At 43.2% G+C, this 144,179-nt stretch overlaps 3 protein-coding genes across 6 annotated transcripts; 2 read left to right on the plus strand and 1 right to left on the minus strand.

Moving 5' to 3' along the window:
- The first annotated feature begins 11,602 nt into the window (after positions 1-11,602).
- On the plus strand, positions 11,603-35,112 carry synpo (synaptopodin). 4 transcript variants are annotated; one of them, XM_080774602.1, is made up of 4 exons: positions 11,603-11,621; positions 19,639-21,154; positions 26,157-28,447; positions 31,741-35,112. In XM_080774602.1, exons 2-4 carry the CDS (start codon positions 20,968-20,970, stop codon positions 32,575-32,577), a joined length of 3,315 nt encoding a protein of 1,104 aa, XP_080630728.1. In that variant the 5' UTR covers positions 11,603-11,621; positions 19,639-20,967; the 3' UTR covers positions 32,578-35,112. The 4 variants fall into 4 exon arrangements, 3 of the variants coding, with proteins under 3 accessions (XP_080630728.1, XP_080630727.1, XP_080630729.1); XM_080774601.1 differs by lacking the exon at positions 11,603-11,621 and adding an exon at positions 14,969-15,088; XM_080774603.1 differs by lacking the exon at positions 11,603-11,621 and adding an exon at positions 14,969-15,088 and having other exon boundaries at positions 31,744-35,112.
- A 6,889-nt stretch (positions 35,113-42,001) lies between these two features.
- On the plus strand, positions 42,002-74,364 carry tspan17 (tetraspanin 17). Its single transcript, XM_080773619.1, has 8 exons — positions 42,002-42,510; positions 50,137-50,187; positions 55,642-55,788; positions 58,376-58,546; positions 63,188-63,313; positions 63,848-63,895; positions 68,531-68,647; positions 68,915-74,364. The coding sequence occupies exons 1-8, from the start codon at positions 42,421-42,423 to the stop codon at positions 68,978-68,980; spliced, it is 816 nt and encodes a 271-aa protein (XP_080629745.1). The 5' UTR covers positions 42,002-42,420; the 3' UTR covers positions 68,981-74,364.
- Positions 74,365-115,912: 41,548 nt separating this feature from the next.
- mchr2b (melanin concentrating hormone receptor 2b) lies at positions 115,913-125,756 on the minus strand. The gene is made up of 2 exons (XM_080773278.1): positions 125,162-125,756; positions 115,913-116,665 (listed from the first exon to the last, which is right to left on the minus strand). Exons 1-2 carry the CDS (start codon positions 125,560-125,562, stop codon positions 115,993-115,995), a joined length of 1,074 nt encoding a protein of 357 aa, XP_080629404.1. The 5' UTR covers positions 125,563-125,756; the 3' UTR covers positions 115,913-115,992.
- Positions 125,757-144,179: the final 18,423 nt, after the last annotated feature.

Consider the following 144,179-nt stretch of genomic DNA (forward strand, 5'->3'; position numbering starts at 1 on the left):
AGCTATTGAAGGAGTATTTCACCCAGCAAAGTACTTATTTCCTCTAAATCACACACCTCATGGAGCCTTGAATTGGCATTCCTAAGCCAATAGTTTGATGACCGCTGATGAGAATCCGGCATAGGGGAATGTTGAGTCTCCTACTGAGCAGGTCCTCCAATTATTGGCTTAGGAATGCGATAAAAAAATCTCCATGAATAAAAAAGGCTTCGTGGCATGTTGATAGAAAATAAGTCATGATGATGATGATGAATAGTGAATACGCGATCTACAAGCCCACAACATGCAGTGGTGTGTTATATGGGCGCTTATTCAATATTTTTGAACATATATATTTTTGAAAATGTGTGTCTAATGAGATAGGTATACACCAGGTCGAAAGTGTTTGTTTATTTATTTAGTTATTTGACAGGGACAATTAAATGCACATTAATCAACACCAATGTAAATGGGCCAGAGTTATAGCCAAAAGCTGATTTTCAAATTCTCTTTTTTTCTTTCAATTTACTTTTTATTGAATTCTAATCAAACATGTAAACGAAACGACTGACAATTGAAAATACATACAACTGAAAACAAAACAAGACAATATACGTACAATTCACACAAGGGGAGATATCTGCTTCTCTTCTCTATTGATGCTCACAATACACAAGTACCTCAAACAGGTGCATCTGTTTCTGCACGTTAAACAGGTTTAACTGAATTTACACAAGACCAGGTCTTATGGTAGAGTAGAGACATGAGTAAATCCATCTAAACCAGTTATCTGTGAAGACTTCAACTCGACCTCTAAAGCTGAATGTAATTCTCTCCATAATAAATATATACTATAGATTAAATCAATCCATTCATTTATTCAAATTCTCATTTTTAAAGTGTTAAATTCTGATTGGACTGGGTCTCTCATAAGAGTGTTTTCTGGATGAGTTGTCCCTTTCACGATGCGGCCCCCTGGCCTGGCTGACCACTGGCTGACCACTGCATGCGTCTTCCAAGAAGTCAAAGCACTAGCTCAGCAAACCCCCCCCCCCTTCCCCCTCTTACCCCCCCCCCCCCCCCCCCTCCTCCGCCCACTTGAACTGCACCTTCCTCCCGAGAGAAAGGAAATGCCTCTTCAGGACGGTCCGGGCCGTCACAGGAAGACGGAGGGAAACTCACGGACATGTTCTACACACACTCAGAACTCCCAGACTGATGGCTATAACGCTTGTTGACCGGGGGGGCCTCCACCCACTGTAGACACCCACCCTCTTCCTTAATGGTATCCGCTATTCCTCTATTGTGTGACTACATGAACTTAATAAGGCCTTAGAGACTGCCTCTCTCTCTCTCTCTCTCTCTCTCTCTCTCTCTCTCTCTCTCTCAGAGAGAGAGAGAGCATTGTGTCAGCAGTGCACCCACTGACACAATGGGCGTGTTCGGAAATAGCGCACTGAGCGCACTGTGTATAATGCAAACTAATAGGCGAGTGCGCTCCCGCAACTGGGGGGGGGGGGGGGGGAGTGGCATGCACCCACTGCCTTCATAAGAACTTTCCGCGCCTGCTCCCTATAGGGATGCCCGAACCACCTAAGCTGGCTCCTTTCCAGGCCAAGAAGCACTCCAAGTCTCTCTCGTGTGACTGAACTTCTCACCCTATATCTCGAAGGGCCCCTTGTATTCGCGACCTTATTCTTTCGGTCACGGCCCACACTTCATGACCATATAGGTGAGAGTATATATAGGAACGAAGATTGCTCGGTAGACGGAGAACTTTGCCTTCTGGCTCAGCTCTCTTTTCGTCACAACAGTATGATCACACATACATACAGTTGTGATTCAAAATGCCGCAGCTCGCCTGGTCCAAAATTCTCACATGTCACTCCCCTCCTCCGCTCCCTCCATTGCCATTGGCTCCCGCTCGCTGCCCTGCACAGAATACAAAACTCTGATGCTGGCATTCAAAGCAACCAAAGGCACCGCCATATCTTAGTTGCAAGTCTGATCGCACCCTATATACAAACCCTCCAGAGCGCTCAGATCAGCCGACGCAGGGAAGCTGGAAGTACCCTCGGTAAAAACGCTGCGACAACGCTCCACACATGCACGTCCCAAACTCTTTTCCCTTCTGGCTCCAAAACTATGGAATGCACTTCCCTATACTACAGCTTCACTCCCAATCTTCCGCCGCAGTCTGAAAATGCACCTCTTCAGACTCCATCTGAGCCCATAGCACTTGCCGTAGTATTTGCCCTACACCCTCGACCAGGGACGGATTAACCCCCATGAGGGCCCCTGGGCCAGTAATGCTTTTGGGGCCCCCATAGCACACGTGCGCGCACATTCTTTGTGTTTTTTCGTGTTTTTATCATTTTTTTTTTACCTATAAATGTAACTAAATCAATGGCCAATTTCAGGGCCTCAAACCCAATACCACGCAGTCCCGTTTCCTCGAAGGGCCCCTGAGAGCCATGGGCCCCTGGGCCACGGCCCCACTGGCCCAATGGCTGATTTGGCCCTGCCCTCGACATCCCACAGGTGTATGCAAAAGGCTCAACTTATGTATCTTACACTAGATTTTTATGTAGACTTACTGTAGATAGCAGTTCATGTATACTTATAGCATTTTATGTAAACATAGCACTATAGTATATATAAGCATAGTTTCATTATATAGATATTCCACTGTTACGTTCTTAGCTTACGTACAGTATGATTCATGATAACTACTTTGTATGTACATGATGTATTGCCATGCTTTCTTTTTTGTTCTTTTGATGTATTTCATGCATGCTTTCTTTTGGTTCCTGCTTAATGTAAATCACTCTGGATTAAGAGCGTCTGCCAAATGCCTAAATTGTAAATTGTACAGTTAAGTTTGAGTTGTGTATAAATCACATAATGTATATTTTTCGTATCTATAGATGAACATTGTGTTGCCTCCCAAGTCCCGTCCCATGAATGTCAGCACTTTCCCTTTGCATACAAACTGTTATCAAGTTGCTTGTAATTTTCACACAGTGCATTCTTTCCTAAGATTTTATGGGGGTTAGACTAGGGGAATTTGAGTCTCTCTTACTGGCCTAAACCGCTATTGTACAAGTCACTGCGGTTCCACAGACCAATAGCTGAAGGCCATAAAATGACAAGATTTACCAAGCCCCCACAGCTCTTGGGTCATTTCCATAGGTCTTTGAGATGATTCAAATGCACATAAAGGGTGTTATGTTCATCCATTACATTGATATTTATGTGCATTTGACTTTCAATCACATGTGAAATTTCAGGCCAGACAGTAGGCCTATATGTGCCATTTTTTCAACCACCGAAAACATTGAATATTATGGCATAGTTGTTCTAGATAAGATTTAAGACTCAATACTTTATTGCCATGTCAACAGAGTTGATTGGAATTTGTTTCAGTGCTCTTAAAACAGACAAATAGACACATATTCACATCACATGAACGGTATTCAGACGGTAGAAAAATATACAAAAGTACAAACATCATATGAGAGGGACCAATAAATAAGAAGAATGCAAAACGTTCATGTTATATAAATAGCAATTAATCGTTCTTACAAAGCAGCTTCACGCTGTAAAGTGCGAGTGAAAAGAGGGTCAGCATTCAGGAGGCGACCAGCCTAATAAGTGCTATTCTTAAAGCCGGACGTATTGCACTTTAGAGACAAGTCTCTTACCTGAGGGCAGGGGTGCAAAAAGAGAGCTGGCAGGGTGGGAGGGGTCGGCAATCACCTTCTGCAGTAGATGGGAGGTAACTCTCTATAGAAGTGAAGAAACTCCTTTGAGAGACGTAGGAAGTGAAGCCTCTGGTGGGCTTTACTCAGGGTGTTACTAGTGTTAACTTCCCATTTCAGGGAGCAGCAAATAGTGGTGCCAAGGAATTTAAAGCTGTCGACCTTTTCAACAGACATGTCACCAACGTCCAGGGACGGGGGTATAATCTCGCCTTTCCGAAAATTAAAGATAATTTCTTTGGTCTTGGCCAGGTTTAGAATAAGGTTATTCGAAGTGCACCAATCTGAGGGCTGTCAAACTTTCCCAATAATTTGTTGTAAATCAACTGAATTACAGACATTTTTCTTTTTAAATGAAAAACGTTTTTGAAATAGTCAATGAAGGGTTGCCAAGTCTGGTAAAATCTATCTTCACTCCCTCTCAATTCAAACTTTTCCAATTGCCAATAGTGCATAACATCTTTCATAAGTGTAGTGTGAGTTGGAACCTGTGCTTGCTTCCAATTCAACAGTATCGGTCTGCGAGCCAGTATACCAATTTTACCATGTTATCTTGGAAAGTAGACAGTTTGACCCCGGGTTTTCAAACAATGTCTGACAGTGATTTAAATATACTTTGCCAATATGATGTTAGTTTAGTGCAGTGCCAGAAGTTGAACATATGCGGGCTAGAGTGGCCGGCGACTGGCCACATCTGTCGCAGGTTGGATTCACATTTGGATACATTCTGTTGAGTTTTTCCTTTGACAAATGTGACCTGTGTAATATTTTAAATTGTAGAAGACCATGCCTGGCGACCCGATGTTAAGAGTCATGGTTCGAGAAAAGCATGTTTAATGTTAATGGCTTCCTATGTCTTGTCCTTTGCCAATACTCATTCATCCTAACCCTTGCTATGGCCTAGAGGTGAATCAATGAAACCCATCATCGCAGCGTTTACAGCGCTCAGTGTTTATATAATGTTTATGTAGGACCCGGGGAGAGAGGGGGAGCAACACGTTGGTATCCATTTTCTGGTGCTTCTTCCTGTCTTTTCCAGGCAGATTACAGGAGACTGCTGGTCCCCCTGCATCTGTCAGGCAGCTGCTGGACAGCTCACAGGGGTCCTCTTCAGCGTTGCCTTATACCTCCCATCATCTCTGGAGCCTGGACGCGGAGCATAAATAACACCATCCACCCTCACCGCGAGTGGCCTCCCTCTCCACACAGACCTGCGTGCTCAACACACTGATCAGGCTGTTTGTGGCGCGGTGACCCTAATGGAAAACTCATGGGCTTGCCAGTGTCTCTCTCTCTCTCTCTCTCCGCTCCGCTCCGCTCGGTGCACTGCAGGATCCAGCATGCAGACCGTTAAATTGGAGTGGACAGTGGTCCTGGGTCTCCTCCAGGAGAGAGTGTTGTGACAAGCGAGATGACTCAATAAGCAGAGCCAGAGAGTGGACTAAAAAATGTGAGTCACCTGGCCAGCGTTGAGGCACATTACCTTGCAGTTGAAATGACACTGCATTGCTTTGGTTTCCACTCTGCTTTTGAACTTTTTCCGTTTCATTTTGCTGCCCTTTGATCATATTTCCCTGGTAATAGGATGTGAGTAGTCACAGGAAACTCGATTCTGCAAAAGGCCATGAAATCACTAGTGTGTGAGGTCTCGCGATTAAATTAACAGTTCGACCGTGATTCAACTCCACAGGAATATTTTCCTTTTTTTTCCTTATCACGGAATCATTTCCACATTAACTCATTCAATCTTGTTAGTTTAATCCCAGATGGGAGTTTGAAATTCGCTCCCGGGGACAACTTTCCTTTCTTTTACTTTTTTTACCAAGAAAGGTGGAGAAGAATAATGGAAAAAAGATCCAATGTCCAGAGTATAAAAAAAATACCTTGAGCCACTGAATGGAAAATAGGCCGATCCTGGTGCGTTAATTCAGAGAGTAAAAAAAATGTGAAAATCCCAGATTCCAGATGTCAGGACTGGAGGTATGATTTTAATGGTTCCCAGACATGATGGAAGCAGCACAGGTTTACTGGGTACTGTGTGTAGCTACACAAATACATCCTGAGAGACTTCTGTCTGATGGAGACCAATGTTATTACTGCAGCACGTCTGAACGGGTCTCAATTACCTTTGGACGAGGCAAAGAATCGTGAAATTATCCATCCTGCAATCTTCATTATAGCAGCGACTGACCTCACCCGCAATGCAGGTCTGATCCCATTGTTTTTAACCCATTTTGGGCGAGCTTGTAGGTCTGCTATTTTTGAAAAATAGAAGAACGACTGACATTTTTTAAATCTGATCTCAGGTCAGAATGGGCTAATCAGACCAGTGTGTGTCCAGTGGAAACCTCGTATGAATCTGATCTCAGGTCAGAATGGGTTAATGTGCTATGCATTGTTTTATCATCACTGGCACGACTCAAAGTGCACACACCGGGCCGCCGGGGGTCACAGGTCAGCCCATGGAAATCGGGTCAATCGGAAAGAGAAACTTGTTAGCATACGCAAAACGAGACAAAAGAAAAGCCCTAAGCCCCCCGCAAACAAATAGTAGGCTATTTGTTTCATGCACGCTGCATGCTTCGTATATAAGGCCCGGGTCCTCAAGAGACCATTGGGATGACATCGGTGACTTGTATTGATCTCTGACGGGGGATTGTGACTTTGTACACAAAGCTCTTCTTCTATACCCTTTGTGTTGTCATGTCTGGTTTGCATCATTGATGGGGACTGGGGAGTGATGATGATGTGTGTGTGTGTGTGTGTGTGTGTGTGTGTGTGCGTGCGTGTCCAAACTCCTACCACGCCGATGAGACAGGAGTATGGAGAGTTAAGTACCAAGGTACTCATGACACCACACATTCACACCTCAGGGCCTCTGATTTCCAGGAATGCACACCTCATGCACACACACAGCAGTGGCGTTCACAAGGTATTTTTGATTCGTGCACTAATGTCATTTGTAGGAGGGGAGACAGGAATAAATATTTTTGTTCAGAACCTGCAGTGTGTGACACAGATTAAAGTCACTAACTTGTGTGGCAGTGAACCAGATCAACGTTTGGTATTTTGTTTTTGTCTCTTGTGGTATAATGTTTGATTACGTTCTGGGGATAGAGTTGATCCAAACAAACAGAGAGAGAGGCTCTTGTTGGGAGAATAATTCCCTCCTTGTTCCTTCATGAGCATGCAGGGAGGCCCTGTCGAACCCAGAGAAAAGACACAAGGGTGGAAATGGGCCCGAAACACAAACCGAGCCAACAAAATGGAATGTCATTTATCAATAGCTATACGTGCCCATTTCCTGGATAAACCGTGTGATGTCAGTACCACTTCATTTACCTCTTACCACATTCATTATTTCGATGTTTAAACCAGATGTGATTTGAAACAAAAATAAAAGTTCCATTGGGTTAAACTAAGTGTAGCTGGAGTTAAGTAGCGAGGCCATGGGTATTTAAGCTCCCACCCATTTCCCCTCATTCTCTAACGCTTGACACAGCAGTAGACGTTATAAAGGAGCGATACGGTGCTGCCTTAACATTCCTCTGAAGCAAGTAATGTCCTGTACAGTCAGAGTGGAGGACCTCGCAGGACGGTAGCTTTCACGCCGCGCCCAGAAACGTGAGAAAAACCTTAAATCCACAGCTGACCATATGTGTGCATGTCGTTTTCACCCAGTAGAACTCTCTGTTCGTGCATTCATCTTTTTAGGAACATTTTCCATATTAGGACAGCCTGGAAAAAAGGACCCCTTTGATGTTAATAAACTAAGACTAATGATAGTCTTTAGTAATCTTGTGTTGCTGACGTCCGGAGTTTGTTTGTGTTGGCCACCCTGGTCTGTGTATGAGCATTGTTCTGTGTGATTATAAACTGGAAAGTGCAGGAGATCGTTCATTATATATATATATATATATATATATATATATATATATATATATATATAAAAGGCTAAACAGAGCAGCTGACAGTGAAAGGAATGGTGATTATGATTATGTCCAGCATAGGCAGTGTCCCGTGAGATCAATTTCTTCAGTTCACGCTGATTCATGTGTGAGTTACCGTTGCAGCCAGCAGGGTGTGGGGGGTATAATATTGATTCAGTCGCATTCACATAGAGATGACTGTGTAAAAATAATTGTGTGTCTTTATCGTGGATAATGTATACATACTAGAATTTCGTGCGCGCTACGCGCGCACTCATCCCAGAGCGACTTTGCCACGCACTATGGGAAGAAATAAATGGCGGGAGTTGACTCCACATGTAGTAACGAATGGGTTATTGGAAATGTACCATTGTTTTGTCCTGAATATTTCCACAGCCTAAGTACTAAAGGATTGTGACTGTGGGACAGACATACAGTCTGACATACAATAGGCTACACGTGTGCACAGTGAATAAACAATGACCTATATGCCCAGAGTTCTTAAATTAACATAGTTGGATTTTAACAGAAAGACAATGCCATAAATCAGTGAAAGTAAGTGACAGACTCAACAGTAGCACACAGCATGCAAGGCAGCGATGCATGCATGCAAACATGTTTGTCCAGCTGAGATTTAGTGTCTCCATCTCTCTGTGGAAGAGGTTGCACATGACCTGTACGGCCACACTGAGGCGCTCCAACACAAACACAGACACAAAACAACACCACGCTGTTTGTCCAGTTGACCCAAATCAACACCAATACCTAGCCTGTTTGTCCAAAACACAGTATCTGCTGGCCACGTGTCTACTTCGCCACAACCTAATGTTAGTAACAAATGTAGGGGAGAGCCGCCAAGGTTGTAACGCTTCACGGTTGTAACATGGACGTTATATCTTGATTGGTCAACGCCACCATGACGCCATCGCGTCAGTATGTGTACAGCAACGTACTCTACGTGGCCAGGAGTTTGAAGTTTGAAGTGTTTACCTTCAAAATGCGTCTAATTTTACACCTGGAGTATATGTGTGGTACAATTTTTGTCTTTGGTGTTGGTGAATAAAAATCCACATGGATGTGTTCATGCTTATGTTCTTCATTAGTTTGCATCGTGTTTAGACGGAATTCACGTTCATTCTGGTCTGTAAGCAACTGCAAAGAAAACTTGCAAAAGCGGGTCATTTGTAACATGTGTTACAAATGGTCCGCTTCCATTCAATGCCATTATATGTAATATTTACATATTTGACATATTGGCCAATATTATATGTTCTGAAATGGTATTGTATCGTGTAGTGTATTCTGAAATTAGTTTAGGGTTGTATAACGTTGTACAACTCAATCAATCAAACGTTTGTTTAATCAATGTATTGCCCCATTGAAAAAAAAGAAATGGCCAAACTGGTACTGGTACACCCGATACTATTTAATATTTCCCTTATGTTTGATACATTTTCTTATCACATCCATGGTATAAAAACAATGCTAAGGAGTTGCTTCAATGAAATGTAATTGCTTTAAGCTGAGAACGATATGTTTAATGGTGTTTTTTAGCGTTGTTACATTTATCATGCATGCCGTTACAATTGATCCGATATGCGCAGCAAATGTAACACTGAAACAGCGTCCACGTTCGGTTGAATAACTCCCGACCTGTTTTATCAAAAAAATAACTTGAAGTGGTTTATGGTAGCTGACATGTGTAGGTCCGTTGCCTGAAAATATTACATGTGTAGCTAAACGGATCTCTGAGTAAAAGAATGAAACGTGCAAAATGTTACATCCTTGGCGGCTCTCCCCTATTAGTTTACTCACAGCACAGCACCGTCACTCCTGTCAGTTATTTCGTCCTAATAACTTGAAGTGGTTTATGGTAGCTGACATGTGTAGGTCCGTTGCCTGGAAATATTACATGTGTAGCTAAAGGGATCTCTGAGTAAAAAAATGGAACGTGCAAAATATGTTCTAAAATTGTATTGTATTGTGTAGTGTATTCTAAAATTAGTTTAGGGTTGTATAACGTTGTACAACTCAATCAATCAAACGTTTGTTTAATCAATGTATTGCCCCATTGAAAAAAAAGAAATGGCCAAACTGGTACACCCGATCCTATTTAATATTTCCCTTATGTTTGATACATTATCTTATCACATCCATGGTATGAAAACAATGCTAAGGAGTTGCTTCAATGAAATGTAATAGCTTTAAGGTGAAAACGATATGTTTAATGGTGTTTTTTAGCGTTGTTACATTTATCATGCATGCCGTTACAATTATTCCGATATGCGCAGCAAATGTAACACTGAAACAGCGTCCACGTTCGGTTTAATAACTCCCGAGCTGTTGTGTGTATTGCGTGGTGAAAAGGCCGTGTGTTTGTGTTGTAAACAACTCATGTTATGTCTGCGCACACTGTATGTTGCTATGGCTGCTGACGTTAGCATGTGTGCTATCAGGCAAAAGCTGAGATAGATATGCAACTACTACTGGGGAAAAAGCCATACAAAACACAACACCTAATTTCGGAATGTTATTGTGACCTATTGAGCACAATCAGACCATCATGATTTGCTTGCTGGACCTATAATTAATTTATTAGCATTAAATGTCCACTCGCCCATCCAAAAGAAAAGCAAGATGGCTGCGACAGATTGTGAGCGCGACGGACTACGGAGGCCAGGAGGAGCAGAGCTGGTGACGTAAGAGGCAGGCAGTGTTGCCAGGTTTGCGAATTGTAAGCGAGTTGCAGTGTATGCAAGTAGCGTGGTTAAATTCCTTGTTTCTCGGCGTGTTGTGGCACCCGTTTATCTGCTGGCTCGATCGTGATTTTCATAAAAGTAATATTTGCAGAGTAAATAAGAAACTTGAACGGCTAAAAAATAGGCTATGTCAGTTCGGGGAGGGTGGCGAATTTATTTTGCATATAGAGATGTGTGGTAAAAGTGTGGTTCGGTCGGAGATAGAGCATGAAGAATGAGTATGGGTACACCTTTTCACTTGTATATAAGATACAGCAATGGCTATTGCTGTTGTTTTGCCATGTGAAACAGGGAGATTTCTCGTTGCGGATCAATGGATTCAGCCAGCGTGGTTAGTGATGAGCGTTCTACTCTCCTGCAGGCCCATCTTTCCTGCAGCTTTCCTGTAAATGTCCCCACGCACGCACACACACAAGAACGTACAGTGACATACATGTCACGCACAGGATATACCCACAAAAATGAAAAATGTGTGGATATACACACACACACACACACACACATTCTATCTGTATTTCACACAGATATATAGGTATACATGCACACACACACACGCACGCAAACACATCACAGACACACGTGCGCTCGCGTGCAAGCACACGCACACGCACTCACTCACTCACGCACACACATACTCAGACACACACACACACACACACACACACACACACACACACACACACACTTTAAGAAATCCCCTGGCCCCTCCATAAGGCTCCATGCCCTGCCTATAGTCTGTGAAAGCAATTTAGACCACAAAGCCCTGTCATACTGGGATTTGTGCCATCGAGTGTATATTGGATTTGGCAAAACCTTTTGGTCAGATTTAGTACATTACCAGGCTTTTATACTGTTAGGTCGACTCGTCAGCGGCCGCGTCTGGCACGGCGTTCAAAATGTCAGAGCTCGTCCACCTCACCATATTATGCCTCGAAGTGTTCGTCTCCTCCCGTAGATCCGTCCGTCTATTTCCAGCGCCAGTTTGCTGCGATGCGGGCGGGAGGCCTTCGTCTACTTCACTGTACATCATCTGACCATGGGCGGACACACCCTGACTCCACCATGGCCCAGACATCTCCGCCGCTGCTGCTGCTGCTGACCGCAACTGCCCTCTCTGAGACGGCTCGAGTGAAATACAGAAGACCGAGGCCAGCCCAAAATAAACAAGAGGCAAAGAAAAGTTTCAAACTTGGGTGAGTTTTGATCAAATGAGTCTGTGCGGAACGGACGTTATGTGCTCTATATACACAGATACACCGGTTTTCAAGCTACTTGGTCCGGTATAGCTATACAGTTTTGACGAGCACCGTTAGACGTGAAGCTAATTGGCCTGGAGTGCTCCTTCATATCAGTGGCGAGGGACATCAAAACATCCCTCTCCTATATAGGCGCTCGTCCCCCCCCCCCCTTTCTGCCACTCTCTCTCTTTCACTCATTCCTTCAATCCATCCCTCTTTCTGTTTATACTAAGACGTTGTCTTTGAACAGTCCCATGGCTGTATCCTATTACATACAGTGGGGATATGTGTGCCTGTGTTTCGGTCTCTAATCGGTTCAGGGTTCCAGCCGTTGCAAAAAAAAAAAAAAAAGCAAGGCACTCTCTAATAACGTCTCTCCCAGTACAGAGTCCATGGGTCTGACTGGAGACGGAATGCAAACCAGATCACTTAGGAAATTCCACGCCACTCTCTGCAGCGTCAAAAAATAAATCTGAAGGAATGTGCACAAACGTTTCCCCGCCTCCCTCCACATACACACAGATGCGTGCACACGCACGCACGCATATGCACGCACGGTCGCACCCACGCACATGCGCGCACCCACGCACATGCGTGCACGCACGCACGCACGCACACACACACACACACACACACACACACAGACAGACAGACAGACAGACAGACAGACAGACAGACAGACAGACACACACACGCTCGCACACACACACACACACACACACACACACACACACACACACACACACACACACACACACACACACACACACACACACACAAAGACAGAGACAGAGAGAGAGTTCTCCCAGCTGCATGGGGTCTTACACATCCAAACATATCAGGATAGGTTGGGTCTCAAAGGACAGAACACAGAGCGATGGGGTGGAGGTGTGGGGGCATGGGAAGGGGGGCAAAATGGAGTAAAGGGGGATGATGAGGAGGATAAACATGGAGGCATAGATGGAGAGACCTTCGGGCGTGTGGGGTGTGACTGTGTGTGTGTGTGTGGGTGGGGGGGACGCAAGGTGTGAGAGAGTAGTACGCACGTGGAAGGAGGGAAGGGTGAGCGAGTGATGAAAGAAAAGAGAGAGGGAGAGTTATAGCGGGAGAAGGGGAGAGGAAGAGGCATAAGATATAGGCGTGGGGGAGGGCGGAGGTACTTGAAGCAGCTCGTAATAGATCATTGGCGGCAGCTTGGCCATTACATCAGGTCGGGTGAAGTGTATGGCGCTGAGTGGCTTTTTTTTGACAAACATTTGACGCCACACCAAAACATCGCCACCCGCCACCTTCATTTCTTGGTATAGTTTGTCATATTCCCGAGGGAAAATGTTCAAATGTTATGTTCTCCTTCTGGAGGGAATCGGAGAGGCATTGTTGTTGGGCTTTTGGTTCAACTTTGTGTGACTTTACATCTCCCGTGCAGAGTATAGTCTATACCACATTAACCACAAGCTGGAGAAATGCAGCGTTGAGTGAAGTGAACTTATCCTATATGGCGGCATGGTGAATAAAATGTTGTTCTTGCATGATGGCAGACATGAGATTTTCTCTTTTATTCATTTTTATTTTAAGCCAAAGAAATAACTTATTTCTGGAGGGAAATTAGCAGAGCAAGTTGAAGTTTGTCCGCGTGCATTTTCAACCAGGACCCAATGCGTCGTGTTTGCGCTTAGGGTTAAGTTAGGGGTATAGGGTTGTCGGGCTAATGACTGTCGGACTGTTACTATGTCGGAACGTATGCCTGTACCCGGGCAGACCAAGCCAAACTGTCAGCCTCCATCTCACTGAGGGCCTTCAGGATCCAGTTGAAGGGATTTTAAAATAATGTTTTATTATTAAATCACTGGAATTGTGCAGTGTCCCTAACACTTCTCTATTAAAGGTTTGAAACTATGGTGAATATTTGGACAATATTGCTCTTATACCGAATGGACAAGATCATAACTTTTACGGGGACATAATCTATAGACATGCAGCAGGCTATAGCGTCCACTCTTAAATCCCTATAGACTCTGTTTATCACTCATCTATGTATTACGTGTGATAGCTATGGTACTCTCCATTGTATCTTGTATAACAAGGTTGGATGGTCCTCCCTGACAGAGAGACAGTTGGCGTCACCTGTTCTTGTATATCTTGTATATCTCATCTTTTCTGAAATGGGACTATCTGAAGTGAACCCTATACCACATCAGATCAAGTCATTTTCCCAAATTCAAGGTACCAAAAGTTAACTCTTATAATTAAAGTTAATGACCTGCAAACTACATAAAAATTGACCACATTGGTACCCCTGAGTCGTTTTAAAACCTTGGTGAGCAATGAGCATACAGATCCCCACAATATGTGGGGAATAACTGTTTTTACATCGTTTTGAAATTTCTCTTAGCTTCTATTTGTAACCTATGTTTCCTTTTCCTGATCTTCTGATGTATTGAGATGGGCTTTTTTTTATATGATATTGTATTACTCGACGACACCGAATATGAGTTTAATTAAATAAAAACTTAAATGAATAACCATCTGAGCAGCCAGCAATTGGATGAAGATGAAACCGAATTCCCCCCCCCCCCATTTGACTACAACAGGTATCCAAAAACATATACCGTCCATGTATGGGAGGTTATGAATAAATCGAGGCTCAGAGATATCGAGGAGGTGGTACAGTAGTTCCCCTATTGCACTGCATACTACAAATGAGTTATACTGTCCCCTCCAACCCTGTGCCCATGCTAAAATGTTCCGCGGGGGTCTTTATGTCTCCAGTTTTACGTTTCCTTGTCCTAAAATCTCAAGAGGAAATGCTGTTCTGTTCTCCTTGGTTCCTTTTTATAACTCATACCAGTCATGAGGCACAGGCTCAGCATATAAACAAATAGTCTCGGCTCTGGCCCGCTATAGTATAGTGTCATTTTCCTGCATAATATCTCACACTTTTGTTTGGATTTTGTCTGCCCCTCGTGTGCACGGTGGGAAGAGAAGAAAAAGGGGTTGGGGGGATGGCTTGGCTGGGGTGGGGGTGGGGGTGGGGTGGGGGGGGGGGGGGTGGGGGTGGGGTTGTTGCAGGGAGATTATTGGCCCACAGGTCCTCCGACATCCCTGTGTTGAATATGAAAATATATTATGGAATAATGTGTTCAGTATGCAAGCTTGAAGGAAACCATATGAAAGGTCCCAGACAAAGAGCCTTGTGTTCCAACTGCAGCAGTTACCCCCCCCGCCCCCGCCACTCCCCCCACCCTGTCTGCTTCAATTCAGGCAGAGAGTGAGAGAGAGAGAGAGAGAGAGAGAGAGAGAGAGGAAGGGACTAAGGGAGAGAGAGAGAGAGGTAGAAGAGGGAGGTGGGTCCAGAGCCTGAGGAAGTGAAAAGGGGCAGTGCAAACTAACTGCCTCACACAGCCTTCCCCACCAGAGTCCAGGTGAGCAGCATGACCAAACTAACACACAAATACATACATACACTGTACACGCACGCACGCATATACACACACACACACACACACACACACACACACACACACACACACGAGCAGACGAGTGAAGGTTTGTTTGATGCTGTTACTGTCCCAGTCTCTCTCTCTCTCTCACCTGCAGTTAATTATCTTATCTATCTGTGCGTGGTAAAGTACTTTATCTTTGTTTGGTGGGGATGCGGTGGATTTGAAACGGAAGAGGAAGGCAACTTTGAGAGAGAAACTCTTTTTTCTTTTTTTTCCCGAGTAGATGACAAACTATCTATAGCTGTTGTTTATTTTGAGGTTTTTCTTTTCTTGTACCTCAGTGGAAGTTGCACAGACTTGCTGAATAGGGTTGACTGCTACAGTACTACATTAGTGGTCACCACCGGTAGCCTAGCAAGCAGCCTATTGTCCTGAGCTGTGCAGAGCACGCTGTCTTGTATGTGTAACCTGGGTGAGGACTTGAACTGCACAGCTGTAACTTTAGAAGGTGTATCCAGTGAAAGGCCCGGCTGGAGTCTGTATTGACTTACGTATATAAGTAATTGCTTCCTGTTAACACAACAGGTGAGGTCCATTAACTGTTTTTACAGGGGGACTACGGCGGTGGGTTTTGTTCAGCCATATGGTACCCCATAAATTAGTCAATGACACTGCCTTCGTTTTGGTGTAACTGAAGATTGCTTTGAAACTGTACGCCCGAACGCTGTTTAATGTAATGGTTTAATGTTTAAATAATTATGGTTTTTTTGCAAATCATTTGATAGACAGTCGACAGATGTGTCTTACGTGTTTTAAGAAGTTCCTCCCTCTATTAACGGTATTTGTCTTTAACCTGTACATCTGACCACGTGTGTATGAGCTCACACGTGAGCTCATACCAGTCCATTGGAAGGTTTTCTTCCGCATCATTTTATCATTTATGATGCAGGGTTTTGAACGAACCTGGAGAAAAGAAGGAAGGAAGTGGAGAGAGGGGGAGGGAAGGAGGGAGGGAGGGAACTTAGGGACATTACTGGCTTTTTGCAGGAGTCACTGACTGACGACGTTTAGGACGTCAGTCGTCGCCCCGGCTCAAGCCAAGGCATGCCGACTATCAGCCCGCTAAAGAATTATGGAGCAGGAATGTCAATTTCAGAGCACTACCCAAAATTATTTTGGAATGCTCAAAGGAGCCTTTTGAATGGTCCTTTTGTCTGGGGAGAGCGACCGAGTTGAGTGAGTGAGTGAGATCAAGGCCCCCAAAACCAACCAAAGGACTGTCTGCGTTTGTTGCCTGAATGATTTGTGCAAGTCCTACTGTAATGGATCCAGGTGAGCAGGGCTGGAGATTATAGACACAGCGGTCGGTTCTGCCCCGAGGTGGTGCTGTCAGAAAAGACGTGTCCGTCAGTGTCCTCCTCACCAGACGCCTCATTATAGGCTATAGGTAAACTGATACACTTGAAATCCCAGGAGGAATGCGCGCTCACCTGACGGTCGCACATCTGGCATTCCTCGACACATCGTACGCTCTCCCTGAATGCGACTGTCGGCAAAAAATTCACCCCCCCCCCCCGACTAAAGGCGGCGTGAGATTTATGCGTTATTAGGGGGGGGGGGGGGGGCTGACATGCTTTCTACACGCCTTCTATTGACACGGGCGTCTCGTAAAGTGTAGCAGGAGCATGAGGACAGCCACCAGGGAGACACGGGAGTGATTGCAGACACATAGCTTTGACAGACACACGCATGCCGAATGCCTGTTCTTTTGTAAGTGTACACCACCGCAGATCCAGTGCATGCCGACCTGACGGACAGATGTTCCGCTTGGCCATAAATCCGTTTTCGGGGTTGAAGACGCGCTGCAGCACCACCAGGAACTGTGTGATTATACACGCTGACATAGTGCTAAGGGGCAGGCTGTAAATGATAGGCTTGACTCCGGTCGTGGAGGTCAATGGGCGTCACAGGAAAACTAAAAGTGTGTGTGTGTGTGTGTGTGTGTGTGTGTGTGTGTGTGGAGGAGCGGGGGGGGGGGGGGGGGGGGGGTCACACAGCTGGGTACAGTAGAATACCTTGATTATTTTATACTGAGTCGGAGGTAATTGGAGAGCAGAAGAGAAGGTGGGTGGATGACATCAGATCTCAGGTACGAGAGAGAGAGAGAGGTGGAAATAGAACCACAGAGAGAGAGAGAGAGAGAGAGAGAGAGAGCATCAGGTATAGGATGGAATCAGTGAGATGCAAGGAAGATGTCCAGACTGGGTTGCAACAACCTGGGAACGAATGAGAAGGAGATTGATGTTGGCAGATGATAGATTCAAGGGTTCCCTGGGTCCGCTGCTCATGCTGATCATGTCAATTTTGGGACAGGCTATACACGTGTTCTTTGTCTGAGCAATTACGACACATTTTACAGACTAGATCAAAGATGCTAATCAGACCAAAAACAGACGGTGGTGTTGCAGTCCCTCCCGACATGCTCTCAGCATGTGTTCAACCGATCTGCTCACATTCCGTATTTACACAAAAACTGACTGGGGGACTGAGGAAATCGAATCAATATGGCGGGAAATAAAACTGGCTGGCTGTGTGTGTGTGTGTGTGTGTGTGTGTGTGTGTGTGTGTGTGTGTGTGTGAGAACTACCAATCAGAAACGGCTGTAGCTGTCAGAATGAGCTACACGGCGAAGTTCCCAAACTCAATCTATAAGAAACGCGCCGTAAATTACAAAATCTGATCCAGACTTACCCCAGCGTAGCTGTTTTTCACACATCTGGGGAAATCAAAGCACCCTTGTCAGCGTGTCTAAACAATGGTGGCCTTCATTTCTTCTCCACTATAGGCAGGATCGTACCAGTAGGCCAGAGTGTGTGTGTGTGTGTGTGTGTGTGTGTGTGCGTGCATGCACACGCGCACGCACGTTGGGGGCAGTGTTTTGTTTGGGCCGATTGTCTGCTTGCAGGGTCAGTGGGGGTCATTAACAGTAGTTCTGTATATTGCCATGACTCAGCTTTTGCGTCCGGTAAGCGCTTGAAAAGAGCCGATGTTTTCGAGTGATAGTCACTCAGGTGCATGTCCTCAGACTTTCCACCATTCGCGCTTCGACACAGAACACTCACGGCACACAAATAAGCGTTTTTCCACACGCTATGTAACACTCATCACATCATGACAGGTGAACAGATTACAATTGCCCAACGTTGAATAGTGTGTCTTTGGGAGTTCCCTGCAGATCCCTCCCTCTGCTGAGAACTGTTTAGGTGAGTCACTCACAGCAAACACGACCCCGATCGGTGTCGAGGAAAGACAAGTCTGATCACGGACGCGGACGCATTAACGTCGGTTTATCGTTACAGACCAGCGCCGGTGGGCTTTAATGTCAATAGATGCTTTATGGGTGGATGAGACAAGAGGGTGTGATGGATACAGTGCACGGTACTGTAATTAAGAGTTGGAAATCTCTATATTGTTATTTCTTTTTAAAACTCTATACATCACGGAAATCTTTAATCCAACTATCAGTTTGCCATGCTCTTGGATGCAATGTATCACATACAGGCCCCTGGGGGCGGAGATGAAGTCGACTTTTGGCAGGTTTAAGAGAGATTTCCGACGTGTACGGCTTAATGAATTGTGACCTTCCTTCCCCCTCTGAAAAGAACACAGAGTTTATCATGTTCAGACATTTTATGAAAAGGCGTCTGTTGGTTTCCTTCCACGCCCCTGTAGCCTGGTGGCAGCTCAATGTGGGAACGCAGTACATCAGCTCTGAAGACAGAGCGTAGTAGGGTCTGCAAAATATGGAAGTATAGGCTGAGATTTACGGTATTTGGCAGCGAACACATTCTCTCATTAAAAAACATTAGGTCGGCAGAGCACGATATATCAACGAGGACCTTTAACCCATTCTGACCTGAGATCAGATTCATACGAGGTTTCCACTGGACACACACTGGTCTGATGAACCCATTCTGACCTGAGATCAGATTCTATAAAAATGTCAGTCGTTCTTCGATTTTCCAAAAAATAGCAGACCTACAAGCTCGTAGCGCGCCACTCGGTGGCGCGCTATGAACTTGTAGATCTGCTATTTTTCAATAGCTAAAGCATAACATGATGCTAACACCAAAAGGGGTTCCCGTTCAGAATGGGTTAAACCCATTGTCCCCAAAGAGACGCGTCCACTCCTAAACTGTGGCAAAAATAAATGAATAAAAAAAGGCTGGCTTTGTTTTTAGCATTAACGTCATGCTACTTTTAGACAGCTTCCTTGGGAATATCATTGGTAATACTTTGAATCCTGTACAAAGCAATGGCTTTAAAGTTATTATGGTGTTACACAACAGGAAAATCATGGGAAAATTGAGGAGGATTCTTGCTCCAGTGGCTTGCCAAAGTTGTGGGTTTAGAAATATGACAATGCTCCTGGTTTTGGTAAAGGCCACATTTTGGTAAATAATTTGGTAAACTTTTTTTCATTGACATTCTTTTCTCGTCCTAATTAGTTTTTCCTTGTTGTTTTTCAGGTGGCTGTGGACAGGACACCTTGTGGGATCTGTAGTCATAATATTATCTTCTACATCTGTAGTCCTGTTATCTACATCCTACACACTCCCAATGAGCTGAAAGAACCATCTGACAGACTTGCTACACTGTACAATGTACTTGCTATAACACAGGCATCAAATCCATCACTGCAATACCAAAACAAACAGACTGACGGCTTGACTTGAGGAGTGGTTGAATGAGGAATAATGAAGTCGTCTAGGGGGACTCTGTTCCAATAGGCTGACATTAGGGCAATATCTCAACATCTTATCAAGGCTAACATCTAACAAATCTAAGGGAGACATTCATCAAAGTGTTGACTGAGGGAGTTTCTGGCCTTCATTTACATTAAAATGCCCAGGAAACCATCTGGCCAAGACATAAAGGCGTAGACGAAAGAATAATAAAGCAAGTCTAATTGGAGCTCTGAATACAAAAAAAAGTCTCAGAAATGACCTTTTCAGAGTGAAATGTTATTTGTTGCGTCGGCCTTTGCGGCAGGAAGCCCCCGAATACAAGCTCCCTCCTCTGCAGCGCTGTAGAGTTATGGCCTCCCCGAGATAAAGAGCAGAGCTCCTCCAATAGAAAGATTATTATGTGTGAGGGAGAGAGATTGTGATGCAGACAACAGACATGTTCTGAGGACGGAAATAGAAGAAAAGGAAGAGCAACGTCTGGGCTGGAAAGAAAGAAAGAAAGAGCGAGAAGTATAGGAAGAACTGGAGGATTCTTCAGCCTCCTTTTCTGGGATCTGCAGCGGAGCACGACGCAATTGTGAAATATCCTTGGCAAATGTCCATGGGAACTCATCCAGGGTGCATTTTTTTTGGAGCTGCCTCTCCTGGGAGGTCCCGTTAAATTGTGAATAATACTCTGCGAAGACCAAAAGCAAAAGTGAACTTCTCTCTTCGACTCTGGGACTCACTCCGGGATAACGTTTGGAGGGATTACTGCCTGAAACGAGAGCCATGACCGGAAGCAGCAGCAAGCGGGAAAGCTGAAGAGACTTTGTTTTTTTCGTGTGTATTTTCTTGTACGTCCCAAGTCATTCGATCCCTGCCTGCGAGGACTGTAAGCGCAGCACACGACCACCCCCTTGCTTCGGCTGGGTGCTTGGGGAGGTTTGCATTTGATCAGCAGAGAAGAGGTTTGAGCTCATTGGAACTAAAGCTCCAGAACCCACTGGTGTAGTTTGCTGTTGATTCCTCCCAGACCTCGGACTCCAGAACCCCCCACTGTTGGGAGTGCTGTCGATTCCTCCAGACTCCGGACTCCAGAGGAAACTGTACCAGAAACTCGTACCAGAGATGGATGTTGTGGAAAAGGGACATGTGTCTGTCAGGAGGGGCGTGAGCTGGAGTCCAGGAGGGGTGAGAAAGCCTCTCCAGGCAACACAGGACATGGATGCCCCCAGCGTGGACTGCAGTGCATCATGGGAGAATAAGGGGCAACCGACTGTTTTATCGAGCACCAATCACGTTGGCCGCAAAACAAGTAAGTGTGCTGTTTGGTTATTGGTCTTCGTGATCGTTTTCGTTGTTTGAAGAATCTGACTGCTACTGTATTGTTGTTTAACGGGATGACATGGTCATAATAGGTATAGACTTCCAAATGGCTATTTTGAGCACTGCTGCTGCTTCATTGGCCTACTGTATTGGTAGTGTATCATCATGCTTGAAAAAACATTATTGAAATAGGGGAGAAACCAAGTGGACAACAGAATAGAGAAAGCAGACATTCCTGGCTTTTCAGAGCAACTTCAGACATCTGTTTCCGTGCTGTAAAAAAACGCCGGCTCTCCCCGACATAGATGGAAATGCAATCATGTACCGTACTTAAAGGGCAATCTCCATATGCAACATAGCCACTGACCATAATGGACTAACTTGTGGGAAAAGCTACTATAGGAAAGAATCCATAATAACTAAGTCCTTCAGATCCTTCTCTGTACTTTCACAGCTGTCAGTCCTTAAATATGAAAAAAGTGGAGTTAACAGGCTGCACGTTGTTAGACTGTTAAATTCTTATGTGGAAAAAAAGAGAAACATAAAACAATAAACTGGCAAGACAATTAACCCCGGGGCTGAGAAAATACTGTCAGAACATATGTGCTAATCAAAGAGACTAACTAAGACATTGTGCTCGCGTAGAAAGAAAGCTCTGGCCCATAAAATAATATTGTTATGGTCGTCTGTCGCAGCGGTCGACATCCTGCTGTTTGCAAAACAAAAAGTAAATAATAATAAAATAGCAAAAGAAATGTAATTGATATGGGACGGGGAGCCAAAATCTTGTTGAAATGCGTAGAGAACAACACGGATAAAAACTCTTTAAAAAACACTGTGTCCCGTGACTACACCGTTATTCCAAAAGTAAAGTGAGACATAGAGCTGACAGCATGAGAAAAAGCTTCATCTAAGCCCCTGAGCTGGTTTACGGTTTCCCCCATGGGATTCAGAGAGGAGGTTAGGTCACTTTTCAATCCGGCAAGACCCCCAGGACCTCTGTTAATCCCCCCTCTTTCCATACCGCTTCACACATCACCCACGGGGGCCGCCGCTGTCATCTCGCTGCCGTCACAGAGAAAGATAACATCCGACGTGGTAATCTGACCTTTGATATACAAATGCGAAGGCTGGCCCCTGACTCAACCCCTCCTGTGTTGGAAGGCAGAGGTTGGGGGCGGGGGGGCTTCAGTCAGCGTCTGATCCAGGGAGGGGCAAGCAAATGTGGGTCGGGGGGGATGGGATGGGGGGGGGGGGGGGAGTGATTGATTCAGAGTCTCTTGCATCAATTTCACCAGGTTATGTCTCTGCTGGAGGACAGGAAATGCCTGCGCTTCCCTGGCGGGTTAGAGCCCCCTTCCCCCATGGGGTTAGAGCCCCCTTCCCCTGGGGTTCACAGGGGGCAGAGGCAGCATCACTTGGCCCCAAGCTAACCACCCACCTACGCACGCACGCACGCACGCACGCGCGTGCAGACACACACACACACACACACACACACACACACACACAGCCAGCCATGCACATGGCCACATGCGTGCATTCATTCACAGCATGTGTACGCAGTACGCACGCACACACACACACACACACACACACACACACATACTGACATTGACGTCCAGACAAGGGGTCAGGTGCTAGGTCTCTTGAGACGACATTAATCCATAAAGTTTTTGCATAAGTTTGAGTAGACTTGTCTGGGTTTCCCGTTATGGGTCGGTCAATAATATTATCCTTTGATATTGTAGCCTACTACTAACGTACATGTAGGCTACAGCAGCTCCAGCACTGTGAAAACATAGCGCTAGAATCCCTGCGCTGCCTGTGTGTGTGTGTGCAACTGCTGACACATCAATGCAGACATTAAGAGGCGGGGATCTCTACTGGAGTTGGATTAGTTCTTAAAAGTGAAATGAAGTTGTAGCCTACTACACTGACTGGACACTCACCATCCCTGCGCCGCCGGGCTTTCGACTGGAGTTGCGTTTGAGCGCAATGCGCGGGTTGTGAACTTGTGGACCAGTATTTTGCAAGGAAAAAGAAATCCGATCCCGTCTCTGGCTACAGAAGGGGGTGTGGAGGGTCGGTATCACACGCAGTTAAATTGTAAAAGCTAGCGGAACAGCTACAAAAGAGAGGAGCTCCGAAATGTCCGAATTAAAAAAAGAAAAAGAGAGAAAGAAAAGAAAGGTAAGGAATGGAGAGGACGGCGTGGAACGTGCATAACTTAAACGTGAACGTTTTTATCATCTTAAAAATGCTATTTGAAGTAAGTTTGCCTGGGAATCTGGGATATTATATGGAAAAAAAGAATGACGATTCTTTAGGACATATTATTCAATATTTCTCTACCTACACATTTTTGAATAGCCTATCAGCTTTTAGCCACAACTTTTAAACGCGCAGTGCCAACTCGGTTGCTTACGAACCGTGTTATCTTCAAGTCAAAATATGACTAGCTTCGAATTAATAATGCTATAAGCCTAAAGAGAAAAAAAATAACTGGTTAATTGAAAACCGGTTTTGACTGCGACTGCTGTTCTCACTTTTTCAGTCATGGTGATATTAATCGATGAAGGAATGGCAGCACAGGCATATATGATACCTGATAAGATATGTCATCTGGCATGCATGAGGTAGCGGTTACAGTAAACATAGTTCAGATGACATGTCATATATATATAAGTGTTATTCCAGGACTGCACATACAGGAATGTTGTAGCTCTCCTCTCAGGGAAGAAAAATATCAAACAAAATACTTTTACTCTGGGAACCCGCAGGTAGCGCGCACGCGCGCGGCGCGCGCGCACACACACACACACACACACACACACACACACACACACACACACGTTTTCTAAAAGTGTTGAGAGGTAATACCCCATAAATATGATAAAATGTCTTTCAATGTTTTCAGATTGCTTGTCAACTAGTTTTTTTTGTTGCTTGTGAACGTTCCTATTCTCTGTGTGTGTGTGTGTGTGTGTGTGTGTCTGTGTGTGTGTGCGTGTGTGTGTGTGTGTGTGTGTGTGTGTGTGACAGTGTGATGAGTGCATGAGTGAGTGAGAGGCCAGGCAGATCTCAGATAGACTCAGAAAGTTATTCAGGGACTGATTCATTTGGCATGGTGGGCAGGCTATAGTTGACATTGATGCATTTCCTCGGACATGCGACCCTGATTACCCAAAATGTGGTCTAATTCTTTGCTTGAGTTACATTCTGGATGTTTATAAAATCAGCATGGCTTTATCCCTCTTTAGTCATCTACTAAGTTAAAGATGAAAAAAATAAACAAAAGCTGCTTGTACTGTGTGGCTCTGAATAGCTTGTAACTCTCAACCACAGACAGGAGGCCACCTTTCTGTGAGTTAATTCAATTAAGGGGAGATTTTGCCTGTATAATGAAAGACAGATGCACATTATTCCAGGTTGGCTGGAGCAGTGATGATCATGCTTAGCGCAACGACAGAGAGCCAGGAAAATCTGCTCTCATCGTGTTCACAATTGGAAAGCCTTACAAGTGATTGATTTACCTGCAATTAGTTTTCATTGCCACACAATTACATACAATTTAGTAGTCTGGATGATCATAAATGTAAAGGGAACAATGCCTGAGCCAATCAGAGAGATGTATTTGAGTTACTTACTATACAAAGACACCCTGGACTCTTTTTTTATTCTTATCCTTCGCTCCCAGAACAGTACTCCTGTAACGATAGCTCAGCTGTCAGATGTTAACCGTCACTTCAATCAGTTGAAGTGACAAACTGAAATACCTTTCACAAAGCCCACCGACCATGTCTCACTGATGAGCATGTATGCCAGCTAGGGCATGACACGAATGAGTTATTAATCAGATGCAGTTTACAATATTTGAAACCATCTCGGAAACGGTTTCATTGTTTACAGTTGGAAGTATTTCTTGACTGTATTGCAGTGGCGTTGCCTGGGCTGCAGTCAACAGATGTGCCTTTTGGACACCGTGTATAGATTGTGATAAAGCCTTCATTATTAAGGAGCTGAGCTGCAGCCTTGAAGAAATTACCAAAGGCATGTTGGAAACTCAAGCAGGGAATTTTCTCGGCAGTTGAGGAATGCTCTGGGAGGGAGCAGTGCAGATGGAAGGGAAATACTTCTGCTTTCTAGAATGGACCCTGCAGAAGCACGTACAATAAGCTGTAGTCATTTTCAACAGAAACGTGTTTGTTTTATCACATACTTTTGAAATGATGAGCAAAATTGCAAAGTCAACATTGCGTTTGACCAAAAATGATAGAAGTAGACTGGTAGAGTGGTTCAGTCTCTTGTATTAGTCAGCATTATAGTCAAGCTGCTCTTATTTCCTTTTAGATTGTTTTTTTATGTTCACTTCCGAAAATGTTTATTTGAAAACGGCGCTCAGTCTAGTCTAGAAATATGTCTTTGTCTACTTCTCTGGTCTGCTGAATAAAATGTGTAAGCAAGCTGTATTCTTTCTCGCTATTGGGTGGAATATGTACAGCACAGCTAGGAACAATCAAAAACATATGGTGCAGAAACGATTATGTGGGTTTTTAAACAGCATATTCCTTCCCAGACTTGTTAAGAATTTGTCCTTGTTGGTTCACACTGTTTGTACATTTACAGGCATTGTGTGCTGAGCTCTTTTAGGAGATGTTGAGGGCCCTTTGTTTAAAAGGATATAGTGCATTTAAGCTCTATAATACATATAATTCGGTAAAATCTCCTCCACAGAATGAAAGACAGGGAAAAAGTCTTTAGAAGCTCTGATATTTTGTACACTCCCTTAAAGGTGCACAATCATGCTGTTGACATGCAATATGACAATGTTATCGACACAACCCAGATCAACGGGACATTTTCAGTCCATTTCCAGCATATCGGGGTTTCTACAATTCCCATAATGCATTATTCGCTGTCATAAACACAGTGGACGAGGCACATTTAACTCACAAGGATTTCCTCTCTTTCTCTGTGTTGCACTTTAGGTCTGACCAGAAGCGCCAGTTTGTCTGAGAAGGAACTAAAGGAGGCTCGTGTCAGGAGTCAGATCATTGCAGCTCAACTCACCATTCCCTCCAACTCCAACTCCAGAGGCGTCCAGCTCTTTAACCGACGCAGGCAGAGAGTCAACGCCTTCACGCTAGAAAGCTGCAGAGAGGGGTCAGGCAAGGACACAGCAGAGAATGTGAAAGCCAGCCCTTCCTCCAATAAACTGACATGGGCAGAGAAGAGCAGTGAGGACAAGGACAGAGAACTGAACTGTAAGAACACTGCGACCAGGGCTCTCTGGTCGCCCACTGGGAGAACACAGGGAGTAGCCGGTGACATCATGGAGGAGCCAGCTGAGCACTTCCACGCGGTGGACGACCTCGATGACCAGGTCATCCAGGAGAGACACTTCCAACCCGTCAGTGAGAAGGAGGAGCTGGAGGACGAGGACGACGAGGAGGAGATGATGAAGGCAAGAATGGAGGAGGAAAGACAAGAAGCCCTCAGAGATCTGGAGGACACGGTTCGGGATGAGATTTCTCCCGAGAGTGCTCCGGCCGGGTCGGAGGAGGCGCACGCCGAGCCACTTCCTAACGGAACGCTTCTCAACGGTTGCTACAGCAGCGTCGGCCCCGAGAAGGTCTCCGTGTCTATCTCCAAGCCGGCCGCCGCCATCGCCAACAGAACCGCCCGGCCGTTTTTGGCTCCTGCGGCGGCGCAGTCTCCGGAGCATTCGGTCAGTCCGGTCACGGAGGCTCCTCCGGTCACTAACTACTCCGCCCCGCCTCTCCCGACGTTCACGGCCCCTCGACCCGTGGCGTTCTCGCCCCCACCACCGCCTCCTCCGTCGTACCCCACCCCTCTCCCGACGTTCACGGCCCCTCGACCCGTGGCGTTCTCGCCCCCACCGCCTCCCCCGTCGTACCCCACCCCTCTCCCGACGTTCACGGCCCCTCGACCCGTGGCGTTCTCGCCCCCACCGCCTCCTCCGTCGTACCCCACCCCTCCTCTACCAGCCTTCACCAATCATCCCCCGCAGGGCTACTCCGGTCCACCTCCTATGTCTCCCGTCATGTCCCCTGCATACCCACCGCCGTTGTCCCAGTTCCCCGGTACAGTTTCACACATGTCCCATCAAAGTCCCCCCAACCCACCACCGGTGCCCCATTACGGCCCACCGACAGCCCCTAGACCCTCCAAGTTTGTTCCTCCGCCTGTTGGAGAGGACAAGCCTCAGATGCCAATCAAAACGGGAATACTTGAAGAGGGCGCTGCCACTGCCAGACGTTCAAACAGAAAGGCTATGTTCACGTTCAAAGAGAAGACGGTTGTGTCCCCCAACCCTGAGCTGCTATCCCTGGTTCAGGGGGCAGATGAGAGGAAGAAACACGGACATAGACCTGTGCCCGAGCCGGTGTCCGAGGAGGAGCTTCTAGCTCTCGGGGCCGAAGCCTCCAACTTCCTGGCTGAAGAGGAGAAGACGGAGCAAGCGACATCTCCAGAGTGGGCCTCCTGCCTGAAGACCTCCAGGACCCGAGCGAGGGTCGATCATAAACCGGAGCAGTCACTTACCAACGCCTCGGGGAAGGGGGCAGAGCTGTTTGCTAAGCGTCAGTCCAGGATGGAGCAGTTTGAGATTCACAAAGCAGAAAAGATGCGGTCCCCATCTCCCACCATGTCTCTGCCGCCATCTTGGGTGTTCCCATCAAATATGCCCGGCAGGGTCAAAGCCATCGCTAAAAACTCTGACGTGTGTGCTCAGCTCTCGCAGAACCTGAAGGCCCAGCAGTCTGTCCAGAGGAAGCCTGTTAAGAAGGCTCCGCCAGAACCACCTACCCTACCGGAACCACCTCCCCTGGAGAACGGCTGCACCAAAGTAGAGATGGACCTCTCCAGGCACCAGCCATATCAACTGAACTCTTCCCTCTTCATCTTGAACCCTATCAAGGATCCTATGAACTCCTTGCCCAGAGGAGCACCACCTCCCAAGCCTCTGGTCTCGTCGCAGTCTTACTCCAGACAGACCTCTTTGCCTAGTAATAGCCCGGGCCAATTCAGTTCCTTTGCCAGCTACAGGCCGGCCCAATGCATGTCATCCCAGCCCCCACTCAGCCCTATAGGAAGAATGGATTCTCCTACGAGCTACAGGTCAGCCTCAGCCATGGGACAGCACAGGATTACCTCTCCAGTGTCGGCCTTCTCTCCAGAACGCGTTGCCTCTCCGCGGTCAGGAGTTCAAGCACCGAGACCCACGTTTTCTGCTAAACGGGCAGGGATTGAACCCCAGGTGTGGAGGCCCTATTTCTACTACCATTAAATAGTAGTCAACAGGGCTCGTCAGAGTCAACATATCTTACTGAAAATGTGTATAAACATGCTCACGTAAAAAAGTAACTCATTTTAGTGGGCCTAGCATTTAAAATATACTGCACTTTATCCTGTTCATGTTGTTTGTGCCTGTAGTGTATTTGTATTAGACAGTCACATATTATTTAAATCCTTGGATTGACATCAAATGGTTCATAGGGCTAATTTATATTTTATATGATCGTGTCGCTCTGCAAAAATGCAAAAAGATGTGCAGTGGCACAAATGTATACAAAATAATGCTAAAAGGATAACCCAGATAAGCTCTCAGAGCTTGTTTCTGTTCGCTTTTTGGGGGGGTTACTTGTTACAGGGCCAGTTACAATTTGCAGCCACCTGTAGGTGCTATTAGGAGGGTATAAGGAGTCACACTTTTTTATGATTCTGGCGGAATAGCATTAGAACGAATTTGACCTAATGTCTGTGCTGAAACTGGTTTCAGTGAGATCACTGGGGCTCCTTCTGGTGTTGTGCCTGTGTGTGTGTTTTATGCTATTGAAGTAGTCTAGTCTGACAGGTACATGGGTATCCCTGTTTTCTCATTGAAGACCAGGCCCATTGCGCGTTACTTTACTATGTCCTCTACGCTGAGCCATCCCACCCTAGCCTAATGAGCTATAGGGTGAGTTCTGGGTGTATCCACCCGGGCCAGTTTGATGTGAGAGGTTTGCAGTTTAGGATTTATGTGTGGGAACAGTTTGATGAAATATATAATTATTAGATTAAATTATTTGACCACTTACCGGTAAGCCCTAGCCCGAGAATAGTGAAAATAGCCAATCTACACGCTCATATTGCGACTGGTTGTGAGCTTGTAGATCTGCTATTCTTGCTATTTAACACTAATTAATTGCCCAAAGTACGGATGCCAAGGTTAATGTGGTTAAGGAAGTATGGTCACTACATGTTTACTGAATATGCAAATGGTTATTTTCAAGTATTATAAAGTAATGCTTTGAAATCCCACATTAATTTAATATATCAGCAGTGATATAAATAGGCTTTCAATGTAATGGGTCCTGGGACCCATTACATTAGATACTGTAGGTCCCAGGGACATTTTATGAGTCCTACTTCAACGACGTTAGAGTACAGTACTGAGTACAGTATTGCATCCTTGGACCCCGAAGGGTGTCATGATTGCGTCCGTTCTCAATTTAGTGAGTCTAAGGATGCCGGATGCAGGCTATTAGCATCACTGTATCAGTGTATAAATGTGACTTGAAGTAAGGTGGATGTTTTTTTGTATGTAGTCCGTTTATGTCCAACTCAACAGGGCCATTACAATAGTGTCAACCTACATTTTATGTCCGTTATAAAACATTTACTGTCAGTAGAGATGAAGAAGAGATTCACACTTCTTTCCAGTATTTTCTCCAAATCCTGTGGGCATCAGAATAATGCTGCTTTCAAAGCACTTTAGCAGATGTTCTGGCGTCTGTTTTATGATCTATGATTTGAAATTTAATATGAGCTCACCAGACATGAAAGTTGCAGTGAAATAACTCCCTTTTATGACTCCTTTTCTTCAGGGTAATTTACTTTGCTTTCCAACATCTACCAAAATATATAGCTCGTGCTTGCATTCTTTGATGCTTAATTTCTTTCCCCTTTCTTAAAATTCATGTAACTGAACATCTAGCTCTTACACGGCAAGACATCAAAAGCTAGCATCAAATCTCTGCTTACGATCACAGGGTATCTGTCTCTTTCTCTTTTCATGTATGCTGATGCACTTTTCACTGCTGATTGTGCCTCCTCTGTTGGTTGAGGTGTTGGGTTTGATTATATGTCTTTCATCTGATTAAAGCTTTATCCTTACACCCTGCTGTGACCTCCTATCTATGCTCTTGGCTGCCCTGTTGCTAATGCGTCTCCTTGCGTCTCCTTGCCTGTCCTGTGTTTTCATGTTTCACTCTTTGCCTTTCTGAAATCTTGCGGTCTGCACTCACACATTTCATTTCACTGGAACAGTAACGGCTTAGTTTTAAGCCTCTGCCAAGTAAATTGGAGGCATGAAACAAGAAATTAGTCTTACTCTTTATATAATGTAGCCTATGTGACAAGTACCGATTTCTGCTTAGGTTTGACACAAGTATCTTGTGTGTGTTGTGTGTGTGTGTGTGTGTGTGTGTGTGCTTTCAGACATTCCCCTTTAGAGGAGTGGTCTTGGTTTTACTCAAGGGGCCCCTAGGGGCTCAGACTTTCAGACAAACGGGTTGGCCCTTGACCTGGCCCTGAGATTTATCAAGGGAATGTCTGCTTCTTTGTGATGTAACCACTAGTATACAATATAAGAAATCAATAATGAGTCAAATTTGTATCTCTGAATACTGAACGTACAATTTTGTCAACTACAAACAAACGGTTCTCTGTATACAGTATAGTATAACCTTGGCTTCAGCACTATCAGAGGTAATGTTGTTTTTCACAAGTAGTACATGCCTGAAGTAATACATGCCTGAGGTGAAAGGCCTTCGCAGCGTAACCTCATATCCCCGTAAAGGTTAGTCATCCCAGTCAGACCCAAATGACCGTAACTTAAGATGACACTGAAGACCAGACCTGTCTTAGAGATGTCCAGACTCGTTGAAAAAGCACAGATAGGAGGGAGGTGTGTGTGTGTGTGTGTGTGTGTGTGTGTGTGTGTGTGTGTGGGGGGGGTTCACATAGGGATGACCTGGTTGTCCACTGCTAGTCAGTATATGCATGCCATTTTGAATATTATGTTGGGTGAAATTGAAATTAAGATTTACATTGTGGCATGGGGTGGACCTTTTTCTTTTTTACCCTTTTTAACATAACCGTTCGACAGATACATACCACCGTTAATATTGGATGTGTTTAAAGGCCGAGCTACACCATCCTGGTGTAGCTCAGCTGTCATTATGTGCTACTGTGTGTGCTGTAACTTCATGCTTCAGGCTCACATACTGCGCACACCTAAATGAAACGCCTTCAATTAAAGCTATTACCTTCAACTATTTCTGCATAAATATGGCTGCTGTGAAAAGGCTCCACTCAGGTTATCAAGAGTCAACAACACACTAACAACAGAATAAAAAAACATGCTATGTTAAGGGTTTTCTATTCTAATATGATAACATTCTGTGCTTTAAACTTATTTTTGGAGCACTGCTTTACAAACAATACCATAGCTCTGTCTTGTATATAGGACAAAAGACTAAATGCACAATATTTGTCATTTCCCAGCAGATGAAAAAGGAGCTCTCTCCCACTGCACCCGCCAACCAGACTCCCACACCAACCAGGATGCCCAGTAGTCTCACCAGGCGTTTCAGCACCCCAGAGGGCTCCACCCCTGGTACCTGGTCCCCCAGCCTGCAGACCAACCAGCCCTCCTCCAAGCCCTCTGTCACATCCCCCTTGTCCCCTCCCTGGGGTTCAAGATGTCAGTCCCCGATGATTAGCCAGACCACCCTGCCTTCCACCGTCTCGTCCAAAACATTTACAACGGCCTCCTCCCCCGTCTCTCCTCCCTGGGGTTCACGGTGCCAGTCCCCCATGGTCTGCCAAACAAACCAGCCCTTTTCCCCCACTAGACCCCTGTACACATCCACCGCTGCCTCCCCTGTCTCTCCGGCCAGGGAGAGCCGCTGCATGTCCCCCGTCGTTAGCAACCTGAACTCAAAGGCCAACCATCGCCTCCTGGCCAAGAACATCATCAACGCGGCCAAGCGCAAAAACAGCCCTTCCCCCGGTGCTCTTAGCGGGCACAGTCTGCCCATCTCACCTCTCGGCGGCTCGCACCACGGCTATGACTACAACAAGCCATCCATCAGCCCCTTTCAGTCACGGGCCTTGGGGGCCCAGTCGCCGACGTTCACCAGCCCGCCCCCCACGCCGACGCAGAGAATCTGTTCCCCGGTGAGGCTCTACAACACCCGCTCCCTCACCGATTCCGACGCCTCCGTGGAATCCGAGGACTCGGGCCTGAGGTCACCCGGCCTGCGCACATACAACACTTGTCCTCGCGCGTGGGGCGGCAGCTTGAGGGTGAAGAGGGGCAGCGTCTCTACGGACTTGTAGGAAAGAAGCTCACAGCCCTCGCTGACCAAAGTCGAAAGGCAAACAAATGAAAAGATGATCTTTGGGTTTGTATAACACCCCTAAGAAATGTATATGGGGGGCGATATCGGACCTAACAGCAAAACAGCAGACGGAATTTGATAAGAATTATATTTTAAACTATACTTTCGATCACATGAAAGGAAATTAAGGGATAATAAGGTATCAAAATGCCTGTCTGTAACTTTTGATAATGACCCTGTGAATAACAGAATTTGATGTTATATTAATTGTATGGAAGGAATGCCAATTGCCAGCACTCATTGAATGTCCTTTTTCACATGTTTATTTACCTCTGACGAGCCAACGTACGCGTTTCGGCCCTTCCTCAGCGTTGAGGAAGGCCCATCTGGCCGAAACGCGTACGTTGGCTCATTCAGAGGTAAATAAACATGTGAAAAAGGATATTCAATGAGTGCTGGCATTCCTTCTTTTAATTGAGTATCTTTGAGCCTTGCACCTACAAGAATTCACCCTTCTATATTGGAGTGTTGCGGGTTTTCTGCTTCGGCAGTCTTTTTGTTTCTCTCATAGACCTATTAAGACAAGCATTTCTATATAATGCAGTTGCCGTAGATTTTAGGCTTCTTAACATACCAAAAAGAAATGTACCAGTACCAAAGATATTTTAATTACTTTCTTCGACAACAGTGTTAGATTTTCTTTTTTTTTACCCCATAGTGAGCTGACTGTCACAGTCACTTCTTCAGTTATTTTATTCAGATAGCGGAGTTTTGCTTTTTTAATTTTTTTAGAAAAGGTCAGAAATTGACAAGATGTTTGCTGGACTGACACAAGTCAAAATGGGTAAGAGATTATTAATTATGATGCCTGTAAGGGAATTAGGGCTGTGTAAATACATAGCTTACTGGACTGTGCTTTCATAAAGTTATTCTTTTGTAAATTGACATAGTACTGTATTAGTAGATGAGAACAGATGAGGTGCATTCATAATGAAAAAGGACTTAGAATAGAGTACGATTTTACTTTCACATTCCTTAACCTTTTTAATTCCTGGTGTTGAACGGCCATAATTGGTGATATCATAAATAGTTAAAACATTCATCACAGTTTAATTATTTTTAATCAATGGGGGCGTGGGGCGGGGCTTCCGATGCCTAATATCACAGTGCAATAATCCAATAATCACAATGTATATATGTTGTTTATGTACTGCATTTGGTTCTAATGAATGTATTGCTTTAGAGAAAGATAGAAGTTGGTTGAGAAGATGAGAAGATGAATGAGAAAATGAGTAAAGTCATCTATTCAATTAAACACTGTACCAAGGTTTCAGGAGAAAACCTGGCGGTATTGTAATGCAAGCGCTATACAATTTTAATTGTTTTGTGGGTCAAAAGATGAAATCTAAATTGCAAATTGATTCGAATATTCATACTGTGCACTGAACGATGCTTCGACGTAGCTTTGCTGAAGTTGAACAGTGTTTGCTGAAATAGGGCTCTGAAATTTTTTTCATCTTAAAATATCGCTAATGTCTTGCACCAATGACGTATTATAACAAGGATTGTGTAGGCTACACCAGTACAGCATTCTGAAATGTGAGCTTCACAGTAAAAATCCTTATAGTGTTAATTTAACTTTAAAGAGTATACAAGTGGAACCCGGGTGGGTCCATTTGGATTTGGGATTTCATTTGACTGTGTTGGATTAGTTTTAGATGCAGAGTGTTAGAGAACGTTTAGCAAGGAGGTCAGCAGGATGTTGTTGAAGATACACAGAGCTAAAGCTTTACGGATGGTATAAAATGGGGAAAGTTTGTAAGGACGGTATGTATATCACATACTTACATACAGTATCTGTAAATGCACATGCTCCTAAACTTATTACTTTTTTATTATTTTTTACTTGATTTGCACTTTTCATTCATTTTTTTGTGGCAAACTAAGCATTGTTTCTGACCTGAACAACCAAAATAGGTGTCATTCACTTAGCTAGGCTGGGTCCAATATAGAAATCCTACTAGGCATCAAACCACACATTCAGCAGAATGCAATGCTTGTTGACATAAAGGTGATAGCCACGGACGTGACTGAGCTGCCTCCAAATGTACAGATAACTTTCTGTTTTAAGTAAAGGTTCACCGAAGGTCATTTTGCACCAGCTCCATTTCCCACAATGCAGCCACCCAAGGGGGACCATTCACCTGTTCTTTGACACGACTAAAGGCATCAGCAGATTTGTATTTACGTGTATGCATGTTTTGTGAGTGACAAGGACACCCGCTGCATGGACTGTGTTCAGTTTGTACCTTGTGCAGGAATAACCCTGTCACACTGTCATGGATTGGTTTCAAACTGGGTTATGTTGTGGTCGGTGATCATCAGCTGACCTATCTGAAGGAGATCATGTTAGTTAGTATTGGATACTGCATGCCCCAATTGTCTACCCAACTCTGTACCAAATCATAACTGTGTGATGCCAGAATCTGAACACAAAATAAAAAAAAAGAAAGTGATGACACACTAATTAAAATGACTTGTAGTGGCTGTGGTTTGTTACTTTATTTTCTCTTGCGATGTTTTAAACACAGGACAAATTACAAGAGATTGGAAGCCCTGTGTAGAGCACTAATACAAGTTACTTTTTTGCAATAAGCAGCTTGCAAAAGCGAGTTCACTAGTGAGCAGCTTCCAATCTCTTGTAGTTGGATTATATAGAGGTATATGTGCATGCATAAAGTGAGTCCAGAAAGTATTTATTTGCCACTCAGTACGTTCACGCATAACTTCTGGGTATGAGGATGATGTCACGTGCATATCCTCTATTCTGTGCCACTGCAAGCCACCTGTATAATGGACAATTTAAAACAAACAGAACTACATTTTTAAATCATCCGGCATGTCAATTCAATATAATTATATTCCAAAACAATATATTAACCTGTTGAATTAATAATTTACCTTGTCAGGGGCCACCATCATTAACCTCTGCCATACCTATTGCAAAACAAACTCATGGTGGTGATGATGGTTTTGTTCTCTTCGTCCGATCCCTCCTTTGCAAAGTGTGATGAGATACATTATTCTGATATGGAAATGTAACTGGCTTAGTGTGAAACACATATGATTTAGTCAATACTAATTTGTAATGTGGTAATTCTGTACCTTAAATTATAGAATACTAATACATATAATGGTTGTTGTGTCCAGCCCATGACCAATTATGATTTGCAAATTGGTCCTTCATGATAAAATCAACTTAGATGATGCTTGTATTACGACCCTGGGGTCTTCCTATGTCATAATGTGTATAGATATGTACTCTGTGTAACCCTCTTTGTCCTTGTGTAGAGTGTGATGTGTGAATGGAAGGTGTGTGTGAGCTGAGCTGAGTGAGTGAGTGAGTGAGTGACTGAATGAGTTGAGTGGGCATAGTTGATGAGATGATTGGTTGCAGCCTACCAGGAAGGGTATAAGAGGCATGGTGACCAGCTCCTGCTTTCTCCTCTCTGGTCTCCCAGAGCCAGACTGCCAACAAACACACCACATGTTTAGTCAAAGAAAGGTAACATTACACAGCCAGGTAGGGATAGGTAGCCTACTGTACCATTTATTTTGGGTTTCCTTTCATGTTTTATTGATTAGGAGTTAGGTTGACAATTGTGTTTTGGTTATATTACTTTGGGTAGGTTATATTGTTAAGTTATTATTTCATAACAACTTAAGAAATTAATAAAAAAACATTGTATGGCTGACTTCCTGGTTGCTGGTAATTCTTTGGGAGTTAAAGAGAGACTTTCATGTTGCGCCTCGGTTTCCCCCAGACTGGGGCGTAACATTTGTTATTTTATAAGTGAGTTATTATCACCATCACTCAAAACCCAGCTGTACAGGAGCAGTGCCAGTAACAACGCTCTTTGGCACTGCAGTTTAATTATTTTCTGTTATCTCATATTCCTTGTTGTAACATGTTAAATGTGTTGATAGTCAGGATAACAAATGGTATTCCCTAATCCCTACAGATTCAAATGCACAATTTCCCCATGTTTACAGAGAACTGCGTGTCAATGTTAAATTCAGTTCAGGATCATATACTGCCATCTGTAGGACGTCGGAGCAAAATTCACTTAACTCATACAGAGTTCAACTCGATTCCTTCCTCCTCAGGCTGAATATGTTGAACATGGTGGACTCCAGTCCAGGATACTAGTCTGCTGCAACTTCTACAGGTGCACCACAGAGAGTATCTTGGGACCGTACAGAATAATGTTCTTCGCACACCTATACAAAGAAACGGGTGTGACCGTGCGTAGTAGCTGGACCCAATGGCCTTCAGGTGAGAACTCCTGCACACTGTCTATATGCAGTATTGTAGACCGCTACAAACTTTAAAATCTCATAAATGTCTGTATATGTCTATATGTATGTATATGTAATTTCTGAGTTGATTAGTGGTATAATGTGGTTACTCGGGTGGTTTGATGCGTATGTCCCTTTTTTAATCCACCTGACACTGACACTAAAGACAATTATCAGGTTATTACTGGTGGTTGGCTGTTGCCTGATGGAGGTCTAGTAGCCTATAAGAATATGAATGATGTTCCCCCCACACAAGGCTCTGCAGTTCTTCACCTGAGCTGACCTGCCAGGCAAGCTGAACATAGTAGTAGTAGTAGTAGTAGCACTAGTGGTAGTATAGTAGGAACTACAGTAGGATTTTCAAACCGCTTGCACCAAAACACCCTTGCCTCGAGAACATGCAACATACGTGAAGAATTCAGGGAAAACCCTGAATACATTTGTGCAACATCATGAATGCATGATTCAGGTGTACTGCTTGAGGTGTAATGCTTTATACATCAAACAATTGACATGAGACCATGTCCTGCTCTGTGGCATGTATACAAATGCTGAACACGTTCGGTTATTGGAGCAAGGATGGCAGGAGCTAAAGTCACAATGACGGCTCAGTTGGTATTTGAACAGTGACTAAAGTGTGACATTGACATTTCTAAAGTCGAACAGGTTAAAGCGTCACTGCAAATCTGATCTAGACTCACTCTAATCAAATCTATCCTATTCCTATGATGAAACAATTCTAGTTGAAGATAATGCCGCCCTCCACAGGGCACAAGGGGTCACTGAATGGTTTGATGAGCATGAAAATGATGTATGCTATGGGCCTCCACAGTCCCAGTAGCAGTGGAACACACCTGATTTGGGACCAACGTGTTAGACTGTGTTCTCCACCACCATCATCATCAAAGCACCAAATCAAACCCCTCCTGCTCACTCGGATCAGCTAGCACAGGGAGGGAAGCTGTCAAAACCTTCCCTAAAACATCCAGGACAACGCTCCACACTCTTCCACCCTTCTGGCTCCAAAATTGTGTAAACTATATATAACCTTCCATTGCAGTTAGAACTGCAGACTCACCTGAAATCTTCTGCCGAAATCTGAACTCACCTCTTCAGACTCCACCTTAGCCCGCCGTAGGCCCGGGTTTAGGTTATAGGACTAGCCTTTAACGACCTTGGAGGCTTATGAAGGCTAGAAATGTAATTTAGACAGCATGTCATGTAGACACAGCCAATTCATTTGTAGACCTGGCATCGTATATTGTATAGTTTCAATATACAGATTATTGATTGCTTTGTTTTTAAGGGGCGCTATAGCCCCTTCTATAAACAGCTTTTGTCCCCACACCCAAACTAACGTCATATGTAAACGAGCAAATCGGCTAACCAATCACATGGGAGCGCTTGGCGAATATTGGAGAGAAAGGTCTAACAAGATTCTACCAAAATGTACAATATAGAAGGGGTGGTCTCTTTTGAATATATTAGTAGATCAATATGGCATACCTAGGAATCATTTCTTTAGATACCTGCAAGTGAGGAGCTATTTAAAAGACACTCTCAAAATTAGAACACTTGGAGACCTCCACCCTCTCTTAAGATTCATGATTATAAAAATACAATTGGACCAAATTTACCAAATAATTCAGGAAGATAAGATTGAAGATCTAGATCACATTAAGGACAAATGGGATAAAGAATTGAGAATAATCATACAAGGGAATGAGTGGAATCAGTGTTCTATTTAAGATCTCCCTTTTGGCAGGAATATCCTTGGAAGATGAACATAAGGTATTTCCAAACACCTCTGTCTATATCCAAGTACACACTAAACTCCAGCTTCTGGAGGGAATGTGGGGAGAATAATGCGGATCACACGCATATTTCCCTCACATGTCCCAAAAATACAAACCTTCTGGACCAAAGTTTCACAAAAAATAGAACAAATATTTGGGAGAGCTGTGAACTTCGAAAAACATAACATACTGCAGTGCTGGGAACACGACCCAAAAGCTTACAAAGTGCGGATCTGTATCTGTTTTGGATTCTCAGAATGACGGCTCTAAAACAAATAACCAGAAGTTGGAAAAGTGTGGAACTACCCCAGGGTGGATAGATGGCTGGACAAAGTGGAAAGACACGTATGTGATGGAGAAGGTGACCTATCAAATCAATGGAAAGGAAAAGTTATTTGAAAAAAGATGGGCCCTCTTATCTTTTAAATAAGTTAACTTACTTTTCCTGTTTTTTGTTCTTTTTTTGTTTAGACTTAAGTATTCAGTACCACAAACAAACAAACAAATGAGAAATAAAAAGGAAATGGAAGAACTACAAACATCACAAAACAAAGCCTAACAAAGCCTACCCCCCCCCCCCCCCCACACACACACACACACACACACACACACACACACACACACACACACACACACACACACCATTAATTTCCTTATTTCTATTATTTTCTTTCTTTCTTTTTATTTTCTATGCCTGTATATTCTTTCTGTATTAAATGTACCTTATAGTTCTACAGATAAAAATGAAAGTGCTTAGTCTAACATGGGCCTACTGTCTTCTTTTTTCCCTTTCTCTTTTTTTATTTTTTATTTCTTTGTGTTTTCTTGTGTTGAAATAGGTGAAGGGATGTAGTTGTATGTATGTATGCACAAAATAAAATAAATTGGGTCAAAGTCAGCTAACAACAGTGACATGAAACATGTAGAAACAAATGTGAAAAGAAAATGTATTTGCTACAAGGAATAGGAATTGTATATGTCATTGACTCAATAAAGTAAAAATAAATAAAAACTAAAATAAGTAGTAAATTATACATGATTTGAACACATCAGACTTGAATGTACCCTTCAACTTCTTGTGTATGCCCAAAATATACAGATTGGTAATAAAATCACACCCGTGTGAAGTGAGGGGCGCTCTAATCATCGTATACAATACATCATCGTACATCATCATCACAAGAATGGTGGTCCCTTATTGGCCAAGGGTGGCCACAGAGTATACCGACATACCCAGCCGATTTGCTCGGACACATATGAAATTCTCCATTCATTGTCAATGGCATTTTGTGTTCAGAGTCAGAATCTACACTATAGCTTTTTATTTAAAAAACGGCCATAGCCATTGTTTATCACAAATGTGCCCACAGGGAGTGTTTTTCATGCAAAACAAATGCTTGCAATGCATTCAGAATCAACCCTCACATGCTACTTAAATTACATTTTGTATATTTTGCCTGCATACAACTGTAGGTTATTAATGATAGGCCACCCCAACGTTCAGCAGCTGCCACAGATTCCCCTAGGGCCTGTAGGCCGAATACGAGACTGCCTCGCCCCTTTACCAACTCGCCCCGGGCGTACAGCGCGGCCTGCTATTCCTAAAGTAATCTAAGCACTGAGAATTGGTTCTCAACTTCTCAGTGCACTCGTCATATAGCACTGACGATGGTCTTTCTAGGACCGAAACGTTTGCTTTTTAATTTCACTTTGAGCACAGAGCACTTGAAATAAGTTTTACTTCTATTTTTTTTATACGGTGAGCGAGTCTTTTTCTGTCAAAGTTTCCCTAAAGTAATCTAAGTAAATCATGCTAATGTGAAACGATGCCTAAACCTAACCCTATTCCTAAACTTAACCCCAGTAAAACAATGCCTATAACCCTAAACTTATTTCTAACCTTATTCTCAGTAAAACAAAATAAAGAATACAAGAACCGCCGCACCGAGCTGTCGACGTGAGGTCGGCGGAAAAAAGCTGGGGCGAGATTGGAATTGGGGCGACATGACCCGTTACCCCTGGCCCAGGGAAACTGAATGTGTCTGGTACTAGACATCTTTATAAACACATTGGTGAAGAAATACGAGTCTGAATACGAACCAACTTTTAGGGTTCTGAACCAATCCATTTTCAGTGATAATATATACTCTGAACGCACGCACGCATGCACAGAGAGAGAATACCTTTAATACTATTCCTATTAAATTAAGTTCTTCTATGGTAACAGCTAGAGCTAGATCAAAACCGTAGACAACTGTAGCCTACATACCGTGCCGTTCGTCTGGCTCTTAGGCCTATCTGCAGGACCAAATTAGCCATTGGACCAGTGGGGTCACGACCCTCATCAAACCCTGTACACTCAAGAGAATGTACCCGCTGCCACCCTTAGATCTCCATATACTGTATGGAGCTGACCTGTTCTAACATTCCATAATGTGTCTGACCTCATCAAGCCGTGTACACTCAAGACATGCACCTTATATGACCAGTACAGAATTCATTCCATGTTGACCTGTTGAAAACTCAATTTTTCGCCGACTGCCAGGGCTTGGCTGAACTAATAACTTTGGGGCAGGCCGGTCTAGAGTTTAAATGGACAGGTATCAGTCAGAAGGGAGACATCGAAGAGGAAGGATGGATGGGGAACGATCAATATGTAATGTCTGAACAGGTCGGCTCCATATATATGGAGATCTGTTTGAGGTCAGATCATCTGACTCTACATCTGACTCAGATGTAGAGTTGCTGGCCAATATTGATGACATCAGGGATGATGAGGGATCTGATCTCCATATGGGCATTCCCATATATGGGCTTAATATTGATGACATGATCAATCGGGTCTTGTAAATGCTACTTTTAGAAGTGGGGGGACCGGGATGCCCCATAAGACACGTACGTGCATTTGTCTGCACGTGCGCAACGCACATAGACACACTATTAAAACATGCAGACGTCATGTGTATATACTAAGCCTATTTAGAAACATGTTTGCAATGCTTAAACGTATCCATAAAAGTGTATGATAAGTCAAAAAACATTTTTGTAAAAAAAAAAGAAGAGAAAAAAATAGATGTGAGAGAAGTGGGGGGGATTCCTCTCCCCCACTACACCCCTGAGTAGGCATACTATAGGCTGTGTTCCAGGTACCGCTAATGCAGAAGAATATCCAGTAGAGGTCGTCGTTGAGGCAGAATGAAGGGCCATGCAGTCAGTGGCAGTGCAGTGCAGTGGGTCTCCTCGTTTGACACTGTGAGGATTTGTTGTTGGAGCACAAAACAACCAGGATGAACATTTAAAAGAGACCCAACAACAACGAAACTAAATTCAGGATATTTGATACCAAACTTCAAGGACTTTACCGGCCTCGACCTGGTTGTGCACACGTTTGTGGCAGCTGAAAGACAGCGAGTTAGATATGAACTGAACTGCAGATGAAAGTAGCTCTGGATTTGTTGTTGTTACTAGGTATAGCTGCTGCTAATGCTAGTAGCAATAGTAGCGAAAGTCGAGTCAATTTGAGCTGCTCGTCTTTTGTCTTAAATGCTGACCGACTGGCAGGTCGTTGCTGTGTAGCTAATGGAGCCAGTTAACACACAAACTACAACAACTTTAGTTGAGCTACTGAAGTAGCATTTATTAGCCCAAGTAGTTAGCTTAGCCAGCTAGCCTTTGATCTGAGAAGAATGAGCAGAAAACACAATCAGCAGTATAAAGGAGCAGAAGTCAGCTGCTGTGTCAAATACTTCTTGTTCGGATTCAACATCATATTTTGGGTAAGTGTGTGTGTGTGTGTGTGTGTGTGTTTAATTGCTGCCCTCTCGATTAATTTGGGACATGTTTTATACATGAAATAATTAAAACAGTGTGCTGTGTAATGTTGTGTACTAATGCCCTAGTCACAGTGATTGCCATTGTTGTTTGATAGTTTAGTTAGATTTTTTTATTTTATTTTATTGCTTGGTAGGTACTTCAGGTAAAATGTGTGTTTGTGAACTTTGTGAAGTATTTTGTTTAGGCCAGACATAACTGCATTGCTTTGACCTTTTTGTTGATTTGTTGGTCAGCCTTTTAATTGACCTTTACCACATTCTTGATCCTTGCTCTCATGACCTTTATATGGTCCCTTGGAACCATTGTCATTTGTCAGGCTTCTGCATACAATGCTCTGTGATGATTAAATCTCAATAGTAGGGCTCCAAGCCCCCAACTGTGTGCATTCTGTTGATGGCTTTTTTGATTAATCCAACTATCAAGAAGGATATAAGATAATATAAATGATGTATCAAATATATCTATTAACCACTTTACCATTAATTAACCACACAAACATAATTTTATACTTTTGTCACGATGACATAAAATAGTGAAAATAGCAGATCTACAAGTTCACAGCGCATTGCATGTGCACATGTTGTGGGCTTATAGATTTCACTATTTTCATTTCAGCTATAATGACATGCCCATAAATACAATACAATAACTGTTTCACATGTTCTCAAAAGGTCCCGAAGGTTACCGTACACTATTTTAGCATCCAACTATTTAGAATAGAGTTGCATGCTTCCAGCTTATCTTCAAGAATAGTCAAACTTTACGGCTGCTGTTTGGCTCAGTGAATTTCTCCCTCTGGTTTTAGCCAGAAAAACCATTAGTAGATCATAAATGAACTTCACAGGTACTCTGTATAAAATGTTTACTGCTTTTTAAACTCTATTGGTGATACTTGCCCATCTTTCTGAAAAGTCTGTGGTTCGACGTCACGATACAGCCAGTTCCACTCTGAAAGCGGTTCTGCATAGGAACATTATTTGGATAATTGGATTCAATCATTTTTGAAGCAAATTAATCTCTATTTTCATCCCATTCGATTTACATTTATGTTGTCCTGGAAGGCCGAAAGGGTATCGTCACCAATTGCACTAAAAGGAGTAAAAGCTGTCGATATGGAATATCTTACTCTGTCCCCTTACGGTGTACCCCACAAATTTGCCAAGGGATTCAAACGGATTTGCATTTGATAAGCAGATTTGCATACTGATTGAAAAACCAATCCTAGTAGGTTAAGGGTTAGGGTTTGATAGCTGATCCCATTTAGGAAACGTTCAGAGTGGGCAAATTATTGGGATTGGAGAAGCTCTTGAGTCGACAAATCTCTTATCAAATCTTTTCTCCACAAATCTAAAGTTGAAATGGCATCGTCACCAAGTTCACTAAAAGCTGTACAAAATTTTAGAATATGAACGATTGTATTCATATTTCATTAAATCCTTTCGCACCCTGTCCCCAACCCTATAGTCTTCTCTTCCGTGGCCTTGCAGAGTGTCACTGGTGAGCTCAGCTCTCATTTCTACTTAGCTGCCATTCAGCACTGAGGTTATGCGACACGGCATGTCAGCCCCCGCTTCTCAGCACCCCACTCTGAAAGGCCCTGCTGTTCACATCCCACCAGCCCTCCCTCACCGTCACCCTGATTCCTGACTGTCCCTGACTGCAAGTCGTTTAAAAAAAAAGTCACTGGCTGAAGGGATGGCATGTCTGTCTGTGTGTATGTGCCTCCAGAAGAGCTTCCCACGCACACACACTGTCTGAAGGAAAAGGCCACGCGGATTTGAATACAACCCCAGCCCTCCTCCATTCAAACACCCCTTTCACTCCCCCCACCACCGCTATTGTATACACACACTGCATGTTGCCATTGTCTCTCTCTCTCTCTCTCTCTCTCTCACTCACACACTCGCAGACACACTTACACATGGTACACACCAAACCACACGCACATTCATACGGACACCCACCACACGCAAACCATGCACACACAACACCCCCCCCCCCCCCCCCCCCTCTCATTAAAACACAAATCGTATTCACACACACACACATGGACGAGAACAGAGGGTTGTTGGGTGGGGGAGGGGGAGGGGGGGGGGGGGGTGGGTTACGGATGCTAGACCCGCTATAGGCTCGTCAGCAGATGTGATCCACAACACATTGCAGACTCTCCTCCTTGACTTCACCTCCTCCCTTCTTGCTCATTCCAGCATGCACTGAAGCGCTGATGGAGGATCTCGCCTCACCTATGAAGTGTGTTTTTTTTTGTTTGCCTGGCTCTGGTAACCACAGACCAGTCTTTAGTTGTAATAACACTACGCTCAAAATTGAAGTAGGGATCATCACTCTCTTGCTCTCTCTCTCTCTCTCTCACTCACTCACTCACTCACTCACTCTCTCTCTCTCTCTCTCTCTCACACACACACACACACACACACACACACACACACACACACACACACACACACACACACACACACACACACACACACACAGAGAGAGAGAGAGACAACTCTCACTCTCACACAAACCACTTGCTCCCCATAAAGAGCACTCTGTATTGTAATTCGACCAGTTAATCGAGACGAGAGGGAGGAGAGGTTGAGTCATCGTCATTCAGCCCTGCTGTGTCTGTCTGACTCATGTTTATGCTTTCTCTTGTCTTGACTGTGGCTGTTGAACACCTATTATAGGCCAAGTCAGGACCTACAGGATTGTCTCTTTGAGTCTGTTAGGAACAAGTTCCAGCTTGCTGGCTGTTTTCCTTAATAATCACCGAAAAGATGCGCGCCTCCATAGCTTGTGAGTTGTGAAACCTGCTTTTGTTGGGATGAATCAGTAAATTGGCAAAATGGTAGAGATCTGTGCTTTGTTCTTCATCAAACAGCCCCATTTATGTTTGCCGTAGAGATTATCTCGGCTTTGAGTTTGGAGTCTAAATGTAATCAAAAGTGTGACGAGGCCTAGTTATTTGCGAGTATACTAATGGAGTAAGTAAACAATGCCAGAGCCATTTGAATATTTTCCACAATTCCTAGTGCTGCAGCTTGCCGTCGACGACAGCCAGGCGTTCTCGCCAAGAGACAACACACCTTGTCTTGTGGTTGGAAAAGACTTACTCCAAATCCCCACATCCACCTAATTAATCACGTTTTGCAGCTGAGATGTGGGGGAGTTGCGCATGCTGTAATTAAGAGCTCGTTAGGTTGTAAATGAGTTGCTGAGTTGTTGGGATGGGTGCAGGGCTGCATTAGAAGCTCTCTATACAGTGCCGGTGTTATTGCATAGTTGCGAACTAGCTCTGGTCCATAGCTCTAATGCGTTTCATTTAGAGCTATGTTACTCTCAACTTCCGCCGCTCGCATGAATGCAGACCAGCCTCTCCTCTTTAGCGTAAATAAAAAGAACGCTTTTGCTACTCACCAAAACAAAGGCGAGTTGTGTCATTAGAAAACCTACTTTCCTTAGTGGACGCACTCTGAGCCCCCCACCACACGTATAAATGGTACTTTTTGGCCAAAAGGGGATTTTGTTTCCACCGGATTTATTTTTATTTTAGTTACTTCGCTGCGCCCTCTACCGATATTGCCCAGAGAACTGCCCCATAGAGAATATTTTTCCTCCGGTGAAAGAAAATCCCTTTCTGGCCAAAAAGTACCATTTATACGTGTGGTGGGGGGCTCAGAGTGCGTCCACTAAGGAAAGTAGGCTTTCTAATTACACAACTCGCCTTTGTTTTGGTGAGTAGCAAAACCGTTCTTTTTATTTACGCTAAAGAGGAGAGGCTGGTCTGCATTCATGCGAGCGGCGGAAGTTGAGAGTAACATAGCTCTAAATGAAACGCATTAGAGCTATGGACCAGAGCTAGTTGCTAACCAGCACTGTATTTGCTCTCTCTGTCTAAATTAAAAAGAAAAACATATAGGTGATAAATATTGTATTTCTCTACACTACATTTGTACTCTCAGAGTTAAATTAACACTGACATAGTATTCATTATTATACACCCTACAATATTTGGTGGTCACTAAAAAGAACATGTTTGGCCATTTCGTAACATAAAACTAGAACAGTGCCCATTGGGGGGTTGATCAGGTGTGATCAAATTGGCTAATAAAGGGGCGAGGTCGCGCATCATTGTGATGTCAGAACAACATCGTGATGTCAGAACAACATCGGTGATTTGAAGTCGGTGGGGCAAACAGTTCTCGAGTTACGTGCATTACAGATGTACACACCTACAGACAGACGGACGGAGACGTGGTGCATTTATATTCTTTACACCAGAGCAGCACGAAATATCTGTGCCAACCAAGGACCCATATGTTACCACAGTAACCTGGATCATCATGGTTCCCCCTGGCCTGAATCTCTTATTATGAAAGCCATGAAGCAAAGATTCGTTTTGCTCCAGGGGGAAATAGCAGTCGTGTCCCCTTGTGTATAATCAGTTAGTAGCCTGTCTCTCGATGGATCAAGATGTGGGGAACTGAACCGATGACGCCACAGGGACAGGAACAGTGTTGTTCCGGGCCGAGATGATCTCCACAATATTGGTCGTAGCAAAGCTGCTGGTATCATATATCACGAATGCAAGGACTGTTGTTGGCACAGCCTCGCCACATTTGAAATTCAGCAGTCTGTGTGTGTGTGTGTGTGGAGTCATGGAGAGGCCAGTCATGCTTGAGTAAGTCTATAGCCTTTTGTGGGTGTGCATTTGTGCGTGCGTGCATGTGTGTGTGTGCGTGCGTGGATGCATGGATGTGTGTATCTCCACTGGCAGCGTGGCACTTTGGTTTGACTGTTGGTTAGTCGAGGTTAATAGGATCAGCTGGCTGAGAAGGTCATCCTCCTCAAGTGTTATAATCCCCATGTGGAGAGGAAAAGAAGCCTTGAAACGCCTCAGAGTGGACACACTCACACACGCACGCACGCACGCACAGAGAGAGAGAGAGAGAGAGAGAGTGATTGAGTGTGGTAGAGAGTAAAAGAGAGCTCATAGCTTAATTTGAAATTTGAATAGCTGGGATGGGAAACGGTGATAACATCTAAACAGAAGCAATGAAGCACAGATCGAGCGAGAGAGAGAGCGATAAGAGATTGATCCACGTACACACACACACACACACACACACACACACACACACACACACACACACACACACACACACACAGGTGCACACAGTCCACAGACTGGACGGGGTTAACTTCTGGGGACAGATTGAACAACTTGTGCAAAAAAAAAAAGAAAGGTGTTTGTATCCAATCTGTCAAGATTCAAGACGGATCCTTCATTGGAAATATAATCCTGCTGTAAATGGAATACAATTAAGCATCTGAGAATTGAATCTGAACCAAATGCACTCGGACACAAACATGTTTTACTGTTTATCTCTGTGTGGATGGATGATTTGGACTAGAGTCGAGGCTAATCGGATGACATCTGTCCGTCTGTCTCTCAGTCTGAGCCACTCCACCAGGCTGATCCCTGTCTTGACAGTTCTCCCCTTCACTGTCAATTAACCACCACCACCACCACCATGCTGAATTCATTCAGGATGTCTTCAGAATTCTATCAGAGTTGGCATAGAGGCAGCATTGTTCTATGAACCCTAGCCATCCCTGTTCTAAACATTCGGTATAAGCAAGCACACATTTGGAACATTTCGCGACACAGTCATGGGCTATTTTCTTTACTTTTCTTTGGGAGCCTTTATTGGGGCTATTTTCTCCTTTATTGATAGGACAGTAGACTGACAGGAGGAAATGGGGAGGGAGAGAGTGACGGGCACTCGCAGCAAAGGTCGCCTGGATTTGGATTTGAACCCACAACACGCCGTCGGGCTAGGGTGCTCGGAGCCGCACGCCGGAGGCCCAGGCCCACATGGTGCAACCACTCCAAGGAACGATGTCCATACTGTTCACCTAGGCTTGTGTTCACCTATGTGTGTCTGTGTTGGTTAATGAGCACCAGTATATGACTATGAGTACCAGTAGGGGCGCTGTTGTGCCAGAAGCAGAGAGAGGGATAGTGCTGCACTGTCGCCTGCTAATGAATGAGAGAGAGGGGGGGGGGTGCACCACTCAGTTCACACGGGTGTGATTTTTTAAATATTCGATGTACAACAAATATTCTTTTACTTGCCTTTTAACCACTAAATCCCACCCCAAAAAGCGATTGACCAATGCCAATCCAAATAGTTTAGCAACGGTTGCTATGCAGGTCAAGCTTTCTCCGCTGCTAACGTGCCTATTGGACAAGGATGGGTTGGGGAGGGACTTAGTGAAGGGCTATTTCGGTTCCGCTAATATACTGTGCCTCAAGTGAGTCTGCTCCCATCCAGTCTTTAACTGTTTTAATCTGATGGCAATTAAGTATTTTTTTTCTTTTTCTATTCCATTTTATTGATTTAGTTTTCTTTTCAAAAACAAAAAAAATGCAATATAATTCCCCATGGTGTAACTACAGGCCAGTAAAAAAAACTAAAAAGAAAAGAATTTGAGACGCTATTGCAAATAATCTCTTCCCTTGTGTAAGCCTCGACCCATTGATCCATCCCACATGAGCTGACACCTCATATCGACAGAGACGGTACAAAAAATACAGAAATAAAGAGTGGATTTTGAAGGATTTAAATATCTTCTATCTATATTTCTATAAATGCACCAAGTCTCTGTACGTCTGTAATCCACACAACTCGAGAACCGTTCGCCCCCCCCCCACCGACTTCAAAGTCGACACACGCGTTCCAGGACTGGTACACTACCAGCCCAGGTGATGGCAATAATACTAATGACCATGGTCTCACCGTGCAGCATGTCGGGTGGTCATTAAAAGTTCATTTCTCCCTCTGTCATTGACTTGCATTTCTAGTTTATTTAAATAATGTCATGCAAATTAGTGCATAGCCTACTGCAGGCCTCGTTGACTAGATTTAGAAGACATTTTGATGCTCTGAAATGATCCATTATTTATATGGAGAAATCCCGTCATTTAACATGCATCTCTATGGGGGAGAAGGATGGCTGCTTGACCTGTCTTCCTCGCTGCTGACGTGCCTATTGGACAAGGACGGGTTGGGGAGGGACTTAGCGAAGGGCTAATTAGGCATGTTGTCCAGAGTTACAAGAGATGTGAATGGAAAAAAGCACAAATAATGATTAATCAACTAACAAAGTCTTGTAAGGAATAAGGCCAGACCGAGTCAGACTGACCAATACATTGATTAAGCCTCAAGCCTTGGGGCCTTAGAACATCAGCAGGCAAAAATTAGCACTATGGATATCACTGCCTGTAAAGAAACAACAGAGTGAAACGTTATCCTAGTGTCCAATTTGAGGACTCGCTCAGGCCACAGCACATTGATGATCAACCCATTTAGACCAAAGGGTAATTAAAAAATGGCTTGCATTGCTATAAATGTAGCTAAAATCTAAAATGACAAATGTCCGTTGGCTTACGAGACAACATTGCGTAGTGTTGCTGATGGAACTTTTCTCTCAGAACGTCTCAGCACTCAGGTAGCAAATATCTAGCTAACGTTGCCTCTCCTGTGTGTTCTGTTTTGCAGTTACTTGGAGCAGCATTCCTTGCCATAGGCTTGTGGGCATGGGCGGAAAAAGTAAGTATATACACTTGAAGTGTGTATGCACACGCATACACATTACACACACACACACACACACACACACACACACACACACACACACACACACACACACACACACACACACACGCATACACACAGACATGCACGCACACACACGCACACAAACACAAGACTGTTGTTTCGATTGCGCGGCTCACATTCCTCCCCTTATTATTGTTACCCATGTTACCTAAGCGAGAAATTTGGTTTCTTTTCTGGAGGGCATTTAGTTGGAGAGCAAGGAGAAGTGGTTCAGGGTGACATGATTGTACAGTATTTGTGTTGTTGCGCACCGTACAGTACATAGCCCATCTGCAAGCCGACGAAAGCGTTGTGAGCTTGTGGATTGGCCACCAGCCCACAACCAACGACGTTTTAGTGCTTCACGGTTCACCATGTGTGCACAACTGTAGCACCATTCCACTTAACACTTTATAGCACTTAACCCACTATTAAGTGATAAGGGGCCTTCAGATGATTGACTTAACCCATTTTGGGCCATTCTTTTTTTACATTGTTACAATTTAGCTATTGAAAAATAGCAGATCTACAAGCTCATAGCGCGGCACCGAGTGCAGGGCACCTGGTCTATTTTATTACATGCGGATGCGATGCGTCAAATATGTTTAGATTGTATTATAAACTGCACTGACGTGCCACTTTAGTTTTTGTCATGAGTTGAGATGTAGTTATAACTGTAAATAATGAGTTTTACACGATATCATCAATCGAAGTAGGCTACAGTATATATCACTGCCGATCCACAAGCTCACACCACGACGCTTGAAACTTGTTTATTCTAATTGAATTGACCCGGTTTTAGCGTCTTTTGCTAGTGCTGTAATCAATCAATCATTGCGTTCACACGGGGCAGATTGCAGTCTATATACCATTCATTGTCAAAGGAAGCCGCGGCTAGTGGATGATCATCAGCAACGGAAAACACGCGTTTTGTTGGTCGCGTCTGTAAACGGTCAAATTGTCACCAAATGGACGTTTCCGCAGAGTTCTCGTCTGAAAAGCAGTCAAATGGCTAACATTTGGCCCAAAAACATATTAAAGCAATGGCCCATTCTTTAGGCGGCCCATTTGCCCACTGGACATACCGTCAGTCCAGGCCTGATAATCACCGACGAGTTTGCAAAGCAGTGCTTCGAACGCTGATGTCACGTTGTCCTGTTTCACTTCCAATGTGATCTATCCAAATCCATGCCGATCGTGTTTACGTTTACGACTCGGATGTGCCCCGGTGGAAGTGTCGTCCTCTTTCAAGAGGGGTCGAGCAGAGGAGGAAAAAGCCTTCTTGCTCTCTGCTGCCTCCAGGTGGGCAGGGTGTCCTCGACGCAAGGTATGCAACCAACGCAAGCAATATGGTTGCGTAGGCTGAGGCTCGGGATCAGATCTCAACCCGACTGAACGAGACGGATCACGTATAACTGACGTGACGCAAGGGGAGACATTTCTCTCACCCTCCGTTGCGTATGTGTTCTTCTTGCGTCGATTACGTTCCGACTATGCAAGGCACTTTACCTGTAGAATAGAAGCCTGACTGCCAATTGATTGCCATGGCAACCCCACACCTGCCAATTTGATTACTTGACCAGTCCACTTTTCAGTTTGCGCTCTTCAGACGCAGGCAGACGGATACAGAGATCTCCATTATATGGGCACAAAAAAGGGACATTTAAAACGGGTACTATGACAACGGTCATACTATGTTCCCAACTTGCATCGTTCCCCAGTAGGCCGACGGGCACAGGTCTAGTACGTGCAATTTGTATCCGACGCATGCATTGTCTTTGGCAGTATGACAGCGTCTGCACAGGCAAATTGGATTAGCAGGCTACACATTTTGTTAGGAAATCATTGTAGCAGTGGATCCTCTGTGGGCAATTGTATTAGTTTTTTCACTCTGCACTACATACAAAGGTCAAATGCTGACTTTGCCCTCTCGTGTGTGAAGGAATGTGTGGCGCCGCTCGGATCTTCTTCCCAGCCGGGGTACAGCAGTCAATTTGTTCATTAATTAGCTGGAAATTGTACCGATTGATTTAACAAATGCCCCCACCAGCATGGAAACATGCCCTGATTAGTAACGTCTGGTCATGAACTCTTGTTCAAATTGGCCCTGCCCGGGAGCATCTTCAGTCACACCGAGTGAATAATAATGAATCGCAGGCGCTAAAAGACTGAAAGGTTGGGTCTCTGAGACGATGAGTCTCTCCGGCCTGCTCGACTCAGACAGACCTTAACCCATTCTGACCTGAGATCAGATTCTAAAAAATGTCTTCTATGTCAGTCGCTCTTCGATTTTTCAAAAGCTAAAGCATAACATGCTAACACCAAAATGGGTTCCCCGCCCAGAATGGGTTAATTGTTGCAGGGTTTGTGCTTTTCAATCCAAAGCAAACCGTTGTCTCTGCATTGTCACCGTCGCATGACTTGAAATATTAAAATGCACATTTTAGCACAGTCAGGACTTCAGGAAGGCGTATATCTTTTCTACGTCCGAGCATAGACATGGTAACGCCCCGCCTGCCTCTGATTGGCCCATACCGACACTGCCGGAAGTACGTAGCCTTGCCGAGCCATGATGAGGCCCACAGGGGCAGGAGCCTATCTCCTGTTTCTGTAGCGTGAGGCAGCTTGATGTACAAGTACACCCCCTGGACATGACGCTAGTATGTCACAGGGACTATTACCCCCCAATCCAACCCTTGATGCTGATTGTCAAGCAGGGAGGCACTGGGTCCCATTTTCTTTAGAGTCTTTGGTATGACCCGGCCGGGGATCGAAACCCCGACCTCCCAGTCTCAGGGCGGACACTCTAACCACAAGGCCACTGAGCTGGTAAATAAATAATACAAGTACGATATATATAATACAAGAGAATGACAGCTTGGCACGCGCGACAGGCAAACTACTATTGTTTATGCCGTTGGCCTGTTTATGTGTAAACTTGAAACATTGTTGTACTGTAACAATGGTCTCTTTGGCCTTGATCTTTATCTTTTTTAGTATAACAGTATTAGTTTACTATAATTAGATTAATACACAATAATCAACACTGACACTTTAATTTAGAACACAGCCAAATCAAATCATAGTGCATACGTGTTCAATCAATTATTCGATCAAAGCAAACGGCACAAACGGTATTAGTTTGACCTCTTCAACAAAAATTCAAGTTACAAGTTACTGTCGCATTTTGCCATTCTCTTGTACTTGTATTATTTCCCACCAAGGAGTGCCCTTGCATCTCGGGAAGGCAAGGCAAGACGGGCAGACTGGGCAGTGTCGGTATAGGCCAATCAGAGGCAGGCGTTACCTTGTCTATGCTCGGACGTAGAATAGATATACGCGTCATGAAGTCCTACCATAGCACAGTCAGGCTGTAGTCACTCAAAACTACAATATGGTTCCGGGAGCCCTCTCAAACCAAACGGACGTTTAGTTGGTTGTTCTGGTGGAATATGGAATATGCACCAGGCGTTTAATTATTAGGGTTTTATCTATTGATACCCCCCCCCCCCCCCCCCCCCCACTGGGACCTGGCAATATGGATTCAGTTGAACTCTGTCCCATAATGATGTCCGTTATTTAACGAATGGACTCAGTCTGACTCTGACACTGTTGTGATTTATTTTATTTTCATGTCGAGCTACAAAGAAGTTAATACATTGTATTAAAACAGTCAAAAGAGAATTGCACTGTTTACAGTTCAGGTAAATTATTGAACCAACGCCACGTTTTTGTATTCATCCACCTGTTTTCAACGGCAATAAGTCAGTAAACTTTGTAAACCATACTTTGGAGTTGTCATTCGGACCTTTTTAAGAACTTTCACTACAGACGCACACAATGTTGCTATTTTATTTATTTATCCTTTATTTATCCATAATGTTATTTACTGCAAAAGGAATGGAATAGGAAAGATCTGACGGTTCCGCCTTGATCACATGACCATAGAGACGTGTAATAAAAACCACATTATGACAAGTGATTGTATTAATCAGTCAAATGCAACATGTCTGTTAACGGTTAAATGGTTAATTATTAACTACACTCCGACCAGCCAGTGGTTCCCAAAACTTTCAGCACGAGACCCAACATTTTACCAGTGAAAATACTTTTGAAATAACAATAAAAATCAAAATGTCTGGAAAAATAAAATAAAGGGACATTTACTTGCTGCAACCTATAAGAATGGGTCCTGATCCACTATCTGAGAAGCAGGGAGGATGCAGGAACAGAGACTGACAGGAAGTCCTCTAGAACGAACACACACACACACACACACACACACACACACACACACACACACACACACACACACACACACACACACACACACACACACACACACACTCACACACTGAGGGCTGTGGGGGGCTGGGCTGTCAGAGAGGAAGGATGGATGTCTGTTTGTGGAAGGTTTTAAACACTGCCTTCCGTGGAAAATATCTCACGTTTTAGGCATGCGTTAGATCTGCCAGAGAGCCGGAAAAAAACCCGTTGTAAATAAATCAAGACAGAATCATCAGGCTGCAGGCTTTGTTCTTTATTCTTTGCGTGAAAAAGAGATAAACAAACAGAACAAAAGTTAGAGGACGTTTTCCGTCGAACACCTGTATACAGCTACACCCCCTGGGGTTTTAACGGGTCAATCGAAGGCTTTCTAGGCCTGCTGGCAACACACAGTATACATGATTATTTTAATTTCTCTAAACATCAGAAGAAGCTCCCTTGTAGGTCTTTTTGTTGTGTGAATGTTTTGTGTGTGTCTCTTGCAGAAGACACTTGACGAGAGGAAGGAAGGAAGTGAAGTAGTGTTTTTATTCCCTCCGAGATTCAAGATGTTTATTCTCACACAGGTTCACGCATTGTGTGGAAAAACACACAATAAAAACGATAATAAATAACGATACTAAAGTCTAAAAGGTTTTTAAAAAAAGTTTTTTTGGGGGGGGCGGTTGTCTTCTTGACCCATTCTGGGCGGGAACCCCTTTTGGTGTTAGCATTATGTTATGCTTTCGCTATTGAAAAATAGCAGATCTACAAGCTCATAGCGCGCCACCGAGTGGCGCGCTACGAGCTTGTAGGTCTGCTATTTTTTAATTTTTTTGAAAATGTGGTGCAAATCTTTGAATATATATATTTCAGAGCGAACATTTTTTAATAGAATATTGGCTTCTGGGGGGGTCCCTGGAACTACATATTTTGAGATGGGGGGGTCCGTGGCCCAATAGAGATAATTCTGGGGGTCCTTGACATGAAAAAGGTTGAGCACCGCTGACATAGAAACATGGGTTTTTCAGATAAATGTTAGGATTTAGAAGCCTTTTTTTTTTTTTTTTATCAACCTCAGTCCAAAATGGGTTTTAAAATCCAAATTCTAACCAACTTGGTTCTCTTCCCTGCCTGCAGGGGGTGCTGGCCAACATCTCGTCCATCACAGACCTCGGGGGCTTCGACCCCGTGTGGCTCTTCATCGTGGTGGGAGGGGTCATGTTCATCCTGGGCTTCTGCGGCTGCATAGGAGCCCTGCGAGAAAACACCTTCCTGCTGAAGTTTGTAAGTCAACACCCAGTTTTATTTATTTTTACTATACTTCTGTTATATAACTACTAGCCCTTACCCCGTTGTGAGATATTGCCCCGTTTTCGTTAAGACCTCCGTGTTATTATGGTCAATGCCTGTGTGAAAAGTGGGAGCGATTTGGTGCAGGCAGTGAGGAGCTACGGCAGTTACAGTGACACACATTCGTTCATTCATTCAGACAGACAGACATTGGCTTAAAGGTAGAGTAAGTGATTTCACTCAAAAAACCGTAGGTTTCGTTTTTGGCTGTGGGACCTAAGCCTTCGTCCAATCAGGATAGAGAGTCAAAAACGAAACCTAAGGTTTTTTGACCCCCAGGGGTTAACTGGGGACAGGGAGGAACTCCTTATATGGTCAGCACACTCTATAGTAGAGAGGATTATCACAACAAAACAAAAAAATAATTGATATCACTTACTCTACCTTTAAGACCTCCGTGTTATTATGGTCAATGCCTGTATGAAAAGTGGGAGCGATTTGGTGCAGGCAGTGAGGAGCTACGGCAGTTACAGTGACACACATTCGTTCATTCATTCAGACAGACAGACATTGGCTTAATTATAGTATGATGATGATATGATATGATTTTATACTTCATCATACGACGGTGACATTTGTCAAAAAATAGACAATCCTAAAGCTCACACGCCGGCATCGCCTTGTGAAAATATATATCGGCTATTTTAATTTCGTTATTTGGAAGCTTTTGAAAGGTTTTTTTTTTGCCTTAATTTTCCAACACGTTTGCATTATATGTACACGCCCGGAAAATTTGGGAACACAGAGTGTTGCTAAACCCATTCGCCACCTCGTTTCACGCCACCTCTTCGCACCTCGAACATGGAGAATCCCAACCACAGCTAAACATTGTCGGTGTATAGCAGCAGGTGTCACCGTGACATTGCCTCTTAATGTTTAACAGCAAACCACATCTGGTGTCATTCTGGAACAGCCCGATCCCGTCGTCATACTGGACCGCAGCGTTTTCCCCCTTCCTTTCCATCAAATCATATCTTTCCCCCTATCTGTACCATGGGTCTGTTGTTGGCAAGCCCATGGATAAATAAAGAAAATATCACTCCCCGGGAGCCGTGACACATCAGGTCGTTCTCTGTTGTTGTGCTAGTGGTATAACGTCACGTGACTGACGAGAGACACACAAACTGGCCCTGGTTGTCCGCCAGCACCTATTAGCTGCTGTCCAGGTCCATTAGGCCCCCGGAAAAAACAGAGTAGATGTGGGGGGGAGCTGATGTGGGCTTTTTTGGGCTCGGAGGGGGGGGGGGTTCTTTATGACCCGGTGCATTTATCATTAGCCCCCCCCCCCCCTCTCTTTTTTCCTCTCCCGCATTTACTGTAAACGGACGAGGCGCGAAGGCACCTCTGGGACTGGTGCTCTCTCTCTCTCTCTCACAGCCCACGCTCTCATTCAGCCCAGCCCGGGTTCCGTTCCCTTCTGGAACCAGAGACCCCTCTACTGCAGGGGTGGGCAACTGGCGGCCCCGGGGGGCCACATGCGGTCCCCCGTCTTCACTTAATGCGGCCCGCATTGTCGATATCAGAATACTGATATACATAGTATTGATTTCAGCTGTTCCAATTCCAATTTGACCTGCTTTGCCTTTAATTATACTTAATGACTTAGTATTAAATGACTAGTACTTGACGACTAGTATTAGTAGTATTGTCTTTTTGGGTACAATTTGTATTTAGTTCATAGTTATCATGACTAAAACTAAATCCATTTGAAAATCAATGAAAAGGTTACTTTTCAGGATTCTAATTTTAAAAAAGCAAAAAAAAAAATTCAGTATTTCAATTCAAATATAGCAAGAAATAGCAGATCTACAAGCTCAAAACGTGTCACGGCGCGTTTTGAGCGTTTTGAGCTCTCCATCGTCAAAGTTGCCCACCCCTGCTCTACTGTATGCAGAGGGGTAATATATCAAAGTAATTTTCCTGTTTTGTTGTTTGTAGTTTCATGAGGAAATTGCAATAAGAACTAATTTGTTTTATCCTCATTATTCCCCCCCCCCCAAAAAAAAAGAATATACAGTATATAGAAAAAAATACCCACCCCCGTATTCATGATACTGTTTGCAAACGAACAAGCACACTGGTGTGTGTGTGTGTGTGTGTGCGCACACGGTATATGTGTGCATGTGTTTGTGGGTGAGAATAATGTATTGATGTATATGTAATATTGTATAATTGTATTGCTATTATGTCTGCGTACACGTGAGCGTGAGTAGTCGTGTGGTTTTAGTCCTGTATATATTTTTCGCTGCATTTATTGTTCATTGTGCACTTCATTGTGTTCAAAGTGTTATCCCATCCTATCCTAAAATAATAGTGGCTGAATGTTCTCCTTTGTGCCTGTGTGTGTGTGTGTGTGTGTGTGTGTGTGTGTGTGTGTGTGTGTGTGTGTGTGTGTGTGTGTGTGTGTGTGTGTGTGTGTGTGTGTGTGTGTGTGTGTGTGTGTGTGTGTGTGTGTGTGTGTGTGTGTGTGTGTGTGTGTGTGTGTGTGTGTGTGTGTGCATACATGCATGACTGTGTGCAGTTCTCCGTGTTCCTGGGGTTGATCTTCTTCCTGGAGTTGACCGCTGGCATCCTGGCGTTCGTCTTCAAAGACTGGATCAAAGACCAGCTCAACTTCTTCATCAACAACAACGTCAAGGCCTACCGCGACGACATCGACCTGCAGAACCTCATCGACTTCGCCCAGGAATACGTGAGTCTACGAACTATAACTATACAGCTATAGTAGTGTCTCTCTTGTCTCACAATGTCAAGTGGTCTTGTTTATCTTTCTTAACCCATTTTGGCCTGACATCGAAAAGAAAAAAAATGTCTATTTTTTTCCTGAAAAACCTCATGTTTTCTATATCAGTGGTTCTCAATATTTCATGTCAAGGACCCCCAAAAAATTATATGTAATTGGCCCACCGACCCCCCCATCTGAAAATATGTTATACGCAAAGATTTGGAGGTTTGAGTTAAAAAAAAAAGTTTGCCGTGGAAGAATATATATTCAAAGATTTGTGCCACATTTTCACGATTCTTCAAAAATAGCAGACCTACAAGCTCGTGGCGCGCTACGAGCTTGTGGGTCTGCTATTTTTCAATAGCTAAAGTACAACATAATGCTTCAAACGGAACCCGCCCAAAATGGGTTAAGCGACTCTCCGTTAGGACAATGGACTAGACACCCCCCTCCCTCCATCGCTGAGCACATCCCACGATGAATGGCATTGGCGGCGGTGGCATTTGAATAGTTTATGCAATTATTTGAATGAGATGATTTAGATAATTGGATCTCGTGCGTTAATCGCTTCTGGTGTGATGTAACAACTCGTGTAATCCTGTCGGATCATTAACCCATTCTGAACGGGAACATTTTGGTGTTTGCATCATGTTATGCTTTAGCTATTGAAAAATAGCAGATCTACAAGCTCATAGCGCGCCACCGAGTGGCGCGCTACGAGCTTGTAGGTCTGCTATTTTTGAAAAATCGAAGAACGACTGACATTTTTAGAATCTGATCTCAGGTCAGAATGGGTTAATCAGACCAGTGTGTGTCCAGTGGAAACCTCGTATGAATCTGATCTCAGGTCAGAATGGGTTAATTGTACACGATCCGTAGCACGGTCTACACGCCTAAGCTGACCTGAGCTCCAGATCAACAAACAAAGACCGTATTCATTGGCCTCAGCGGCTTAAACGCTGCAGTGATGACTGATAATGGACTGCTGTTAATAGGAAAATAATGCTTTTTTTGGGGGGGCAAATATAGTTTTTTATTTAAAAAAAAATAATTCTCGCAGTTTATTTCGCCCCCAATGTGTAATACACAGTGTGCCACTGGATCCCCTATTAACCCATTTTTAGACCTGAGGACGATTCTACAAATGTCTTCTAAATCCTGACGGTTTTCTGAAAAAGCTTTTTCAAACGATTTTTCAAAAATAGCAGACCTACAAGCTCATAGCGCGGCACTCGGTGCCGCGCTATGAGCTTGTAGATCTGCTATTTTTCAATAGTGCACATCGTGGCTGCCACATGTTTTCAGATTCACCGCCACATTGCGAGACATTAATGCACTGTGTTGTTGTATAAAAACTGTTGTGCAAAATGAAAAAGTCACAAGATGTATTTATATTGGCCACATGACGTCTCACGTCGCCATTCAGTGCCCTAAACAAACAAACAAACAAAGTCCATAGACTCGGCTGCCATATGATGTCATTTCAAAAGCATGCATTGGACGGGCTAACTTAACGCCCCTCAAAAATGACACGATATCCAAGCTGCTTTGATTACCAGGACCCACAGTTGAACTGAAAACGCCCTGCAGCCCTGCAAAGAAACCTCCAGTCTGCATGCATATAGCCATATACTGTACATTTTTTGTTTACGCAATAGCAATATCGTCTGTGAGTGTGTTTACATGCAAACGAGCCAATATTGACACAAATGGATATCAGCGATGTTGATTGCTCTTAAGTTGTGTCTACACACACGTAATCACACACGTAATCACTGAGGATGAAAATCTGAAGTTCCCTGGAAAAACACACGTACACACTAGGGCTGTCAGTTCACCTCTATAATCCAATTCGAATTTCATTGCTTCATTATTTGTAATTTTCGAAAATATTCGAATATTTACATTGTTTATTTTAGCTCATATTTAGCCTATAATAATACACGTGGCTGGCATGTCTTGTGAGTTTTGGGAAGTACATAGTTTTGACAGGTCTGCCTGCTGTGGACAGATGAAAGGCAAGCACAGATGTGCAATAAAGTTGTGTCGTGAGACTGTATTATGATTTTCGTTCTACCGGCGATTTCTGTCTGTGTAGTATACTAGTATCTATGTATGTGTTACAAGGGTTTGTGTGGCTGTGACTAAATGTGCTACTGTTTACAACAGCCAGTAAGCCCGCCCACCCTGTAGACTGTCTCTGATTGGCTTACCCTGAAATCTGGCCCTACGTTAGCCAATCAATGACCTCTTCTGCGACGTGACCGGACGTGCACCTTTTCACATGCAGTGGAAGCGGCCGGGGAGATTTCACAGCGGTAGATTCGTTACTCAATACATTTAGTGAGCGGATAAAATAACACAAAACAAAATAAATATATTAAATAGAATTAATAAATGATAAAAGCTCCATTCGAATGGCAATTTTAGCTTTCGAATATATATATATTTTTTAATATTCGAATTTCTTTCATATTATGAAATTCGTTCTGACAGCCCTAGTACACACACACCTGTGTGTTTAATAATGTATGGCTTTCGACCACAACATACTGTATAATAATTGGCTGGAGAGCTGCAGAGACCGAAGCCTCACGGGATGCAGTCTTATACCTACAGTATGCACCAAAACTTATGTTACTGGCAACAACTGTAGCTCTGCTCAGCCACGCCAAAGGGAAAAAAAGGCTTTCATGCTTGACCATTTTCAAAGGCTGCTGAACATGGACAGGCTGCCTGTTTCTGCACATTATTATTTCACACACGGTGTAAGACTAGAGATAACATTAGAGTTTTTAGACTCGGCGCTTCGACAAGCAACCTTCAAGACGACTTCACCGATATGCTCAACCAATCCACCACCGCGTCATACAACCTGCTATCGGCTGATGTTGTGGTGTGTTGGGGCACAACTGTATAGCTACAGTATGCCGAGTGTAGTGACCAAAATGTACTTGTGTGGTGAAACGATGTGCATTGCATACCGCTCCGCATTTGGTATCGCAATCTATTTAAAAATCGCTTGTTGTTGTGATCAAGCCAGGCTTGGTTTACAACAATGATGTTCCACGAAAACCTGAACCAAGCTCTCCGATTCAAACCGATGGTCCAGATGTCGGTTCAGATTCCAAAATATGCTCTCCAACAGTCATGGAAATTGTGTAAGATATTGCTGAAAGGTTTTGAAAATTAATTGGGGAAAATGTCTCTTTCCCTGAAACTCTCTCCAGCTTCCTCCTTATGGGGGGGGGGGGGGAGAGCATAGTGACGCGTTCAGTAGGATTTTGGTTTATTTGGGCGCCATCTTGCTAGTATAGGATGCTAGGCTACTTGGCTGCCAGTCTGTAGTTCGGTCAGTCAAACATGTGTTCTCTCCGCAGTAAATAAGTAATCTGTCTGTATGCGATCTGACCATTATTATTTTTATTACACTGTCCTCAAACTGTTTGAGGACAGTGAGATCTAGCAGATCTAGAGCGGAGCATACATGTGTTTGGGAATGTTGCTGAAGGTTATGTTATTTTGTCAGCTGACACCCAAATCAAAGGAACCATATGTATTTAATTATTTGATATTCCATTGCATAGCAAGGCTACAATGGAAGCATAATCCTGACGGCCCACATGGAATGGGCAAGTTAGGGTATAAACTAACAGGGCAGACCCATTTACTGTTGTGGATCAAGGTTATGCTATTTTGTCATCCCGACACCCAAACCATACAGTGTTTATTTTATATATCTATAATGGTATGTCTCCACAGTGAGGCTGGGAAATGTAGCCTCCTAAGCCTACTACTGTCTATAGCCCACTAGCCTGCTGGTAGGCAGGCGAATGTCAACCAGAATAACCCGTTCTGAGAGAAACTCCTCCCTATGCACTGGCCCTATTGTTGTAGTGCAACACACAGAAAGAATACATCAACGTTTTAAGACACAAGTTGAGTGCTGTTATCTCCTCATGATTCATGGGCAAACCGTTACGGCTCGCCACAGCGGGGGTGTTCTGTTCATTGTCAAAGTACGACATGCGCCTTTAGGAGGAGGACAGCAGCGCAGCGAGATGTGCACATATAGTTCACCAGAGAAAGTTCACGCGGCTGGATCAGCTGCTGTTATTGTGGCTCTTTTGTGTTTTGGGCATGCGCAGATCCGGAGCTACCATATGGGCACTTTGGGCACGTGCCCAGGGGCCCTTGGGCACCAGGGGGCCCTCAAAAAAAAAATTCCCTGCTAAATAAATGGTCTAAAAAGGATTGTATTTTATTGTTGGTTGGCCTTCGACAGTGCCTGATTATGTAAATGTTATACTGTCCATAGCTCTGTTTTCTTTCTCTTATTTTGTCTCTCTGTTCCTCCATATTGTTGCACTTTTGTCATGTACTGTTCTGTCTTTTCTATTTTTATACCTGTACAGCACTTTGGTCGACCATATGTGCTATATAAATAAAGTTTGAGTTGAGGCTATGTGATAGACATTCAACAGCCCCCGGACAGCCATCAATCGAGCACGCGAGCAAAATTGTGATATGACCCTTCATAATAGTTTGAAAATATCCCAGTGAATAATGATGTTGTTACTTTGTTCTGTCCCCTCCCTGTGCACACAGTGGTCCTGCTGCGGAGCTCACGGTCCCAACGACTGGAACCTGAACATTTACTTCAACTGCACGGACCTGAACCCCAGCAGGGAGCGATGCGGCGTGCCCTTCTCCTGCTGCGTCAAAGACCCGGCCGTAAGAACACTTTTACATTTGATCGGTCTGATTAAACCCATTTTGACCTGAGATCAGATTCTAAAAGTGTCTTCTAAAATCCTGACAGTTTTCTAAAAAAAGCTATGTTTCTATGTCAGTCGTTCGATAAAAAAAAGCAGACCTACAAGCTCGTAGCTATGAACTTGTAGATCTGCTATTTTTCAATAGCTAAAGCATGACATGATGCCAACACCAAAAGGGGTTAAACACAATTCCACACTTCGTAATTCAACGGTGTGGTGTGGAAAAATAGTTAATCTAAATGGCTAATCTAAAAAGTCATTCATTTTTTTTAAATAATTGATTATTTTGATTAACTGTACCCCTAGAACTCGCAAAGTCTAGTGATTGGTTGCAATAAAAAAAATAGCTCAGATCACGTATAAGTAATTTCCCTCAACCTCTGCTATGGAGAATTCCTCCATGATCATAACGCAGTCAGCAAGTTAACTAGTAAAAAAGTCTTCATTGTTTCCTCATGTTAATGTGTGTGCTATATGCTGTTTATTCCAGGAGGACGTCATCAACACACAGTGTGGATATGATGTCCGACTTCAACAGGTTAGTATTTCTAGTATTGCTTTGCATGCATAGAAGGCAAGTTTTTCTTCCATCTATTGATCTAGCCCATTCTGTCCTGAGATCAGATTCATACAAGGTTTCCACTGGACACACACACACTGGTCTGATTAACCCATTCTGACCTGAGATCAGATTCTAATCTAAAAATGTCAGTCGTTCTTCGATTTTTCAAAAATAGCAGACCTACAAGCTCGTAGACCTATGAGCTTGTAGATCTGCTATTTTTCAAAAGCTAAAGCATAACATGATGCTGACACCAAAATGGGTTCCCGTTCAGAATGGGCTAGTGATCAACAAGAGACTCTTGTGTATCAACCAAAAATATTTAAAAAAAATCATTGGCACATCAAAATGAAAAGTTACTTTCCGACAGATAACATAGTTATAGCCTGTTATACCATTTACTTTCAGGAGGAACTCATTTAAAGCCTTTCCAACACTTCACCAATGTTCAACTTCAGTCCTAGCATTCTAACTGTGAGGAAGATATGAGACTCTGACAAAACTGTAACATTTCACAATGCGTACCGTCTCGAGATATCGCTCTCCTTCTGAAGCTGTGGAAAAAAAGATATAGTTTTATGCAGGCTGGCTGTGTTTTTCCCTTAATAAACCAAACGCATCGGGGAGTATATATATGTTCTGCTATTGTATAGAGGATATAGGATTCAGGTTTAAAAGAAAAGTTTCCCTTTAACAAGCTATACGATTTAAGTCCCATGATCTCAACATTTAGAGCTCATTATCTTTTTATGCCGTTCAAATGGTTGTCCAAGAACTGTAGCTCAGACAATGGTGCACAGACTTGCACACTGTGCACGGAGACAGACGTAAGTAGCATAACATGCGGTTCTCTGCCCTGTGAACAACACGATGCAGAGCTGCTAAGTGGGGGCATGCCAGAGAGCATATTCACTCAGGCAAACTTTCCCAATAGGAAAAAGGAAAAGGATTTCATCATCTTGTTTAGGAGTGGCGGTGCCAGTCCAGACCAAGTTCACTTGTTATCTGAAAAGGGTCTGTACTTGTGGCGGATTCCTTTTCGTAGGGATCAGATTCTAAAAAAAATGTCCTCTAGATCCTGACTGTTTTCTGAAAAAGCTATGTTTCTATGTCAGTCGTTCTTTCGATTTTTCAAAAATAGCAGACCTACAAGCTCGTAGCGCGCCGCTCGGTGGCGCGCTACGAGCTTGTAGATCTGCTATTTTTCTCCATCATCTCTGCCTAAAATGACATACCCAAAATAGGGACGCCAGGTTGAAAGTACTTAAACCGTGATAGCATTTAACCGATCCTCCAGCATAGACATACACATTGGGGACTTTGAAATCTCATGACAGGGGGCAATGAGGGCATTCACATGCAGCCGAGATTCATGTATATATTCTAATGACATCCGACCAAACAACAAACACAGGATGAGGGGAAGGTAGAGTATAGGGTTAATTTGCCGGCATACTGTTCCTCGCCTTAATGACAGATTGGCGTTCTAACAGGCATAATTAGGCTCCAGTTATAGCCTCCGAGACCAGCCTATCTACGCTCTGTAATTGGCGGCTCAGTGGCTTATGCCAGTCCTCTTGTGTGTGTGTGTGTGTGTGTGTGTGTGTGTGTGTGTGTGGGTGTGGCGGTAACGACTCACTGCACTGCAGTCAGCAGGAGTGCTGTTGCTAGGCGCGCTACAACACAGTGAAGCCACCTGCCAACCGCCTCGGTCCATTTCCTACGCGTGCTCTTATTTCTGTTGAGCGCAGCGAAGGCCCAGTGGCATCGATCAGCGCGTCACGCTGCGCTCCCACGTCGTAGGTTCTGGCTGTGCGGTATATTATTATAGAATCTCATGGCCTAATTTGAAGCACTGACGGTTAACGGTATAGGCCTTTCATGTCACAGACGGTATATTCCTTTCTCTTAAAATACTTTTTCTGTTTCGTATGTGTTGTTTATGGAGTTAACGTTACTCTTAATTGACCGCCAGGTACCGTCCTAAAGTCGGCTCTTCGGTGCTACTGAAGATTTCTGACGAGCCGAAATCATTTCGGCACTACAGCGCTGAAACAGCGGTCAAATAGGAGTATGAATCGGCCCTTAAATAGACGATGATTACATTAGCTATAGTCGATAACTCGCTAACGGTTCTTTTGGGAACCGGAAACGGTCTTGTTTTCCAAGTGAAACAGAGCGCCGCCTATGGTGGCGGTACAGCTGACATGTGCCGGGGTTTTTTTTTAGTGGCGCTTAATGAGTTGAATGCTTCCTAAAGCACTGGTATGCCATTATGGTATAGCCTACTATTTAATGTGAGTCATTTACACCTCAGTTTTATGAAATGCAACAAAACAGAAACGGAAACTTTAAATAGAAAGTGACTTCTAGTACAGCAGAAGAATCTAAATCCATACTGTAACTGTATAGGCAATTAGGCAGCACCTCCCACAGCTGTTTCGTTTAACGGGTCTGTCTATCTATGGTGGGAAAGAGGAACAGGGCAGGAGACAGACAGAGGGAGGGTGACAAAAAACACAACAAAGACAGGGCGGCTGAAATGGCTCCGGGGCGGGCGGGGGGGGGGGGGGGGGGGGGGGGCTCCCTGACGTTTCATTGGCCGCCCAGGGATTGCCTTTTTTCCCAATCCATTTGGTTCGAGAGGCATTTTCCAGGGGTTTTTTTTTTGCAAGAAGGAAAAAATGGGGGAAACAAAGAGTTTCTTGGTGGAGTTGTCTCCACAGGAGTAACAAAGAGAGCATTGTGGGGAAACGCCCCCCTCCCCTCCCCCCCACCACCACACACCCACCTCAGTGTCAATGTAGGTTCTAAATTACACCTTTTCTGTTGTCATCATCCGTTGAATGGAGCTCATACGTCAGTGAGCTTTTAATGTCCCCCCAACACAAAACGGCCATCTGTACTGTAAGTCAGGAAGCACTTCCTGACTTTTATGACAGCCCCCGTTGCTGTAGTCAGCGATCTGCTGTCCATCTTCTCGGCATATATTGTTACCGCACCTTCAAAACAAAGTGCTTTTTTTTTATGTGTTCCATCTTGCAAATGCAAGCAAAGCAGTGACTTGCTAAGTAGTGGCGGTCGTGTGAAAATGTGGTAATTTGTCTTGGGTAAAAAGGCAATTCTTTAAGGCATGCCGTTTATACAGGTTGACATCTTCAATAATGTTCTTCTTTTCTTCAAAAAGATCTTTAACCCATTCTGACCGGGCACCCATTTTGGTGTTGGCATCATGTTATGCTTTAGCTATTGAAAAATAGCAGATCTACAAGCTCATATCGCGCCACCGAGTGGCGCGATACGAGCTTGTAGGTCTGCTATTTTAGAAAAATTCGAAGGAAGGACTGACATTTTTAGAATCTGATCTCAGGTCAGAATGGGTTAATCAGACCAGTGTGTGTCCCGTGGAAACCTCGTATGAATCTGATCTCAGGTCAGAATGGGTTAAAAAGTAGCCAATATAGGAGCTTGTAGATTGGCCACACGACGGCATCCTCTGACAAAGTATAAAATAATGAGTGTTTAACCAATTTAGACCTGACGTCGAGGGGGAAAAAAAGTCTTCTGAAAGAATATATATTCAAAGATGTGTGCCGCATTTTCACGATTTTTCAAAAATAGCAGACCTACAAGCTCGTCTATGAGCTTGTAGATCTGCTATTTGTCAATAGCTAAAGTATTATATAATGCTTAGTTAAAACTCCAAAATGGGTAAACACTGAACTAATAGAATTGTAGTCTAGTAGCCAGAATGTTTTATGTTATAAATGTTTAGTATGGCATGTAGAAACTGCCGGATGCTAACTTGCATTATGTTGAGCAATTTTCACAATTGGCGTAATATCTGACCATACCATTAACAACCTATAAGGGGAAAAGAAAATCTAAATTCCGTCATGCTTTATGTAGCATGTGGCTGCTGGCATGTTAAACTAGGGGGTTTTCATGATGCTGAATCCATTCCAAGCATTGGTTTTGCACAAAATACACTCCTTCGGCTAAAACGGCCATAGCCGTTAAGTACTGGACCCACAGGTAGTGTGTGTGTGTGCCGGCTGGGTGGTGTGTGATAATCCGGTCGAAGTATTCCTTCGGTACGGCGACTGCGGGCCCCGAGAACAATAACGCGACACGAGACAGTATATCACGCTAAAAAAGGGTCACAAAGTTTATTACACACAGCAGGAACATATATAGAGCTGGATCATAACGACGTGACAACAAGATATGAGACGTAGAAACGTGACATGATAAATGACTAATGCAAGCAGGGCTGACCTTGCCGGCTCTGATATGTCTCTCGTAGCCTATCCATAAAGTAGGCTACAGTACAGGCAGTACACGATACCTGTCAAGTACACTGTATCTCAAGTCCCAGTACACAGACTAAGATGTGCTGTACATGGACTAATTATAACGGCCGTAATCACAGAATGTGATGACGTCGGCACAGATCTAGCCTTTCTTATAGGCCAAATGCTCATATGTTTGCCTTGACTCATTATGCACTTATTTATGTTTTTAGGTAATTGTTTTTGTTTTAATTTACACACTTTAATTTACACATTTTTTGTAACATTTACATTTATTTTCATGTGTTTTTATGAATAGGAGTTGGACCAGGCGACATATATCTATACCAAGGGCTGCGTTGGGCAGTTTGAGAAGTGGCTTCAGGACAACTTGATAGTTGTGGCTGGAGTCTTTGTCGGTGTTGCACTTTTACAGGTAAGAAGTATCTTTATCTCCCCATGCAGTCAGCTAGCTGCCTCTGGCAACAAAAATGTTTATCTTTAAAAGCAAGACTGCCGCAGTGCTTTGTGATTTTGGGACAGTGCCGCCATCTGCTGGTGGAAACGCTCCACGTCATGCACTCCCCGACCATCGGGTCATTACAGAGTCCTGTTCACCTCTAGTTCCCCCCCCTGTTAAGCAGTCAGGTGTGTTGGTGTGATCTCATTTCCTTTCCTGGCTGTGTGTTCTGTTCACGTGTAGATATTTGGGATCTGCCTGGCCCAGAACCTGGTGAGCGACGTCAACGCAGTCAAAGCCAACTGGTGACGCAAGGCCCCCAGAGAAGAGGTGAGACTCTCCCCAGTATAACTGCTGACGACAAAACAACCGTCTACTTCCACGTTGAGCAGGGGGGCAACACGCATACACACACACACAAATATACTTAGATGTAATATTATATGCACACAGAAAAAAACACGCACAGTTTACCCTTCCGGTTGACAATCGCAGGTAAAGCATTCCTTACTTACTCAGACAGTCAACACACACACACCCTTGTTTGTTTATACCATCGAGCCAGGGGATTGAGTCTGGTGATTTACTCTCGACACACTCGGGTATCCCCTGCGGCCGCCGTCTCCTTAAACCGGCTTCAAGTTCAAAGTCAGGACTCTTTGTACTTTTCTTTGATTTCTTTGATTCGGTTCAGCTGGGCAACATTTCTGGGACGCACGCCGCTGCTTGAGGAACTCCTGTCAAGTGAGAAAAAAAGAGAAAACAGACGTGTAAACACACAAAAACACGAATGGGGTGTTAACTCGACTTAACGGTCACACTTTGCAATGTCACACAGCCTCCGGTGCTCGACTTGGGGAAGTAAGAACCGCACATCCCCGAAAATGCCTTTCAAAGGTTTTTCTTTTAGTTTGTTCATTCGTTCTCCCACTTGTCCCTGCCGCCTCTCTGGCAGGGGGGAGAATTGAGCGGCTGTCAAAGGGACAGTATGGCCGCACGGACGCATCCGCACGTGTCATTTTCCTCATCATAAAAGCTTTCATGACCACTGAAAAGACCACCGGACACACACTGGCTTTGGACGAGTGGGCGACGACTTCTACCCGGTTTCAGGGGAACTAACTGAAATTCCAACTCAAAAAGATTTATTTTCATGAAAGTGCCATTACTTTTTGAGTGTTTATTGTTTTTCTCTTATTCTTGACTTGGAGTTTCTTGCACCCTGATCCTGATGTCACGTGTGAAGCCGGTGTCAAATGTGGACCTCAGGCTCTACCAATGCATGTTACTGAACTGCCTGTTTTATACTGCAGGCTGAAATCTATATATATATATTTTCTCTCTCTTTAGGTAGACTGATGGAAGAAAAAAATATGCCCTCTTTCCCTTATGGTGTGGTTTTGCTGAAGGCTTATTGTAGTGTATCATTATGGGATGGCCTGGTTAATATAATAGGTCTACACTGTACAGGGAAAGGGATGGTTTCATGTTGTTTATCTCTGAGCGTATCCCTGAAGCACGTGGGATTGCTTGATCGGGGCCTTTTTTTTTTGTTTTTACTTGATTTGTGTTAGCAATTATGGTTTTATGCTTTCATTGTGTCCACTGTGTATGGAAGAGAATAAGCCAGTCGTTAGATTACCCCCCTCTCTCTCTCTCTCCCCAGAGATACAGTGACATTTTCAGTTTTCATTTCTCTGGTCACAGGTCACTCCATTGACACACGGTGATCCAATATATGGTTCGTTAGCTTCATTAGTGATCCTACTGGAAACTAAAAGGTGGCAGCTAGCCACAACGCTAATTGACCACATTTCAGCTGTCTGTTACAATTTGGTTTCTGTTTGGGATTCTAAGAACGCTAACGAGCCATTTCTTGGTCAATTTGTGTGCTAATGCTGATCCACGCTATGTGACAAGTGCCTGATTAAGTCTAATAACAAAGCACGTAAAAAATGTCCATCGTATCCTCCCTGTTAATTTTCTTTACGTTTTGTGTCTGATCAAAACCAGACTGCTTTTTTAAAGCTCTATGTATGTTGTGACATTTGTTATTAATATTAATATAAATCTCGTTACATGACAGTATATCACATGCTGCATATCCGTTCAGTAAGATGGTTATAACAAAGCATTACCAGTTATGGTTCATGACAAATATTGCCGTATATAGATATCTTTCACTAATGTGGGTGCCGGCTTTGGGTTTCAATGTTTGTCCCGCACAAGGTTTACATTTTTTACTTTTTACTTAATTTTTCATTGTCAGGAACAGCTGCCATTATCCTAAGACGGTCATCTGCTTTTAAATCAGGGGGAAGAAGTGTGGCACTTCTCCCTTTTGAATCACTCGTAGAACACTATTGTTTGATGTTTTGGACACTATTGGACTGCGTTGGGGGGGGTGACTGGTTCAGCGCAATCGTTTTTGTATGTCATGTTCTGCATTTAACCACTACGTTTTTATTGTATTTTTTAAGATTGTATTAGTATTAGTGTCTTGTATGCGCCATGCACAGAGTAACGTGGTACTCGTGTGAGATTTATTCAACCATACAAATACTGTAAACACGCGTCTCTTTTCTGCCGCATGGGAGAGAAATGAAACACTAACGGAAATGTCACATTTTGAATTGTGACATTAAGTGAAAGACTGGTAGCATTACAAGCTAGTGAACCGTGCAGGCGGGCACACAGTACACACGAGAGCCCTGCTCCAGCAGTGTGTCTGTCTGAGAGTCGGGCTCGGGTGTGAAATCCCGTTGGATATTTCTGTACTACTTTTCGGTGTCATCTCTCTTGGATCTTTCCTGATCTGTCCTTGTCCTTGTCAAAGCCGTCTTTCTCCACTGCAGCTCTCTGGTGGGTTTAAACAGGGGGGAGAGGGCTGAGACGAGAACAGTTTGCCCTCCCAGAGCCGGCTTTAGAGGAAAAGTGAATGGAATTCTGCACAGCTCTCTTTACATATATATATATTTATATATATCTCTATCCAAATCCAATATCTCTATCCGAAACCAATCTATGGCTTGTTGACTTAAAAATGGTCCTCACTGAAGAGACCAAGTCTTCCAATCATTGTGGTTGGCAGAGTGGGGGGGGAAAGTCTGGGTCTCACTCCAAAATAGCATATATGAAATTGTCCCGATTCCAAGCTTTGCCAGAGAGAGAGAGAGAGCTGTGTTATTTCTTAAATTCGGGCCCAGCTTCTCCCCCTACCTGACAAGACGGGAATGTTCCCCTCGGGGCATAAACACACAAAGTGGCCATGTGAAGCAGCTGTTAAACACTTAAGCCATATATATACTTCATTCATGTGCTCACGTTCGCAACGCGTCGCGACGCGCTGTGAGCTTGTAGATCTGGTATATTTCTTGCTATTTTTCCAAACATTTAGGGAAACGTTTCATCTACATCTGACGTGACCCAAAATAAGAATGCCGTGGTTGCAGTGGTATATGCATTATGCACCGGTATGGATAGGAAGAAAAAAGAGTCACAGCTCTGATCGCCCCTGATCTTATAACCTCTGATTCATCAGAATTCCTCGTTGTGTGTTTTCCTGCCTGGTTTTCACACGTGGCAGCTCGTTTGCGCCCCCGTTTTGCTTCAGTGATTCTTCGAAGAAAGTGTTTCATTTTGGTAAGCACTTATATATATATATATATAGCTGGCAAGAGTTTTTTTCCTCACTCGGGGAGGAAACAAAACTCGGTTTGTTGTGCTCGCGGGGATCGTTGTTCCGTTGTTGCACAATGAAATAGAGGGCGTCCTCCTTCCTCGGTCCTCGTGGTGATTTTTATTGGATCCGGCTGGTGGAAAAGCCGTGGCCGTCTGCCTTGTAGAGAGAGAGAGAGCTGCAGGGCTCACCGTGGTCACCCCTGCAGCAATGTCACGGACAATATGTTGATATATATCGATGTTGTGACATAAAGGCTATAGATTTAGATCTGCTGTTTTTTTCAATTCCTTATCATTCCCCCATTCCCTATAAATCCCTATTTTATATTTTGATATTTTGGTCGCAATACCGTTATTGTTACTATACATCGATATCGAGGTATTTATTTGGTAAAACATATTGTGATATTTGATTTTGTCCTCCATGTCCGCCTAAACTAGATGGTGACCAATGCAATTCTGCTTTCCGTCGGTAGCGCGGCAGAGTATTTCATATTCAGATTGAGTTTACTTAGAATCTGATTGTTTGTTTGTACCACCTCTATAGTGGATCTCGTTTTGTTACTGAAATGGGTGAGGGAGTTCAGTTGCTAATGATGTTTCGTCCTGTCATATACGAATGGCCTTGCAACGTGAAACGCCTGATTTGATTTCTCTCCTCTCCCCTGTCTGGGGATTCAGGTATTACCTGAGGAGAAAGCCTTATGCAAACCGTGAATATAGCAGTCTTTTTTATCTGAGTGGACCTATTCATCCACACATTTTTGCAGCACAATGCACAACAGATGTGAAATTTAAGGAATGTGAAGTGAAAGGAAATTATGTCTTAGAGAGAAAATTATTATGGTTTTATATTATGGCTTTCTTATTAAGATTTTTGTTTTTCTTCATAATCGTGTGTTTGTATGAGCATTCCATCGTGCGTTCCGTTTTGTCACCTCTTTATCTCCTCTGGAAGGCCTACCAAGTGACTTTGTATACATGCATTTAAATTTTTACTGTGTTTTTTCTTTTTAATAATTGAAAACAAAACTGTTGATATTCCTCTATATGTTTGACATTTCCACACACATGGTTTTTACAAAGTAGCATACATCTAGCACACTATCGACCCAGACAGGTCTCGATAATCTATTTCAAATACTGCACGGTGCTTCTGGTGTTTTTAATGATGTGTAAATTGTCTTGACGGGCTCAATTTATTTTTCAGATATCTCCCCCCACCCCCCTTCCTCATACAATTAAAGGCTGTTTAACGTCGATGGTAATCTATGGTGTAAAAAAAAAAACTAAAAGCTTTTTTCTGTTCAGGCTGTGGATGGTTTAGTCGTTTTTATTATTATAATTTTTTAAAGTAGGTTAAGATGTTTGTGTTTACATTTCCAACATGGCTTTGCGGCGGTGTGTATAGAAACATCACCGCGTCTACCTCACGGTGTGCGGACGACGTCGCTTCACGTCAGATCTGTAAATCCACAGATAATCTGCGTACATAATGGACTCTTTTTTTTCTGTTACGGGTGGCATATCGGCACGGTTTCCCAGGTGTCATTCCACATCACTCGCTGATCAAAGCACCGCCCGTACTAATTCTCTCTTTTCTGTTTTTCGCTGTTCTTTCTGTTTGTGTGAAAGCCTTTAGTATCCTGCGACGGGGATTTGGCTCTTGCTGACTCGCAACTCCTGCAGCTTTGTTTCCAATTAAAAGGATACGGATGTGATTCTTTTACCCACTCTTTTCTTTCACAGGAGACCCACTAAGCATTCCTCTTTTTAAATTAGCCAATAGTAGTTTTTTTTTTGTTCTTTCTTGGTTGACCCTGGCTTGCCGGAGAATGTATGAAACTTTGATCATACTGACCATGCATTATTTTAACTTTTTAGTCCTGCCTATTCCAAAGGGTAGCCCTTGTCAAGAAACAAAAAAGATTTGTATAATAATTGTGGAACATGGTCTGTTACACTGTATATTGTGTTAAAAGATATGCTCCTTTCATATATTAAAATAAAGGATTTATGAAAAAAAAAAAGGGGAAATGATTGTTTTAATATATTGGTTTTTCTAAGTCGACTAGAACAGTGCCCGTTGGGCAACCGGTGTACTCGTTAATGATACAAGTTGGAAATGCATGAGCCATGACCCACCCAGTTATGCGATGATTTATTCATGAAGACATTTTGTAGTATTATCTGTGTCCTCGTATGGCCTTTTTGGGGCCATATATGGAGTTCTATGATGACATGAGTATATGCCATGGGGGTGGGCAACTTTTCTGACATGAATTGGCAATGAACATACATGTTTACCATCATGTAATATCCGGCGTCTCGTCCTGTTGTTATCCATGCGTTATCCAGGCGTGCATCTCGTGCTTAATCTGACTCGGCTGCCCGTGCACGCCGCTGTGCGTCACACTATCCAGGGTTTGATGAGGTCAGTGTTGTGATCTTCACATAATATGGAGATCCATGTGTTGTATACCGACTTGGTTCATTTGCAAGTGTACTAAACTAAAGCCTGTATACCCAATCAACATATGGAATGAATTCTGTACTGGCCATAATATGGAGCGTGTCTTGAGCGTACAGGGTTTGATGAGGTCAGAGATCTCCATATATGGAGCTGGCCTACAGTGACCAGCACAACAAAATAATCAATGAATTGGCTAATTCGGAGCCCTGTCCGGAGCCTGGGCTGAGGCTTCTGCATGTGCTGGTTCTGTTGTTTATAAATTAATATTTAACATTAATGATCCAGATTTATACTTTGTTGTTGTATAGTTGAACACTGGTGTCAGAAATGATCTGAACTTCAAGCGAACAGTTGTGCAGAGTAGATCAGGCCCCATTAAAACTATACTTGTATATAGTATTAAAACTCATTTTTAATGAGTATTAAAACTCATTCAGTGCCACCTGGTGGACACCAGTTTTGCCACCGAAGCCCATTATAAATAAAAGAGAGAAAATGTAATTATATTGTGCATGTAATGTTTTTAAAGGCGCCATTGGCACTCTTGGCCACCAGGGGGAGGCGTCCAAAGGCAAAGCAAAGGTACTATGTTTACCCAGGGTAACTGGACTAAGCTCAAGAACTTGTTTACAGCCAGGCCCTGCTCATAGAACATTTCATGGTAGAGGTTCAATGCCTTGCTCAAGGGCACTTCAGCGGTGGTAATTTTTAACGTGCCGATCCGGGTATACGAACTAGCGACCTGTGGCGTCCGGTGGCATGGAATGAGTTTTAACATGGTACATTTAACTAAAATGTTTTCCTATGGACCACTTGTAATTATGCCATGGATGGATTAGTCCGGGCTATAGGGGGGTGTTCATGATTCTGAATTCATTCCAAGCATTGGTTTTGCACAAAAAAACAACGGGATATAAACGGCCATAACCACTTGCCCAAAATGTGCTGACCTATCACATTTGTGCTGACCATGGCTGTGGCCGTTTTTAGCCCAAGGAGTGATTATTGTGGAAAACTAATGCTTGGAATGAATTCAGAATCATGAAAACCCCCTAGTTTGACGCGCCACATAATGAAAATGTGTCATTTTTGCCTTATAGATATAGGATGTTAATGGTGTGATCACGTATAAGCCCCTATAAAACACATTGCTCATTGTCGACAGCCGGTTCATCAATGTATGTATATAGACAATATTTTAATAAATAAAAAAATATATACCTGTACTGTTGGATGCTTTGTAACAGGAAAGTTGTCAACCTAGAGTCAGCCTTTAGAGGGAGACAAATATTAGTATCTGATACAATAACTTGTTTTATCCCATAAGCAATAAAAAGGAACCGAAAGAAATGTAGCAACAAATTGTCTCATTAGATGTAATGCGTTTATATGTAATGCATGTGATTATAACTTACCAGGCCATCGTATAGTTACACTGGACTTTATGGGGCACTCCCATAAAGGGTCTACTTTAATTTTCTATTTTGGGTTTTATAGTTAAACGAGTAAATTATGATTTTAATAATTCATATTAATTCAGCAGTTCAGGAAAGCCCAGCATATATTTATGCCTGGAGCTATTTAGATCCACACTTTGTGCTGCGGTTGTTAACGCATTTTGAGCGGGAACCCCTTTTGGTGTCAGCATTATGTTATGCTTTGGCTATTGAAAAATAGCAGATCTACAAGCTCATACCGGCGCGCTACGAGCTTGTAGGTCTGCTATTTTTGAAAAATCGAAGAACGACTGAAACTGTCAGGATGTGGAAGACATTTTTGTGGAAGACATCTGATCTCGGGTCAGAATGGGTTAAAAGAGCTACAACCATGACAAAACAATATTAAGGCTCTACAGTTCCCCCTGGGCTCTTCAATCCAAATGGCTTTTAATTGGCCTCCCAAGAGAACACTAAAATCAAGTTCCAGATTCTGTCCACAGGGGTCAGTGTGGTGAACGTTGCTGTACTCCACTGTAAGGCGTTTCAAACAGCAGATGCAACACGTGTAAGCTTGCAGATAAGCCATTCTCAGGATCTCAACTGGAGACACCATTGTAGTTCGACAAACTAATAATTGAGCCTTAGAAACCTCCAGAAAAGGTGTTCAGAATTCATGAGATTTTACTTCATAAACCCAGTGGCAGTCTTCCTTCCTAACTAACAGCATGACATTGCAATAGTTCAGTGCGGTCTCACAAGCCTGGCTGCTCCTGCCCTAACGTGATTCTTAGAGGCCATCATAAAATTATCTGCCCTCCAGATATACCCAAGAGGAGCCTTTAACCTATTTTGGACTGAAGTCGATTAAAAGAAATGTCTTCTAAATCCTAACCTTTTTCTGAAAAAAACCCCATGTTTCTGTCAGTGGGGCTCAACCTTTTTATTTATGTCAAGGACCCCCAGAATTATCTCTATTGGGCCACGGACCCCCATCTTAAAATATGTACTTCCAGGGACCCCCCCCCCCCCCCACCAGAAGCAAATATTTTAGTTAAAAATGTTCGCTCTGAAATATATATTCAAAGATTTGTGCCACATTTTCACGATTTTTCAAAAATAGCAGACCCTACAAGCGAGTGGCGCGCTATGAGCTTGTAGATCTGCTATTTTTCAATAGCTAAATTATAACATAATGTTTTAAAACACCAAAACGGGTTCGGGGGTTCCCGCCTAAAATGGATTAATGTACAGGACTTGACATCATATCCCCTACAGCAAACAGCATGACCATTCCGAGGCATTTATATGGGGTACAATTAAATGACGGCTGCTAGATGTAACTCCCATTTCCTCCATGAATACAACCCAGAGCAGAGGAACTGAACTGGTAGGTTTTATGATTCTGCTTCATACTTTGTATTCATAGCCGGTCACACGTATGCCGACTTTAACAACCGAAGAGAAAAGTGTTTGTGACACGATTATAATCTCGTGGAAAATACTGCCGTTTATTTATAGGAGGAAAAACGGAGCTACATCTCGCCATCGGCATTGAATCGTACCCATTATATAAATATGAAACCACTAAATGGTCTGATCTTCAAGTGAAGATCGCTTGAAGTAAACAGAAATTCCTGCCAAGTGACAGGTTTACAATGGAGCAACAAATTTAGCGGTGAAGCATGGGCCGTGTGGCTTTCTTCAACGCCTGCTTTCTCTTCCCTTTTATTCTTGAAGATCAGAAACATCACTATCGCTTCATGTCCCTGCCCCTAAAGCACATAGATAATCCCCTCTAACCTTATTCCAAGTCTCATGACGCCATGACATTTTCACATGGTTCAGTGGGTCCCGTTTCTTTTGTGTGTGTGTGTGTGTGTGTGTCGCTATACTGGTATAAACCACTAAAGTCATAACCTCAAAGCACAGTGGGAGCGTCTGCTTGTGTGAGGCGGCTGTGTGAATGCTGAACAGAGAGAGAGAGAGAGCATAACGTGTCTTATCGAGTTGTTTGACGACCACTAGAAACACCAGAACGGGTTCAGTGCACCTTGGAATAGATAGAATTAGATAGATAGAAGTCTTTGGAACTCTACATGAAGAATGGAACACCATTCTAACCAAAAATATTCCACAATATAGATTGTAGTGCAGAGCGGTGCTCTTAACAGTGGGCTTTCAACCTTTTTTCAAGATCTCATATTGTTATAATCTGAACGCCCATGGCTGTGTATACTTGTACGTGAGTACACACAGTGTACTTGATATGTATTGTGTACTGCCTGAACTGTGTAGCATACTTTATGGTTAGACTACGAGAGACATCTCAGACAGCAAGGTCAGCCTTGCTGCAGTTAGCGGTTATTATGTCTCAAGTGTCGTCGTCACGTCAGTGGGATCCAGCTGTATATATATTATGTTCCTGTATGTGTAATAAACTGTGTGAACCTTTAGCGCATTTCTTTTCTCCATGGAATCTAAATCTGACACTATACTCTGCTTAGTGTATTCTGAATCTTGTTCAAACAAGATAAGCCTCGGCTTCTGCCTCCACCTTTTCGGTACCACTAGTGGAAATTAATGTATGTACTGTACGTCTGTATGTACTCCTTTTATTGACCGAAATAAAATCTATCTAAAGGTATACTTCAACCGGATTGTCACACTACACCACCCAGCCGGCACACACACACACACACACACACACACACACACACACACACTACCTGTCTGTCAAACCAGACGAGGGTTCAGTACTTAACCCATTCTGACCGGGCACCCATTTTGGTGTTAGCATCATGTTATGCTTTAGCTATTGAAAAATAGCAGATCTACAAGCTCATAGCGCGCCACCGAGTGGCGCGCTACGAGCTTGTAGGTCTGCTATTTTTGAAAAATCGAAGAACGACTGACATTTTTAGAATCTGATCTCAGGTCAGAATGGGTTATAATCAGACCAGTGTGTGTCCAGTGGAAACCTCGTATGAATCTGATCTCAGGTCAGAATGGGTTAAGAGTTTTACAACACATATCAAGGCCCATTATTTATTCGTCATTTTGAAACCACGGGCCACCATTTGATGAGATTTTACTCTCCGAACCAAAACGTCCCATGCATGTGTTGGTCTGGTTCAATGATAATAACGGGGAGATAACAGGCAACCGTTTATCATTCTACATTCTCTAATTGTGTAAACAAAGTTAACCCATGCAGATGTGTTACAGTACTTTAATTTGTTTCCGTTTGCTTTAATTTTACGCCATCGAGAGTTAAAGATCTAATAACTGTCCAGTACTGTCCGTTAACGACTCTTGGGAACCACTTTTAGTGTTAGCATTATGTTATGCTTTAGCTATTGAAAAATAGCAGATCTACAAGCTCGTAGCACGCCACCGAGTGGCGCGCTACGAGCTTGTAGGTCTGCCATTTTTGAAAAATCGAAGAACCACTGACATAGAAGCATAGCTTTTTCAGAAAACTGTCAGGATGTAGAAGACATTTTTAGAATCTGATCTCAGGTCAAAATGGGTTAATGATCTAATAACTGTCCATTTGGTGTTACCGACTCTTCATGGGGACCACCTGGAACCTCCTCGGGGACCACTCCTGGTCCCGGGACCGCTGGTTGAACACCACTGCTCTAACCCCGTTGGCCCAGAATCTCTGATAGGTGTTCGACTGGATATAAAAGGTGTTTCATATAGGAGCAGCAAGGGGGAAGGAATCAAAGGCTTGTGAATATAAACATGTTTTGAGTCTGGACTTAACCCATTTTGACCTGAGATCAGATTCTAAAAAAATGTCTTCTACATCCTGACAGTTTTCTGAAAAAGCCATGTTTCTGTGTCAGTGGTTCTTCGATTTTTCAAAAAATAGCAGACCTAAAAGTTCGTAGATCTGCTATTTTTCAATAGCTTAAAGCATAACATAATGCTAACACCAAAAGGGGTTCCCACTCAAAATGACTTAAGGAGGTCGGTGATGTGGAAGGGGGGCCAGCCCGTTTAGGGCTGGCTTTGTATACAGAAAGAAGGGTTTGGAAATGTATTCTAGCCCATTCTGAACGGGAACCCATTTTGGTGTTGAGTGACGCGCTTACGAGCTTGTAGGTCTGCTATTTTTTGAAAAATCGAAGAACGACTGACATTTCTAGAATCTGATCTCGGGTCAGAATGGGTTAATCAGACCAGTGTGTGTCCAGTGGAAACCTCGTATGAATCTGATCTCAGGTCAGAATGGGCTAGTATACCGGACCGGCAGCCATTGGAGAGAGGCCTGCAGGACAGGGGTGTGATGTGATCTCTCCTCCTGGTGCCATGAGTCGGGGAGTCTGGCTGCCCGCATTTTGCACCAGTTGGAGACGGGACAGAGATGACTGGCTAATCCCAGTGTATATTATCTAGGTGATGATCCTGTCAAGACACGCTCCATATATGGAGATCTATAGGGGTTTGATGAGGTTTAGATCAACATTATGGAATAATTCCGTACTGGCCATAATATATGGAGCGTGTCTTGAGTGTATATATACAGGGTTTGATGAGGTCAGATCAACGTGTGGAATGAATTCTGTATTGGCTCCATATACTGTATGCAGCGTGTCACGAGGCGTGACAGACTGACTGACTGACTGACGGGAGATGCAGCTTTTCATAGTAAACTTGTAACAGAATAACAGAGCCACCAGAGGCCTGAGCCCTCACGGAAGGTGTTTTTCCACATCTCTGTATACTGTGTACAGTGTACTGTACACCACTGCCTATGCCATAGGCAGTGGTGTACTGTACACTAGTACAGAGATGCCCTGGCCTATATGGTGTTAGCGCCGCCGAACTCTCAAATGTGCATTTGTCTTTGCAACGAAGGCTTTATGCCCTGCAGCCCTACTACTTATAACATCACCATGCTGTGTTCCACAGTTTGACACAGTTCGATTATGTATTGACATTCTCTGTCACCTGAGGTAGAGCTGCTCTCCTGTTGTCTCCTTACATATTGCACTGATATGCTTGAGCATCACAGTTGTCTAATGTTAGCTTTATTATATCCCTTTGACTGAGGTCTTTCCCGTAGATCAAAATGCAGATGATGTCACTTCAGTCACTCTTCCTATTGAAACACTGTGATTGAAGCTCCTGTCTCCAACGTCTCATCACCTGAGCTGTATAGCCCACGCACGGCACATATCACTTAGATATGTTTCTCTTATCTTGATTTGTGCATGATTTTATATATATATATATATCTATATATAAAATCATCATGCACAAATATACTGTATATCGTATTGTCCCAAATATAAGACGATTATAAGACACGGCCCATTTTTCAAGACTCAAAGGGTTGTATTTTGCGTGTCTTAAGCACCAGGTCTTTACCATTACTTAACTTAAGACCTGGAGGCGTGATCAATGCCATTTGGCTATTCTGAGTGTCCAAAGAGCATTATTGACCACGCCTCCAGGTCTTAAGTTAAGTAATAAGACCTGGTACTTCAGACACGCAAAATACAGCCCAAAGAGTATATATAGTCCCCGATTATGACCCCATTTCTTTTAAGGGTATTTCCATTGAAAAAAAAAAAAGAAATAAAAACATCCATCTGTTTCTGAAGGAAGGAAAGAGGAGCACTCATCTGACAGATCATCGGGTTGTGATGGCATGATTACCTCGGATCACAGGAGGCCAGCTGCGCCTCTCCTTTTTTCCTCCAATGACAACATACTTATAGAACTCTCCTCTGAAGCAGTTTTTCATCACGGCACGTGGGGAGGCAACCCATGACTTTTGGTGAACTAACCCGTTGCCCTTTGATGCCCCACCACATCCGTATTCATTCAAGGCAATCGACTATGCAGAACTTGCATTATGATGTGAACTATGCAGAGTCTGTAAAGAGAACTCCTTATGGAGCATTGCATGAGGGAGAGAGAGAGAGAGAGAGAGAGAGAGAAAAATGGCCAGCCTCGGGACAGGGCCATTATCCCTGTTGCCCTTGTATGAAAATTGATTTGACTTATGTGTTGCACAGAGCAAGCCATCGCTGCCAAGCGCTTTCAAAGACACCCATTCAACGGTGTAGGGTGGAGGCCTTAGTGTCGTCATGTCTGCGTCAGTTAGCATGGTGAAACAACCATCACATGACACTGCTCAGCTACTTGCCTTTCCATTAACCATTTTGTTTGAGAGGTGATGTTTCCATTAACCCCCCCCCCCCCCCCCCCCCTATTGCAAATGTGCACCAAAGTCCTCAAATATAACAAAACTGGTTTTAAACTTGCTTGGGTGTATCTCTCCTAATTCTCTCACATCATGCAAACATCAACACCCCTTTGTGGTACTGTATGTGTCTACCATGTGATATGTTTGAGGGGCGCTATAGCCCCTCCAACATATGGCTTTTGAAATGACGTCAGCTGTAGTCCATGCACAGCACATTATTTGTCCTTCAGCCTCTTGTCATCCATGTGCAAGAGGACGGTGGGGGAGAGCCACGACAACAGCATCATCGGTGGATCTGTTTTGATGCTATGGAAACTGCCATGGGTCTAGCGTGGAGCAGAGTAAAGTATTCTTTCTCCAGATTCTCAAAGCATTTGCTGATGAGAGCGATGGGTCTCCATGGCATTCAGGCATATGTCACTTTGACCTTTTTTTGGGGGGAGATGGGCACATTGGTAGACATTTTTAAGCCTACAGGGACCATAGCCTGGGAGAGGGAGATGTGACTCATTTGAAGGCTGTGTGCACATTGTCCTCAGAGGTGGTTAAAGTGCTGGTCTCCTCGGCTGTCTGAGAGGAACTGGCCGTAGTAGATGTTCAATTCGTTGGGAATGGAGGCTTCTGTTTTTTGCTTTGCCGTGAAAGCCTTCTTCGCTCTCCTGATAGCGATGTTTAGGGGGCGCTGGGGGGCGGCGTGCGTAGACCCCGCCATCCGAGTACCTCGCCATCAATCCACAGTTTCCGATTGGGATAGATTCAAACTGTCTTTTTTTGGAGCTACGTATGTCATCTATGCAAATCAAAAGAAATAAAGGAAATGGAGGCCTGTAGAATGCTGACGCGTGAGAATATACTATATATATATTTCAATACGATGCTATAGTCCATGACACATTTAAAGGGACACTTCACCCTTTTTGCAAAAAAATATATGTTAATGACGTTTAGAAGCTTTTGATCACTTTCCTGGGGGTATTTATGTGTGTAATATGTGGTTTTAGATATTTTAGATTGTAGCAGTGAGCCTGTTGTCTCTGATGTCATGGACACTGGTCTCACTACCTTACTGGACTACAATTCCCATATTTCTTTGGTGCACTGCTCCTCCTTGTGGATAGGGGGGAGAGCTGTCTTACTGAGACAACATGTAGTCCAGGAAGGAAGTGAGCCCAGTGTCCATGACATCAGAGACAACAGGCTCACTGCTACAATCTAAAATATCTAAAACCACATATTACACACATAAAGACCCCCAGGAAAGTGTTCTAAAGCTCCTAAACGTCATTAACATATATTTTTTTGCAAAAAGGGTGAAGTGTCCCTTTAAGGACTTAAATACAGATATATATATATATATATATATATATATATATATATTTTTTTTTACAGTAGTTCAGATTGACTTGTTTCCTGCATCTGAGAAAAATCTATGCTGGGATCCTTTGTATTTATGCCCTTGTCTCCTCTCGACTATTTCTTTGCCCTGGTGAGAGAGATTTGAACACATCACTTTCTTGATTTCACTGGCTGCCCGTCACATTTTAGATTTTTATTAAATGAAGATCTTTACACGCCAGCTCCAGCACTTACTGTTACTGTATAGCATCCACACTCCCACATCCATACTGTATGTGCCAGAGAGATACCATCTGAGGTCTAGATTGGGTCTAGAATTAAAAAAATAACATGGTCGTCTTTGGTGATTTCATTCTAGGCCCCAACCTTGCATGGCATACAGTGATTGCATGATGAATTGGTGACTCATTTTTCAGCTCAATCGTTTATATGCTGAAATGAACATCCATCTGTCTACCATCTGCAGTTTCAAGACACATAGAGAGTGTCATATAGAGTTTATTTTTTAAGTTGGCACTGAATGTAGAATTCTATCCAAACAGCACTGTCTCTGTCAGTTCTTCTCGTATCACAGGTGTCTTTGCATAATGGCTGCAGCTGCCATTTTATCTGGGATGTGTGTTATTGTGATGCGGGCTCCAGGTTGTCACCTCGCCAGTACAGTATACTCGAGTAAATGTACTTGCCAGCCACCCCTGCCTCACACCCATGCTATGTTTTCTTGCTTACCACTTATAGCAAGTGGCTGGTGCCTTTAACCCGGTCGGTGCCAAATAATTTTGCACACAAACTCCCTGGATGCCAACGATGAACCCATCTGCCCCACATTTTCCAGAACGGCCTGTTATAGCGCCACCAACAGGTGGATTTTTGCACATTTTCGGAAACAAAATGTCTCAAATCATTCCAAGGCGTAAGAAGAAATGGCACCCTTTTCACGTTTACAGATTATAGCGCCACCAGGACGCCACAACCTGACCTGCCCTGGCGGAGACCTGTGCCCCCCGAGGGGCACTTTATCTATAGTTCCAAATCAAATTGGAAACACATTCCCAGGTGGTTTGAAATGTGACACGACACCGTAGAGCTGTTTTACACAATGCTCTAGTCAACCCCCTCCAACTGTATATACACTTTCCCCATTTTCAACAGTTTTTTATTATATTTTGACACTTGCTTTGGCAATGTAAACGCATGTTTTCTCATGTCAATAATTTGAATTGAATTGATTTCTACTGCTATAGCTAAGATCTCTAGTGGGCTGAGCTGGTCAGGAACACTGTTAGTATAGCTTCATCCCCATATATTAATAATGAATCATAATGTTGCACGTGATCTCTCGTTGTCCTTCCAATCCACCTCTGTTGGTAAGGGTTGGAGTGCGGCAAGTCCCTGCGACTTGCTAATGTCGTGTCCAGTGGGTGTACTTGTGTAGGCCTACAGTCCAGCAAGCTTCCTCATGCTATACGGAAGCGGGAGATTGAATTAGACTCCAGACCTATGTGGGCCACATGGCTCAGGATTGGGAACCATTGTTTCCCACGGCTACTCTATTTATCGTACCAATTTCCACATGCAGCTGTCACCTGAATGGCAAAAGGCATCCATATTTTGTTCACTATATAACTACGAAATGACGCCAGAACTTTGTTCGGGGCTGTTCTTGCACCACCTCTTTTGACAGATTTCACCCACAGGGCAGAGTTTCCCACAGTGCGCCGTTCCGTAGTTTAATGTCACAATTTGATGCTGTGTGACTGAATGTTTCATCTTGTAGGCAGTATTTGTTGTCCTTTGCAATGTTTATTTGGTTTTGCAGCTTACTGTTAACTATTATGAGCAGGGCCTGGCTGTAAACAAGTTCTTGAGCTTAGTCCAGTTACCCTGGGTAAACATAGTACCTTTCCTTTCCTTTCATGTCTGCACCTTTATACGTTCCTTGGGTTCTAAAAAGTTGGCCTTAGAGCCACTATTGTTCAATATATTAGCTTGACACGCCCTACATGCTGATTGCAGCCTCATCCTTTTGGATGCGGTGGGCGTGTCTTAACTTGATTTTCATCATTGCAACAGAGCTTGTTCCTTGTAGACCTGCCCATATCGCTGTTGTATATAATACGCCTCTTGATGTTGTACACTCATATACACCTGACGAAGACCCACAGTGGTCGAAACGTTGTTTACAGATAAAAGATTTTCCTGGGAGCTATACAAATCAGTGTGCGCCAGCTGTGCCTGACATCCCTTCCTTTTTCACTGTGAATGTTTGTCAGGTTAAACAGGTGTACGCCCTTACACCAATTAACACTAGTTGCCCACACACATAGGCTCATGTGCATCTGATCAAGTGAGTGTCCGTACAAACACGCGGGCACCCTGTCCCACACCGCATAGCATAATTGAGCTTGCCCCGCTTCACGGAACCATCTGTCTCCTTTATATGATCACTCACAAAGCAGAACTTTTTTTAATTTTAATTTTAATTTCAACAGAATAATTGGTCTCACCTCCTCCCCCCAGGCACGTACGACCTCTTCTCTGCATCCCTGTTAGTTGAAAGCATAGTTAATTGTAAATGACCACCTCCTCTCTGACACTTTATTCTCCTTCCCTCTGGTTGCAGATAAAGGACAGAGGTGTGTCCTCTGTCATACACACACACACACACACACACACACACTCACGCACACACACACACACACACACACACACACACACACACACGCACACACACGCACACACACACACACACGCACACGCACACGCACACGCACACGCGCACACACACGGTTATTGTTATTGAACTTATTGTTCAAGTTACCACATACAAGATAACAAAAAAACGAAAAGAAAAAGGAAAAACAGGACATTTAGACCAAAATACTTTTGGCTATAACGAAACCGTCGTTCTACACAAGTATATAAAGTAAGGCAAAATCACAGAATGTGCATTCACTGTATCGCGATATGTATACGATATCTCTGAAATGGCATATCGTGGAGACGTATCACGATACGATAATTTAATTCATCACCATATGGCCCACCCCCACGTCCGCCCAGAGATGTATCAGGAGCACAGTTCATGAACAAGGAAAAACAACCGCACACTGTCTTCAAATGCAGTGACCACCATTTATTTACAGGGAAATAGCAACGTTTCGGCCTATGCGGCCTTCATCAGGCTGTCTTTATGGAGCACAGTTCATACCACAACAACATAGTTTACAAAGGCATGCCGAGTGTCACACCAGCGTGCATTAACGTAGGAATGAGCCTATAGATGCATCTCAACGGTCCTTTGTGTGTGACCTGTAGTGTAGTTGCGAACGCAGTGAGCACTAACTATGAGACCTAGCAGAACATGTCTGTCTGTCTGTGTGTCTGTCTGTCTGTCACGCTGTAACACCACATGCCCGCCACCAGAGTGCGCAGCTGTATCACACACAAAACACACACACACACACACACACACACAGCTGCGTTCGCTTCCCGCGTTTGCACATCTTACTTGTGTAGGTGTTTGTCTTTAAAGTCACGTCCCACCACCACCACCACGAGAGATAATTTCACCAATGCAAAACGGCACAAAATAATTTCACCTCATGAGGACAATTACTGTTAACCTGACGCTGCCAGATCCAAAAAGCTTGCTACACAAATTTGTTTCACAGCTTATTTGGATCTGGGATCGCGGAAGCAAATTCGATGACGGGGCTGTTCCTTTTTTTCAAGATACATGGTAGATGATTGGATGGGAGCGTCTGTCTATCACCGTGTGGGCGTGCAAACACAACCAATCATATCGACGTGTCTATATACCGTCACATACGCATCCCTCCTTTAGCTCACGCTGATTGGTTCGGTGCGAAGCAGATCTGACTCAGGGCTCAACTCTGTCAGAGATCCCAGATGAGTGTTGTGTTGGGGAATATGTTTCCGCAATACCGCCCTCATCTGGCAGCGTCAGGTTAAATTACTGTAGGATTACCGAGGACAATTACTGTACGTTTCTGGTGTATACCAGGTCATGATGACCAGTAAGACGCGCAAACGCGGGAAGCGAACGCAGCTGAGACCCTGCAGATCATGTCTGTCTGTCTGTCTGTCTGTGTGTCTGTCCCGCTGTTACTGTATATGTGGACCTGGCCCCTTTTGTGCCCATATATGGAGCTGAGTGGACCTGGCCCCTTTTGTGCCCATATATGGAGCTGAGTGGACCTGGCCCCTTTTGTGCCCATATATGGAGCTGAGTGGACCTGGCCCCTTTTGTGCCCATATATGGAGCTGAGTGGACCTGGCCCCTTTTGTGCCTATATGGAGCTGAGTGATTGCTGATGCAACACACTCCATATTTGGATAGCGGGACAGACACACGGACAGACAGACAGACACACAGACATGATCTGCTAGGTCTCATAGTAAGTGCTCACTGCGTTCGCAATAATTTAAACTTCTTTCCCTGTAATAAGTGTGCTACAGTTTATAGTCCTAAAACCTGGAAGTTTTATTCCCCCCTATAGGGTTTTCAAGTTTTATTATTTGACATAAATTATACTATATTATTATACCAACCGTGAATTTTGTTCATGAATCTGTTACTGTATGTTTTTGGCCTACAAAAATACATCATCCCTGTTATCATTCGAGAGAACCAGCTGGCACACTATGTTGTTGCCATGAGACGAGAACAGGTGCTCCTTGAGGTGCTGTCGCAAACCACACATTAATATTAATATTATTCAGCGGTCATTTCCAAATACAAATGTGAATTCTATTAACATACCAGTAAGACGCCAGGGTTTGATGAGTTAGGTGCGGTGATCTCCATATATGGAGATCCAGGTGATGATGGTCAGCTCCACATATGGAGATCCGTGTGTTGTGTCAGTGTACCAACTTTGGTTCATTTGCTAGTGTGACTCGCGTCGCGACAACCTGCACTCTGGTTATCAGGAGACTGGTCATAAATTGACTTTCCCATATATGGGCTTAATATTGATGAGACATCAAGGATCTCCATATATGGGCCTTCCCAGCTGATGCCCTAATACAATCCCTGTCATGCCCATATATTGCCTTTTTTCAATTTACGTTTTCAGGCCTGAAACAACAGAGCTTCTTAATACGACACAGTTACACTACACTATCAGTGAGGTCAGATGTAAGATTTGCTGGCTGGCTCAATATATGCAGATGTAGGTGATGCATGGCAATCCAGGGTTTGATGAGGATAGTGGCCGTGGCCATATATGGAGGCATGGGTGACGCACCGAACGAACGGGAAATTCAGTGTTTCCATAGTAAATGCGACCTATGGTCGGTGTTTAGAGTGATAAGAGTGATAACACGTGTTATAACCGTGGTATTTTAACTTGCACTTTGGTGTGCCGTGGCAGTATAGTATAACTAGTAATAAGAAGGAGAACAGTTTGACCATTGTCCTATAGCAGCATAATGTGCTTGAAGGTGCTGTGTGCAAGATTCTTATACCTCTAGGTTATAAATCTATTATAAACATTATGTAATGTATATGTATACCGTATGTGTATGTATGTCAAATCTGTAAACTGACTATACCTCGCTCTGACCCAAGATTGGTTTGCGGGGAAGCTATAGGGGAATTTCTGGTAATTATCAACTCCCAAGCTTATGACATTAATTGGCTTAGAGTCAGGCAAGACATAATGACACATCTCAAATTTTTTCAAACATTTGTTAAAAATGTCAAATAAATTCAAAATATTAAAAAAATATATTGAAACAGCCTGTAACGTGCTAAAAAACCAGCACGTTTTCTTGAAACTGTGTTGTATTATTGTAAACTTGCTTGCTGTGGTGGTTATTCATATACTTATTTTCGTGTCACTCATTGGTGTTTGTAAATTACCGTGTAAATCACCTGCCCAGTCAACATCAGTCACGTGAGGACCTTGATAAAAGGGAGGTTGTCTCATACTAACTACTATCACCTGATGAAGGCCGTTCACGGCCGAAACGATGTGTCTTAATTTATGGTGTTTTAACACAATAAAACACCACTGGAGCAAAGCCTCTGTGCGCACCATACTTCTTCACTATATGACCTTGACTTGCCAAAGTCGGGATACAAGTAAAAGTGCACAAACACATCCTCTTGGAAACCTTGGAAAACCTGCATTTTCTGCCTTTGATGCACAGCACTGCAATGTAACGGCACAGCAGGAGTCCCTCTTGACAAGGCTATAACACCCCATACCTGAGAGAGGCTCTGTCTGGTTGCGCATATAGGAAAGCGGAAAAGGTGTTTTTTTTTTACAGGGAAGTTTTGATACAGTGGGGGGCTGTCATTTCACATTAAGAAATATCCATTCTGGGAGATGTTGCCTGGAAGTGTGCGGTCCCTCGCTGGGCTGCCAGTCAATACACGCCACTCAGATACTTACTCGCCGTCTCCCGCCGTCCGAACGCCACTTCTTAATCGCGTCTGGATTTCACTGTTGTTGTCGAGTTATATTTGGTTGTGCATCAATCATGTCATGCAAATTACGTGTGTTATTGCTGTTTTCTGAGCACGATCATATAACTCGAGCTACAAATCCAGGCCCCAGTTAGCTCTTCGATTCTGCGAATTTCTGCCCTGCAGGGCAGAAATTCGCAGAATCGAAGCAGGAAGGCTATGGAACAGAGCTAGCTTACCACTAGCTTTCTTCACACATGTGTTCATAAAGGTGCGTATACAATCACATATACACGTATTTGTACCAGCCCAACTCCCTCTGGAAACTTTGTGACAGCTGCTGAAAGTTGAGGTACCATTAACAACCAATATAAGGCAAACATTTCAAACTTTCATTATGCTTTAAGTAGTATGTGACGTGTCAAACTAGGGGGTTGTCATGATTCTGAATCCATTGCAAGCATTAGTTTTGCACAAAAAACACTCCTTCACCTAAAAATGGCCATAGCAGTCATCACAAATGTGATGAGGTCAGCACACTTGGGCACACAAGTGGCTATGGCCGAATTTAGCTTGGAATGGATTCAGCATCATGAAAACCCCCCGCGGGGCAGCTCGCCAGAACCGGCCCGGGGCGCGTTCCTGGGGGTCTGGATGTTCCGGGGACCCCCACACGGGAGTTGCACCACTCACTTCACACGGGTGTGATTTCTTCTCGTCTTGCTAATTATTTGATCTGCCCAAAACATTGTGTTTGTTCATTGTCATGATTTGTCACAACAAGCGTTTGCTTTGTCCGCGGCGTAAACGTCCTTAAATAAATACTTTTTGAAACGTCTATGGGGGAAAATTAACAGGGAATTATTTCCTGGGCCCTCGTCGGGGGCGGGACTGCGACACTCTACACAAGTACCTGTGTGCAAGCAGAGCGCGCAAGTACTGCGATCGGCTGGGTGTGTGTGTGGGTGTGTGTGTAGGTAAATAGGTGCAAGATATGAATATGTCTGACGAGAACGTAATTTCCCCTACTGTGCTGGACAACGCACCTATACGTGGAGTCTCACTCTATAATAATAAAGTCCAAGAGAGAGCTTCAGGCACGCTCCCAAAGCGTGTGCACCTGTCAGTCCTCAAAGTGACTCTGTGAGAAGTGTCTGTTTTACAGGCGGAGGAATTTGTTTTCCCCGTTTCTGACATTCTCTGTTCTAAACCCCTTTTTTTGCTTTTCTCTGTGTGCGTCACTCTCAGCAATAATAATAACATGAAACAGAATATTTTATAACCACCAGTACCTCTCTCTCTGTCTCTCTCTCGCTCTCTCTCTCGCTCTCTCACCCTGTGCGCACTGATGTGCAGCTCGTCGCGGTGTCCGTGACATTTCACAATAATAATCTTTACTATAGATTATATTGTGAAATGTCACGGACGCCGCAACGAGATTCTATATCATAATAGGCCTACCTATAATATATGTCGGAGTCTTGTCGCAAAATAAACACGTTCCCTCTATAGCCTACTGTATATCTGTGAGCATTCTGAGCAACTCCTCAGAAATAGCCTGAACAACGCCTCTCTTTCTCGTGCTCAGTCCCATTCTGTTTGGGTTAAACGCCTAATGTTTTTCTATCTCAATAGAAACATTGCTGGTTTAGCGAGACTAAACGATACAATTGTGGGACGGTGCGGGACTAAATGGGACCTAATTTTTTGTTTTGCGGGCGGACAGGCGGTCAAAGAATCATTGCGGGAGCGGGTGGGAGTGGTCAAAGATCCAACAGGAGCGGGCGGGAATCAATAAAACTCTCGCCTTGGGGTTCTAGTACACATTATCCCTACTAGACCTGTAAGTGCCTACTTGAGAATGATGCAACTTGGGGAACCTAACAATACCCGTTGTCAAGTGGACTGGTTAAGTATAGGCTAATCAATTGACAGGTGTGGGGTTGTCATGGCAATCAGTTGGCTGAGGCAGAGACTGGAAATTGCACAGGTTGAGAGGATTCCCACTGAGGGGGATCCCCATGCACTGGCAGAGCCTGAGCCAGAGCCTTTTGTGGCGGTTCTGGAGAACCGTGTGGGTCCGCTCGACTCGATACTCATGGGCACTGCACTAGTGTGGGTGTGGAACGGCGAATATGTCGAATATGAAGTCGGTGCAGGGGAAAACTGTTCTCGAGTTACGTGCAACCATTACAACCGTACACACACACACACGCAGACACGCACGCGAGCAGAGATGTGGCACATTTATAGTAGGGTAGTCATGTGATCGACACAGATCTGCACACAATCTTCCATAATCCATCTAAATTTGCAGGATTGGTCCATTTTGAACTGAATGCCTCAAATAATGCACGGAACGAATCCCCACTTGACATTTTTCGAATCAGCCTCATGGCGGCGCTATAAGAGGCCCAGTCGTCTTTACTCTTTAGCTGTTATTGACCTGTTTTGGCGGGAACTTCAGTCGATTGCCATGGTCTGCTTATAAGCGACCTTTTGGCTTGTTTTTAAAAAAAAGTCATAGTAGCTGGTTGTGGTTTTTTTTGGGGCTTGTTTCTAAAGTGTACAGTAGTTGCCAGGATTTTGGCTTGGCTTCCTAATGTTGTATAAACCAGTGGTTTCCACATTTCTTCATGTCAAGGAAATGTCAGTACAGTACAGTACAGCACAGCACAGCACAGCACAGCACAGCACAGCACAGCACAGCACCGACCAGCACAGTACAGATACAACCTCACAACGTGTTGCTGTGAGCTTGTAGATCTTCTATTTTCAATTGTACTTGTTTTCATAGAACGTCCCTAAATATTGAACGTCCCTTGTAGATATCGATATACAACCTGTTCTCAGAAAATAGCTGATCTGCAAGCTCACTACAGGCCAGTGGTCCCCAAACCTTTTCATGTCAAGGACCCCCAAATTGACACTATAATTAGCCCACAGACCCCCATTTGAAGAGATATGCCAGGGACCCCATAGGTTTTTACGAATCTAGCAGTGTCACGGACCGCCAGTGTGACATGCATTAGTCCATGGACCCCCATTTGATGGCATTTCTGTCTCTGGGACCCCCAATTTATATTGTAAAATCAATGTTAATTAACTCTGAGAGTGTACAAATGTCCATTTGGTTCCAAACTATCATTTAGCTGGGGACCCCCTGGAACTCTCTCAAGGCCCCCTGGGGGTCCCCATAACCCACTTTGGAAACCACTTTCCATAAGCTGTAGATCGGGCTATTTTGGGAGAAGAGATGGAACGTAAATATAACACATTGCTGTGGTTATGATGATCTTGGTAGCCCACCAGAATGTAATTCAGCTAGATATAGCTCATTCTGACACGTGCTCAACAGTTGTACCTGATTCATTTATTATTGTATTAACAGTTTGTATAGAACAGATATATATCATATACAGGGTTAGAAAAAGGAAAAACAATTATTCAACAACATTTAGGACAATGAAAATGCCATAGTGATTCATCTCCATCCAATGTACAGTCTGTACAGCAGCTTGCAGTCTGTTCCATAGCTGCTTTGCCTTGGGGGGAAAAACAACACCATTGCTAATTAGTTACAGTATGTACTTTTGCAACTTGTGGGAATTAGCATAACATTGGTCATGATAAAACCATACCAGCTATCACTGCACCGAGTAGCCCGTTATGCAGCGACAGCGTTATGTAGGTATACAGTAGGCTATTTCACAGCTTTTAAGAGCTCAAAAACGGCAGAATGTTGACATATCGTGGTCTGGGGGGTCGGACTGATACCTGCTAGTTAAGCTAGCTTGCGTCCGAGTTGTTCCACCGGGGGCACCGGCGGTAAATAAAAAAGAATAAAGCGCCGATGCCAATGAAATGAACGGGTAACATTGTATAAATGCAACACCGTAGCATATCGTTAGTTCACGTGAGGTATAACGTTAACCTTTGCTAGAGATTGCGATGTTTTTGGCGATGCAGATTGTTAATACGTTCAAATAATATTGATTATTATCATATTTCTCCATAATAAAGGACATAAAAGGCTTCTTACCTCGTCCGCCTTTCGCCCTCTGTGATGTCCCTCCGTTTTAAGTCGGGTCGCGATGTCACTTCGTTTGAAGGGGATCCTATAACCCTACCCCTCGCTCCAAAGAGAATTGAGAAAACCCTTCCTCCTCACGTGAACGCGCATCAGCAAGCGGAAAGGGCTAAGGGCCATGGAGAAGGGGGGAATTGAGAAAGGGCCTATAGACAGAGTTACGCAAACTCCGTTCACCTCATGGGGCCAGTCCAATGGCGGCTCTTCTACATAGACTTCCGTTGAATGGGGACAACTGGAAGAAGTATTGAATGGGGACAACCGGAAGTTTATGGAATGCATTGAGTACATGAACCACGTGACCGTGCTGTTTTCTGCCCCCCCTCAACATGGCAACTCTTAAGTTCTATCAGATGGCTTCTGATGTGCACACACAAACACAAAGACTTCTGGGTTATATACAGTAGGAAACGGGTCAATAACTATACACATTTTGTCACAAACCTCCTTCCTGACCTGGTGGAGACCTGTGCTCCGAGGAGTTTGTTATGTGCTCCAACACAACGTGCTCTGATATTTTGTTGTGACTGTTTGTTGTTAGGCACAATTGGCGAGTGTCAGAAGACCCGTCTGGAGCTTCCAGTGGCATTCGCCACTGACCGGCAAAGACAGTTCGGCGCCAGCTGTACCCGAGACAGAGCGCGTGTGTCCCGAATGAGACGGCGGACGCCGTGCGAGACCGCTACGCGATAGAGGCAACAAATTGCTCTCCACCGCTGACACAGTGCAATTAAACATGTGCTTAAACAAGAAAAGCCCATGGTCAGTGGGTGAAACAAAGTCTGGCCTGTTCAAGACTTCAATGGCTTCTTCCCATGTGCTCCGCGTCTCCGAGACTGAGACTAAACGAGATGACAATTAAATGAGAATGCAATTAATTTGTTTACCACACGTGACACACCGTCAAAGATTATCTCTTCTTTGTTGTGGTCCGCTGCTCCTCTGGCCCTGTTCCCAGGCCTTATACTTAGACTTCTGCCTTATTCCCCTGCGTCTCTCTCTCACTGGCTCTCTTTCACTCTCTCTCTCTCTCCTCCGTCCACCTCATCAAATCTCTTCTCACCCCGAAGGCACCTGGTCCTAAAATACTTTGTGCCAACTGGATCCCACATAAAAGGTGTGTTGATGATGCTCATTGACGATGCAATGTTTCAAAATGGTTCCAAATTTGTCAAAAAGTTTCAAGATTTGGGGGGGAATAGCAGATCTACAAGCTCACATGTACATACAAATATGTCACCAAATTCAAAACAATGTTCAAAACTGAGGTAATCCATACATGTAAAACAATAGAGGATCCTGATTATAAATACAAATTAGTAAAATGCATTTATTATTAAATAAATGTAGCCTACTAATAGCAAGACAAATGTGGTTGGTATGAGTCTCTGATATATACATACATATGTATACATTTATATATATATATATATATATATATATATATATATATATATATACATACATAGATATTTATTTTGAGAGTTAAGTGTTATTATGGTCTTGTGCAGCCAGGTGGCATTACTATCATTTTGCTACACTGCGCAGGTCCATACTAACCCTCGAAGGTATGAAACCCTTATTTTCCTTCAGAGGTTTCTGTTTTCCTCTGTTTTGTAATCTTTTCTTCCTGTATACAATCGGGGTAGGCAAAAATAATCTTCTAGCTTCAGCCCACACCCTTTTGGTCCGTTATTTTCTTCTGCAATTTGTTATTTTGTTATTATTGTGATGTATTGTGCTGAAAAGGACCAAATAAACTATCATCGTCATATGATGTGAGCCGGTATGAGCTTGCATTAAAAACGGGTTAAAGTTGTTGGACAAATTTTAACACATTTTATGGAACCCCCCCTATGGAACCCCCCCTCAAAGACCCCTGTGTGGGTCCCCGGACCCCACTTTGAGAACCACTGCTCTAGCCTGTCCTGTGTTGATTGTCCATTGTGTTCACCTTTGTCCTGTTAAGCCCCGTGCCCTTTTATAGTCCCCCGTGTTCTCTGTCTCGCGTCAGTTCATACGATGTCGTCATTGTCGGGCTGAAACCTTTTGTCCATATTTCGTTCCCTGTTTTATGGTCACACGAAAGTAGCATAAAAATTAAATTCGAAAAAGAATCTTTTCCAGATCCAAAACGATTGTCTATTCAAAATGATTCTCAATTCAATACTACAATACAATACAGCTGTGCTGATCTGAAGTGACTAGTACTGCAGTACTACAGTAACTTGAAAATGACTGAAGACATGTTTACTGTGATTAGGGTAAGCTTACATTTCATGATATCACAAACACCATGTAGTGAAAACTCAATTTGTTTTTTTGTTTTTTTTGTATGATTTTTTGGAAATTATGAATCGATTTTGCAACACGTTATAACTCTGTCATTTCTCGACCGTTTCGGACGTGGGAAGGCTCGCCGGAACAGGGCAGGCCCCCTGGACGTGTTCCTGGGGGTCTGGATGTTCCCGGGGACCCCCCGAGGAGTCGGACACCCACACGGTAACTCTGTCATTTCTCAAAGATTTTTTCCAAAATATAATCCAAGTACAGTACAGAGCACAGTACACTACAATACAGTACAGAGCACAGTACAGTAACTACAACAATATATAGTTGCACCGCTCAGCTCACACAGGTGTGATTTTCTGGGTCCTGCTTGCTTTTGTTCTTGTGCCTGCTCGTTTTTTTGCCTGCTCTTTTTGTTATTAAACTGGTCAACCACTTTGGCATCACAATTTTGGGGGATGTCATTTAAGGCAAAAAATAAAACAGTGTGTTGTAGATCAGCTATTTAAAATGTAATTTGCATTAGCGGTTAAACTAACTAACTTACTTACTTAATCCTCTTCGTGCTGGCTACCCTTGGGATGGCACTTGGGTCCATTCGGCACACGTGACCTATATCCACGTCCATCTTTTGAGCTTGATGACACTTGACAGTGGGGTCGAGCCTGTGTAAAGGTCTTCATTGGAGACGGTCATGGGCCAGACTATCCTCAGTATTCGCCTGAGGCATCTTGTCTGAAACACGTCCAGCTAATTGTGACAAATGGCCTGTGTCACTTTCCATAACTCTGCCCCTGCATACAGTAGGACCCCAAGGACGTTATTATACTCTTGAAAATCCTCAGCTTGGTTTCTGTGCTGATCTTTGATGATCTCCATTATGGTCTTGGAGATCCTGCTCTGGACATCTTCCCCGGCGTCTCCGTCTGTTGTTATCTTTACTACCCAGATATAGGTGAATTCCTGGACCTCCTCCACAGTATTGCTGTTCATGATGAGGGGCGTTGGACAGTTTTGTGGTTTAACTCCATCAGTTTTGTTTTGTCTGCATGTGTTAAACTAACTAAGTGGTTAAAATGAAGTGGCTCAGTGGTTAAGTTGTTCAACTCTCCTGCTTTTCATCTGCACTTGGGTCGCTCCTATACGCTCCTCACTCACATGTGACACTCTTCACTATATAGTCTCGTGCCAGAGATGATCTGCTGATATGTCTGGTGACATCTAAATTCAATGAATGGGCTAAAAACAGTGTGGAAACAACTCGGAAATAAAGTTTTAATAACAACATCATGGAACCAATAATGTAAAGACTCATATTCGGACAGTGTAAATATATGGATTGTTTTTCAAGGCAGTGGGAAGATTTGAGAAAAGTGCTGGTTTTCTCTATTCCAGCCCATATATTGTATCTTTAGCCAGACATACTAGTATCAGTAGGTGGAACCGTGCTGTGAACGTATTTCATATAGATTCTGAATTTGTTTCCAATGTTGCAATTACTTGTTGGAGAGGATCGACACAACTGACAAATGTATTGACTATAGCTTTAAGGTCTCAGTGATGGGTTGATCATCATTGGTCTTACAGATTGGCCTTTGATAATGAGCTGTTTTATGTTTCTACGGTCTTCATTTTGACTTCCCCATAGCTGACTTTCACTTGCAAATCATGTTTAAAAGTGCCCACAAATAAAGAACACATGAAAACAGGGTGGATAAGACGAGCAAGCAAAAGTCATAGCAGTCATAGTCAGTCTTTTTTTTTGCCTTCCGGCTAAGATCAAAATTCCTCTTAGGCCCTCTCACAGTTCTTGGTCCCTTATTGTGTTTGAAAAACAAACTTTCAAAAGGGCACATACGTAGCTGTCCAGAGGGCAAAAGGGCAGGTGCTTTTATGAGCCAATGAAAGTTGCAGTTTTATGAAAATTCTTCTTCTGCCCCTAATACATACATGCAACATGAGTATGGTATTGAAAAACGCTTAAACCTGATTTCCTGCCGGGGTTTTTCAGTAATTTGCGTGAAATGTTCTACACACAATCTATGGACCATTATATGAAATCCCAGTTGAAGAGAAGTTTGTATGTGAAAATTTGTACAAAAAATATAGCTGCGAGCAGCGATAACAGACACTTTGAACCGGCATAACTCATCTGTCTGTGTGGGGTACGAACAGCTTCAATACTGCTGGGTGACCTTGTAACCTCTGTGCCCAGAGTCACATTGTTTCTATGTATTTGTCTTTGCAATGTTTCAATTTTCATGTACTTTATTATTTTCTACCAATCCAATCTACTCTATGAGAATTTCCTAATTTATCCGCTGGACTATATGCCACAAGAAGCCAGTGAGATACATGTGTTGCTATATGGCAACAAGCAGTGATTGAGAGACCCCGCCCACATCTCACCTGGCTGATGGGGTGATGGGCAATCACAATGTTTGGCCCACCTGGAGAGTTTGACTACATGTCAGTCCAGAGTGGAGGTGAACAGAGAGACAGACACACAGGCTACTGGAGAAGCAAGAGGAATATTTCCCAGGTCTTGCCATATTTCCTTTCTGGAGTACTTTCCGCCATTGGATTTAGAAACCTTCTTTCCATTTTGGATTAGTTCCCTGGAGTTTGGATTTCGATTGAGGACGGACTTTGCAGAACCATGTAAACTGGTAAGAGGAGACTTACCACTACACACAGCATTGACTGGGTTCCATTTAAGAGGAGACTTACCACTACACACAGCATTGACTGGGTTCCATTTAAGAGGAGACTTACCACTACACACAACATTGACTGGGTTCCATTTAGTAGTTCAAGTATTTTTATTGAAGTTTTTTGAACATAGGACAAGACAGGTACAAGACAGATACCGGACAAACCAACAACAACAACATAAGTACTCAACATTCATGTAAAAATATATATATTATATTATATTATATTATACTATATATATTATATTTTTGTCTGAAATAAAATGTAAAACAAAACCCTCCAAATTGTACATTTCAATAACTGAAAATAAAGTATAAAGCAAAATACATTAAATAAAAATACAAAACAAAAGGAAAAGGGAAAGAGGGGGGGGGATGGCCAATGGTTATGTAGAAAATACTACCACAAAGTAGGTTAGGAACGGTTGCCAAACTCTGGTATATTTCTGAGTGGAACCCCTGATCGTATATTTAAGTTCTTCGAGCTTGAGATGTGACATAACATCCTCCACCCAACGTTTGTGAGATGGCGGCGCTGCTTTTTTCCAATTAAATAGTATCAGGCATCTGGCAAGTAAGGAGGAGAACGCTATAGCTTCAGCCTGTTGAGTTGGTATTTGTATTCCCTCTGGAGGTGCACCAAACAGCGCCGTTATTGGATTGGGATCTATGGTTGAGTTACAGATATATGAGAAGGTATTAAATATCTCTGTCCAAAATGTAGTCAATCTGGGACACGACCAAAACATGTGGCTAAGCGTAGCAGACTCCTGACCACACCTGGCACAGGCTGGGTCTGAGTCTGGATAGAACGTGGCTAGTCTGCTAGGGGAAAAATGTAGTCTATGTAAAACCTTAAATTGTAACAAACCATGTCTAATACATATTGAGGATGAGTGTACCAGTGCGACTGCCCTCTGCCAGGCAGAATCTGGTAAGTCCATACCCAACTCCTCCTCCCATGCCCCCTTCACCCGTTCAAGTGACGGGGAACTGGGTTCCATTTAAGAGGAGACTTACCACTACACACAGCATTGACTGGGTTCCATTTGGATTTATTTTTGGGACATTTAAGTTTAGTTTTGGACAGTGCCAGGACACTTGAGCTTTACACCCATCCCTTTTGAGGCAGTTTTATTTATTTTATTTCATTAAGTGAAACTTTTGACAGGAAAAGACTCGCTCACCGTATAGAAAAATAAGTAAAACTCCTTAGACCGAGACTTTTTGCTATAATTGGTTCTGCGATTGTTATTGTTGCAACCGTTATAACCTAAAGGGGCACTGTTGAACAGACTAAAAGGGCTTATTGCTTGGTCTCATCTTATCGCTGCTTGCAGCTATAGGCCTATATATATTTTTACAATTTTTTTTTGCCGATTAAACCTTTTCATAGATTTCATAGATACCCGGTAGCTCCATTGAATAATGATCATCAGTGATGTCAGACATTTAACCACTGATAATAACCTGCAATACTTAGTAGCCTACTTGATTAGCTCCTTTTCCCCTCTACGCCAAACTTCTAAGCCGAAAATAGCAGATCTACAGTCCTCTATAGAGAAAGCTAGTAATATACAATAATGATTTGCTGCCGACTGACAAGGCGTTTGGAATTATAGCTACCTTTATCACATTATACTTCATGTGTCCTTGGAGTACGTGGGTCTGGGAAAATATATTGAAACCGACATTTAGAACGAATAACCCTATAGGGTAATCAAATAATCAAGAATCACGTTTTTTGTACAGTATATCAACGAATTGACACTAAATAATTTTATAATACTTAATTGAATAGTGTGATTAAGCACATAAGCCCTAGCCTATATTACACGTTGCTGTACAAGTATAATAAAGGGCTAACATTCTTAAATGCCAAAATAGTGAAAATATTATATTCATAATTATTGTACAATACGTAGGTGTTTGACAGCACGAGAAGCAACAATACTAAAAGAAGACGAGTTCTATTCATACATCCAGAGTGTCAACTGGTAGGTTTGTGATAGCTAAAGTTAAAGAGTGTTCATGCAGTGCCTATGTGCTCTGATGTGGGCCGCGGTTATACCAGTCAGTGACCCCCATAGGATGGCTGGCAGGCCGGGGCTGCGTTCCTAGCTGTTTTCTGGGCCGAGAGCAACCTGAATGGCCGCAAGTATTTATTTTATTCTTGAACTTCTAAGATTTAATTTATATTCTATGTCAGTTCACGGCGTAAAAGTCAATCTTAGCCATTCAGGATGGAAAATGAGACGTGAGGAATATGCGACAGTAATGTGTGTGTGGTCCTTGCATGCAGGCACCCTGCAAGGTACATAATACCTCAATACCTCTTAGCCAAGCCTCATCTCACTATACAGAATGATTTTTTAATGATTCATATAGTGGGCTTAAACCACAACATTGTGTTGTTTGCTGAGGCATCAGATTCAGTATTATTACCGCAGAAGATGGGAACAGGCTGAATAATCAAAAAGAAGCACCGAGATTGTAACAAAGTAAATGTACAGAGAGAAAAAAACGACGTACCATACAGCGGTAGGCCTGCGAGGATGATCCTTAATTGTAAGGTTGTCCTCTGCATAGGTTCTTTAAGTACATATAGCCTAAGAGCAAATATCTAATTTCTCTTTTGGGTCTCGAGCTAACAGGTTTGGGAACCACTTGTTTATACTATCAAAGTGTGATACTGAGTCAGAGTAAACTATAATACCGTGGCACTTCAGGAGAGACAGAGAGAGGTGACAGAATGACGTTTCGATTTTCTCTGCTGCAAGTTGTCCCTATTGAGCACAAACGAGCCTTTCTACCTTCTGCTTTACCTGTGATACTGAGAGTATTGGTCCTTTATCCGCACTGCCATGAGAAGTGATCTTTGTTTCATACTGTACAGCATGTGATGGTGTCTGTCTACTCAGTTCCTCCTTTTGATTCATAACTTTAACGGTATGAATTTCTCCCCTTTGGGATCAATGAATTGTATCGTCATTAAAGGCTGTCATTATGTTCAGACCCAGCTCAATGTACTGTAATTATCATCATACAATGTGCTCTCTTATGTATGTATGCACTCAGTGTGACCTGAGTGCACATTGGTGACTGAGGGAGGTAATCTATCTAATAAAGGACCGGTCGTTCTGTCGCTGTGTTTCAGAGTACTTCCTTAGCATAGAGCAAGACAGCTGCTCGCTTCCAGCGCCTCCTCACAACGCCACGACGCACGCACAGCCTCACGGAACCTAGCGCCGCACAGCCCTGTCCTCCAACCTCAATCTGCCCCACATTACACATGCCAAACATTCTAACAATCCTCTTAATTCAATTAATTTGCATCAAAAACGACTCATCTCCCCGCAAATCACCAGTGTCACACCAGTGAAATGCATGTTGCGCCGGACACAGATTAATACTGAGACACAGTTTTCCCCTTGAATTCTCCAACGCACCTTCCCCTTTTTCACACCGCCCCCTGGCAGGCAAAAGAACTCGGACCCATAATCTAGCAAGCTACTCTTGCGTTACGGCCAAGCTACACCGGGCATGTGTGCGTTTGACGTAAGCGCACTGCGCGCACAAAGTGTGCGTGCCAAATGCCCCGGCTACACCAGATCTGTGGCGCGCGGCAGATTTGTGCGGGACCTTCTGGGAGGATATATAGATACGCGTGCATGGGGGCATACGCACGTAAAAAAAAAAATACGCCCAAAAAGCCAACCTCCGCGTTCACTGTTTAATAGCTTATATCTCCATGGGCAGCAGCCGGTGAGCGGTATAGGGACCGTCTAGACTCTAGGCCTACAAAGTGCAACACCGAACGTGAAAATATTCAATAACTTCCATTTAGAGGCAGAATATCACCACCAAATTTTCACACATCAATGGTGTAGCCTACTTATGATTGTACTACAGCATTTACTTGCACAATAAATGTTTAATTAGCCTACTTTTGTGCCCAATCCAACTTCCCAAGACCATCTGTATTCCCCCTCCCTATCAGTAATGTGATCTATTACATCGCATCACCCACACTGAACATCATTTGCTGTTCATATATTCAGAACGGGTATAAGGACTAATGCAGTGTAGGCAGGGAGGAAACCGCAGATGTGTATTGCTATTAGTTATTACAGTAAGTGATGTATCTAGAGCAGTGTTTCAAAATCATGAACATGAGACCTGGACATACAGGCTTGCTTTGTAACTTAATATTCAACTTTAGTAACGCTGCCGGGAAAGGTGATTTATTAGCAGCTACAATGCACGGCATTATGTCGGCATTTTGACAGAATGCATAATGTTTTCACACATTATTTGAATGCACTTTTCTTTAGATTGTCTTTAGTATTTTAGCCTGATCCGGAGGGGGGGGGGGTCCGGGAAAATGCATACATGACAGTAGGCCTACAGCCACCGCTCTGTTCTGTTGGTATAATATACTAGTCATCTGAAATCTGGCTTGAAAAGCAAGTTGTGTGAACAACATGCAGGTGTACTGTGGACCAAATCCCAGTACTATTTTAGTTCATAGTTGGAATTTGCTACAATAAAACAAAGAAGGAAATACTATACATTTTCTTGAGAATAAATTCCAGTTTACCAGTCCTGCCACAATAGACTATTATAAATGGTGTCTGCGGGTGTGAATTTACTAATTTAGTAGACTTCTTAACTAAGGGTGACGAGTCATGGTTCATTTGAGTCGCATCATAGCAAAACAAGATGACACCCAATCACCCAAGTTCTAAAGTTAATTACACACACCAGCGTTTATTCAGTACCGGACACTTTTCGTGACCAAGACGATATGAGAAATGGGACGGAACAGAATGAGTATAGGAAAGTAACGGATGTATTTCGTATCATTGTTCACAGGCGTCGGTCTGATAAGATGCAAAAATCGTTTTTTATATTAAAATTATATATATTTTTAGGGGCATGTCATGTGGTCTACCTGCAAAGCCTTTGTAGATCGTGATCTACCATTTGGGCACCGCCTAACGTCAGATCAGGGGTTTTTGTCGGCGAGCGCCAAAAATGCTCCCCGACAGCATAATCGGAGAAAATACCAGGCAGTGTGTACGAGCCTTAACATGTTGACTACACTACACTACACATAATAACTAATAACCCATCCGTTACTACATGTGGAGTCAACTCCCACAATTACCTTCTTCCCATAGTGCGCTGCAACGTAACTGGGATGAGCGGCCCGTCAGGGCCGCGAAATTCTAGTACAGTACAATCATTATCTGTAGTACTGTGATACACAGCAATCTCTTGCTGACTTTAGACTCACATGTTGCAGCTTCCTAGGATGGATTAATATGTGTCATTCTGCACATATCTGCTCTGCTCTACTTCATAGCTTTTGCCGTCCTGTACATTGTTCTACTCCCCTGTGTATTTTATTTATATTGTGCAATGGTCATTTAATTTTAGACTGTCAGTATAGGCCTATATTATTGTGTGTTTATGGGGTTATCTATAGGTCCATTGGTTCCCGCACTAGTAGGCTCAGGAACAGCTTCTTTCCTGTTGCTGTCTCCCTGCTGAACTCTGCCCCTCCTCAATGACACTGAACAATGATACCCCCTTCCACCCCCCCTTCCTCCTTCCCATCTGAATACAGTATCCCATGCTCACCATACAGTACATACACTAGCATGTTATGGCTTGTGTGGGTGGGTGTGTATATACAGTATATGCATACTCCTTATTTCTATTTATACGTCATTGTCTATTTCTCTATTTATTTCCTATTTATTATATACCACTGTACATACTGTACATTCTGTACATTCAACAACAAGTGTATTTATTCCCATTACTGCGTTTCTGTATTGCACTCTGGTCGGACGGCCACTATTCATTTCATTGTCAAAGTATTTGTATACTATGTGCAGTGACAATAAATTGAATCTAATGAATCTAATCAACAGCCATAGAATTAATCCTGCAATCTGATCATTAGATTATGAGATATCTAAGATAGCAAAGTTGACATTTGGGCCTTCGAGTGAGTGACGCTAGAAGAAAGGTCATGGGGTCACTCACAGAGGTAGGATTCTTTCTTCAGTGTGCATGAATGCGTTCAACAAGTTTCATGGATTTATCATGAACGAATGAATGAAACTGTATATTTTGATTGTCTATATAATGTTTGTGTATAATATATTCTTATATATTATACACAAACATTCTTGTCGATGTATAAGAACATTGGGTCTGTCTGTCTGTCTACGACGGACATCTGTGTATGTTTACGTCTTTAAACATTGATTGACGGTGTTATGAGCACCAGCTGTGTCTGGTTGCTTGTTTGTGATGTTCATTGTCTGATGAAGAGCCGTGAGGCTCCAAGCGTCATGTCCCCTGTGGTGAGAAAATAAAACCTTAAGCTTTTATTGGAGCTCAGTCCAGTGTGCTGACCTTTACTTTCTTCTGGATGTTTAATGGACCAAAACAGAAACAAGCCTTTGGCTTTTTTGTGTCATTGTGTTTTTAACCTGTAGTGCCTGTACTTTATAAACAACGTCACCATATCAGTCAATCAGTCAACGGAAAACTAGATTTTGCAAGTGGACTTTTTTGGACTAATGGTGGCACCCAAATTCAATAGAATCGTTTGGGGAGCATGAGGGTGCACAGCAAATTAAAGAGTAGGGGTTCACATTACTTCATAGGGTGTTCCACATTTTTGTGGCACAGAAGAACGAATTTAACCCCTTGTTTTAGCCAAATCTGTAGCTCCCTCTGGGGTTGTGATTGTGGACGGCATTGACGTCTAGGATGTAGTTTGACAGGTACATGGGTGTCTTTGTGGTGTAGAGAGTATCTTGTAGTCGTAGACCAGGGCCAGGCCCGTTGGAAGTTACTGTACTCTGTCCTTGTTACGAACCGTTCAAGTCTAGTGGTTTTACTGTCCGTAACATGTATGAAAGAACAACACGGCTCATAAAAGAGTATCTGCTTTAATACTCAATTCACAGAATAAATACAAAGTGGCTTAGTGCATGACAAAATGGTGGACAGAATGGCTCTGTGTGCCCAGCATTATGGAATGACTTACATGACTGATGACCAAACGACACAACCTAACACACAGACAAATGGAACTACAACTAAACCCGACATGAAACAGTGGTCGGCTGGAGGGAAGGCCACACGCTGGAGTGCTCCCACCCCGAAGTCCTGGCAGAGAATGCCTTTTATGCCTTTTTAGTGCGTCCCATGACCGGCCTGGCCAATGAGGGCTGACCTGGTTCCACACCAGGCCCTCATCAAGGCGGCCACTCATCAAAGACATAACCCTCAGCACCTGCAGGGGACAGAAGCAACACACACAGTACCATGGGTAATATAATAGGCATCCCTATCCTAGTACAGCTAAGCAAGCCTACTAATAAATATATATAGACCTGATAGCATCAGCACCATATATATTTATCACCACTAATCAAACATAATCATAAACAGCCGATGGCTGTTACAGTCCTCTATAGAGAAAGCTAGTATAATGATTTGCTGCCGACTGACAAGGCTTTTGGAATTATAGCTACCTTTATCACATTATACTTCATGTGTCCTTGGAGTACGTGCGTCTGGGAAAATATATTGAAACCGACATTTAGAACGAAGAACCCTAGGTTAATCAAATAATCAAGAATCACGTTTTCTGTTGTACAGTATATCAACGAATTGACACTAAATAATTTTATAATACTTAATTGAATAGTGTGATTAAGCACATAAGCCCTAGCCTATATTACACTTTGCTGTACAAGTATAATAAACATTCTTAAATGCCAAAATAGTGAAAATATTATATACTGTAAATGTGAGCTTGCAGATATTTTCAGTAGAAATCAATACAAATACAGAATACAACATTTGTGAGCTCGTAACTCAGCTATCTTCACTATTTAAGAAAAACAAATGTAAAGGTAAAAGTTTGAAATAATCATGATATTGATTTGATGTCACCCAGTCCTAGTTTAAGAAATACAATGGAACAATGTTTCTTTTAGACCTGGCTCACAAGACTGTGGACATAAAAAGGAAGATAGACTGATGTTTTTGTTTAACTAAAAAGGATGTTTATTGTCTATACAAACAAACACAAAATAAACATGCTAAAACGGTGAGCTGTGTCAGTCAGTGCTATCAGAGTTAGCAGATGGACGAGGGGTTAAAGATGAAGAATGCAGGGTGTTGTATAATCCTACCTGCAAGACAGCACAGAGAAGGGACAGACAGTACGTGCAACACACACACACACACACACACACACACACACACACACACACACACACACACACACACACACACACACACACAAGCCTTCCTGCCAAAGGCTCTCACACACGCAGCTCACAGGTCTTGAGCCAGATATGAACACAAGAAGACAGTGTTTTTTTTTGTTTTTGTGGGCAGCAAGCCATTGACTGAGAGAGTGTCTGGATCACTCCTGATTACTTCGTTATGGTGAATTAAGTTAGAGTAGCCCCTTTGCCCTTCTTTTACACAAAATTGAACCGTAGAGTTGCTCCTCAAATCTCTAACTCGATTGTGCCATGGCCCATGATCATACCGCACTTATAGGCCTATTGGATTTAGCTCGTCTTAGGTGATGAAAGGAAACACGTTGGAAATTACGGCTGAGTGGACCTTGAAGTAGGACTTTAAAGTAGGACATTCGGCCATTGAGGACACCAGCGTACCAAATGCATAGCATAGGCCTAACCTTTGCAAATAAAAATAAACCTACGGTATTTTAAAAACAAATCGTAATAATAATATAGTAAGATTCCCTGAGGTCACGTCCACGCATCCGCGTGGGTGACGGCACGGCAGAGTGCTGGGCGAGTGCTGGCGCTTTGGCATGGGGTGGGGGGTCAGTACGAATACTGGACTACTCGCCCCGGTGCTTGCCCGTTTTTCCTCCCGGAATTTTCCCCAGTGAGGGGGATAACTTTGTAATATGCTATTGGCTGTTTGTATTCTTTTTGGAAAAATATAAAAAGATACTGCTGTGGAAAGGCTATATTATTTGACTTATATTGAACCTATAAACAATTTAGTATTATTTAGTATATTATGTAAGGTTTTGCCCCCTCAAATGGTACCTCGTCAGATAATCCCCCACATATCCTACAACGACTTCTGTGAACAGACTTCACTGTAGTAGCTTTTCATAAATTATATTTGTACTTAGGCTGTTCTGCTGTCATGAAAGTTTATAGTTAGAGAAATTCAAAGTCCAGCCGTCTGCTGTCCAGCCTCTCCCACCCCTCACTGGGGAAGATTCTGGGAGGAAAACAGAAACGGGGCGAGTAGTCTTGTTACCATAGCACAACATAATATGGAATTAATTCTGCACTGGCCATATATGGAGCGTGTCTTGAGTTTATACAGGGTTTGATGAGGTCAGATCAACATTATGGAATGTCAGAACATGAGGAAGGACGGGTGGGGAGGAAGGGTTTGAGGTCAGAGGTCGAGTTCTCCAGGGATGTATGCATATCCAGGGTTAGATGAGGTCAGTGTCTTTGACCAAAAGATGCACAAGGGTCTCCCTCCATGATGTCACGAGGCGTGACCATATATGGAGGCGTGATGTTAAGAGGCGTGACCATATATGGAGGCGTGATGTTAAGAGGCGTGACCATATATGGCGGCGTGATGTGGCCATATATTGACATTCCCATATTATACTGTATGGGGAAGGGCCGAAATGAGTTTTGTTCGACGGGTGGCTGGCATCTCCGTTAGAGATAGGGTGAGGTCGGGGAGGCGCAGCTCGGCCGTTTTCCAACGTTGTGTGCGTCTGTGTGGCGTTTGGCCCATGGGGCGGATGCGAGGGGACCCTGCGTGGAGTGGCGTCCGCGCTTCAGGGGGGCTTTGCGGAGGGTTCCGAAAGGGGCTACCTATTTATAACCTTAACCTTTTATGTTTATTCGTTTATTTTCCTTTGTTTAGTTGCTTGCCCAGGTATCGTGGTGTATTTATACCCTTGATGAGAATATTTAAGGGGTGCGGAAAAGTTGAGAAAAAAAAGGAAAAAGACTATTTGTTTTTGCATTATTTTACTGTGTTATTCTTAGTTGAAAACGCCAGACATAAGATTAAAAAACCTGCAGTATCTGCCTACACTCCCTTTCCTTTTTATTTTATCATGTTTTACGCATTATCTATAATATATCTTATTGTGTATTTAAACCCATAGTGAACGAAGACAATGCCCTGGTAATGATACTGAGAAAGTCGACAGGGTGCTGAGAATGCCATGTTTGGAAGGAGAGGAAGAAAAGAAAAGTAGTCTATAGGACAGATTTTTGCTTTCTTATTGTGTTGCATCTCTTGCATCTCTTGTGTGTGTGTGTGTGTGTGTGTGTGTGTGTGCACGTGCCCCATTGAGAGGTAACTCTCCTTATTTGGCTGCCCAGTTATTATGGTGTATTTAGGGCCTTAGTGAAAGAGGCAACGATAATTGATTGATAACGAGAAAGTTGGTAGGATATACTGACACGGTCATAATTAGATTAGATTTTGATGTATTGTTCTTTTGACGTCTTTATATGTTATATGTTCGAGAGAGAGGGTGAGAAGTTCAACTAATGTTGCTCTGGAGAGAGAAGTCTGGAACACTCTGGTCGAGTCTGGTGGAGCTGTTGCCCCCGCGACCGACCTGACATCATCAGGGATGGAGATTGATATGTATTTTTATCTATTTGGTATTTTTATATAATCATGTATTTAATGTGGGACTGTAACTTAACTAACTCAGATGAAAGGCTGTAAGCCAAAAATGTAGAGATACCCCTGGAAGTAATTCAACTACAAAAAGTACTCAATTATAAAACCCAGGCATTAAGCCTTATAATACCATTTTAATTCACCCAAAATAGTTATAAAACCTGTCGTTGTAAAGTTGTAGAGTTTAGAATCAGCTGTTAGCAGGAATACCTTTTTTATGAAAATGTTCAATATAATGAATAATAAACCTCAAAATGGAAATACTTTAGAAAAATACTGTAAGTATTCAAAGTGAATAATTTGGCAGGGTCCAGGTTTTGGGGGCACGGTGGCACAGTTGGTGTACAGTAGTGATGTCACCTCACAGCTAGAAGGTTCGATTCCCGCTCGGGACACTGTGGGTGCTGGCGGCGTGTTTTCTCCTCCGCGTCATCAGTACCCGAGGCGGCGTTGGCAAAAAGGCCTTTCTGTGTGGAGTTTGCATGTTCTCCCCGTGTCCCCGCCTAGGGTAGGTACCCTCACAAAAAACATGCAGTAATCCTGGTCTCTAAACTGCCTCCCCCTGGCCAGCCGGGGCGCCTGATGGAGGGGAAAGGAACTGGTTGGAATAACGTGTTCCTTCCACGCGCTACTGCAGGGAAACTCCCCCCCCCCCCCCCCCCCCCCCTGTCAGGTGCAAAGGAGCAACTTGGACACTCAGACATGAAGGAAGCATGAGTTCGAGTCCGTTGCTCTCCCCATGGGGACTAGGTTGGCGGAGGGTGTGTAGAGCCCAGGATCGATCACATTAGATAATTGACACAGGGGTGACAAAATCGTGGGATAAACATTTAAGAAAAAGAGAGAGTAGGTTTTAGATATGCCGTTGTATTCCGGAGAGAAAGATGAAATCCACATACAGCCAAGTTGGTAAAAAATCTCTCAACGTACAGTATGATGACATTAGACATTTCTTGTCATGATTGCCGTTGTCATGGGGAACAAGTCCGACGGGGGAGAAATGACATGAGCAGTGACATTTTAAGAGTTTTTTTAGAGTTTAAAGTGACATGAAAGACATGATTTCTGGAACAACCAATGTATTAAAATAATCTATCAGAGATCACTGAGGATATGTATATACCTTGGGATGCATCACTGAGAGGATATGTCCCAGGTGCATTTATTATTTTTGTTTTAGTTATTCTATTTATAGTGACTCATAGGAATAGACTATACGTGACAACCAGGAATAGTCTGGTGACCACCGGAGAGACGGGTGGCAGCCGGAATGTAGTCGGCACCCGGGAGAAGTGTGGTTTAGCGCCCCAGCCTGTGTCTTCCGTGAGGAAGAAGCCCAACAAACCCACGGTGAGGCCTTTAGGAGGGCCTTTCAAGCCGCAAGCAAAGCCTGCGGCACCACTATGGGCTAGGTGGAGCCTGCGGAACCGTTGTGGCTCGAGAATGCACCATTCCTGAATGAAGTGCCTGGTCCTGGGAGTCTATGATGACCTTGGGATACATCACTGAGGATACGTCCCAGGTGCATCCATGCGATGTATCTTTTGTTTTATGTCATCAATATTAAGCCCATATATGGGAATGCCCATATTATATATGGAGATCCCAGCAATATTGGCCAGCAACTCTACATCTGACCTCAAACCCTTAGATCTCCATATATGGAGCTGACCTGTTCTGACATTCCATTGTGTTAATCCTTCCCCATCCATCCTTCCTCTTCGATGTTCGAGTTCTCAACAGGCAAAATGAAGGCCCGGCCCTACCTGGGCCCTCATCAAACCCTGTACACTCAAGACACTGCCCCCCCGCTGCCACACTATAGAGTTCTCATCAGGCCCGAAAATTAAGGTCCGGCCCTAACTGGGCACTCATCAAACCCTGTACACTCAAGATACGCTCCATATATGGCCAGTAAATAATTAATTCCATATGTTGATCTGATCCCCCCCCATGCCACAGCGCCAGCACTCGCCCAGCAGTCTGCTGTCACCCAGGCGGATGCGTGCACACGACCTCGCCCGCTTCTCGGCCTCAGGCGTCTTACTGGTATAAGTAATAAGTATTATAATAAGCCTTCTGCAGCACACATGGCCTATAGTATAGGATCTCATGGCGCCCACTTTGATGAATCCTGTTCTCGCATGCAGCTGTTCTGTGGAACAGAATATATGAGTTTGACATCACTGTCTGAACTCTCACAATCGCATGGCGTGCGTATGGCTTTGGCATGGCGTTTATCCAAGGAGCAAATCATGATTTCTGGATTTACTTACGCATAAAAACGCTGCTGTCTCGCTGGTATATAGTTATAGTCATGTAGAGTTATAGACTCATAGACGTGAATGTTGGAGGGGTAATTTAATTCCTATTATTAACTGTCAGCGCTCATGTTATTTCACTTCAAACACTGATAAATCAAGTTAACAATGTATTGTGTAAAAAAAACATGCCGTGTACAGATGTGCATATCATCAATGTCGGGGCATAAACCTTACACATCTTCACATTAGTAAGTAATGGTAGCCTAATGGTTTTGGACACCCAAGGATTCTATACCCGTCAACGGCGATTTATAGAAGGTCTGATCTTGTGGTGGAATGTAGAACGGAGCTCACTGGAGTGGGGGAAAAAAAGGCTTAAAAGGTTCTCTTTGATCTTGGTGTTTGGTCTGTTGGATAGTGTTACCGTGACTTCTGTCTCTTTGGTATGACGATGGTCATATCCTCATTCCATCCCTGGCCTGTATACTATGAATTGGAATTGTCAATCAAACTTGGTATAGCTCTTTAGGGAAGTTGTCTTTTGAAGCCAGATTTTTTTCCCCCTTTTTTTTAAGTCAGTTAAATCAAGCTGCTTCTTCTATGAAAGTTTAAATACTTTGCTTGGCCTCGGAATTGTCTATGCACAATGATTATGGTTAAAACATTTTTGGACATAATATTCCACAGTATCATTCTTTGTTGGGAATTTTTAATGACCAATAAAGACTATTTTTCAACTATGAACACAACCTTAAAGTGCAATTACAGTAGGAATGGATAATACATCACTGGGTCAATACATCATTGACTAACAGAAAATAAGACAATTCTGACATTGACTAACATTTGATTGTATATACTCAGTGTATACAGTATATTATACATGTATATCTACATCCTCAAACATTTAAATGGAATAATATCATATTTTTTTGTAGAAATAATACATGTGTGTGTGTGTGTGTGTGTGTGTGTGTGTATATGTATTATGTGTGTGTGTGTGTGTGTATATATATATATATATATATATATAATACTGTATATGAGAGGCTGTGTTATTATAATGTCATATCATAGTTACAATATGCCTTTTCTGTCATTTGTACAGTGGTCATCAGTTTCCAAAAACTGGACCCAAGTTGGAAATCTGGCCCAATAATTCTCCAGTGGTTTACATTACATTATAGGTATATATTAAAAAGAAAAAACCAAATTACCAAAATAAACAACCCAAGAAATTGTGTGTGTTTGTGTGTATGTGTGTTGTGTACATAAATAACCCAATAACTAATATTTGTGTGTGTACTTGGTGTAAGCTCTGATACATGATCAAGAAACTATCAATACCATGACAATCATCCCACAAGTCGATTGATTTAAGAACTTTAATTCCATCCTGTTTTGTTCCATCTTGATAAAAACAATTTGAAAAATGTTCCTGAACTTAATGCATGGAAAACATTGACGTATTTCAATTTAAGGCACTTCAACATAAGGCACTTGTCCTCTGATCTCTTACAGTATCAGTAAAATAGTTCTGTGATCTGATGTTCTCATTCACAAAGCCCATTCATGAAATGCAGAACTGAACTCACTGCTGTTAATGCTCTGGAGCATCAATGTATTGTAAACAAAACCTGCATTTCAGTTACATTGTATTGTATTAGCATACTATACCATACAGATTGGTTTTTCACTAAAAAGAATATGGATTGCAGCCAAAGTTGTACAAAATCTATATTAAACTTTTGATGTGGACCATTTTTCTGAAGATGGATTTCTTTCCAATAAATACAGTGAGTTATCACTATGTATTTGTATAATCTCAAACAAAAGACAATACTGCTCACCAAATCATCAATGTTCCTTGCTGCCAATATTGTGTGCTAAGGATGTATGAATGTTTTTATAGAGATTCTTCGCATGTATGTTTGTGTCTTTAGTATGCTACTGTATTTAATTCAGTGTTGAACGGGCTGTGAAAACAAATCTAGCAAATAGTCTAATATTACACTAAATAAACAGAGCAGTAACGTATATAGCACACAGTGGAACCATTTAGGATTGTGTGATCAAACTATGCTTGCTTGCACGTCCCAAAAAGTGACAAACATATACAATTACTTCATTTACTAATTACAAATCATAATTGTGCTGACATAAGTTACCTTCAAACAAAAGGACCCCTATACAGTAGCTGAAGAAGGCAGTTGTCTGCCGAAAACGTTGGTTTATTTATTCTCTGCGTCCGACAATATAATTTCATTCTTGGCACTTACACTATACCAGTGGTTCCCAAACGTCTTCATGTCAAGGACCCCCAAATTGACACTTATTAGCCCGCGGACCCCCATTAGAAAATATATGCCAGGGACCCCCATAAGAGAAGATCTTTACGGCTCTAGCAGTGATTCTCAACCTGTTGAATTTCAAGGATCCCCAGGTTTGACATTAGACATGGCATTAGTCTATACGGACACCCATTTAATGTCATTTCTATCTCTGGGACCCCCAATTTGTAAAATCAATATTAATTTAACTCTGAGAGCGTACACATGTGTACAAACATCTCTCTGAGTTACAGACCCATAAGGGTCCATTCGGTTCCAAATTATCATTTAGCTGCAGCCACTTTTGTCTTTCAAAGACTACCTTTTAGATAAGTTACCTTCAAAACATAACAAATAAAAAATACCCTTTTCCTGTACACTGTCACATTTACTAAATGCAGCATTTTCTCTTGTTCATTCAATTTCCTTCTCTTCCTTCCTTCTCTTTTTCATTCAATTTCCTTCACACTCTTCAGTCCTATTGTTTGTTGTAGCTGAAAATAGCTTCCTGACGTTCCTGTACTATGAAAGAACTCCTTGTAACGCTACAGACAAACTCTCCTGAGCTCTCCTTGAACACCTCGTACAATTAACAATGACGATACAAGCAAAAGGACTTATGTAGCAGTGCCATCCCATCTCTCAGATGACACCACGGATACAGACCGAATCAATCATTTGACATACAGTATTCATTCTGCTCCACTGGGCGATGTGGAGGAAGGGTCATCAAATCCTGTCCCAGGGGACAGTTTTCAGCGTCCATATATATTAAAAAAAAAAAAAGGTTTTCAGCACAGAATGTGTTGATGCTTGCTTCCACTCAAGTCACAAGTTCAATTCCTGCTGGTAGAACGTGGTGTCTGTCTGCCATAGTCACGGGGTTGCTCATGCCCACCCACCATCTATGACCACCATTCATGATGGGAATAGAGGCAATAAAAATAGTTAAGCATTGGGTACAATAAATAGTGGGAGTGACGTGAGAGCAGAAAGTGTGACGGAAAATTGAGATATGTGTGCGTGTGTACACTGTATGTGTTGTTATTTAGCTTAACCACTTTCAACCTGGCATCCCTATATTTTGGGCATGTCATAATAGGCAAAAAAAACCCTGAATTATAATAATTATAATTAATAATAATATAAAATTGAAAATAGCCCAAATATACAAGTGGTTAAACGCTTTTTTTTTTAACAGCAGCATCTCATGTATATATACGAAACGAAATGACTATAAAAAGTCCCTGTTCGTTCTGTTCAGATCAGATGACGGTGGAGCGATAGCCGGGCTCCGGCGTGGCCACGCAGCTGGAGCCGGCGTCGGCCTTGACCATGGTGGTCTTGGTGTGCACGGAGTGCGACGTCTGCGAGCCCAGCGCCCAGCTGCCCCGGGCGTTCCGGTGGCAGAGGCGCTCGCGGTAGTTCTGCGCGAAGCAGAGCAGCATCAGCGGGTTGATGCAGCTGTGCGAGTAGCTGAGCACGATGCTGACGTTGTAGACGTAGACGAAGGCGCTGGTGGGCCTGTTGTTGCTCAGGTTGACCACCTGGATGACGTGGTAGGGCGACCAGCAGAGCAGGAACAGGCCGATGACCATCAGCACCGTCTTGGTGGCCCGCCGGGCCCAGACGGTCTGCTTGCGCTTGACGCGGCGGATGGAGCGGAAGACGTGGTAGAGCGTGAGCGAGTAGAAGGTGCTGATGATGAAGAGGGGGATGATGAAGCCCAGGATGGACTGGTAGAGCGTGTACCAGTACATGTCCCCGGGGCCGTCCAGGTACATCATGCACATCTCCATCTTCCGGTTGCTCACCACCTGGGCGTACATCATGACGGGCACGCTCAGGAGGAAGCTTCCCAGCCACACCAGCATGTTGATGACGATGGTCCACTGGATGGTTCGCCTCTCCGACGTGGGGTGGACGATGGCGATGTACCTGTAGAGGGATTTATATAGCAACGGGGGGGGACACTCGTTAGAGAGAGAGAGAGATTACGGCATATGCGACGAGAGATTCGCTCGTCTGGATACAACTTAATCGCATAAATGCCTGAATTGTAAATAAAGATGGCTTTCTTGGAAGAGACACCCGAGAGAGAGAGAGAGAGAGAGAGCACAGAGTTCTCTTTAAGAGATAATTGTCCCAATGTCCTCCTTGACAAGCTGCGAGAATTTAATCAAGTGCGGTGATTTCCCCCTCTCCTCAAAGCGGAGATTGTGTAATCTACGCTTTGGCGTACTTGATTACGGTGATTATTTGGGGAATCGCATATAGACTGGACTGGGCACTGTAGATTGATCGATTTATTGAGTGATTGTTTGGGTGATTGATCTATATTAACAAAATGCAGTATATTTGTACACAATAAAGCTTCAGAACGTATTTTCATTGTGGTGTGTGTGTGTGTGTGTGTGTGTGTGTGTGTGTGTGTGTGTGTGTGTGTGTGTGTGTGTGTGTGTGTGTGTGTGTGTGTGTGTGTGTGTGTGTGTGTGTGTGTGTGTGTGTGTGCGCGCGGGTATTGTTTTGAGCTCACTCTTTGTGGGCACTAACAGAGAGACTTTGCGTATGCTACATGCCTGCCTGTCACTTGTGGAGCAATAGAAAGCTCCTGTTGATTTTGTGTTGTGTATTGTATATTTTAATGTATTGTACCTTTTAAAGTTTTTAATTGTTTGGACCCTGTGTGTGTGTGTGTGTGTGTGTGTGTGTGTGTGTGTGTGTGTGTTTTTAAACTAAGTGGCACATGGACTGGCATGTTGGCACTTGGCATAAAGACTGACATGCTGGCACAAGCGTGAATTCCGTTTGTGTCCAAGCATAGGCATGGTAACGCCCCGCCTGCCTGTGATTGGCCTAGGTGGATATGCTGGATGCCTGGATAGTCTGATGCGAGGGTGGTGGGATAGTATGTATACTATAGTAGTACGGTATGATACAAGAGAACGCCAACTTGTACGTTTTATGTTTGTAGAAGAGGCAAACTAATGTTGTTTATGCCGTTTGCATTGATGGAATAATTGATTGAACATGCACTCCATAATATGATTTGATTTGGGTGTGTTCTAAAATAAAGTGTTTGTATGTGTAAACTTTAAACATTATTGTACTATAAAAAGGTCTGTTTTGCCTTCATCTTTATCCTTTTTAGTGTAATAGTATTAGTTTACTATGATTACTGAGTTTGCCTCTTCTACACAAATAAAACGTAGGGCTCGTGTCGCACGTGTCAAGCTGTCATTCTCTTGTAGCCTATTATTTATTTCTCAATCTCACCACGGAGTAACCTCGCGTCTCGGAGGACAGTCAAGACCTGCATGTGTCAGTAGACCAATCACAGACAGGCGGGGGCGTTACCATGCCTCAGCCATGCCTATGCTCGGACACAAACGGAATTCACGCGTTCCGCCTGGCACAAGGAGTGTAAGGACTGATAATGAAATGCCTTAACAAAATGCATTCTTGTATAGTTCATTTTTCATTAGGCCCTCCTTTTGTAGTGCTTGCTGTACTGGTTGCTGCTGTATATGTAAAACATTGACTTCGTCAATCCTTACTAGTAGTGAAGAGAGTTTCCCCAGCAGCCCCCATAATCATAGAGCTGAGACCATCATGCTATTTGCTGCGGTCATTACACACGTCATTACACGTGTCATTACACACGCATCGATGCCTTGGTTGTCCCACACAAGCCGCCACAGTCTGCTGAACAGACCAATAGTGTATTAATCAATCAACCAACTATATTTGTTTAGACTCAGGGTCCATTAAAAGCGGACAACATAAAAAACACTATACGTTACATTATTATATCGTCTCTATACAGCTTGTTATGTTTTGCCAAGTCCCGGAAAAGATGTGCTGTGATTGGCTAGTACAGTCACTTTGATTGGCTATAGTTGTGCCGAACGCTCACCCCCAAAACACGATTTATGAGACTGTGGGAGACTCTTGTGGGACAACCAAGGCATGGACGCATGAGGAATGACAACTAAAGTAATGTAATGGCACATCAATGAAAAGAAAATACCTTTTTACTGCAAGTCCACAACAAATAGATTAAGTAGCGATATGCTTATCGCCGGGGGCTGCTTGGGATCAATAAACCCCATGGCCAGTCATTTTGGGATAAAATAATTATAATAATAATAAAATAAAACGTTATTTTAGTCTGGACTTGATCTTTAACATACAGGCTCTTGACTTATGTGTTCCACTGTTTCCATAACAGTAGAACACATTATGTTATTGCAAATGTAGGTCTGACAACAATATCTACACAAGATCAGAACAAGCAATGGTTACAGTTAAGTTATGCCACATGTGACGCAGCCTTGAGCGAGATAAGGCTGTTATCTATTTCCTTCATGAGTAAAACCGTTCTATACTGTATAGCCAATCTCTCCTCCACATTGTCCTCCATTACATCAGGGCCAACGATGTTCACCTGTGCAAACACTTTCTAATTGGAATCAGTTATTTGAATATGGGAATAGAGCGTCGCAGTCCCGCCCCCTTTCATGACGACGCCAGGCCCAGGAAATTAATCCCAATGCAGTTTTCCCGTCAAAAGGTATTTATTTAAAGACGGTTACAAAGCCAACTGGAGTTGTGACAACTCATGACAACAAACACAATATTTTGGACCAAACAAATAATTACAAAGAAGAAAAACAACAAAAAAAGTGTTGTAACCTGCCGTTCTTTTCTTCTTTCTAATTATTTCTTCTGTCCAAAGAATTTTGTGTTAGTTGTCATGATTTGTCACGACAAGAGTTGGCTCTGTCCGCGGCGTAAACGACTTTAAATAAATACTTTTTGAAATGCCTACGAGGAAAATTAACGGAGAATCATTTCCTGGGCTCTGGTAGGGGGAGGGACTGCGACGCTCTATACTCAGGCCTGGACTGCAGGACACTTGACACACCGGGCATAATTATGTCCGTCTTAGGGTCATTACAGTAATTATCAGAACATGCCATGGAGGGATATTTTTCAGTAAAAGTGGTAGTATTAGGGCTTATTTGTTGTGTGTGCCTAAACAGAGCGGGACGGGAGTGTAATATCCGCTATCTGCATGCCGGGTTGTGGTGGGCCGGTCAGGGCCAAATGTCAGGGCTGAATTTTTTTATTCAGTACAGCCCTGGAAATATTCCAGTATAAATCTTATTTCAGGTGTGTAGGAGGAGTACAGTCAAACCCTTCACCCTCCTCTAGAGTGATATCACTTTTAATAATAATAATAATAATAATGTTACTGATGTTCCATTCGCCTGCTGAACCGATCTGAAGAGGAATGGATTGCAACTCCAACTTCAACATTATTGTTAAATCACTAACATTTCAAGTGTTAAATGGTGGGTGGGTTTTTCTTCATACAAACTACAGTACCACCAGTACAGTACAAAACAAACAGTACAGAAAACCTACAATATGTATAGTATAGTATAGTATGGCTAGTGGGCACTGGGCACCTACAGTATAGGCTGGTAATGCAGCATGCCACAGGTTTGAATCCCGACCCCGTGTCACTCCTCAACTAGCCTGGAACTCCCCTATGCTTTCTATGGCATAGGCAGCTCCCAGCAGAGAAACTGTGCGCAGCTGCTGGACATGAGACTAATTAATTAGAGCGACAGAGAGAGAGATAGAGGAGTGTGTGTGTGTGTGTGTGTGTGTACGGGTGTGCGTGTGTGCGTCAATTTAACAAAGGTGCAGACGATCAGAAATCAGCAGAGAGTGATCGACGGTTTGCGCTACTCTATGCCGAATTGAAGTGGACTCGGACCCAGACTTTCTTTTCCTTCCTGGAAATAAAAACGTCTGGGTTTCCGAGGCTACTCCTCAACTCTCTCTCTTCCCATTTCCTGTCCGTCTACTGTATTCTACCAAATAAAGGCAGAAAAAGTTAAACTAAAATCTTAAAAAAATATATATAGTATGTTCTAAAGTAAGTATATTCTCAGTTAGCAGCTGGTCCATAGTGTTAAGGACTTCTCCTTAACGATACTACTTTTTGGCCAGAAAAGATTTCACCGGGAAAAAAAGAAAAGTTTTAGTTACTCTACTACAGATCTTGTCGATGGAAAAACACCAATGTTGGTGGCTCATAGTGCGTCCACTCGGGAAAGTAGGCTTGCGACACCACAAAACCGTCTTTGTATTGGTGAATAGTTTTTATTTTATTTTTGCAGCATGGCTGTGCTGCAATTCATGCGTGCGCAGGACGTTGAGAGTGGCATAGCGTTAAGGAGATGTCCACAACGCTATGGACCAGAGCTAATTCTCACTTATATACATACAGTATAATAGGCCCTATACTGTGTACATAAATAAAGTGATCCTGCCAGTGTGACGGCCTTTGTCGCTGAGACTGCCATGGCAACAGGGCTGAGTAGGCTAATGAAGGCAGTAAGGTTTATAATGAACAACCTAGAAACACAAAGTGCATGTTCGTTCACACTGTAGAATCTTCAGTGGTAATTTAGGCTAAATTAGTCAAATGGCTTGTTCCAGATCATGCTCCCAGAGCCGACAAGTAAAGGGAACATTACCACAACCTCTTTGTTTGTATTCACACCAAGTGTCGCCATGGAACCAATTAGATGTTTCCAGTTATAATATACAGTAACTAGATAAGATATGCAGCATAATCAGTGTGTGTGTGTGTGTGTGTGTGTGTGTGTGTGTGTGTGTGTGTGTGTGTGTGTGTGTGTGTGTGTGTGTGTGTGTGTGTGTGTGTGTGTGTGTGTGTGTGTGTGTGTGTGTGTGTGTGTGTGTGTGTGTGTGTGACTGTGTTTCAATTTGATTACCAAAATAGAACATGCAGTTGTCAAATGAATAGGTAGCTGTACTAGATTCCTGTTTGGTCAACCAATGGCAAATCAATGTCTGATATCTGCAAAAGTGATATGCAACCTTATTATTGGAGGAAAACGATGGATTGTGCAGTCCGGGTAGGGAATGAGACATTACTCCATGTGAAGGAGTTTAAACTATAGGAGATTCAGGACACAGCGTGGTCGCCTTTTGAGTCATTCTGCAACACTGTTCTGTGTGTGTGTGTGTGTGTGTGTGTGTGTGTGTGTGTGTGTGTGTGTGTGTGTGTGCACCTGGTGCGTGCGTGACCTCCCCCTCTACACAGTACACACGTAACACTACAGCTCAACCCACATTCTGTTGAAGGGTGGTGACACTGACACCCCACAGAGGTGACCTGAATTAATTTGTCACCCACCGCGTTGAGGGACATTAAAGGTGTGCCAACGGCACAGTGGACGGTCTAGACATACCGGGGCACGTTTCTTTGTGTAACGCACGTCAACAACAAAAGGCCATTCTCAGTGCCTTACACAACAAATAGCATTAAGTATCTCGGGGTCTTGTTCACGAGTGAGGGGAGGACGGATTAGGAGATATCAGCCGGAGAATCGGAACAGCAGGGGCGTTATTGCAGTCGCTTTACCGCACTGTTGTGACAAAAAGAGAGCTGAGCCAGAAGGCAAAGCTCTCTGTCTACCGAGCAATCTTCGTTCCTGCTCTCACCTATGGTCATGAAGTGTGGATCATGAACGAAAGAATATGGTCGCAAATACAAGCGGACAAAATTACTTTTCTTCCGGCATCTCCCTTAGAGATAGGGTGAGAAGTTCAGTCACGCGAGAGAGACTCAGAGTAGTCTCGCTGCTTCTTTGCTTGGAAAGGAGCCAGCTTAGGTGGTTCGGGCATCTGGTTAGGATGCCTCTCGTGCCTTTCAAGGCACGTCCCTCTGGGAGGAGACCCCGGGGCAGACCGAGGCGCAGTTGGAGGAATCACTGACTCACTGGCCTTGGAATGCCTCGGGATCCCCCAGGAGGCAGTTACTAATGTTGCTCTGGAGAGACAAGTCTGGAGCTCTCTGGTGGAGCTGTTGCCCCCGCGCCCCGACTACGGATAAGCGGTTGAAGATGGATGGATGGATGTAGATTGATGTTAGAGATTTGTTACTTCACTTTGTTACTCTGAAAGTGAAGCTCATTTAGTCCTGATATACAAATATATGATTATTATGCTGTATGATGATGTTGTGTGACTGAGTCCGGTATTTTATTAAGGAAGATATTGGACATTAAGGAAGACATTATAGATTATTCTATCTCTGCATAAGGGCATTGCTTGCAAATGTATCCAGTTTTAAAACCTACATCTTTTTATACTGTAGCCTGCTGTTTGCTGGATTTAGCTATTGTTCAACATGTTAAATGAAACAGACCACCAACTGCAGGCAGGTTATATTTTGTTTTCCCCCCAAACTGTGTTAGTTCATGTAAAGCAAATGATGTGCATCAATTTAAAGTAAACTCCTAATATCATGCTTTACTTCATGTCCTATTACAAACTTTTTCAGATTTTTTTGTAATGATCTTCGAATCTAAGCAGATGTGTAGCTTGACACAATAGTATAAAAAACGAATATAAAACTTTAAAGGTCAAATACATTATACAATATACATCTCTCGAGACAGACTGTTGACTCCGTAGAGACTGTTGACAAATTCAAGGAAAGGAGGGCGCTGTTTTTCCTTTATTTTTTGATGATGGGTTCTCAGTTTGCAATATACAAATACACAACACAACATATTTTGACTGTACAAGTTATTGTCGGTGTCAGTGATCCCCATAAGCAATTATTCCCTCACATAGTAAGTGAGGGAATCTTTGCTTACAGTCAAAAGATGTGTTGTGTTGTGTATTTCTAGTTTTATGTGTGTATGTGACACATACACACATAAAACTAGAAATACCACATCACGGTTCAATACACTCTCAGCCAACCAGTTGTTTACGTATCTGTCTAGAAGACTTATAGTAGTATAGGCTATGTAGTGAATTAAGACTTTAAAGATGTATGTTGTTTATATTTATATTGAAGGTTTTATGAGTTCACAATGACCGCGTGATCTAATTCAAATCAGCTCATCCTCGAGTCCAAGTGGACGCTTGTGCCAAAATGTCATGACATTCCTGAGATCTCGCAGTAGACTTGTCAAATACTATCGCAACAAATATTTCCCATGGGCCTTCTCTTGCTTATTTTAGATTTTGGAACGTTGGGCATAGAATAAAACAAAAATAAAAACACATTTTGCGTATATCCTTTGTTCCATGGCATACTGTACCTCTTACATTGTTCTCTCTAACTAACTATTTTGCACATCATATTGCACTAATCATGCAATGTGCTAACTATGGTGCATTGTGCATGTACAGTACATACAGTATAGGCTAATGTATGCTCAACTACCACTGCTGTAAGTGAGGATGTTTGCATTGGTAGACAGATGGTCTCATACAGTGCTTGCATTCGGAACTATACGCAGGCAACTATGTGTAAACTGTGACAATCCCTAGACTCCTTCAAAACCTCTATCAAAGAGCACTTATACTGGTGGCTGCAATTATAAACTGGCCCCTGCAGTCCCCCACCCCGTATATTTCTATACTGTACAGGTTTTTCCTTTTTTCTAACCGTGTAAATGATATTTTTAGCAGTCTTTAAATGTTTTGATGAATTGAAAATGGAGGACCCTTATGTAAACAATTAGTGCCTTTTCTGTTCTTTTCCTCCATTTTGTTTTGACCAATCAAGATATCAAACTGAAAAAGGCCCACCTGTTTATCTTTGTTTGAGGGTAGCATTTGGTGTTTAACTTGTAGCCTATACATGTTCTGCCAGTTAATAAATAAATAACAATACATTATGGCTGAGGTAACCTGGGAGTTTGTCCCCTTTTCCGAGTACTGTATACATTTGAGGGAACAGGTCCTGTTTCTGGTGAGCTGGGCACTATTTTGGTGCTGTTTTGTGGGAGAACTGGGCACTATTTGGACCTGTTTAGGGGAGAACTGGGCACTATTTGGACCTGTTTAGGGGAGAACTGGGCACTATTTGGACCTGTTTAGGGGAGAACTGCTGCATGGGCATTATTTGGTCTTGTTTCTTGTTAGTTTGTTTGTTTGTTGCATGTTTGCTGACCACTGGGCTCTAGCATCTATTCAGGGAGATTTCTGATAACTCATACCCTATTCAACACTTTAGATAGAACCAATAATCACTGAACAATGAGGTGCATTGTATTAGTGTGCCTACAGCATTTACATTTATATCAGATGCATTCCATGACATTATTGATTTTTGGCCTGCTCTACTTTACCCTGTAAATTTAGTCCAGGGAAAAGACAAATTAACCGTAGCATGCAGGCTATATGAATAACAATCTCCAAAATGAAGGTGGATATACTCTACTACAAAGTGATTGTTAGCATTTTATTACACCATGAACTAAGAACAAAACTTTGCATAAAGTTTTGCTAAAGGACCTGTTACGCACCGATCTATGACAAGATGCAAGAAGATCATTTTGAGAACTTATAATCTTATAGTATATAACTTACCTGTCAATGCACAACACCGTAACAATCCCCACTGTGGTAAACTGGTTGCTCACATCCACCACAACTACTGCTTTACACATAAAGTTACCGAACACCCACTGTCTGTCTCTGACGAGCTGATGGATGTTGAAGGGCATGACGAGCAAGAAAAGCATGTCGGCTATTGCCAAGTTCAGCACGTAAATATCCGATACCATTTTCTTCTTGCATGTCGCCACCGCGTAGATGACCAGTCCATTGGCGACAACTCCAACTGAGCAAATGATGGCGTAAATGGACGGGAATATGTGCATAAAAGTGGCCACGTCGATGACACTGTAAGTCGTAACAGTTGCGTTGGAACACGACGAGTTCGTCGAGTTGTCTGATTGATCACTGCAAAATATGTCCGTGTCGTTCATCTTCAGACCGTTCCAATAGTCCCTCTCCTGCGTAATGAACGCCGCACAGGCAAGAATTATACCGCGTCCAGGCGACAGGAGCTGTCAGCCAAGTCTTGTCTCCAAACTTCTGTATAAGTGGGCTTCTCAACCCAAGGCTGTTTTCTTCGTCTGCAGCTATTACGGCATGGAATGCTTCTGACTGATCAGTGAGAGTCAGAGACCGAGACAGCTAGAACACGGGATCATAGGATGCACAAGCCTGCTTTTATCTAGGGATGCAAAACAGAACTGCGCGCGGCGTACCGTGCGCTCCCGCTGTGCGCCGTTCAATAACTGTAGCCTATAGTTACTACAACTGCACTGCGCGTCGGCTTAGTGAGCACATGCTATAATCCAATATACCGTATAGTTCCCTCCCTCCCTTGAAGTCCCTTCCCTTCACTTTTCATTAACATGATGAAATCAAGCAGAGCAAAGCTTTGTATTGTGCAATGTGCATGGCTCATCTTTGAGGCAGTTTAAATTCTTGCGCTATATTGGCTCATTTGTTTGAAGGATAGGCGGCAGGCCCATGCACACTTTTTTCCATTTACAGACAGTCTGATGCCTATTTAAGTATTTGCTTCGTGGCTATAGGCTCAATTGATTTATATAGGCCTAGTAGGCCTACTTAGTATATAGTTCGATAGGCCTAGCTGTAACAGACTGCACCCAGACTACGCCACTCCCAATTGATAAGCGGGCGACACTTTATATACACTTTACAATAGTATCGCTTATATTGTGCAAACGTTGTGGTTGTTGTGTGTTTACAAAGGAAATATTGTGCCAAGGCTCACATAGGCTAAATGAAACATTCAAGTTCAATAATAAAATCCCTTATACTGACATGAAAGTCTCCTCCACATAGACTGTGCATAATGAACAAGTGTCTCCTGCTTATCAATTTGGAGCATGTATGGCTTTATTATTATTATATCATTCTGCTACATCTAATTTGGCGGCAATCAGTGTCCATGTGGAATCGATCAATTCCAGCCTTAATCACACATCAACACGATACATATCTACATGCTACCCCCATCTACACCTGGCTACTTGGCTTTGCGTTGGTGCATCTATCCAAATGGTAGCTGTCTGCAGTAATACTGTACTGTTGTCACTGTCAGAGTTGCTTGCTACACTATACTAACTGCATCTGCAATGTGGTCAGCCTGTGACTGTCTGTCGTTGCCGTGGTCGGCGCGTCTATCATGCGCTGTATACTGGCTGCATTGCAAACTGTTTTGTGGTGTCTGCAACTCTGCATGCGCCCGCACTCTTCACAGTGAATGCCCTGCGTTCTACAATTACGCGCGACATCGATCGACATGCCTGCCTATACCAGACATACAAAACACCTGCCTTGTTTCCTCAGTGTTTCTCTTCTTATAGTTCAACAGTCAGTTCAGTACAGTTCTTGGATTTGTGATTACCATTACAGAATATGCATTTTGAATCATCTCTGAAACTCGCAGCATGGAATGCAGCTGTCAATAATGCAATCACATCTGTGGCCCTTATTTTAACTGGAGTCAGCAGATACGTTTTTAGTCCTCTCTTAAAAGTGTCGACCGACTGTGGGGCTCTCAGGTGAGATGTGCGTGCTTCCCGTTTGGAATGCTCTCTGATAGGTATTTCCTGTCATGTATAACTGGTAGTACTAAATAAGAACTAGACTATAAATGAATGCCCTGTATGGTTTACGAGACAATAGCACATCAGGACAATTGAGTTATTGTTGTTTAATGAAGCTGTGGTTGTCACTCCAATACAATCCAATCCACTTTATTTATACAGCACATTTTTGAAGGTTGAAACAAAGTGCTGTACACAAAGAAATACTAAAATATCAAGAAAAAAAGCAACAACAGTACATAAACAGGGCAAGGACACAATGCAGTGGAAGCAGCAACTCTTAATCAGTATGTTCAAATGCCAAGGAGTACAAGTGACTTCGTGATTTAAACACAGACAAGGATTGAGAAGCTCTGACATGAGGTGGAAGTTCATTCCACAGTGTGGGAAACAGAAAAACAACAGAAAATGACCTATATATCCCATGGGATTTCAGCTTTTATTTAGGGATCTTGAGAAGTGACTGGTCAGTCGACCTCAGGGCCCTTGTCAATACTTTGGGAGTTACAAGTTCCGATATATAGACTGGTGCCAACCCATTTATAGACTTGAAAGCAAACATTAAAATCTTAAACTGGATCCTGTAGGCTGTAACACACAGGAAGCCAGTGTAGGGAGGCAAGGGTCGGGGAGATGTGGTCATACTTCCGTGCCCCTGTTAAGAGGCGAGCGGCCGCGTTTTGGACTAACTGTAGTCGTGACAGACAGGCTTGGGTAACACCAACATACAGTGCATTGCAGTAGTCAAGTCGGGTTGAAATAAAAGCATGTATAAGACGTTCGAAATCATTAAAAGTTACAGCAGACTTGACTTTCGCTAAAAGCCTCTACTGATAAAAACTGGATTTTACCACAGAATTGATCTGTTTGTCCAACTTAAAATCACTGTCCAATTTGACACCAAGGTCTGTGATCACCGGTTGCAGAAACGGTTGCAAACGTCCTTTTTTGAGGGGTGATAGCCATCCTATGTCCAGCTTTTGCGGTGTAAGTGCACAAACTTTGTCCTATACACAAACATTAGTGATTGAGTGTTCGTGTAAACACAAACATTGCGTAACGCAAACATTGAAGACGGAGGTGAGGAGTGGACGCAAATTCTGATTGGTCCGGAATGAGATGATGTATGATGATGCATTGATGATACGACGATAAGATCCCCTCCCACTTCCACCATGGGCACTGCTGGAGGTGCGACTGTCCTATACGTAGACCATCCTTCTGTATGAAATAATGGAAAGGTTGCATTCATTGTTTTGGAAGTAATGTCAGCTATAGAGTAACAAATCATATTCAGTTGGCTAAACATGCATGCCCTATATGGTCCTTCAAGTAACCATTTGAACTGTTAAAACGCTGCTGTAACATTGCGGTGGTATACTCCATATTGTGACGTGTGCAATTTAGTTTTTTGGGTGTGACTGTTGTAGACCTGCAGCATTTGTGCCCAGTTTGGTGAAGATTGCAACGGTGCCTGTGGCTGCAGTGCTGGTGTCACTATTCTCATGGCTGTCCCCTTAAACGTGATTGTGACACATTTAGTGCAGATTGGAGCAACAGTGTGCCTGTGGCCCTTGGGGACAGTGGCTCTGGGGTAGAGTGGCTGGTAGCGCAGACGGATTGATTGATTGAAAATGTCATTTCACAGTATGTAGAATTGGTACATTTCAAACGAAAGCACAAGTCAATTAAATACAAAAACTGTGAGGAATAGACTTATTATTAGCCATCTGGTGCTGATGACTTTACTCATAGTCTGTCTTCTTGTAGTGCTGGCTGACATCGCCTGCTCAGTCTGCTCAAGTTATGGTGCACAGGATGACATCAAATCTAACATCAAAAGAGTATTAATTGTCATGAAGGATTGCTATAAAAGCAAGGAAGATCAGGAGAAAAACATTCCTCATTTCTTTATGGCAGACTGAGCGCTAAATTGTTGCAAGTTCACCTGCACAAGCCAATAAACTGCCATGCATGTATACCGATGTGTTAAAACGGCTCACTTGGCCTATACTTCACTCAAATTAGCCTAGCCTATTGAACGTGATCCAGTCCAGCGCTTTGATCTTCATGGAGGCCCTGGTCCTGGTCTTCAGCTTTTTATACATTTTGAAAATACAGAATGCAAGCTTTCAAATGACGTGTCGTTTACTTTACCACATAAGACAAGCGCATGTGCTTCAAAATAAGAACAAGACGGCAATGCAACGGTTAACAATAACACTAAATACACGTGATTAACACATATAATAGTTATTAAAAAATACAAAAAACTGCTCACTCCAAAACTTTTAAATATTTATAAAGCCCACAGACAGACTTGACCACTTTCACTGTAAAATCGAATGAAACAAATAGCGAAAATAGCTGATCTTCAAGTTCACAACACGTCACATTGCAATTCTTTGTGAGATTGTAGATCAGCTATAGATCCCAGCTACAGGATCTGAAGGATCGGAGAGCACTTGCCTGGAAAGCCTTGCACGGGATGAGGAGAGTGTGGAAATCAGACATGGGAGAAGAACTTAAGAGGCGGCTGTTCATAGCTACTGTGTCAGTACTGCTGTATGGGGCCGAGACATGGACCCTCACAGTACAACAGGAAAAAGCCCTGGATGGAGTCTAGTAATGCTACGAATGGCACTAGGTGTCACATGGACGGACCGCATCAGAAATGTGGACCTCTATGGGGTCACAGACAAAGTCAGAGAGAGAAGGATGAGGCTGGCAGGGCACTGCGTCAGGCACCCAGAACTTGAGGCAAGTAAATTGACCCTATATGGGACCGAGGGCACAGCAGGAGGGGAAAGAAGTGTACCACCTATATGTAGACATGCTGCGGCGCGACAGCTTGGCTGACAACACTGCAGAGCTCAAGAACCTGATGTTGGATAGGAATTTGTGGAGGGCAGCGATCCAGGAATCCCGAGTTGGTGTTGGCTAGACCTCACTCTCGCAGCAACTAACTAAGTAACTAGATCAGCTATTTTTGCCAGACAGTCTTGTAAGATCAAGTAGGCTAGTGCAACAAATATATGCAGTGTTAGGCAGTATCTTTACAAGCAGTATGCAGGTAGTTACCAGTATAAAGGTATAGCTTAGCCTAACATTTCCCAGTAGCTTGTGGCTAGCTTCACTACGTTCAGAACGATGTAGTCTTTATTTCACTATGTAACTGGGTAGCTTGACAATTTTCCAGCACATCAATAGAAAATAGAAAAGCAATTCAATTTTGAGTCCAATCACATCAAATAAACAATTCTCCATCCATTGTAGATTGCTTTACACATCATATTCACATATTGAGTGCAGTCTGTCCTGTTGAGTTTCACAGCTGTAATAGCGTGTTGTACCAGAAATATAAAGTGAAGAAATATAGATGGAGGAATAACACTGCTGAAGTAAATAAATAACACACCAGGCATCAGCTGTGTTGGATCAGTACGACACTGACAGATTTATTTACACCGGTTATATACTGAACAGATAACAAGCACTTCCTGTCTGGGGCTTGTTACTTCACAATAAGAGAATATCAATAATAACGTATATATACATACAATAAAGACCATATTCCAACACCCCCACTTGATCGCACATTGGATATATTTTCTTCTTCATAAATATCTCTTATATACATTATTTTCTCCCCTCTCTTCTTTTCACAATATAATACAAAATGCATATGTCTCTTCAAACAAATCTTTAAGCATTCTTTAACACACTCAAGTTAAACCTTTGACATCCGTCATCATGTTGTCATTACTGGTTTCAATAATCAACTTAAATACACATATTACTCTTCTTCAAATGCATATTTTCTTTCCATATACTCAATAATAAATAGCAATAAATAATTCACTGTTCTCATTTTCTTCTGCATAGCTGGGTTTTGAGTACTAGTGTGATTTTTAGTCCAATAATCATGCACCATCCCCTTTCTGTCCCCCACTGCTTTCTTGCTTGCATCCCCCACTGTTTTCTTGCCCTCTGGCTGTCTGACTCGTAACCTGTCCTGTGGATATGTAGGAATGTACAATGCATGTCTCAGGGTAGTTGTGTGGCGCTGCCCCCTGCTGTCGATCAGAATCACCTTTGCATCTCCTCTGCGCTCTGCCAATCCTCGACATCTCGTACCGTCAGCCAACTCCATACAGTGTTCTTTAGGCTGGAAACTGCCGTCGAAACTTGTGAACTTTGGTCTGTGATGACATAGGAAGTCGCTCCTGTGTCGACCATCAGACCCGTCTGTCTCACACGATCACGATGTCCTCGTTCGGCTCTCACTTGTTGAACTTCGGCATCACAGTCTCTCACCCCGAATAAGTACTCGTGCTCGCTGTTGTTCTTCTTCTCAGACACTCTCCGTGCCTCATCTCGCCGCTGTTGTCTCCTCCTTCTGCAGACCACGTACCGGTGTGTAGAACGTTGACAGTATTCGCACCACTCCTGGCGTTCACACATTTTGGCGATGTGCCCTCTCACGCCGCATCTGTAGCACATCCTACCGTCACCAACACTCACAGTCCCTCGCTGGTCATCATCTGGACTTTCATGTAGCATAGACGGCTGCTGCACTCGGATCTGGGTACTCGATGACACCGTCATTTCCTGATGCTGCTACAGCCGGCTCTTTGACTGCATAAAAGGCTCTCAAGATCTTTAGTGCCTTAGTTGCGTCCATCATCCGTCGCTGCTCGTGTAATGAGCGACAGGCTCTTGCTGTCCAAAAACTGGACCATCTCTCTATATGCCAAAGCATTCATGTCCTCGTAGGGCACATCAACTTCTTCACCCTGGACGGGTGGCTCGAGATCTTTTAGGACGATATCCTTCAACCCCTGTAGTCTCAAATGTCCCAACATCCTCGTCTCCCACAGTATATATCTCTCAGCATCTCCGTCGAAACACAATCTTGACCAATGAGTCTGACCACTCGAAGCAGCCCGCATGGTTCCGTTCTTCTGTTGTTGGCCTAACTCGAGACTAGCTTGGCAAAGCACGCTGACAACAAACTTTTCACCTCGTAAATAGATCCGGTCTCTCTGGGCCCATAACCTGTTGAGTTTCACAGCTGTAATAGCGTGTTGTACCAGAAATATAAAGTGAAGAAATATAGACGGAGGAATAACACTGCTGAAGTAAATAAATAACACACCAGGAGGCATCAGCTGTGTTGGATCAGTACGACACTGACAGACACCCTACTTCACAATAAGAGAATATCAATAATAAAATATATATACATACAATAAAGATCATATTCCAACATGTCCATTTTATTAAAATAAATAATTCTCCATTTTAGCTTTGTTTGAGTTTGATTCAATCAATCTCCAATTCTAAACACACTGTATAAGAGCTATTGCGCTTCTCTGGCTTCTTATGCGAACATGGAAACACTTTCACCGTGCCAGCCTGCCTCCACCACTCTGATTGATTGATTGATTTTGGTACCAAGGATGTGTGTCATAATCAATACTGTGTATTATGCCAGAATTAGCCCGCGGAGGGTGTAGGGGCAAACACAAAACAGTAGGCCTACAGTGTCATGGCAAGAGACAAGTGTTATGGCCCTCATTTATCAATGGAGTGTAAAATCTGCCCCAAATTCGAGCGTCAGTAGTATGGTACACTCACGTCGGCACGACATTTATAAAGGGATCCCAAACAGCTGGTCCTTCCTTAATTTCATTCCTAGCAGTGATAAATGTGACGGCTGAAATCAATCTGGCACGCCCTGTGAAATCAAGCCTCGCCCTCGTTTTTGCGACATGAACAACTCCAATACGACCAAACAACGTATGGAAACCATAGTTACGTGATGGAAATACACATTTTTTCCCCGCTTGCCTTGCTGCCCGCCTCCCCCCCCACTCTCATACACACACACACACGGACGCACGCACACAGACGCACGCACGCACACGCAACTTGCAAGCCCAACTGGTGTGTTGTATCTTAAATAAATAAAGAACGAACACCTGCATGAATTAAATAATAACTATTGGCCTACCCTACACATGTTTCCCTCTCAGCTTGTCTGGCTGTCATGTCCACGCACGCACGCACCAAGGCTACATGACGCATCACAGTTGCATATCGCCATGAATGGAATACGTTTGTAGTCTACTATATTAATTTGGCCCGTTCGTGTGCAGTGCGTCATGTAGCCTGTGCTGTTCTGTGTGCATGTTGTGGGTGGGGGTGAGTGTTGTGATGCCTGCAGCCTGCACGTCAATGAGAGATAACATGGCTGGCAAGGTAGTCATTAAATAATCAACGTTCTTCACGGACAGCCCATAGACAGCCCATTCATCCAAACAGAAAAGTCCTCTCTATTTATCTTAAACGACGTCAAAATCACTATACATTGCAGCTGTAGGGAAAGCTTGAATTATCCTCTTTCAATCTGTAAAGTGTTTGTTTCATAAAAATCCACCGTAGACATTTTATGAGCTACTTGCATCCTGTGAAGAAATTCCTTGCAGAGGATTTTTTGTGCTGCCGTTTGTGCTGGAGTTTGGAAGTGCTCGTTGACCATCACTCAACGGCCCATGCGTACCACCTGTTTTGAATGCCACTGACTGCATGTGTGTATTTGTGCGTGCGCATGTGCCATTGAATACAGTATTGAGCAGTTAAAGTGCTGTTGGGTCACACACTTACAGAAAGTACAGAAGCATGTGCAGTACATAGTACAAAGTACAGTTGCCTCACACTATAGAGGAAACAAAATATTCCTATACTTGCTACCCTTAAAGGTACACTTCACCCTTTTAGCAAAAACATATATGTGAATGACGTTTAGAAGATTTAAAACCCTTTCCTGGGGGTCTTCATGTGTGTAATTTGTGGTTTTAGATATTTTAGCAGCGAGCCCAGTGTCTCTGATGTCATGGACACTGGGCTCACATACTTATGGACTAACCCAAGGTTAATTAAATAAGGTTAGGAAGCGAAGACCGTATGGTGGACTCCATGTTGCTCCCTGGAAGGAAAGAAGGACAATGAAAAGTTTCACACGTTTTGGCCGTGCATTTATTAGATCTTCCTATATTCAGCAGAGTAGACAAACACAAACATTACATTCCCATTGACAATGAATAGAGAATTGACATCATACTATATGTGTCTGAGCAAATCGGCTATTTTCATCCTACACAAAACTTTACAATTGCTTTACATTGTTTTGGAGACATTTGGACAACTGGTGTGCTGTGGGAACACAAAAGCCACAGCTTTTCAATTATAGTAGTGAGATTTCGGCTGGAAACTAAAAGCTCATTGGCAAACACTTCTCTCTTAAACGACACAGATTTTGTTTGTAATTCAAGACACTCATGAATTAACTGTGATGGTAACAGCTGTGCAAATTGGCATTGTTAGACAACGTATGGCAACAGTTTATGTTGTGTGTTAACATGACATCAGACCAGAGCACTGGTCAGCGTATATAAGAAGTGAAACCCTAAGATGTTCACTTTGTCTATGATGGTGAAGCAGTGAAATACATTTGGTCATTGAGAAACGTTGATGTACCGTGAAAGTTGAAATTGAAGATAAACAGGGAGACAGAGATAAAGAGAGAAGAGAAGAGATATATACAATCATTGCATCACAACACCCCACAGTCCATGTATAGCATAAGCTTTGATGAACGGCGCCAGCCCCCGCAAGGAATGGAACATATGATCTTCCCCTGTTCGCAGTGTGAACACGCCTTCAAATCACAGGTCTTCCTCTATAAACACCTCAAGAGATGTCACAATGATCTCTACTGCGAAATGCTGAAGAATGGAACTACGCCATGCTTTCAGGAAATGATAAGCCCTGTAACAGACAAGAAAGGTGGAGACACAGACCAAGCTGGATCTTACAGTCATCAACAACAGACTAAGATCTTCTCCTGTACGGGGTGTACATACGCATTCACATCACAGGTCTTCCTCTATAAACACATCAAGAGGTGCCACAACGACTTGTACAGCCAAATGCTGAGGAACGGAGATATCTCCTTAGCACTCTCTCAGCTTTCTCTACAACCAGCAGCCAGATGCAAGGAGGAGACACTAAACCAGCTCTCAGTAACTCTCAGTCTTCAACGGACTAAGACTTTAACTCAACCAGATGAAGTAGTAACGACCCATCAGAAGACTGACACAAGAACGAAACCTCATATATGTAAACAGTAGTGTGACAACAGTTTCAGTCAGTTAAACCACCTTAAGGTACACGAGAGTACCCACACGGGAGGAAAACATTTCTCTAAACAGTTTGACAAGAGTTTCAATGGGTTAGATGTTCCGAAGTCAAAACAAAGATGTCACACTGAAACACCCTCTGGAACACACTCTAAACAGTGTGACAAGAGTTCCAAAGTATTAGGTAATCTGGAGAAACACCAGCATCACCACACTGGAGAAATACCTTTCCAATCTACAGTGTGACCAGAGTTTCAACCAGGTGTGTAACCTGAAAACACACCACAGTCTCCACACAGCAAAAACTTCCTCTAACAGGATGACAGGTGATCAAATGCAGGAGGGGCTTTACAGATAACGAGCGCTTCCATACTCTGATATTTAGAAAATAATCCTCTGCAAGGAATTTCTTGACAGGAAGTATAGCTCATAAAATGTCTACGGTGGATTTTTATTAAACACAAACTTTACAGATTGAAAGAGGATAATTCAAGCTTTCCCTACAGCTGTAATGTTGGTGATTTTGACATTGTTTAATATAATTAGAGAGGACTTTTCTGTTTGGATGAATGGGCTCTCTATGGGAAGTGTCACCTAGGTATCACCTTACTGGCAAGATGGCTGCAGTCTGAATATGGAGAATACAGGCCACACTGGGGAAGGTAAACAAATGTTGAGGAATATCTTCACAATGTGTCCTCACAAATGATTTCAAGAAAGCAAGACAATACCCAAATTGCTATGGCGCTTTTTCTGCAAATTTGTTTAGTAATAATAAAAATAATAATAATAGCTCAAATATATATAGCGCTTTTCTAAATACCCAAAGCGCTTTACATAAGAACACTAGGAACAAACTTTATTAGGGAAAAAACAAAGCAAAACAAAACAGATACAACAACAGTAGGCTACAAGGTTAAAAATATAAAAGGATAAACGAGGGAAGGGGGGACATTTTAACTATCTATCTATTTTAACTATACTATTTAAATATCCTGAAGAGGTGGGTTTTGTTTGAGGTTTTGAATGAGAGGAGAGAGGGAGCAACTCTGAGATGGTAGGGGAGTTAATTCCAGGGGTTGGGGGCCGAAACGTAGAAAGGAAAGGTACTATGTTTACCCAGGGTAACTGGACTAAGCTCAAGAACTTGTTTACAGCCAGGCCCTGCTCATAGAACATTTCATGGTAGAGGTGAACCACGGTGGACGATGTCATGTCTTTGAGACCCCAGCTGAGGTGGAAACCTTCCTAAAGAACTTAAAGGACCACTTCACCACTTTTCAACCTATCTTAATCTAATAGGTCCTCACTAATAATCTTGAGGACATTTCCCCCCCCCCCCCCCTTTTTATTTTTTAATTATGGATATATTGTTAACTATATCTGGAGCTGGGATTCGCTCCACCAGTGGATATGGACATTCCCTCAGAGTGAGTTGAAAGTTTGACAACATTTCTAGATAGGTACATCAAGCAAGCAAAAGTATCCAAGGACAACACCGACATGACATGGTCATGGGCATGTTGTCCATTGTTGTTGACATAGTCAACAACAATGGAGCGAAGGTGCTGTAAGTTCTGTACAACCTGCAGTCATCAATCGGAGGACCCTGTTCCTACGTCAAAAACTCCACAAGCTCACCTGTTTCTTCTCCAATGGCAGGGAGGGGAACCAGATAGATGGACACATCATGGCAATCACTCTTGGACATCAGAGGCAGAGGCAGCTTATGTCTGCAGTGACCACCGTGTATTAACAGCAGGACTGAAGTTGAAACCATATATGGGCACAAAAGGGGCCAGGTCCACATATACAGTAACAGCGGGACAGACATCAATCGGAGGACCCTGTTCCTACGTCAAAAACTCCACAAGCTCACCTGTTTCTTCTCCAATGGCAGGGAGGGGAACCAGATAGATGGACACATGGCAATCACTCTCGGACATCAGAGGCAGAGGCAGCTTATGTCTGCAGTGACCACCGTGTATTAACAGCAGGACTGAAGTTGAAACCATATATGGGCACAAAAGGGGCCAGGTCCACATATACAGTAACAGCGGGACAGACACACAGACAGACAGACAGACATGCACACACACGAGCTGCGTTCGCTTCACGCGTTTGCGCGTCTTACTTGTAATATGTAATATAGATAGACAACCACGCTCGTAATTCCCCAGGATTGCTCTTTCTATACTTGTGTCTATTCTTGATGTTCCTTTTCCCGAGAAGCATATCTGTTTTTCATGTGTTTTCTTTTAACCAAGTGTCGAACAAATCAAATCAAACTCAAGAGAGAAGAGTTCTTTTGCCCTACACCTGAATAACAGATTCCACGCCCTCGCATCTCTCACATACCCGGGGGAATACACTCACACAGCCACAGATGGTGTTTACATCAAGCGGGAACAGGTCAAAAGGCATACACCGATAGCAGGCTAAGCTTATAGGAATGGAAAGAAAATAAGAAAGAAAATAGTAAAGAACAGGTCTTGGATAAGATAACGAGAGCCCTGAAGAAGAAGCTCATGGTTAGAAAGTCTAAAAAATAAATTAAAAGTACAGTGCAGGGAAGCTGATGGATGGCAAGTGTGAAGAAGAGGGAGAATATTAACAAACTAGAACTGCACTCTGTCGAGTGCATATACTTGCTTGTTGCACACTAGTAGGCCATACATGTTACATACTACATACTAGTGTGCAAGCAGAGCGCGCAAGTACTTTCGACCGCTACAAACTGTCAAATCTGGTCTGGTGCCAGATTACATACATGTATACATAGGAGCATTACCTTTAATCCTCCCAACACTAAAACATATTGTCATTACGTCACCATCGAAAACCAATTACACTCTGGCATTACGTCATCATTGAGAGCTAGTTATACCAGTGCCGGGTGGATTAAAGGAACTACCTCTATGTATATGTATAATGTAATTTGTAAGTTGATTAGCGGTATACTGTGGTTACTTTGCGCCGTATGCACCGTCCCAGAATTTTCGATGCGTATGCACCGTCCCAGCAAATGACGTAATGACTAGTTGTGCCTGATAAAAACCAATGGTTTTCGATGGTGGTGACGTAATGACGGTATGTTTTAGTGGGAGGATTAAAGGTAATGCTATTGCTCCTATGTATACATTATAGTATGTAATCTGGCACCACTGCCGTATCAGGCACAAGTACAAGTCATTACATAGTTTGCTGGGACGGTGCATATGCGTCCCGGGCGAAACTACTGTACTGTAGTACTTGCGCGCTCTGCTTGCGCAAGTAACTAGGAAAACGGGCAGAAGCTGCAGCTAAGTAAAGGGAACTGTCATGGTCTGGCCCTCTGCCTGTCTATATTCCCCTCTTTCTGTATCTGTATCTCTCCCTCTGCCCAGTTGTCTGCCTTTCCACTTCGGCCACTCCCACTTCCCATTGCAGCCCTCAGTCCTTACACACCTGGTTCCACTCTTTCATCAGCCCAGCCCATTACAAACCTGTGAACACACACAATCAAGCCATGCACCACCTATAAATACTGGACTCATTGCACTAACAAACTGTCAGAACATAACACTTTGTCCGGTGCTCTACAGTGTTGTCCCTGAGCTCTTCCTTGATGATTCTTGTTCCTTTCTTAGCTCTTCTGAAGGTTTTGGACTTTACTTCTTGGTGCATTTTGTAAGGTTTGCCTTTTTTGACAACGTTTATAGCATTCTGCTTTTGAAGAAGAGTTAGGCATTGCATTCCTGATTTTTGTGCTTGCAGCTACAGCTAACACTTTGTTGTAAGCTTGACCTTGTTTACCTTTTAATAAATCTGTTATTTTGTTACTTTCCTCTGCATTTGGGTTCAGTCATTCTGCCACCGTGACCGGAACAAAGGAAGGTGTACAAGATCATCACGATAGGCGGTAGATGCCATAGGTCATCAGGTATGCCCATCAGCCATCACATTGCCAATCTTCAAATGCAGATGTATAGAATTGTTGTTTTTGTCGACTAAAACTATGACGAAAATGACAACTGAATAAAAATAAAAACTAAGCCATGATGACAAACTATGACTAAATATATTGACAATTTTGTTAACAAATAAAAACTGGACTAAAATGTTAGGGAGGGACTACAGTGTATATATAAGTCATTTTATGCTGGGTTGGCTGCATGCTGAAAATTGCAGAACCACAAGCACACAACGTGTTGCAGCGCGACACATTGTGAGCTTGTAGATCGGCTATTTTCAGCAAGTTTTACCACGCCATCAAGGACCGCCAAAATACATTTTAGTCGACTAAAACTATAGACTATGACTAAAACTAAATGAAAATGTGCTGTCAAAACAACACTAAAGTAGAGGGGGGTTGAGTGTATATACCCGGTTAAGGTTCTAATCTAGAGTCTAGACTGCACACACAAAAAAACAATTCAAAGTGCTTTACAAAACACATTAGCATTCATTAGTGCCATAGAAACACTTCATAAAAAGACATTTAGCTATAGTTAGCTTTGTAGTGACACAGAAGGAGTCTGTGTCACTACAAGTATGACATTGATGGATGGAGAACCAATATTTAGTTGCTTGTGTATAGCAGTACGACTGAGAATGACAAATACACCCCTCTTGATTCCCTAACAGCCATTTCCAGTGTTATAGACTCATGATCTGTTTTTATAGACAATATGATTAGAGCAGTGGTTCTCAAACCTTTTTTCATTTCAAATTGTACAACAACGATACATAACTCAAGGCAATTCAACTCAAGGTATCCAATACAGTGACCTGTAAGCGTCCGCTTCGAGCCCCTTCAAAGAGCCCCTTCAAAGAGCCCTGGGGGTGTTTTAGCGCCAAAGAGTAAGAACATTTACTTTCAAATTCAACTCTGACATATTGCACATTTTAAAATCAACGCGCACCAATGAATGAGTGATTAGAGAAAAGTTAAATCAAACTCAAATTACTGCTGCATTAAATATATCGTTGAATGAGTGAACTCACACGTTGTACCAATGTTTATTGTTGACTTGAAGAAACCCCCCTCCCTCCTTCATTTGTCGAATTTAATCTTGAGGACAACAAGTAATGGTAAAATTGTGTGCAGAAATGAAATGCATTAAATTATCGACTTCATAGAGCTGGCAACTGAAATCTTTGCTTCAAAGCAACCCCAGATGACTTGAAAGGTATGGATGGTTCATATAACAATACGGAAGATCAGAAATGTATTTTGGCCCTATAAACCATTCAGTGCTTTATAAAGTAACTGCTATATTGAACCGAGTTGGCACAGTAGCTCTAATAAATTACTTCTGTTCTGATCCATATAGCACGCTCCGATGCCTCAAGTGACAAGTCCCATTATTACCTTTTGTAGATGAGGGTGCTGGGCTATCGGATCAGGGTAACAAGAAATGCATCTTGGCCGCAGTTTCCTGCAGGTTTCAAGGCGTTGAAAACGTCCATCTGGTATCAGCTGTCACAAGGTTGCAGCCGTCATCTGAGATTAAGCCCATTGTGCCTTTACATCCAAAATGGGCTTGGTGTCACTCACTCATCAGTTCTATACCCGGTAGCACTCTGTGAAATGCATTTCTGACATATATGTAGGAAACGGAAAGGGAAACGGCATGTTTGGGTCATTGATATTATGCCACATAGTCTCACGATGCAATTTAATTTGAAAATGTCACACTACACCTGCACCACATTAATCTTACCTACTTTAGCATTCATGTTGATAGCAGATTGGGCTTGGTATATGCACACACACACACACACACACACACACACACACACACACACACACACACACACAGTTCATACATTTTCCAGTTTGTGTCTATGAGGTGACAGTACTTCATGAGACACCCTGGAGTCGTTTTTATGTGCAACGGTGTATTAATTTTGTATTTTGGGTTTCTTCCTGGAGGCTGAACCCTTGACAGTCAAATGGTCCAATCAGCCCCTCCCCTAACCCCTCCCCCTTTATCATACAACTACAGCTGTGGGTGTGGCTTCAGTTCAGGTGGATCACCACCCACCAGGCAAAGCAGGCATGAACTGGTGGGCGTTTCCACATAAAAGCATGATTTTAACAAATACCGTACACTTTTTGGAAAAAGTTCTTCCTCCTTATATATTATAATAATTCCCGATGATCATGTTTTAGGGTGGAAAGAAATCGTGGCACTCCATCTTTAAATTTTATTTTTGTGTCATGCCACCATTTGGCCCATCCCACATTATGACACATTACACAAATACATTTTTGTGTATTTCTAGCACATGACCGTAGGTCGCAGATTACTCTGAAAACCTGTCCGTCAGTCAGTTCATGTCTCCGAGTCCAAATAGAGCGTCGCAGTCCCGCCCCCTACCAGGGCCCAGGAAATTATTCTCCGTTCATTTTCCTCATAGACGTTTCAAAAAGTATTTATTTAAAGACCTTTTAAGCCTCGAACAAAGCCAACTCTTGTCGTGACAAATCACGACGACAAACAAAACATTTCGAGCCGGACAAATAATTAGAAAGAAGAAGAAAACGGCAGTTTACAACACTTTTCTTTGTTGTTTTTCTTCTTTGTAGTTTTTGTTTGGTTGTTTGGTCCAAAATATTGTGTTTGTTGTCATGATTTGTCACAACTCGAGTTGTCTTTAAATAAATACCTTTTGAAATGCCTATGGGGAAAAATGCATTGGGAATTATTTCCTGGGCCTGGCGTAGTCATGAAACGGGGCATCACGCGCCTCCATATATGGTTGTCAGTCCATTACACTTGTGACATCACGCGCCTCCATATATGGTCGTCAGTCTACGCCTCGTGACAGACATGGATCATCACCTAGATATGCATAATATATGGAGCCGGCCAGCAACTCTACATCTGACCTCAAACCCTTAGATCTCTAATTCTCCATATATGGAGCTGACCTGTTCTGACATTCTATGTCATGATTCATGATCCTCCCCACCTGTCCCTTCCTCTTCGATGTCTCCCTTTTGACTGATACATGTCCATTAAAACTCTAGACAGGCCCGCCCCAAAGTTATTAGTGCAGCCGCGCCCGGCAGCCGACAATTCAGGCCTGGCCCTACCTGGGCCCTCATCAAACCCTGTACACTCAAGACACTGCCCCCGCTGTCACCCTTAGATCTCCATATATGGAGCTGATCTGTTCTAACATTCCATATTATGTTGATATGAACTCATTAAATCCTGTACACTGAAGACATGCTCCATATATGGCCAGACCTCATCAAACCCTGTACACTCAAGACACTGCCCCCGCTGCCACCCTTAGATCTCCATATATGGAGCTGACCTGTTCTGACATTCCATATGTTGATCTGACCTCATCAAACCCTGTACAGTCAAGACACCATATATGGCCAGTACAGAATTCATTCCATATGTTGATCTGACCCCCCATGCCAATGGGCCAGCGCTCGCCCAGCAGTCTGCCATCACCCAGGCGGATGTGTGCACGCGACCTCAGGGCGTCTCACTGGTATACTGTAGTGTAACACTTGTGTTTAGCTATAAATGCTACACAAATTTGCTTTATGCAAATGTTTGTTATTGAAAATCAATTACAAATGACAAAATATATCTGCAAGCAGTGGTAAGACGGGGATAGCAATAAAAGCCCCTCTCTTCACAGGGCCTCCTCTTGAATGAGTTATACGCAACTTGATCGCTTTAAATAGCATGGTTAGAGACTGGAGATGACGAGAATTTTGACCTTTTTGGGGTTGTTAGTGGTACCATTACGTATTTGTATTTTTGTACCACATGGGACTTCTTAGGAATTTTGATACAGTATGTTGTTACTATCATATTTATGAAACAAAAAGAGTTGAAATAGTTTCTGTTGCAATTTGTTTCCGGTTAAACCCTACAATGCCTATACTGGTGAGCCATCTGTATCCAAGGTATAAAGGGGATACAATACAAGGGACATTCAGGTTATTTAAGTTTATCTAAGTGAAGCCATGATTTAGATCTATGTTAAACTTTGGAAGGAAATTCAGGGTTTCAGAGTAGTGGCTGCGTAATAAAAATACCCTTGAGCACCATAAACCTAGGTGGAACAAGGTCACTGTCACTCAAAGTGACAATGAATGAAGGCACTGGCTAGACTCCCTAGTACACTTCTGTTGATAAATGCGGATATCCTGTGCAAGAATCTTGATTTTTGATTGACTTTGAAAATCCCTTTCAATGCTAGGTTTTCGCCTGTAAGTTTGCGCTCCAAAATATAACCGTAATAAGTGACCTTGTCCTTGCAGTTGTGACTACATTGTCGTGACTAAATGTCTATGATATTGGGCTGGTATAGCCTAAAATGAATGCGTCCAGCACTCAAATCGGCAGCCTGAAGTATACCTTAAAAAGCAGATTCTTGTTGTCAAAAGGACTGCTATCTGAATACCTCAAATCTCTGTTTGTTTGTATGTATGTCTGTCTGTCTGTCCTTCGCATATCTTGATAACCGTTAATCCAAGTGTGAAATCAATCAGACGAGCAGTTTGCAAGTTACGCGTGCCACATCTGATCAATAGATATCTAGGTATAGGACTCCAGGAGCATCTATCAAATTGTGTCCCATATTCACCCATGATCATCCCTTGAGAGAGAGAGACAGACAGACAGACAGACAGACAGACAAATAAAACATAGTGCCTTGTTTGATGCGCAACTAATAGTATTACATGCCATGGGATGTCATATGATGTCTTCTACCCTTGGTAGATGAAAATTCTTC

This window comes from Protomyctophum bolini (genome assembly GCF_963924005.1).
Source record: "Protomyctophum bolini genome assembly, chromosome: 10".
Lineage (NCBI taxonomy): Eukaryota > Metazoa > Chordata > Actinopteri > Myctophiformes > Myctophidae > Protomyctophum > Protomyctophum bolini.

Excerpts from the sequence above, each read along its gene's own strand:
- synpo (XM_080774602.1), top strand. The coding sequence starts at position 20,968 with ATGGATGTTGTGGAAAAGGGACATGTGTCTGTCAGGAGGGGCGTGAGC. Across the intron at positions 21,155-26,156 it reads TCACGTTGGCCGCAAAACAA|GTCTGACCAGAAGCGCCAGT; the intron begins GTAAGTGTGCTG and ends GTTGCACTTTAG. Across the intron at positions 28,448-31,740 it reads GGGCAGGGATTGAACCCCAG|CAGATGAAAAAGGAGCTCTC; the intron begins GTGTGGAGGCCC and ends GTCATTTCCCAG.
- tspan17 (XM_080773619.1), top strand. The coding sequence starts at position 42,421 with ATGAGCAGAAAACACAATCAGCAGTATAAAGGAGCAGAAGTCAGCTGC. Across the intron at positions 42,511-50,136 it reads GATTCAACATCATATTTTGG|TTACTTGGAGCAGCATTCCT; the intron begins GTAAGTGTGTGT and ends TCTGTTTTGCAG. Across the intron at positions 58,547-63,187 it reads TCGACTTCGCCCAGGAATAC|TGGTCCTGCTGCGGAGCTCA; the intron begins GTGAGTCTACGA and ends CTGTGCACACAG.
- mchr2b (XM_080773278.1), bottom strand. The coding sequence starts at position 125,562 with ATGAACGACACGGACATATTTTGCAGTGATCAATCAGACAACTCGACG. Across the intron at positions 116,666-125,161 it reads ACGGTGTTGTGCATTGACAG|GTACATCGCCATCGTCCACC; the intron begins GTAAGTTATATA and ends ATCCCTCTACAG.